This window comes from Salminus brasiliensis, chromosome 24 (genome assembly GCF_030463535.1).
Source record: "Salminus brasiliensis chromosome 24, fSalBra1.hap2, whole genome shotgun sequence".
Lineage (NCBI taxonomy): Eukaryota > Metazoa > Chordata > Actinopteri > Characiformes > Bryconidae > Salminus > Salminus brasiliensis.
This window is the reverse complement of record NC_132901.1, coordinates 17,728,019-17,872,197: the sequence shown is the minus strand read 5'-3', so window position 1 is coordinate 17,872,197 and position 144,179 is coordinate 17,728,019. Positions and strand designations below refer to the sequence as shown.

Sequence of the window (144,179 nt, the reverse complement as noted above, 5' to 3'; positions counted from 1 at the left end):
GTGTACAATGGATCGATATACTTTATTATACAGTAATATGTTTTATTTAGTGGAAATTTAGCACACTTTAATCAGTAAAGTATTTTGTTGTCTGTGTCTGCTAAATCCTTTCATTACTGTTTTTTTCCCCTTAGATTATCAAACCACTTCATGCATAGTACAGTGGAACAAAGCCTGCTAAAATTAATAGAGTGCAATATTGTGGAATATTCCGATTGTTGTTCGATTGATAGACCAGTATTATGGCTGATCTACCAGTATGAGTGTAACACCACCACAATACTCCGGCATATGCCAAGCTCATCAAAGGTGGGTGAAGCTACAATAAATAAATGAAATAAGTAAAAAAAAAAAATGAAAAAGACGACTACAGTAGCAATCTGATTTTGCCATGGTTTATATATAAACAGGATAGAAATGATAACGATGACTTCATAATGTCATAATTGAAATTTCTAATTTTTTAAACATCAGATTTTAAAACGCTAAGCTTTATAGATTATGTTTGAAATTGGTGTCAAGGAAATATTGTGCTTTTAAAATTAGTTCTTAATTTTTTTCTGGGGCAGAATGAGCATCCAGCTTTTTAAGTAAAATATCATTTTTGGGGGGGACAAGGGTTACAGGGTCACAAATATACAAACAGCATAGTATTTGATGAAATATCTCTTGATCAAGTTGTACCTTGATTGGATACTTTGTTGACAGTCATCAACAAGCTTCTGCGACTCTTCTTGGTACAACTGGCAGAGTTCAATAAAATCCTTTACAAAAGTGATGGTTCACCGGTTGTCCTTCCTTGAAGCACTTTTGGTAGATACTGACCACTGCTTCCCAGGAACTGATGAGTGTGTTCCACCATTCAGACATTCCTGGAGACACATCATCTTCAAGAACTGACTGTTCTCATGCTGACATATATATATAAACCATGTTATTTAATTCACCTGTCAGTGGTTTTAATGTTATGGTTGATTGATTAATTGATTGATTGGTGTATAAAGATGTCAAATTATCAAAATTGCGATTGTTTGAGGGAGATGTACAGAGGCCAATAAATAATAAAAAGAAAGGTGCCTTTGTCCTAAACACTATGGTGGGTATTGTAAATTAACATGTCATCATTGTTGCACAAAAACCTTGTATCTCCAAAATGTCCATTTTATGACATGTTTACCTTCTTAACTTTCAATGGAAGTCAATGTTATTCCAGGTCATTTTTAAGCATATCTTTTGGATCATTCATTGTGGAATACTTACACAAGGTAAAGAAGAAATGCCAGATTCACTTTATGTTGAAAAAGTGATAATAGAGATACAAGGTTTTTGCCGAGTGACGATATACTGTGCTGAACACTATTGTAGTCAGATAATAATTGAGCTCTTCAAACTAATGCAGCTTTACAGCAATAATATCTACCCATGCTTTCTTTTTCCATTAGATGAATTACCACCACACATTTTACTAACTGGCAGTGGCAGTGATGCTTCTTGGCTTACAAGAAGGCTGGAATTCTCTGTATTCAGGTCTGTATTTGCGTGCATGCGTGAGAGAGCCAAAACGTGTGAGCGTGTAATGTTGGCACTGGTGTATGTGTGTGTGTGTGTGTGTGAGAGCGTGGCCGTCACAGGTTGTTGCTGGACACAACTCGATTACAGCCTCATCTCTCTTGCAGCCTCTCTGCTTTTTCAGTAGAGCCCACAGGCCTCGTAATCGTGTTATGGTGTTACATGTATATCAGCCTTTTTTCTCTCTTTCTCTGTGTCCTCTCACTTTTGTCCCTGCCTCTTTTTCCATTCACACCATAAGAACCGTCATGGGTTGAATCTGAAATAGTCTGCTATTTGACACAGTTCTTGCACAGCATGTGAAGCACTCTATACAGTGCAGTGTTAAGAGGAAAGAAAGAGACCCTTTCAGATTCAGCCATGGCTCGTGCATATCATCCCCAACTGATGATGGATGAGACAGTAGCCTTATAAATGCATCTAATCTGGCCTGGGGTGGGTAATTTTGTACGTCGTCCTTCCAAACATTTGTAGACACCTTCTCATTCATTGCTTTTTATGAAATGAAATCAAGGGTCGATCGAGAGTTTTCCTATATTGTATTTGCTGCAGGTTCTGGAACATTGCTGTGACAATCTCACTGCACCTAGCCATGAGAGCTTTAGTGAAGATCGGTTGTGATGTGGGGTGATTTGTTCTGGATCACAAACACCACTCCTACTCACCCCAAAGACATTGGATGACTCAATAGCCCAATGCTGATGGGTTTTATACCCCTCCAGCCTACCCTTGGCATATTAAGCACGGCAAACAGTGCTTTTCCATGGAGATTATACAAGCTGTGTGTGCAGTTAAACATCTGTCCGGAACAGGTGCACCTCAAAGTCACTGAGTGCACTACTTAAATAGGGGTTTAGATACTTTTTTTTTGACATAGTGTATTTCCTATCAAATCAAAATTGTTTAATGCCCAAATTAGGTTTACTAGCAAAAATTACAAAATTCTAGCTGTTTGTGGAAAACCAATCAAACAAGAACAAAAGGTGTTTTTAATAACTGCTAAATTATTCAACTTCTTCATGACAAGCGCCTTTAGAACATAGTAGAGCACCCTTTTGCTGACACCAGCTTTTGGCAGTGTTCCTGAAAAATCTTAGCCCATTCCTCATAAGCGATGGCCTCCAGTTCAGTCCAGTAACTCAGCCCTAGAGCATCAAGAGCCACTGCCATGCTTCCCTGTAGGCAGGGTGTTCTTTTCTGCATATGCTTTATTCTTCCTTCTCCAGACATACTGTTTATCCATTTGTTTCATTGCTCCACAGAACAGAATCCCAAAACATCTGAGGAACGATGAAACAAAACTGGACCTCTTTGGGCCTACAGATCAGTGGTATGTCTGGAGGAGAAAGAATGTAGTCCCCTTTCTTCATTATTCCATTCACTTTTTGCAGTGTACCAGCAGAACAGCTCTAGAGCATGATGATGCTACCACCACCACCATGCTTAACAGTTTGCACAGTGTTCTTAGAGTTGAATGCCTCAGCCAGATATACCCCTCCAAACATACATCCAGTCACCCAATATTTGTCTCCTCTGACCATAAAACTTTCCTCCAGAAGACTATCTGCAAACTTTAGTCCAGCTCAATGATGTCAGCGGATTTGGGAGCAGGGGCCTCTTTCTTGAACGGCAGCCTCTCAGTCCATAGTGGTGTAAAACTCGCTTGACTGTAGATAGTGATATCACTTGTGAACCTATTGAATTTCCACTGCAGGGCAAAATGTTAGTAAGGCCATACTGTACTGTTCCACCCTGGTGAGGACCCGTGAAGTGCACAGCATTTTGTAATAATTACGCCACACCAGTCACCACAACTTCTAGGCTAATATTGCTAGATAATGCTATCTAACTCATTTGTTAGCATTGTGTAATCTTCATGCATAACTTTTCTCAATCCAGGCCAAGGAGGCTATTTTATAGACGTAGGATGCCAAATAATGCTGAAATCCACTTAAACATGTCTATTTGAAACTAACTCAGTGGGGCTACCATCCAGTGGAAAAGTGGCCTAGGTGGATTTATGTATATTTTTGACCACTGTACATGTTTGATTTCATAATACATCCAATCAGTTATGAGGTCTAACACTGATTCTGGGAATGTGTTGGCTGACTGACATTTGCTGCTAAGTGTTTTTTTGTACGCTGTCCTATATGAAACCTTTTCCCAACCATTTCAACCACTGCTGATCTAAATGCTGGCATATAGACAGCAACAACATGCTTCACAAATTGCTTAATTAGCTTGGTAACTTACAAGACATCATATGAGCATTTCTGATGACTAACAGCCGTTAAAACGACGTATCGACAGAAATGTTCAGCCATCAAGCAGAGCAGAACTGAAGCAGAACCACGTTTTTCAGACGGCTAATTAAACATCACATGACGTGTAGGAACTGTGTATGGATGTATTATGTATTTATCCTAATTAATGAGGGAAGTGTGGATTGCACTGGCGGCAGCAGCCAATATACATTGCATATATTTCACAAGTATACTATTTGGACAGAAGTATTGGGACACCTGCTTATTCGCTGTTTCTTTGGAAATCAAAGGTATTTAATAAGAGTTGATCCTGCTTTTGTTGGAGTAACTGTCTCTACTATCCTGCGAAGGCGTTTTTATTTACTAGATTTTGGAGCATTGCTGTGAAGATTTGATTGCATTGAGCAACAAGAGTGTGAGGTCAGGATGTTGGATGAGCACCATACCTCATCCCTACCTCCGCAACTTATCCCAAAAGTACTAGTTGGAGCAACCATCATTTCAGAGAACTCTACAGGGACTAGACAAGCGGTGTGTGTTAGTGTGTGCATTTGCACATCTGTGTCATTTCAATCATTAGAAGGGGTGTCCACAGACATTTGGACATATAGTGTATGCGTGAATGGATTAAATCGTTACTGGCAGAGTAGCTATTTACAGTTTCTGAAGTCACTCCAAGTATGCGGCAGAGTGTTTGGCTGTTGAATTTTGAGGCAAACACAATTTCTATAACAAGCCAGCCTTGTGTACAAGTGGATAATCTAGCTTATGCGTCTGTCTCTCTTGCAGAAGTGCAGAGGGATCATTACTGTGTAAATGAATGTCAGTGGAGGTCCGCGGGTTCTTCATTACCCACTGTATTGTGCGGCTGAAAGGGGTCTGTAGTGGCAGCGGTTGCCTCGAACAATCTGAGAGGATTGGGTACATCTGCTAAGATGAGGGATGATGGGCACGTCTCTGAAGGCCATTACGATGTGAACGTCGATTGACTGAATGTTGCTCTATGAGTCTATGGTAGCTTTCTCAATTTAAGCACTGCGGGTTTTCTTTGAGATTGAAATGGTACACCTGTAGGCATTGACGGGTACCGTAGAGAGGTACTACAGGCTCTCGCCTGCACATAAACAGTACCAGCTTCCATAAGTTAGTGCTTTAGCATTCCTAGCAGCTCTCAGCATTACTCACTCTTTCTTTCATTCCGTGCGATTCCTTCCTCTCCCCGTTTTTAAATGAAATGACTGCTTAATCATATGCCGCATAATGGACTGCTTGCCAGAGCCGCTTCCTCTATAGATTAATGTGCTGCGCTGGGTTGACTACAAACATATTTTTTACCCTGATTTTTTTCCCCCAAGTTCCCAGACTCGCTCTCTCACTCTCTCCTTCTCTTTACATTTTCTCTCCCGGTTTCTTTGTCTTGTCATTTATTTTGTTTCCCCCATTTGTCAATTTCTCTGTAACGTTCTGTCTATCTGAGTGAGTTTCTCTCACCATTTCTCTTTCTCTCGTTGCTTTCTTCATATCTTTCTTCTCTTCATGCCTTATTTCTTTCTATTCAGTTCTGTCTCCCTCTTTCTCTTGCTCTATCTCGATTCAATACTAACTTAGTATCTCGTCACTTCTCACTCCCTCTTTCTCTCTGAGTTCTCTCTGATCTCTCTATTTCTTTCTTTCTCATGTCTCGTGTCTGTTTCTCTTTCCTTCTCGTTTTCTATGTCTTGTCATTTCTTTTGTTTCCCCATCTCTCCATTTCTCTGTAACTTTCTATCGATCTCAGTTTCTCTTAACAATTCGTTTTCTCTCATTTTTCTCTCTCGTCTCATTTCTTTCTCATCAGTTCTAGCTCACTGTTTCTCTTGCTCTTTCTCTCTCTCATTCTCTCCATCCCAGCTTCTCGCTCCATTATTGTCTTTCCATTTCTTCCTTTCATGCTTTCTTCTCGTCTTTCTCTCTTCAGTTCTCAATTACTCTTTCTCTTATTATCTCTTCATTTCCCGTTTTTCATTTTGTGCTTCCTCCTTTCTTTCTCTTCAGTTCTCAGTCTCTTTGCTTCTCTTTTCTCTTCCTCTTTCTCAGTTTCTCTCTATTTCTCTTTCTTCATTTTAATGTCTCATCAGTTCTCTCTAGCTTTTTCTCTTTGTCTTTTCCTTTCTCTTTCTCCATTTCTTTTACTCTCTTTCTTCAGTTCTCGCTTCCTCTTTGACTCCATCTCGATTTTCCTCTCCCCATTTCTTTGTTTTCTTATGATTTCTTTCTCTCTTTAGTTCACACTTTCTCTTTCTCCCCTTCTCAATTTCTCTTTGTCTCTTTGCCTTTCAGCGCATCAGTGGAGTGCTACAGTTTTAGTGTAAAAAGCTATGCTGTTATCACAAATATCAGCACGGGTAGAACACTTCTCAACCAATCAGAATTTAAGGCTGGAACTAACTGCTGTATAATGGGACTTGCAGATCTGCAGATCTTCTCGGCTTCTAGCCTCGTGCTGATGACGATTTCTCTGTCTCGATTTCGCTTACTCTGTTTGCATTTTTTCTCTTTAGTTCTTGCTCACTTTCTTTAGTTTCTCTCCATTTCTTTCTCTTTCTGCCTCTTTCTTTCTCCCTTTCACTCCCCTCTTTTCTTATTTCTTCCTCGTCACTGCTTTTGAACTTGTGTTCCTGTCTCTCCCTCTCAGTCTCTCTCCATTTCTTTCCCTATCTTTTTCTCCATTTCTCTCTCGTTTTAGTCCTCTTGCCATCTCAATTTCTCCCCTTTCTCAATTTGTCTCCCCTTTCCCTCTTTCCATTTCACTCTCTTTTTCCTAGTTAAATTCTCGCTTACTCTTTCTCACCATCCTAGTTTCTCTCTCCAGTTAAATGCACTTCTCATTTCTTTCTCTTTTTAGCTCTCACTCCCTTTTTCTCCATCTCAGTTTTTTTTACTCTAATTGTCTTTGGATTTTATTCTTTTCTCTTCTCTTCTCTTCTCTTCTCTTCTCTTCTCTTCTCTTCTTTTCTTTTCTCTTCTCTTCTCTTCTCTTCTCTCCTCTATCTCTCTATTTGCTTCTCTCTCTCTGTACTGTACCACTCTCTCTGTTCTAGAGCAACAGCTCGTTGCACTGCAGCGAGAGACAGATGACCCAAACAGACCATTCCTCCTCACACTGGAACATTAGCGAGTGCAAAGCTGGATGGAGGTTTTGCTGAGTCTAATGGGTAGAGACGGGGGACAGAGTGGGTAGTAATGGTGCCCTTTTCCTCACATCTTTCAGTCAGAAGACAGCTACCGCTGTTTAAACTCTGAGGCTTCTTCACCTGACCTCCTGCTAATCCTCTTAATGATGACCTCCAACTCCCTCGTCTTCAGTCCTTCATGTTACACAGGTACAGCAGTGAACTTGCACTTTGGGAAGTGTGTGTGCGGCGAGAGGCTGAGAGGCAGACGGTTAACTTAATACCGAGAAATAGTCCATGCATATAAACAGTCACAGGTATAGTCATGCAGTGAAGTGTTGAGTCCCGAAGCCACAGTACACTTTTCTGAGTATGCCATGGGTATCAGTAGTACTGCTGAAACACTAAGCAGCTGTGTATATATGTCACCTGTAAACCTGTAAAAAACTGCAGTGGGTTTATTGTAACTGCATACGCTGCATAGTAACAAGCAGCTGTTGAGAGGAAGTGCTATACCTGATGTGCGGTCGTCATTAGCACAAGGCTAAAAGCCGAGAAGATCTGCAGATCTGCAAGTCCCATTATACAGCAGTTAGTTCCGGACTTAAATTCTGATTGGTTGAGAAGTGTTCTACCTGTGCTGATATTTGTGATAACAGCATAGCTTTTTACACTAAAACTAGCACTCCACTGACGCGCTAAAAGGCAACTCAATCGGTTCAATCAGTGGCCAATCTTTGCAACACCACCGTGCAATAATTTCTTATTCACTTATTCACGGCTACTTTAATTTACGCCAATTGCTGACACAGATGTGCAAATGCACACATACATAGATTGTCTAGTCCCTGTAGAGAAGTACCACCAATACTATAGGACTCTCTGGAGCAGATACATATGAACCTATTGGCACCATGCCTAATGCCAGGCGTGGGCTAAAGGGCTTACAAAGCCCCCCAGCATTGACCTGTGGAGCAGTGGAACTGTGTTCTCTGGAATGATGGACAGTGTTTCGGTGCGATGTGGTGGGGTGATGATAATCCAACATTCTGAGCTTAGTAACACTCTTGTTGCCGAATACAATCAAATTCTTACAGCCATTCACCAAAATCTAGTAGAAGGCCTTCCCTAGACAGTTGAGACAGTTACTCCAACAAAAACAGGAGGATTTTTTTTTAAGGTGTCCTAATACTTTTGTCTATATAGTGTATTTACCTTTATGTTTACAAACATTCTGGGAGTGCTGTTATAGCGTCACCCATATAATTCCTCTCAGCCAATCCTGTTGCAGTCGAAACTAACTGTGGTGTACTAATTCTTAAGACACGTATACCAATTAAGACAATTGGTAGGACGGTTCATATAGATCTTATTATTTATTTGTTTGTTTGTTTGTTTATTTCCCAAACAATGCGTATCCTCAATGAGCTGTATCACATTTACTTTTCGCTGTAAATACAAAAAAATACGCATGAAATCTGGCTCCCACATTAGCATGCCGCTCCAGTGCACATAGTAAGCTTGGCTTTTCCTCTCGGCATCCACACCGGTCTTAGCCTTTAGCCATGTGACATTTACACTGACTACAGTTGAGTGCAGGCTCAGCCTCCCCTGCTTACATTCTTCCCTGTGTCTCCCTCATTTACTGAAAGAGCTCAGTGAGTCTCAGAGGCAAGGCCACAGAACACTCCGCTATTCTTTCTACCATGCAGGTAGATCATATTCTAGCTATGATATTGTAGAGTGAAACCTTGGCTTCCTTGAATAAACCTTGAAGCTAAAATCCAACTCTGAGTCAGATGCATCCAGTAAAGAGATGTTTCTGTGTAAGATTGTAGCACTATAGTTTTACTGTCTAGAACAAAAAATCAGGACCACCAGGTAGTATTCGTGTGGACACTGATGTGGTGGTACGAGTGGATCAAACACCGCAGAGAAGAGTCCAAAACCAGAAATGTCCAGCCTACAGCATCCTGTGGGCAGTGGCGTCCTGTGGGCAGCGGCGTCCTGTGAGCGCTGATGAAGGAATAGAGGATGACCAATACAAACTATGCAGCAACAGATACAGAGCTTCTGTCTCTGACTCTGACATGTCTAATAGAGTGGACAGTGATCAGACACAGTGATCAGTGTGTCTGATCCACTCATAACACACCAGCATGTCAGTCAGTGTCACTGCAGTGCTGAGAATGACCCATTACCCAAATACTACCTGCTCTGTGGTGGTCCTATGGGGTCCTCAGCATTAAAGAACAGGGCAAAAGGAGGCTAACAAAGTATGCAGAGTAACAGATGGACTACAGTCGTGTGAAAAACAAAGTGCCCCCTCTTTCCATTCTATGATTTTATGTATCAGGACATAATAAATAAAAAAACTTCTGGTCCTTTGCAGCCCTTAAAATTAGGTAAATGCGTCGTCAGACGAACAACACACACCAGATTCCACCGTGTCATTCGTTATTTAACAAAAATGAAGTCAAAATCGAAAAGCCATGTGTGAAAAACTAAGTACACCCCATGAATCAATAGCTTGTAGAAGCACCTTTAGGAGCAATAACTCAAAGTAATGGTTTTCTGTATGACCTTATCAGTCTCTCACATCGTTCTGGAGGAATTCTGGCCTAAACTTCTTTACGGCGTTGCCTCAGTTCATTGAGGTTTGTAGGCAATAGGTTCACACACAGCTCTCTTAAGGTCCCGCAATAGCATTTCAATTGGGTTGAGGTCTGGACTTGGCCATTGCAGCACTTCTAATAGTGGATTTCACTGTATGCACAATTATATATTCAGGGTTGGCATGGCCTGGCACCGTGGGGTGTTAGGGTCCACTGTAATCTGGACATAACTCTCCATGGACGTATAATATTTTATTGCAAGTAATTGGAAACATTCAGATTTACATTGTGTCGAAAAATGAAAAACGGCAAAAATACAGATTTGCAAGAACGCGTAAATATGATTCTTTCAGGCATCCCACAATAATCCATGTTTTCCTTGCGTATTGTGTGTGTGTGTTTGTAATATAGAAGCCGCTGCATCCATCGCAGACTCTCCAACCTTGATTTTGGCTTTAAATCAGAGTCCGGCAGCACTGAGGAGAAGTAGCCTACTTAAAAACCGCACTTAAGTGAGGGACCTGAAACAGAAGCTGCACTTGAGGTACCATCACTTAGCTCATAGCGCTTGCTACAGACAATGGAGCCTGTAAATGGGCTTTTTTTTCCTTTTTTTTGAGAAGGTCCTGCTGGCTCCCGCCACATTCGCAGATTTATTTGGTGCTTCAGGGCCATTAAAAGGCTTTAAATAAGATGTTTATCTACGGAGGTTAATCAGTGACGCAATCGCAATCAAGCTCCAATTTATCTGCTCTTCCTCCACAGAGGGAGGACATCAGTAGCATCGGCGCCAGCCGCCACCATCGTGATCTATTATCCCTCACCCAGAGTGCATTATTAGACAGAGGGAGAGAGAGAGAGAGAAAGACAGGCCTTTTGTGTGTGTGTGTGTGTGAGTGTGTGTGAATTTCTCATATTCACGTGCTTTTGGTTTGTGCAAGCCCTTTGTTCAGTCAGAGCCGTTATTCAGACAAAGCACTGAGAGGAGCTGACAGAAACCTATGATTCATAACGCGCAACACAAATCGTCTCAGCAGAACCAAGATGGAGTGTAATGAAGTCCACTGCTGTAATTTGCTTGAACAGGAGCCAGAAGTGACCATCAAACACACACACACACACACTGCACACTGGTTCTGTTTGGGTTTTACAAGTGTCATTAAGAGTAAACTCTCTGCAAAGTTGTGATATCTTGACAAATGAACGCATCATACATGTAATACAGTATATGTCCAAATGTTTGTAGACACTCTTTCTAATGAATGCATTCTGCTACTTTAAGTTGCACCCATTGCTGACACAGATATCTAAATGCACACACTCAAGCTTGTCAAGTCCCTGTAGAGAAGCACCGCCAATAGAATAGGACTCTCTGGAGCAGATAAACATGAACCTCCTGGAACCCTGCCTAATGTCAGACATGGCCTAGAGGGGTACAGAGCCCTCCGGCATTGAGCTGTGGAGCAGTGGAACTACTGTGCTCTCTGAAATGATGGTGAAGCTCCATCCGGTACTTTTGTGCTGAGTTGGGGATGAGGTGGGGTGGTGATCACTATTACTTATGGGGCTAAATGCAGGACATCAAATCCTCACAGCACTGCTCCTCCAAAGTCTAGTAGAAAGCCATCCCTGGAGAGTAGAGACAGTTACTCTCCAACAAAAGATATCAAAAGATATTAAAAGAATGAGCAGGTGTCCCAATACTTTTGTCCAAATTGTGTAGTAGATACATTGCCTAAAATGAGTGAATCGCAGTGTGGTTGAATCTTATCCGTTTAAAATAAGGCTTTATCTGCAGATTCTCCATGAAATGGTAGGAAACAGTCCTTCTTGAGGCCAAATGCGGTCCTCTACGTCTCTTTCGGCTTTTTAGAAAGACCATATATGATTAGTATCATTGGAGCACTGTGCAATTTTCATAATAATAATGGCCTCCTATTAGCATGATGCTCAGCTCTGAGTACTTAATTGTGAGGAACAGAGCCAGCTCGCGAGACTTAGTCATCGCGGAGTGTGTGCGTGGCTTGATCGTGCTGACGACGCTGAACGTTTGGTGTAGCTGTAAAACACTTAACTTTTTGTTCATTAAGGTCGTTAGCCAGCTAATGCTAATCTTCGAATCACTGTCAAGAAACGTTCAGGTCATTACAGTGAAGTGAACACTGCCTGGCTGTGGAGATGAGTTTATTTGAGGCTGACTGCGTTCGGTAATGGTGTGGGGTTCTGCGTGTGTGTGTGTATTTGTGTGTGTTTGTGCGCAGTCATGTAGGTTGGACCAATTGGCAAAGGGATCTTTCTCTATTTAAACGCTCTGATGGAACGTTTGATGTAGCGTCTCGCAAGCTGCAATCTAAAACCTGACCGTATTAGGACTCAAATGCATGCTTCAAAGCCAGCACTGCACTGGCCTTAAATTTAACTGGCCTTAAATAATCAGTGGACTGTGTTTGTCCTCCCTTTTCAAATGTACTTAATATTGGAATAGCAGCAACCCAAACTGCACAGCTTTCAGCATTATTGAGGTACGCTATATAACCAAATGTTTGTGGACACCCCTTCTCATGAATGCATTCAGCTACTTTAAGCTGACACAGATGTGCAAATGCACACAGCTTGTCTAGCAGATAAACATGAACCTACTGGCCCCATGCCTAATGCTGAGTGTGGGCTAGAGGGGTATAAAGCCCCCCAGCATTTAACTGTGGAGCAGTGGAGTGTTTTCTGGAATAATGGTGGTGCTTCATCCAATGCTTTTTGGATGAGTTAGGCAGTTGGGGATGAGGTGGGGTGGTAATCATTCAACATCCTGAGCAAATCCTCTCTTCAAATCCTTACAGCAATGCTCGTCCAAAATCTAGTAGAAAGTCTTCTCTGGACAGTAGAAAACAGTAACTCCAGCAAAAGCAGGATAAACTAAATTGATTTCAGAAGAAACAATGCAGGATCAGGTGTCCCAATACTTTTGTCCTTTTGTCCATTGTTGAAATACTGGGGAAAACAGCAGTAATACACATTGAACAAAATGACAATTTCCACAGAGTTGCTTTAAGGCTTGGGACTACACCTGTACACCAGCCAATCAGAGCAGAGCTCATTAAATTATTTAGAAGCCCATTATAAAAGATACAACAGCCTTTTTTAACATTTTAAGGCCTAACTATAGAGCTGTAAATGGGCTTGTTAAACAGCATCTGGGCATTTTACACCCGAACCAAGAAGTTATATCACTTCTATGCAGACATCACAGCCCAACTTAATATAAATATGTCACCAGCCTACAATCACCAGCATTACTGTCTACAGGTTAGGTTATAACTCACATGTTGTCCTATTGGTTTCCACCACCTTTTGAAAAGGAATCAGGGCTCCTAAGTGAATCCTCAGGTATTCTGAGTGTATCATCGGGAGGTTGACTTTAATCCCCGGTGATGCTATCCGAGCTCTTTGGTGAGCGTGATGTTAGCCAGCATGGGTCTTTGGTAACTGGCTAGCGTTGCATTAGTGGCAACTCAAAAACATGTGGCGGTGCTTCGTATGTCTTCAAGAAGAAAGAACCTTCATTCTTCTAGCATTAGTTGCGTTGTGTGAAAGTCGTAGCTTGTGGGGGGAAATATTTATTGACATAATTTGGGAAAAGCTGATATAAACTATACTGCATTATCATTGGATTATCATTATTTACTGTAAAACTTGATAAAGCTCAAAAGGTACCATTATCGCTTTGTATCATATGCTATGGGCTGGTGCCACTGTACCCACTACCTGGAGGCACACAGTGGCACACAGTGTAAATGAACGCTGTTATTTTAGAGAACTGTGCACAAGCCGTTTTTGACCTGGGCTCAGTTCTGATGAGCAATGACTCTGTAGGCGTGAGCGGAGGCATCACTGTTTGTTTGTTTGTTTGTTTTCCTGATGAAAGATGCTTTTCTTTTTTTTGTTTTGATGAAGCCTTTTTCCATCTTCGCATCAGGGCCTGCCAGATATCGCAGTGATATCTGCTCAGTGTTGCAACAACGGAGGATCTCAGAGCCAAGGCCTTAAGGCCAGGGTTTAGGATATCCTGCCTGGGAAAGCCTACGTGTTATGCACAAATCTGGCATATGCTTCATGTACGAAAAAGCACAGAAGGCATTTCTCAGCCTCATGCATATGCGTTTGAGGAAATATCATGGAAAAGATGTCAAAGTTGAGGCTGAATACTAACTCTTTCTTGATTTATTATTATGGGGGGGTGTACAGGGAGCACTAGGCTACAAGCTAATGCTAGCCAATCTCTTCTCTCCAAGACCTTGTTCTTTGAGAACAAGATGGACTACTTCAGCTGAACCCAACTGGAGCTAAACACACATCAGAACGGAAAGCAAAAGCTCATTTATTTTCACTGGTAAGACTGGAGAAAGCCAAACCCAAGGAAGCAAATCAGGACTAGACTAAAAGCTAACAAGCTACAATTTCTTCAGCTTGCTAACAGCACACTGCACTGAGAGGACACCATGAGAGGACAGCAACACTATCCGGTAAGACTCAGAAATGGTCACAGTGTTAAAACTATGGTATAATATGCGGCTCCTGTGAGCCGCTGCAGTGCCATAAACCCACCACTAAAAACAGAACTATTTTTTTATACAAGCCCACCAATAAAAGGAAAATCTCATCTGAATCTCATTCTAGAGCCTGGGGTACACTGCAGGACGTTGGAACGACTAGGGATCATCCCCTACACAACTTCAACCTGCTGCTGGATGGAACCCGAACATACGTTACCTAGGAGACGCAGATCCACGCCACCATTTGCATGGTCTGCACAGACTGCAGAGGGAGTTACAGGTGAGTAGCACAGCACATCTTGGGGGCTAACCTACGTACGAGGCAGACGTTGGCTTCTTATACGAGTTTCCGTTCTACCTTAAATGGTGCTGCAGTATCGGGCATGTAGCTACTAGGGTCGAAATGTAGCTGCTGTATCATTTAAGGTGGAGCAGAACAGTTTTTATTATAGAGGCTACAGATGGGACTGGTCTGAAACCAGCGATTTGGAGGCCAAAAATTGGAGTCTGCGCTCCTCACACACTACTCGATATTCTCTCCTACTGCCGACTCCAACTGACGAAAAATCTGCAGATTACAGCCAACCAGCACAGACTGAGTCGGACTGAGAATCAGGGCTAAAATCGGGGTAAAAATCCTGTAGTGTATGGCGTGTGCAGTGCAATGCCTCTTTCTGGTGCATACTGTTGTAGACCCCATAGGTGAGCAGTCCCGACTGTCATGTCTGCTTTGAATCCATGTTGTGCTGCGGGGTTCAACAGCACACACAAACACACACACATATAGACACAGTAGGCATGTACTTCAGATCCTGTGCTCTTTATTCCAGGCATGCAAGCGAAACCACACTGCAGGAACCAGAGAGACATCAGGGCGAGTTTAGGAACGTCAAAGTGTCTGATGGTGGCATGAACACCTGCTCGCAGCCCACACACACATACACACATTTTTTTCATGTTGGTTTAAGCAACAAAGGCTGCCAGATTTTCTACAGGTTAAGCCACTACCTTAAGTGTGTGTGTGTGTGTGCGTGTGAGTGTGTGGGTGCTGGGGAGGTGTTGGGGTGGGTCCTGTTAGTTCAAGCTCATCAAAAGTCCAGAGACGTTAAATAAACACAAAGAATGAAAGCAGAAATCCTCACTGATCCACGGCAGTCCAATAATACACCCCTTTTTTCCATAACAGGCTCTATTAAAGGCCTCTGACTCTCATTTAGGAGAGCCACTCATCCTCAGCCTCTGAGAGGGAGAGAGAGACACAGAGAGAGAGAGATCAGTTTATATTCTAATAGCTCATCAAATGTATACTTACCATATCAATGAGAATAGCAACTCAGTGTAAAACATGAAGCCCAGTAGACCCGGCAGGTTAGCAGAGCTCCACCCAGTCTAAGTGATTGACAGCCTTTAAGAAGCTTTAAAGACCCCAGACCTCGCTTTTCCACTGAGCTTCAGTCGCCAGGTTTTAGCAGAACGTCGTTTTCCCTCACCCCCACCTTCGTCTCTCTCATCAGGAGCGCTTTGGAGACGCGCGTCCTCTTTTTCCACCTGTATTCCGGCCAGCCACGCCTTCCCGCGCTCGGATTGGTCGGCAGTAGCCACCGTCATCCCGTGCTCCGATTCGCCAGCGCTCCCACTCGCCGGTATGCCTGCATCCATTCCCGGCGAGCGGACTGCGTCTCTTAGCCAATCCGAGCGCAAGAGTGCGGGGCTTGGCGGAAAACGGGTGGAAACAAGCGGAGAAAGCGAGAGAAGAGCGAGTTGGAGACGGCAGGCGCACCGAGCGCGCACGGAGCTGCCCGATGCGAGAAGACCTCCGGCTTTCCACGCTTCATGCGCTGCATCCAAGGTAGGGAGCCCATGTGAAAGGAGCAATAAAGAATGGAGGGGCCAAATGGGAGCGGCATCGGCCCTCCCAACTCGTCCTGGGACGCAGGGGCTCCGTACTCCTCAGCTACGGCGGCGGGTCTTGCGGCACTGGTCACTTTCCTCATCCTGTTCACCGTGGTGGGCAACGTGCTGGTGGTCATCGCCGTGCTGACCAGCAGGGCTTTAAAAGCGCCACAGAACCTGTTCCTGGTGTCGCTGGCCACGGCGGACATTCTTGTGGCCACCCTGGTCATGCCCTTCTCGCTGGCCAACGAGCTGACGGGCTACTGGCTGTTTGGCAGCGCCTGGTGTGGCGCCTACCTGGCGCTGGACGTGCTCTTTTGCACTTCGTCCATCGTCCACCTGTGCGCCATCAGCCTGGACAGGTACTGGTCGGTCACAAGAGCTGTGGAGTACAACCTGAAGCGAACGCCACGTCGCGTGAAAGTGGTCATCCTCATGGTGTGGCTGGTGTCCGCCGTCATTTCGTCACCGCCCCTCCTGTCCACCAGCGGCCAGCCAGAGGGGTCGGAGCGGCCGCAGTGCGAGCTGAACGACGAGACATGGTACATCATCTCGTCCAGCGTGGCATCCTTCTTTGCCCCGTGCGTTATCATGGTACTTGTCTATATCAGAATTTACCAAGTGGCCAAAACTAGGACAAGAACCATGTCGGAGAAGAAGAAGCACAGCCTGGACGCCCCCACTCAGACAGAGAACGGCTTCAGCAGAGCCACACAGGTGGGGAGGCAAGAAGACAGGGAGAATGGACACTGTGTGACTATCCCAGGATGGCAGGGTAAGGAGGGTGTGCCTAGGATGTCGCCGAGCCACGAGGAACCGGAGGTCACCTCGTCATCGGAGAACAAAGCTCAGAAGGTGAGGGATCCGACCCCAAGCAGGAGTCAAGTCGATAGTCCAGAAGTTGGTGGGACTGGGCCAGAGCCTCCCAGGAGGACATCCCGAGCCGGCAGCAGGGCCAGGGAGCTTTTTTCCTCGCGGAGGAAGAGGAGTGGGCGACGGAAGAGCAGCAGCAGTAGCAGCAGCGTCAAGAGAAGGGCATCCCAGGTGAGGGAGAAGCGCTTCACCTTCGTGCTGGCCGTGGTCATGGGAGTGTTCGTGGTCTGTTGGTTCCCGTTCTTCTTCAGCTACAGCCTGTACGGTGTCTGCAGGCAGGCCTGCCAGATCCCTGATGCGCTCTTCAAGTTCTTCTTCTGGATCGGCTACTGCAACAGTTCCCTTAACCCTGTCATCTACACTATTTTCAACCAGGACTTCAGAAGAGCCTTCCACAAAATCCTCTGCTCACCATGGAAAAAATCCTTCTAGATGATATATATATATATAAATGACCCTTTATTAGCTTTGGAGGACATCACTCTAGACCACTGCACGCTCTGGAAGAAATGTTTCTACACAAGTGACCCTCTTTATACTCTGGAGAGCATCACTCCAGACCTCAACACATCCTTGAAGAAATCCCTCAAGAGACATGGCTCTCTTTAAGCTCTGGAGGACGCACTGCAAAAAAGGGATCTTGGCAAGTGAAACCATCCTAATTGTAGTTTATTCCACAACTGCTCTACATAAATGGACTAAAAATGAAAAAAAAAAATATTATATATATATATATATATATATATATATATATATATATATATATATATATATATATATATATATATATCCATATTCTAACATCCCTCTCCATCTTTAATAAGAAATGTGCTGGTTCTGACCAAACCTTCAGCTTATAATGATTTGGAGAATACTGTGGGAGCGAGGACAAAGAATTTTGGACTGGAGTTTGGGTGGCTTCAGCCTTCGTAGAAAGCCAGCCCCCCTTTGATAGATGACTTTTAGATGATATGATAGATGACAGGGTTAAGAGGGAGGTGACAGGGAGGTGGAGGGTTTCGCAGACTTGTCATAGTCACGTGAACAAGGAACAGATGGCATTTATAAGAGGTTAGAATAAAAATTCTGTTATTTCATAACTCCACTAATGGGTGTAACAATTCAAAAAATTTATGACTACATTTGAAATGACTGACATAAAGATAAAATATAACGACGACCGAAAAAACGTCCTTATGCAACATTGCAAAAGTACAGAATTAGATTTTTTTTCATTTGTGTCCTGATCTAACGCTTTTGCCACAGGCTAATCTGTCACTGTTAGATGACGTAAAACCGAGGTGCATTTTTAGATAAGCGCCGTTTTTGAGGTATTCTGTGGTCAGTGCTGTTCAGTAGTCAACTCAAGATCAATTCTCTTTTTGTTGGCTTCCTTTTATAGGTCGAACGGTATGATGATGAGGCTCTGTCTTCTAAAGTAGCTAATGCTAACCTTATATCCATGCATGGTTTTGGATCAGCCATCCAAAAACCATCAGCCATGGATCAGCCATGCTAGCAAACGGACCCCCACACAGGGCAGCAGAAGCGGCTTACTTTTTGATATGGATTAAACAGGGTGGTTCCTGTTTACTTTAGGATTGTACTTCCGTACCATATCATCACCACTACCACCTAAATGTGTAATATATTTGTAAAATTTTTCTTATTCATGATGGAAACTGAATGTAAGCGAATGCTGCTATGCTAAGCACAAGTTTTCTTCATTACAACTAGCCTACCTGTACTGTTAGCTCTGTGTTGTTGCAGTGCATCGGTCCACATGTCAACAAATCCTGCACCCATGAAATGGTTGTGGACTTTATACTTTTTTTTAAGGATTTATACTTTCTGAACTGTTCCCAGTCCACCAACAGTTGGTAATATTCAAGTACGAGGTTGGAGGCAGCAGTGACAGCATTACAACTTGTTGGGGTCAGGTTGTTTGAATCAAGCCTGGCTTCTCCAGTTTACTGCACTGCTCACTATAGCAATACCTCAAAAATGTCTCTTTCGGTGATATAAAGGGCTGATATGTTAGCCTGAAGTTAACACACTAGCCACAAGCTAACATGTTAGTCACGATACACGTATACAAAATGATACACTAGGATATATTTAGCTAGATGTTCTCACTTGCCAATATACCATTTTTGCTGTGCATGTCTTCCAACCAGTGGTCCTGTAGTCCACTTGCTCTGGACATTGTGGTCTTTGGTGGCATTCCCCTGTTCCAACTCCAACCTGAGTCAACAAACGAGCTAAGTGAGTGTGGTAAAGCAGGCATGCCCTGGAACGTGAAGGGCAGCATCACTCCAGGACCAGGGTTGGGAAACACTCTTTATAATCTATCTCAATGGGATCTTTCTACAGATCTGAAGCAAGTCGTTCCACAGTATATGGAGACTATTACTCGTCCTGGCATTGGTCAGTGCGCCTGAGGCAGCAAAGCCAGCGATCTTCCTTTCTTTCTTTCTCTTTCTCTCAGACTTGTCTGATTTCCAGAGATATTAAACAGTCAGACGAAGCATTAGAAGGGGACAACTGGAATATTTCAGGCTCCGGGGCATGAGTGACTAGACTGCTGCTCTATCTAAGACTGCCCGACATGGCTGGGTCAGAAAACGATGCAGAAGCACTGCGTTTCTCCGCCTCAGATTTCACTGGGCGTTTGATGGGCTTTGATTCTTCTCCAGCTGTTGTCGAGCCTGCAGCTTCGGACAAAGACGATGAGCAGCGGAGATGAGACGAAGCGGACCTGTGGGTGTTTCTACTGCAGTGTTAAGCGTAAAAGTTACAGATTTATTTTTTATGTGAACTCTGGATAAGCTGTATGAAATAAAAAGGATACCACCGCGCTCTGTGACTGAGTGCAGCTTGTTCTGCAGGAGCTGAGCATGAGCTTATTTCTGTAATTAATGTTTTTAGGCCTGAAGAAGAAGAAGAAGCTCAACATGTAATAGGATGAGGCTGGTGTCTACATGTGTGTATGTGTGTGTGTGGATTGGTGTGTGTGTGTGTTGGTGTGTGTGCATGCAGCTTTAACCTGACAGGTGCACTTTTTGTCTTTGATGTGGACTGCTGAGTCATGTGTTGCTCATTACCTTCGACCTCCATAGTCCAAGGGAAGAGAAGGAAAAGTGGTGCATGGAGGGGTCGGTGTAGTTGCTTGGGCACAGAGTGGCAGGATGCCACTGCAGGCATGTGATGTTTGTATTATTATTAATAATATTATTATTATTACTATTACTATTATTGTCATTAGTCTTCTGAAGGATAGTCCTTGGCAGTCTATTCAGTCACACTGGCTTGACAACTGAAGGTAACAAGCCTGATTCAATACTGTGACATTGATTCATAGGCTACATTTCATTCCAAAAGCATCCTGTGTATTGTTAGCTCCTACTTAGTTTCCAATTGGACAAGACAAACACCTATCAGCCATAACATTAGTACCGCTGACAGGTGAAGTGAAAAACACAGATTATCTTAATTTACAGTGACATCTGTCAATGGGTGGGATTTACGTATCGGCAGCATGTGAACAGCCAGTTCTTGAAAGCAGCAAAAATAAGCAAACATAAGAATCTGAGCCACTTGTGCTAGACGACAGAGCATCTCCAAAATCAATGCTCAGTATCTACCAAAAGTGGTTCAAGAAAGGACCACCACCGGTGGACCAGCAACAGCGTCAGGGAAACCTGAGGCTCACTGATGCGATCCATGGAGGCCCCACCTCACAGCTTGCAGGACTTACAAGATCTGCTGCTAACAACGCCACAGGGCGCCTTCAGAGGTCTTGTGGAGTTCATGCCTCGAATTGTCGGATCTGTTGTGGCGGCACATGGGGCACCAATTAAATATTAGGCAGGTAGTATCAATGTTATGGCTGATTGATGTATATACTGGCTATATATTTTCCCAATAATACACCCTCAAGGTCGTGCTAAACCATAAGACAGTGATTTCTAACTCTAGTCCCAGTGTTTACCCTGCTCTCAACACACCTGATCCAGATACATCATAAATCACCTGATCCAGATCATTCATAAGCCCTTCCTGAGCTGAAGGTAGTGTGTTAGAGTGGGAAATCACTAAAATGTACAGGGCCAGGGTTGGGAATCACTGTTGTAAGATAATGCTGCCAATAATCCAAAGTCCAGGACCCTGCCAATATCATTGTAGCATAACATGACTTTTTGTGTATTGTTGGGATTATACCACAGTTCTTTTCAGCGTACAACAGTTCATATCTAATATATTTTTAGGAAACAAAGAGAAGACTCACATTCTCACTAAAGAAAAATAGTGCCGCCCTGTAACACTAATTGAGTGCTGCTGTATTGAAACATTGAGGCTCATATAGACCTCTGTTTTCCACCTCATGGGTCAGTTTCCCCTTCTCCGTGTTTTGATTAAAGTCCATCCAGACTGGCGCTCTGCGGCTGGTGGCATATTGAGACAGACTTGCTTTAGGTTTGTGATTGCTGCTTGCTGGCATTGCTTGCTGTAAGGTGACAATATCAGTTCATTATAACTTTGACCTTTTCCAAAGCCTTCTTATTTGAGGCCTCTAACAATTTTTCTGTTATTTTTTACCAGCTTACTGCTCATTGCTACATCACAGGTTGGACTGATACTTACAGAGGCTGGTTCAGAGGGCCAATATCGTGGGATATTTGCACTTATGGAACGTCTCTCAGCCAATCAGATTGCTCACTGGCCTTTGCTAGGTGTCAGGCGAATACATCTATTGAGATATTCACCTTATATTCCATTTTTATTTACTTTGTGTTAGAAAGTCCGGTGCAACAGCGGATCCATTGATATAGATTCTAACCACAGTGATGATGTGCATCACACTGAGTGTATGATATGTTAGTTAGAGGGTGCCACAGTAACTGGAAGAAGAGATGAATTTCACTTGAACCGAAGTGCTATAAGTCCATACGTCTGCTCCTACCATTTTGCAGAGGAGAAACCAACAACAGAACGTCCTTACCCAGAGCAACTGCTCAATTATGCACAAGCTAAACTAGCTCTTAAGCTAACATCTGACCTGGTAGTCTCTCACCCAACGCATCTGCTTCACCAGAGCCTCATAACCAAGTTGCTCTTCCACAAATGGTAGGAGCAGACGTCTGGACGTTTGGGTGAAGCGCCGGTCACCACAGATGCAGGTCCTCTTCCTTTTTGAATGTGGTGTCCCACAACACTGATCTTTTCTGTTATATGGGAAAGCTAGTAAGTTATGCTCCAAATCAGTGAAACCCAGTTCCTGGAGGTACCTTACCCTGCAAATTTAAGAGCTTTCTCTGCTCCTAATTCAACCAATCAACATCCTTAACAAGTCCTTTCAGAATAGTCTGTTGGATTGTTGGTTTAGCACAGCTATCTACTTTATGACCAGTCTCCACAGCAATAGCCTACTTCACACTGCATTCATTCTGAATATGATACCTCCATAAATCATTCAATATGAAATGACCAGAAATTGCAACACAAAGGTGAAAGAAACAAACTCCTGAAAGTGGGCGTGGCAGAATAAGGTGAATTGAATCAGATTGCTTCCTGGCCATTGCTAGAGCTACTGGCACGCCTAGGACGACTCTCAGCCAATCAGATTGTCTGTTGCTACGTCAAAAGCAAGTATGAATGAATCCCCCTTACATAAATTACTCTAGAGTACTGGTATCAGGAAATATTCACACTCAATCATTTCTTCAACACATTTCTCAGCCAATCAGATTGCAGCTTGGCTGTTGCTACGTTAAAAGCGAGTAAGATGGCATGATGCTTACAGGAAGTGCCAGTATTGTGAGATATTGGCACTCCTAGAACGGCTCTCAGCCAATCAGATTTTTAGCCTTTTGCTGTGTCAAAAGCAAGTATCTCTGAATCCTCCTTAGATAAACTACGCTAGAGTACTGCTATCAGGAAATATTGGCACTCACAGAACATTTCTCAGCCAATCAGATGGCTGTTGCTATGGTAAAAGCGAGTGAGACGGCATGATCCTTACAGAGACTAGTGTAGAGTGCCAGTACCGTGAGATATTGGCACTTATAGAACGCCCCTTAGCCAATCAGATTGCTTTCTGGTCGTTGACAGGTTTTAGGCAAATACATATAGTGAGATATTGGCACTCCTAGGCTCTCAGCCAATCAGATTGCCACCTGGCGGTTGCTATGTTAATAAAACGAGTAAGAGGACATGATCCTTACAGATACTAGATCAGAATGCCAGTATTGTGAGATATAGGAGGCCTTTCGGCCAATCAGATTGTTTCCTGGTCGTAGCTAGTTTACAGGCGATTAAGGCAGACTGCCTGACAGCCAACTGGATTGAATGTCAGGGCAAACAGTGGTATTTACTGGAGGAGTTAATGTCTGATTTAGCTCCTTTACTGACATTACAGCAGGACTACACATACATAATGCATTTCTGAGGTGTGTTTGGCTACTTACTTAATAGAGCATTTTTCCCGAAATCCTTGACCAGACATTGGTCCTAGAGTGCCGTTGTAAATCAGAGTGTCAGGACTGTTGACCCCGGGAGTAAACTGGTCAAGTGGGAATTATGTCTATATGTGTGTGTGTGTGAGCCTAAATGCTAGTCTCTCTTGCAGCAATGCCCCATTTCCGAGCCAGATTTAAACCTCTAATCAGAGATATTTTCGCTCCGAGACGTTCCGAATCCTTTAGGAACAAGACGTTTGTCCCCTTCATTTAAACTCTTTTTTTTCCCTCTCTACAAAAGTGGGCCGATATCTCTCATGTGCTCTGCATATCCATTACATTTCTGCTGGTATTCTGACAGTAGCCTATACACTTCCCATATAGCTCTTCCCACCACAGCTATTTGAGTGGTTTGTGTTTGGGTGTACATTAACAGTGGACCGAGGACTCAGCAGTATTAATTTTTAATAATTAATTGATGATCAATACATCTTCCGTCCTGCTTGATTTTGTGTGTGTGTGTGTGTTTGTGTGTGGGAGAGAGAAGGACAGACAAAGACAGAGAGAGAGAGCATGCTGTAATGCTTTCTAGTGCGGGTAAACAGTGGTAGTGGTGTTTTCTCATAAGCAGCTTTTATTGTTCTGTTTGTGAGCAGTTTAATGTCAGAAACACACTCCGTACCGCCGTCTCTCCGAGCGCCTTCCTCGATTTAAACCACATAAAACATGTTAGCCTCACAAATCCAATCATGCCACCGATATGTGGATAGCGAGAGAGAGAGAAAGGGAGGGAGTGAGAGAGAGCGGGGAAAAAAGAAGTGAGTTAAACGATACACTGAGACGCTGCTCCCATTCATTTCTGAGAAAAAATGCAATATCGTTGGTTAGTCTGATCTCATTTTTTCCCCTGGTTTGATTGATATACAGTGCTGCCTTAGGTCGTAGGCCCCTAACCAAGCTGTCTAAATGTCTTAATCTGACCAGTAAGACACAATAATACAATAAAACAAGAAAGAACTGAAGAACTGACACTATGACCCAAGAATCATGACTTTGAATCCAGAGTCATGCTGTTCATGCCATCAGCAGCCAGAGCCTGGAAGAGCACAATTGGCCTACACTCTCTTGGTGGGCAGATGGCGCTCTCTCCCATCTTCACTCCCATTGTGATGCTGGCCAGCTCAGGCATCTGTTGGCTGATGTATGGGAGCTGGAGGTCCGGCACTTTCCTTGTGTTGGCTGCCTAGCGATGCTGCATTGGCGGCAGTTTGAAAAGACTTCAAATGTATTGAAGGAGGCATTAGGAGTGCTAGTGCTAGTCCTTTCCCCTTCTAGTGTTGGGAGCATTGCAAGTGATGAGGGTGGGGGGGGGGGGGGGGTTAGTGAGGTTAATTGGTTCAGCTGAATTGGGGAGAAAAAAGTAATTTTTTAAAAACTGAGTATACAGTACAGATTATCCAAAATCCTGAACACTATGGCTCTTGTCGCTGAATGCAATCAAATCCTCACAGCAATGCTCCAAAATCTAGTAGAGAGCCTTCTTCCCTGGACTGTAGAGACAGTTACTCCAACAACAGCAGGATCTACTCTTTTTAATGCCCTTGATTTCGGAAGAAAGAACGAATGAGCAAGTGTCCCAATACTTTTGTTCAGTTGTATATAAGACTTAAATCTACATAAATGTACATTTTTCATACTTTATTTGTTCATATTATTTATTAGAAGGCCTACTACAAGGGTGCCAGGTGACACCCTGTGCTAGCAGTGTCCCTTCTACCTGTAGCATCTGTAGCACTGGGTCCATTGCTATGGACAGTAATGTCCCCACTTAGAAAAGAACAGAAAGCCAACTGGAAGGTTTATCATTCAGTATATCAATCTTTTTTTACGTTGTTTTACTAAACACAAGGAAAACTCTGTGCTGCAGATGTGGCAGACCGGGATTAGGTCAAAACACAATGGAATATCCCTTTAATTTCATTTATGATGACACAGAAATTGCGCCACTCTGTTGGCGGGACATCTCCATTATACTCACCGTAGTGTGATATCCTCTTTAGACAGACTGAAAGTCTTGAGCTGATGGTGAACGAGTGAGACGGAGGGGGCAGGTGGGGTTGAGATGGAAGAAAAAAAATGATGACAGGCAAAGCTAATGAGACGTGGGTGTCGTGGGAGAGTTTGCACTATATGTCTCCCTCTCTCTATCTCTCTCTCTCCCTCCCTTCCTCCTTTTCCTAAATGAAAGTCTTGGCTATGCACGGGCCACTCTCCGGTCACTCTTTCCTCCCTGTCCATCTTCCCCTTATTTAGAGAGAACGACAGCTGCAGCCACTGCCTGATTTACTGCCAGCGTCTGGAGCCTCCACTCAGGTTATTACTGAGTATGTGTATGTGTGTGTGTGTGCGTGTGTGTGTTTGTGAGGAGTGGAGTGGCCTTGCTGCAGTAGCTCTTTACTCTGCCTTATTAAAGTATAGCCATCTGCTCACACTCTGCAAACTGAACCTGGACCCCACTTCTTCTTCCTTTGCAGTTCCACAAAACACACAGTTACGGCCACTAGCAGTGAATTAAGAGCTTCGTTCACCCCTACTACTGATTTTTATCTGACTCTGCTGGGGTGTGTGGACTCACCGCACAGCACAGGCTTGTGCCGTCCACTGAAAGGTCACCTTTAGAACCACTGTAAGTATTTCTTAGCAAGATGTACAGTTGTTTCTTTCACAGTTCCGGACAAATCTGGTCCTTTGGGGTCAAGGTGGTGGAAAAGCTGGTCGTCCTCGTGAAAATATACCGTACGCTGGTAAGATAGCTGGTTAACCAACTCCTGACCAGCTTAGTGTATGCTGACCAGCTTAGTGTATGCTGACCAGCATAGTGATGCTGGTAACCTAAGTAGACCAGTTTAGTCATGCTATTCATGCTGGTCGACAAGCTTTGTCAGGTTGACCATGCATGTAGACCAGCAAAAACATTCCCTCTTCTGGTCAAGAGCTAAGCTGGTCAAGCTGGAGTAGCATTGGGTATGTTTTCATTTGAGTTTGATGATTTACCTTCAACTGGCCAGGCTGTTCTTTAAGCAGGGTACTGTAGCTGAGATCCGTTACTGTGCCATAAACCAGGCAACAAAAGCATAGATGATTATAAGCAGGGCTCCTGGAAAGCAGGGAAGTCAGTGTGTTTCATTCTGAGGTAAAATAACAGGGTTGTAAATAAGATAAGAGAACCGCGTCTGAGCATACACACCTTCAAATTTACATGAACCCAGCCCACCTGAGAAAGTCTCTTGAGCCTAAATGCTAAACAGCTCCTTCAGGAGAATTTGGAAGCAGGGATCCAAAAGGCTAAAAGCTAAATGGAAGAAGTAAAAGGGCTGTCCAGAGCAACCCAGACGAAGCCGGTGAAGGGAGTGGGTTTTAGGCAGGTGCTAGGCTAAAAGCTAAAGCAGCTGACCGACTACAATCTTTTCAGCTGGTTAATTACACACCATGCCAAGATGACTCGGCAGAAAGCAACACCATCCAGTAAGCTAAGCTTGGCTAGGCTACTGTGATCTATCCTCGTGACGTAAGCCAGCCAATAAAAGCAGAAGAGTTTTTTTCCCCCGAGCCCTCTGTAAAAGGAAAATCAGTGTGTTTCACTCTGAAGCAAAATAACAGGGTGGTAAAACCACATCTGAGCATTTTCACCCCACCAATTACATACTTACTGTTTCTACTTGCCACGTCTAACAACTTAAAAATACTCAATGTATGCATTCTGTGGCACCTTTAAGGCCTTAAAAAGTCTTGGCTGACTAACTAAATATGGAGTATGAGGGAAACTGTATAAATGACATTTTCCACAGCTTCGATCGTCTGTCTGATCTTTCTGGAATCTCTCCTGGACTCTCGCTGAAACGTTGAGATGTCCAGTAAGAGTTTGCACAGGGGAAACATTAAGGCTGTGTTCGGAGCACCCCGATCGAATCTTTTTGCACCTAATCCAATAAATATCTGATCTTTTCCTCCAAACAGTAGAAAGTTCACACAGATGCAGAAATTCTGCACTTTCGTTTAACATACATTGGTATAGATTATATTCACTAATGGTTTTATGTGAGCAAATCGATGATGATTGCTGACACCTAGCAGGACTGCTATGAGCTGCATCCTTGCAGATGAAAATGTCACCTTTTGAGGTGAGCTTATGGGGGTAATGGCAGAGAGCATTAGCCTGTTTTCCACAGCAGGGTCGGCTGGGGATTGACAAGGTCTAGGACATAAACGCAGCGGCCTTCATACAGCTGTTGTTTTGATATAAGGTTGGTCCTAGCTGTTTGACCTAGCAGCAGACTGGGTATTACTGATATATTGAATTCACTTAACTAGCCCTTTATATGGGGTTCTATACAATCCAGAAAGGGGGTTCTTTGACTCGTAATGATAACGGAACCCATTCTGTGATCTACAGAATCATTTTTTAAATGTTGTAAAAGGGTGTAATTAGGGCTTTAAACAAACAGTAGGTTGCATGCCTGTCCAATGCTGGGTGTTTTATTGATATAATGATTTAATGTGTATTCATGCCTTTGTGCCGTGCGTTTATAAGCCTGCCTCTTGAAGCCCCACTCTCTCACGCTCCATTTTTCATGTGTGAAAATGATACATATTACACATTATGAATCATGTCTGGCAGGCTCTGTTTCTCTTGGGCCGCCTGGACACCTCGAGCTGTGAAAGTATGCGGCAGATCACTCAGCGGCTGCTGCTTTTACTGAAAAGTAGCGTAACGAAAATTGTTGAACAGTAAATGTGTATGGGTGGTTGTAATATATATATATATATATATATATATATATATATATATGGAATAAAATGACTGCCATCATTTTATACCAGGTATTTCATCAAACAAAGCTGTGTTACCTAAATTTGCATACTATGAATGGCATAAAGTGACCAAGCAGCAATGTGAAAGACTAGTGGAGAGCCTGTCAATACATGAAAGCTGTGATTGGCAGTCAAGGTTATTTCACCATAGTGATTTCTGAATGCTCACTTCAAATATTAGTACTGTGTTGTTTACATTTCAATAATCATTTCTTTGCATTATTTGAGCAGTTGTTTATGAGCAGTTGTCATTTCTGCAAATAAATGCTCTAAATAGCAATATTTGTATTTGGAATTTAGGGGAACTGTTGTCCATGGTTTATGAAATACAACGCACATGTTAATTTCCCTACACAGATTGTCTATAAATAGTAAAACCAGAAAAAAATTATGAATGTACATAGCAACCACCCATATATAAATATATATGTTATATGAGGTTGTTTTATTCCACGTCATTTTGGAGCATTTCTATTGGTTCATTCTTAATGAAAGTTTGATACAATGTAAATAACAACGGCCAAATGTAAAAAAAAAACACAAGATATTTAGAAACTATATTTTTTCTTATGCAAAACTGTTTCTGTATGTTTTATATTGACAGTTATAATATTAAATCAATTTAATTAAAAACGGATTAAACATTAGTCTTGCCTGCCCTGTTTTGCACCTGGTATAAAACCCCAAAGGATGAAGCATTACTTGTAGCAGGGTTTGGGAACTCTGATCCCGGAGGGCCAGATTTCTGCTCAGTTCTGTGATTTTTCTGCACAACCACACCTGATTCAATTAATCAGTTAATTAGCACATTTAGGAAGTGTGTTATGCCAGATTCACACTACACGACTTTCAGACTCGTCAGATTGTTGTCCTCTTCATGCTACACAACTCTCTGTTGTGTAGTTGAGAATCTGTGACAAGGGGGTAATCTCCAAGTATGGCAAGTTGTACGGTACGGTGAAATTACGCTGTACAGCAATTTTGTAATTGGAAAAGCAGCGTGGTGCGTAATGCATTCTGGGATATTTGGCTGTGCCAAGCCCACATAAGTTGCGTCCTGATGCATCCTTGATAACAAAGGCAGAACAAGAACACAGCCGGGAGTGGACTGTACTTGGCTGGAAGTGACATTTTGAATGGAACAGTACTAGTTGTCGAGAGGGCCATTTATTAAACCTACTAGATATTTATCAACACTCCTGTTTCCGAATCCTGCTGTATAGCTTTACTGTGAGTGGGAGGAGCTAAACTCTCGTAGACAGAGTAGGGGCGTATATGTAAATGTGTTTATGACATCACAAGCTAAGCGTATTTAAAACAGGCTGGATTTGAAGCATATTTTACTTTAATGGACTTCAGTACCATCATTGTCACACAAGAACCTACTCATCTTAATCTTGTTGTTTTTCACATTGTGTCAGAATTTCATGATAAATGGATCAATAGAAATGCTCCAAAAATAAAATCATTTTTCCATTGAAGGTTAGTAGTAAGGTGAGGTAGTTAGACGACCCTTTCCTTTCGTCTGTAAAGTTGCTTTTTAGGAGATACAGGACTTTTGTATGACAGTGGCAATGTCATTTTCTATTAGTTTACATTTAACATCAAACTTTTTTATCACAAAACAAGAAGGTTTTCTATTATAGGAGCCATTTAATAACTTTGGTGACAAGTCTGTAATTCTTTGTAATTCATAGACATTGTATATAAAGCAAAACCAATGGTTAATATAACAAGTGTTTGCAAAAACTGCACCTACAACAGATAATCAGTTCAATAAAGGCAAGGGAAGTTGTATGTTTGGGACGATGTAACCCCAACAGCCCATCTGTTAGTTGCTGAGGTTAAGTTTACCTCAGTGTGGGGTTTGTTGTGGCTCGGGAAGAGACGGTGAAGGTTGTGTCTGTATAGACATAAGTAATATATTTATATTTATGAGAGACCCTAACACCTACAAGCCCAGTAGTGTTTGTTTATGAACTGGAAAAGGTTGTATAAAGTTGCCCTCTGGTGGTCAAACAAGAGCATCACGTCTGGGTTTGTTTTATGTGTGACATTTTTCTGCCATTATCATGATTGACATCAATAATAAATCATAAATAAATAAACAAATAAGAACAATCATAATTTCTGAGATGAATCCTCCTAAATGAGGTTTATCTTCTTTAGGGTGTTGTGTTGTAGGGTAATTACAGATGTATTTACATTTAATACTGAAAACAAAACAAAAGCAAGTTCAAAAGAATGGCGTTTATCAAGAAATCGTCTCCCTCTTCTTCCCAGGAACAGTTCTGGATTCGGGGATCTTCCTTTTTTTCTTTTTAACAAATATTTTTTTTATGCTTCATTAAAATTGTAAGCATTTCCATGGCAGGCGCTGACTCGTAACACACACAAGCAGTGCTGGGCAACAGAATGAACATGTTAATGAGTTAATGCATACTAATGACCATAACTCTCTACACCTGTTTGAGTGCCACAGTGGACCGTGGACAGTGGAGTAGAAATCTCTAGTAAGGGTAACATAAGTAATATAAGAAGCATAAGTACTGTTCAGTAAAATGCAACAACAAACAAACAATTGTTTGGTAAACAAACAATATTAGTGTGCTGTCAGATGTAGCATATAGCTTAATAGCAAGAGGGACAGCTCAGAGATGGCAGGCTCAGTGATTCACAAAATCTGAATGGGTGCACCATTAGAAAACAGGTGCATCCATTGACCATTAGGAGTTGACTGTTAGGAGACATGTAGCTTTGTAACAATGCTGTGCAATGGCTAACTGAATTCCTCTTCTAGCCTCCTCCTTTCACTCGGGCCCTCTAGTAGTCGTCCCAGCTGTTTTACAATATGTAATTTAATTTATTTGCATAAATTAGAGAAATTCATACAAAAAATGTCTTCTTACCAAGAAAAATACCATCAGACTGTTTCAGGTGGTACTTTTTGCAGGGTGGTGTTGTGTTATAAATCGCAAGTGGCCCATTCCAATAGGGGAAAAACTGATAAAGCCTTTGGGGATTCCAGTGGTTTGAGGGCTGGGCTGTTGAACACACGGTTGGGCCACTGAAACGGGTTTTCCCAGCTAGGATGTGTGAAAACTGGAGTTTAATTATACTGTTTACGTATAATGATGATAAAAGCAACTTAAATTAATCACAATTTCACATCTCACTTTTAATGACGTGTATATATATATATATATATATATGTGTGTGTGTGTGTGTGTGTGTATATATATATATATATATATATATATATATATATATACACAGTGCTTTGCAAAAAAGTATTTTTGCCACATTTCAGGCTTCAAACATAAAGATACAAAATTGTAATTTTTTTGTGAAGAATCAACAACAAGTGGGACACAATTGTGATGTGGAACGAAATTTATTGGATATTTTAAACTTTTTTTAGAAATAAAAAACTGAAAAGTGGGCCGTGCAATATTATGCGTTAATACTTTGTAACGCCACCATTTGCTGCGATTACAGCTGCAAGTCGCTTGGGGTATGTCTCTATCAGTTTTGCACATCGAGAGACTGAAATTTTTGCCCATTCTTCCTTGCAAAACAGCTCAAGCTCAGTGAGGTTGGATGAAGAGCGTTTGTGAACAGCAGTTTTTAGCTCTTTCCACAGATTCTTGATTGGATTCAGGTCTGGATTTTGACTTGGCCATTCTAACACCTGGATACGTTTATTTGTGAACCATTCCATTGTAGATTTTGCTTTATATTTTGGATCATTGTCTTGTTGGAAGATAAATCTCCGTCCCAGTCTCAGGTCTTTTGCAGACTCCAACAGGTTTTCTTCCAGAATGGTCCTGTATTTGGCTCCATCCATCTTCCCATCAATTTTAACCATCTTCCCTGTCCCTGCTGAAGAAAAGCAGGCCCAAACCATGATGCTGCCACCATCATGTTTGACAGTGGGGATGGTGTGTTCAGGGTGATGAGCTGTGTTGCTTTTACGCCAAACATAATGTTTTGCATTGTGGCCAAAAAGTTTGATTTTGGTTTCATCTGACCAGAGCACCTTCTTCCACATGTTTGGTGTCTCCTGTGGCTTGTGGCAAACTTTAAACAAGACTTTTTATGGATATCTTTGAGACATGGCTTTCTTCTTGCCACTCTTCCATAAAGGCCAGATTTGTGCAGTGTACGACTGATTGTTGTCCTATGGACAGAGTCTCCCACCTCAGCTGTAGATCTCTGCAGTTCAGGCAGAGTGATCATGGGCCTCTCGGCTGCATCTCTGATCTGTCTTCTCCTTGTTTGAGCTGAACGTTTAGAGGGACGGCCGGGTCTTGGTAGATTTGCAGTGGTCTGTACTCCTTCCATTTCAATATGATCGCTTGCACAGTGCTCCTTGAGATGTTTAAAGCTTGGGAAATCTTTTTGTATCCAAATCTGGCTTTGAACTTCTCCACAACAGTATCTCGGACCTGCCTGGTGTGTTCCTTGGTCTTCATGATGCTTCTCTGTGCTTTAAACAGAACTCTAAGACTATCACAGAGCAGGTGCATTTATACGGAGACTTGATTACACACAGGTGGATTCTATTTATCAACATCAGTCATTTAGGTCAACATTGGATCATTCAGAGATCCTCACTGAACTTCTGGAGTGAGTTTGCTGCACTGAAAGTAAAGGGGCCGAATAATATTGCACGCCCCACACGATTGTGTCCCACTTGTTGTTGATTCTTCCCAAAAAATTACAATTTCATATCTTTATGTTTGAAGCCTGAAATATGGCAAAAGGGTGAAAAGTTCAAGGGGGCTAAATACTTTTGTATATATTTATACTTTTTTATATCTATATGTTATATATATATATATATATATATATATATATATACAGTGAGTCCAAGAAGTATTTGATCCCTTGCTGATTTTCTTTGTTTGCCCACTAATAAAGACACTATCCTTCTGCACTTTTAATGGTAGATATATTCTAACATGGAGAGACAGAATATCAAGACAAAAATCCAGAATATAATTTTAAAGAATATATTTTAATTAATTTGTATTTCAATGAGGAAAATAAGTATTTGATCCCTCTTGCCAAACACACTCAATACTTAGTGGCAAAGCCTTTGTTTGCAAGCACAGCGGTGAGACGTTTGTTGTAGTTAACCACAAGTTTAGCACACACACCAGGGGGAATTTTGGCCCACTCTTCTTTGCAGATCCTCTCTAAATCATGAAGGTTGGTGGGCTGTCGCTTGGCAACTCTGACCTTCAGCTCCCTCCATAGATTTTCGATCGGATTGAGGTCTGGCGACTGGCTGGGCCACTCCATGACCTTAATGTGATTTTTCTTGAGCCAATCCTTTGTTGCCTTTGCTGTATGTTTAGGGTCGTTATCATGTTGGAAGACCCAACCACGGCCCATTTTCAGATCCCTGGCAGAGGGGAGGAGGTTGTCCCTCAGGATTGTGCGGTACATGGCTCCATCCATCTTCCCAGTGATGCGGTGAAGTAGCCCTGTACCCTTGGTAGAGAAACACCCCCAAAACATTATGCTTCCACCTCCATGCTTGACGGTGGGCACAGTGTTCTTGGGGTCATAGGCAGCATTTTTCTTCCTCCACACATGGCGGGTGGAGTTGAGGCCAAAAAGTTCAATTTTGGTCTCGTCTGACCACAAAACCTTCTCCCAATAACTTGGTTCATCTTTCAAATGATCATTGGCATACTTGAGGCGCGCCTCCACATGTGCTCTCTTCAGCAGGGGTACCTTTCGGGCACTGCAGGATGTGAATCCATTGTTGCGCAAAGTGTTGCCAATTGTTTCCTTGCAAACTGTGGTCCCAGCTGCCTTCAGGTCATTTGCTAACTCCTGCCGAGTGGTTGCAGGACGATTTCTGACTGTTCTCAGCATCATTGCCACCCCACGAGGCGAAATCTTCTTTGGAGCACCGGGCCGAGGTCTGTTGATTGTCATGTTATACTCTTTAAACTTTCTGATAATTGCACCAATAGTTGTTACTTTCACATCCAACACCTTACTAATCTTTTTGTAGCCCATTCCAGCTTTGTGAAGGTCAACAATTCTGACTCTGAGGTCCTGTGACAGCTCTTTGGTTTTACCCATGTTGGAGACTTGAAATCTGTGTGATCTGTCTGATTCTGTGGACAGGTGTTTTTCACACAAGTGATTAGTGAGAACAGGTGGCTTCAGGTCAGGTAACAAGTTGATTGGGAGTGTCTAACTGGTCTGTAAAAGCCAGAACTGCTAATGAATACTAAGGGATCAAATACTTATTTCACTCCATGAAATACAAATCAATTAATATATATTCCTTAGATTTATTTTCTGGATTTTCTTTTTAATATTCTGTCTCTCCATGTAAGAATACATCTACCATTAAAAGTATAGAATGATCATGTCTTTATTAGTGGGCCAACGAAGAAAATCAGCAAGGGATCAAATACTTCTTGGACTCACTGTATATATATATATACTTTTAATGTAAGTAAAAAAAAAGGCCCCTGTGATTCACAGGCCCTTAAAATTACCTAACCCCTAACAGCACCTGTGAATTTAGTGCATAACCAACCACCAAAACCTGAGCTGAGAGGTGTCTCTATTAGTCATGAGTAGGAGGCTAATACAGATTCATCCCACAGCAGCCATCTCATTATCTCATTAAAACTCCGAAGGCTTCCCACACCTAGTCAGAATATCTGACATTTTCTCACACTGTACCACGGTCTCATCACCATGACCGCCACTCTGATTCACTCTGCAAGCCACAGCTGCCCTAATCACCACACCTCAGTCCCTGTGGATGAAAGAGAGATGGAGATAGAATCATGATTATATGCAGCCATAGCGAACAGCCATCAACTGTTAAGGTCCATATATAGGCCTCTTCTTCTGTTCCTCACTGTTATTGAGAAATAGTTTACTATTGGCTTCTTAGTAGGTATATGAATAACTTTTTGTGTCAAAGGACCCATAAAAAGCATAGGACTTTGATGTAGTATGTAAACACAGTTATAGTTTAAAATTGACATTTACGGAAATTAAGCAGCAAAAAATTCTGTGATTTTTATGTCACAATGTGCTTTTGTGATGTCATGGACTGTTTTTTGTGATGTCACAAACACTGAAGTTCAAAGTGTTAATTTATAACCCTAACCCAAACCTTAATTAGGGTTGGAACTCTAACCCTAATTTGGCCACCCTAGGCCCAGCCCTACACCAGCCCCGGCTCTTGCCATAGCCCTGGCCTTGTCTCTGACCCTAGGCTCCAAGTTAGTGTTCAGACTGCTGTTTAAATGCGTAGTGATCACACTAGAGGCGTACTGTGCCTGATTCACTGTACCGTACTCAGGCCTGGTCACCCTAGTTAAACAAACAGATTTTGCTGTCCTCCTTAAATGATGCTGAAGTTTCCAGCACCACAATTAAAGTGGGACTTGCTAAACATGCACCATTACAGAGCGCCAGAACTTACTTGTGAAAGGGTTCATATGTGGGCGGAGCTAAACTGCAGTAGGCTGAACAGACAGATATGTAAATTCCTTGTTTTTTGTGACATTACAAATAACTGCATATGGGCTGGGTTTGCATACCATTTGCTATACTACTGGGGAGTGAACTACTGAATATGAGTAACTCATTTAACATTTGAAAAATTCAGTACCTGTCAAATGTTTGGAAATTCAAATGTGTCCAAAATAATATCCTTTTTATATAATAAGGGCCAGGCTCAAAATGTGTCTTGACTGACTCTCTACAGTGGTACTATAGTGTGAAGGAACCTGTGGAAAAGCTGAGCAGCTATCAAACAGAACAACCTCTTAAAAACTAGATGTCTGTCTGTCTGTTTGTCTGTCTGCCTGTCTATTAGTTTGTCTCTCATGTCATCAGCCTCAGACAGACATAAAGTACTGCTTTGATTGGAATCAAATCTGAGCTGACCCCTGATCCTGACCTGACTCTGATTTGAGGCTGACTTAACAGCGGGGGGGGAAACCGTCCCGTCAGATCTGCAAAGGCTGATACACTCAGACTTGAGAGCACACACTGATATGTGTGTGTCCACAGTTCCCTGTTATACACAATCTGCTGAATTGCGTTTTGCTTTTAGATGCAGTCTCGTTTATTCTTTGTGTGTGTGTGTTTGTGTGTGTGTGTGTGTGTGTGTGTGTGTGTGTGTGTGTGTGTGTGTGTGTGTGTGTGTGTGTGTATGTGTGTATCTGTGTCATCTAATCTGTTTCTGTGTTCACTGTGAGCTCTGAGCTGGATTAGCTCTTCATAATCCCATTAGTAACCCCCTACCTCCCCCATACACACCAATATGTGTTTGTGTGAGTGTGTGTACACTTTTGAGTGTGTATCGTGTAGCTGTGTGATGCCTCTTGTCCACTTTATTCAGGTATTTTTTCTGTAACTGCTTCCTTAGCCAATCACAATGAGGATCAAGCTGATATAGGCCAATCAAAAATGGGTATCCGAAGCCGATCGATTTTGCACACTGGAGGGCGCAAGTGAGCAGCTTGTTTACACTGGATTTGAATCAGATGAGTAACATGTGTCCCTTCTTTGTCCTGTTCGCTAACAGACTAACCGGGACCCCATTTACACCTAGTCACTTCATGTGACTAGTTTCTGGACTGTATCCTGATCAGATTTTAGCCACAGTCATTTAAACTTGATAGTCAAATGCATCTCCAGTTAGTCAGACTGAAATCTGATCACTGTGTGGGACTGATTATGCGAATTCAGTCGTTATTTCTGGTGTTTTAGTTGTACTGGGTGGGGTTTTGGTTGTGTTTACACTGCTATAACATGGCTCAAATGTAGCTCAGACCACCTCCTGAAGTGGTTTGAGTGATTGGATTTGCATCTGGTTAATTGAGTCTTGGGTGTGATTACGCCTGCATTTTTATGTGGCTTGGCCTAATCCAGATATAACCCCAGGTGTAAATAAACAGAGTCAAAATGTAAAGGCCAGGTAGTATCTGAATCTACTTTGACTGGATTTTGTTCACACTTAGTTGGTGTTTAGTTGGTGTTTTTTTCTACATCACAGCGGAAGATGGTTCTCGCATTCCTGTAACTGCTCTATCAGAAAATGCGATAGACTATTTAAACCGCAAAGGAACAAACTGTGCTATCTACCGGTAAATAAGCACTAATGTGAGGGAAAACACAGCAAGAGACAAAATCCACAGTTCATCATCAGAAAACGCATTTACTTGCGCTTACACTTGGGTATCAAATGTGGATGAGATCCTCCTCTGACCACCCGAATATGGTTCGAGTGATCCGATTATAATCCGATCACAATGTGTCTTGGGGGTGTTTAGACCTGGCTTTTCGTGTGGACAAGTGGAATGTGAACATGATCCAATCACCAAAAAGCATTTATAGGCCAAGTGTAAACAGACTCTAAGTGTCTTTGTCTTGCAAAGAAATGAAAGCTCTAACCAACGTTCTACCATTAGACTCTAACACAGCGTCACCATTCTTCAGCCAATCACCTGCCAGCATCTGTGTTAAAAGGCTTCTAATTACTTGCTTTTGCTGCTTCTTTCAGAAGTGACATCTCTCCCTCCTTCCTCCCCACCGCCACCAGTGTGTTTCCGACGGGACCTACGCCAAAGACAATCAACAGTTTTAACTTGCTACCATTGCTCATGATCCAAGACATTCTAGCTTACCAGTCAAGCATGGCGGAGGTAGTGTCATCAACAGATCAACTGAGCATGCATTTCACCTCTTGTAAAGCAGATGGATGAGAGAGCCTCCAGAAATGTGTCAGCAGCTTCAGGTAATGTTCACGTGAACCACCAGAATGGACCAAATGTCATCACAGGGATTTTGAGCATGGCATGATTGTTGGACATGAACAGTTTCTGGAGTTTACTCAGGATGGCACAACAAAGAAGAACCATCCTGTGAGCAGCAGATCTGCAGATGGAAAAACCTTGTTGATCAGTTATGGTGAGCAGAAAAGCAGCTTAGAAACCTTGAGGAGGATGAGCTACAGCAGCAAAAGCTGGTTCCCCTTCTGTCAGCCAAGAACAGAAAGCTGAGGCTGCAGTGGCTCAGCACAGGCTCACCAAAGCTGGGCAGCTAAAGATCTGATGAATCTTGATGGTAGGGTCAGAATTTGGCGCCAACAGCATGAATCCATGGATCCAGCCTGCCTTGTGTCAACAGTCCTGGCTGGTGGAGGTGGTGTGTGGAATGGTGTGGGGTTTTCTGGGCACACTTTGGCCCACTGTTAAACCCATCAATCATTGCTTGAAAGCCACAGCCTATTTGAGTATTGCTGCTGACCATTTGCATGCCTTCAGGACCACAGTCTACCCATCTTCTAATGGGTACTTCCAGCAGGATGGTGCACCATGTCACAAAGCAAAGTCAGAAGAGTTGAGTGTTCTTTAGTGGACTTCCGGACTTTACCGGATCTGAATCCAGTAAAACGTGCTCGGGATGTGGTAGAACGGGAGGAATTGCGTGATTGTAGCGTGGCTTCAGGACTTTGTCTGTCTTTACCAGAACTGACTATCAAAAAAGTGCCCACTGCCCCCTGCCTCGCCTCGCTGCTGACTGATCTATTGAGCTGTGAGGAACACAAAAGCCGGATTTAGCCGGCGGGGGCGTTAGTTGGGTGTGTGCAAGTGTTTGTGTGTGTGTGTGTGCGGCGGGGTCAGTCACTGTTGTTTTGTTCCTGGACGGATTTGAGCCAAATCAAAGCGGTCTCATGACTGACCCGTCCTTTTCCACAAGCGGCCCGTGCCTCCGAACAAACCTTTTGTGGAAAAAACAGCTGATCTGATTGGGAAAACTTGCCAGTGGCCATTCCACACACCCACACATTGACACATTTTCCCACTCGTTATCAGAATCAGGATGACCAAACGGCATGATTCATCACCTACTCGCGCACAGAGGAGCACAGAAGGAGACAGAGGGGGAGAGAGAGAGAGAGCGAGAGGGAGAGGTGCTGGTTAATGCTGATGGGCGAAAAAATGCTACAGTGCTAAAAAAGTCCTGACTCGTGCAGATCTTATCTGCTCATCAATGCGTCCATCAGCCGGCCTCTTCTAATGAGACATGAGTGTGTGTGTGTCTGTGTATGTGTGTGTGTGTGTGCAAGAAAGCGACAGAGGTGTATTTTATTAGTGTGTAAGTGTTTATAAGTGTGCAACAATATTTGAGGTTTATATTATGACAGTAATGAAGGTGTGTGTGTGAGAAAGAGAGTGCGAGAGAGTGATCTGGGGATGTTTGTGAGTGATAGATAGGTGTGTATGTGACAGTGATTGAAGGCTGTGTGCTATTATGAGAGTGTGAAAGTAACGATTCGATTCTTTAGGAAATTATTCAGTGAATCATGCAGTTTTATATGCCCCCATGATTCAGAATCAATTATATATATATATATATATATATATATATATATATATATATATATATATATATATGTATAGAATCAATTATATTCTAGAGAGAGAGGTGGGGGGAGAGAGATAGAGAGAGGGAGATGTCAGTGCTTTTTTGAGATGTGCATTGCTGATCTCTATCAAGGCACTGTCACATCTAGTGTGAGATTGATGATTTGATTCTTTAGGAGAGGATATAGTGACTCTTGCAGTTTGATTCACTTTGGCTCATTATGACTCAGAATATGACTCTATATATATGAGAGAGAGAGAGAGAGAGAGAGAGATGTCATTGTTTTCTTTGAGATGTGCTTTGCTGATCTCAGTCAAGGCACTGTGACATTCAGTCTGTCATGGAGTGTACCACTTGTGTGTGTGTGTGTGTGTGTGTGTGACTGAGGGAAGTATATTTGTAAGTGATGGAGAGGCGTGTATGTACGTTTATGACAGTGACAGAGGGCTGTGTGTTATTACGTGTGAGAATGAAGATTTGATTCTTTAGGAAACGATTCAGTGAATCATGCAGTTTCAAATATCACCATGATTCACTTTGATTTCATTTAGATTTGATTGGTATGATTCTTTGAATTATTGTCAAATAAACATTTGTCTAGTGCTTTTGCACATCTGAGTCTGCAGTGGGTATATGTTATAACAATGGCAAAAAATATTACCCCAAAAATACATAAAACTAAATAAGGTCCTGAGTTACTGACCGGTTCTCTCCCCCTGACCCAATCAGCAGAAGGATAAAAAACCCTTTTTGTTCATTTGAATCAGTTCACTGAATTGATTCACAAAAACACCTCAAACCCACTCTCTTTTTCGTAGCTTATGCAAATGCTTGCTTCCATTCTATAGGCAGATGGGACCCTATATTTTGAATAACCTGCATACTGTTACAGTGTCAGAGACAATCTTCTGGGGCCAACTGACTCAGGCTTTATATAAAATATAGCCAGGAGTGAGTGAACACATGAAAACAGTAAGGAAAGAAGCTAAGAGAATGTAATAGAGACAGAATGTACAAATATGCACTTATTTTATACTGTCTGTCTATCTGTCTGTCTATAAAGTGAAAAATAGGGGTCTACTCATTAAACACACAATACCCTTTTCACATTTTAAAAACTACCCATTTTAAGGGACTTTTATTTTGTAAGTGTTTTAGTGGAAATAATACATAAACTATAAACATCAACTATAGGTCTGGTATGATTTATAATATTGTAAACAGTGGTTCACTTCAGTATGAAACATTTCTACTGAGACGGTTCCCAGCTGGCCACCAATGCTGATAAATGTTATCTGGTTGGATGTAGGTTGTGACATCACGTACCCAAAATTCCATAATGTCAATTTGACGTGGAATAGTGACGGCAGCTGACGCTGCTATTTTGTTGCTTTTAAGTGATGTTAAGTAACCAAAATCCTGCATCTTCCAAACATCTCATGCTAAAATCAAATTTACATGTAAAATCAACATTTATTTGTGATGTTTGATGACCAAAACCCAACATCTGCAAACTTCATAATGTTAATAAGGTGAAATTCTAATGTTGATATGTTGTAGGTTTAGTCATAGTGTTAAGTGATCAAAATTCAACGTCTGTCTAACGTTGGAGCTTAATGGCAGCCCAAAAATGGATTTTGATGGATATTTGACCTTAAATTCCAACCAGAATTCAACATCTGTCTAATGTTGGAGCTTAATGGCAACCAAAAGATGTTTTTTGATGGATATTTGACCTTAAATTCCAACCAGAATTCAACATCTGTCTAATGTTGGAGCTTAATGGCAACCAAAAGATGTTTTTTGATGGATATTTGACCTTATATGTTAACCAAAATTTAACATCTGTCTAACGTTGGAGCTTAATGGCAACCAAAAGATGTTTTTTGATGGACGTTTGGTTCTTAAACTCCACCCAAATTCAACGTCTGTCTAACATTGGAGCTTAATGGCAACCAAAAGATGTTTTTTGATGCATATTTGACCTTATATATTAACCAAAATTCAACGTCTGTCTAATGTTGGAGCTTAATGCCAACCAAAAGATGTTTTTTAAAGGATATTTGACCTTAAATTCCAACCAGAATTCAACATCTGTCTAATGTTGGAGCTATTTGGTCCTTAAATTCTAACCATAATTCAACGTCTGTCTGACGTTGGAGCTTAATGGCAACCAAAAGATGTTTTTTGATGGATATTTGACCTTATATTTTAACCAAAATTTAACGTCTGTCTAACGTTGGAGCTTAATGGCAACCAAAAGATGTTTTTTGATGGACGTTTGGTTCTTAAACTCCACCCAAATTCAACATCTGTCTAACATTGGAGCTTAATGGCAACCCAAAGATGGGTTTTGATGGATATTTGGCCTTAAACTCCAACCAGAATTCAACATCTGTCTAATGTTGGAACTATTTGGTCCTTAAATTCTAACCAAAAATAATTGTCTGTCTAACATTGGAGCTTAATGACAACCAAAAGATGTTTTTTGATGGATATTTGACCTTATATTTTAACCAAAATTCAACGTCTGTCTAACGTTGGAGCTTAATGGCAACCCAAAGATGGGTTTTGATTGACATTTGATCTTAAATTCTAACCAAAATTCAACGTCTGTCTAATGTTGGAACTATTTGGTCCTTAAATTCTAACCAAAAATAATTGTCTGTCTAACGTTGGAGCTTAATGACAACCAAAAGATGTTTTTTGATGGATATTTGACCTTATATTTTAACCAAAATTCAACGTCTGTCTAATGTTGGAGCTTAATGCCAACCCAAAGATGGGTTTGATTGATATTTGACCTTAAATTCCAACCAAAATTCAATGTCTGTCTAATGTTGATTAGAACTAAGATTCACTGTCTGTCTGATGTTAGAGTCCAAGATCTTTCTAATGTTGAATTGACGTCCGGTGCCTGCTTGGTTCGGCACACTGACCTATCCAACAAAATAACTAAAGAATAAAGCAGACTTGACAAATCGTGCTGAATCAGTCGCTGAATCGACTCAGTATATGCTAAATGTAATAATAGTCGTTTTATATGGAGCGGATGAGAATAAAGTTAACCTGACTTGTGAATCATTTTCAAAAGAATCATTGCAGTCGTCAATCAGTCGCTGAATCGACTCACGTTAAATGCTGAATTACATGGAGGGTAAGAGGATAAAGTTCACCTGTGAATCATGTGTCATTTGAATCGGTAGTTCGATTGAATGAAGGATGTGAGAATACAAATAGCTTAACCAAACATGATGTGGATCAGGCTCATTTACTGAATCGACTCATTAAAAGCCATTTAATTTAAGGAACGAGAGTAAAGCTGACCTGTGAATCAATGAATCGCTGTCTGTCTGAAGGAGTCGGTTCGGTACGCCGATTCGAACTCCCTGTTCCTCAAACGCGTCGCGCTACAGAGCTCCGCCTCTAAACAGCATCAGCATCTTCTTCATCATCATCATCATCGTCGCCGTCACCATCCGGACACGAGCGAGAGGTGCGCGAGGCAGGACGCGCGAGCGTGGGTCTCCAACGAGCTGCTGCTGCTGCTGCTGACGGTCTGTGGATGTGAGTAAGGGCAACTCTTCACTCCTGATCCGAGGCGGCGAGTCCAGGTCCGGAAAGTTCAAATCCGCCCCAGGATTTTGCTCCAACCGCCTGGACAGCGCTGCAGCAGCAGCGCTGTCCAGGCGGTTGGAGCAAAATCCTGGGGCGGATTTGAACTTTCCGGGATCTGATTAGCGCTGACAGTACGGAGTGGGAGTTTTATATTGTATTTATCGTATTTTATCACAGTTCCATCCTTTATTTGTCACATTGATGTATTAGACTGTCCTGTTTTTTATATTTTCCTCATTTTTCCTCCATGAGAACAGTCTGTCCTTCACTGCCCGTTTTAACCGCTCATTTCAAACCCGTGCCGACTGACGAGCTCCTACAGGACCTTAACATAGCGTGGCTTTATTTTTATTTATTATTTTTTTAAAACGCTTTTTAATTGTTTTTAAAACGTTTCTACCCATTATTGACCATTTAGTGTTAATTATAAAAAAAAAATAAAAAAAAAAATATTCCCTCTCGTTCAGTGTGTTTTTACACGGGCTGGGAGCTCACACACGCTTTTGTCATTCAGGTCGACAGCAGTGACCGCGTCGTCGTGAACACACACTGTGGCCAAATAATTGTCCAAAACGCCTTGTTAAATTAAATTGACATAATTAAACGGACTTGACCGGTCTTTTTTATTGCCTACTGACGCAGAAACGGCCACAGTGTGTTTTTACACGTCTCTGTTTGCACGAAAATGCTCCAGATTGAGTGTGTTAAAGCTTAATTCAGTGTAAACCACTGATTTTAGGGTTATTTTCCTATGTAGAAATCCTTATCTTTGCGTTCAGGGCATGGTTTTAATGTATGGAAGCCTATTCTTACCTAATTATTATATAATTATTGTTAATAGAGAATTTCTGTATATACATAAACTTTTTACTTTAAGATACTGAGTCATTAGATTCGTTCCCCTTACTTTTGAGATGCTTTTAAGGGCTTCCACCTTAATATCACATGCTGTGTTGAACATTATCCCCCACAAAGTGCCCCTCAGAAAGCTGCGACAGGACCCCAGCCCACTAACTTGGTCGCATTTGTAGGCCTGAGTGAATCAAAGCTCTGGTTAGTGCCGATTTGGTGTCCAAGTTTTTTTCAGCATTTTCTAAAGCAAATTATTATTATTTTACTGCGACTGATATATGTAAAAAAAAAAAAAACAGCGTGAAGGTTTGTTATGAAATTCAGCTTCAGAAATGTCTTGGATGAGAAACCGGCCGAGGCTTGTGTTTTTTTCTTTTCTCGGCTGTAAGCTGGATGTGATATGGGTGCTGATTTTGGAGAGTCTGGCTCTGTGTCTGGGTCTGGCTGTGTCTGAAAATGCAATTTTCATCCCTTTGCTGCAGAGCCCAGTGATGCCTAATGTAAAGCCTAATAATAGCCTGTAGTGAACAGTTTCTACAGTAACACAGAAGGGCTGACGTGCTTCTGTACCCCTGGAAACCTATGCACCACCAGCACCTGTCTGCTTGCTTGCTTCCTTGCTTGCTTGCTTGCTTGCTTGCTTGGCTGCCTTCGGAAAGGGTGCTTTGAAAGCGCTGAGTCTTAGTCGGGTATGGGGGACACGTAGGGACCGCGCGTGAGCTTGAGATGGTCATAAATAATGTGGGTGGCTGAATCTGGGATGAGCGGCGTCGGATGCATTTAATCTCTTCGGTCGGGGGCGGTTTTGACATTGCATCGTTCCATGGTGACCTTGAGCGTGCAGACACAGCTGAGCACAGGAGCCAGTCAGCACTGAGAGACTTTCCCGTGGGCCTGCGCAGGCGGGCGGGCTCTCTCTCTCTCTCACTCTCTCTCTCTCTCACACACACACACACACAGATTACCTCTGAGTTAGTATCATAGAGTAGGTGACTTTGGGCAACGCATGGCAATAACCCCGCCTTCCCCCCACTATTTCTTGTTGTTGTTGTCATTATCCAGGCTACTATGAGGAAGCCACTGGAGTGCTGAAGGACATCTGGATTCGCCTGATTTCCTGCACAGCGGCAGCAGCATGTATGGTGTGTGATAAGCCCACCGGGCACGCCGTGACACAGTCTACTTGCTGAGTGTACCGCCATGGGTCAGCGATCGCCATGCGTCCGGAGGAAGCTGCGACCCGCCCGAGTGCTCACGCTCCTCCTCGGCCTCTTAGCAATAAGCTCCGTTCCCTTCTCCCTCCGTGCCTTCTTCTCATGGGGCTCGGCCTCCCAATGGGAGGAGTTCCAGGGCCCCGCCCCACACAGGACACTGCTCTCCACTCAGGTGGACGGCCACGGTAACCTCTCAGAAGACATGCCTAAGGCCATGCCCTTGTCGGCTTCGGCAGAGGCCAACGAGAGCCAGGGAGAGTATCCCGAGGACCTGTTTTCGCTGGAGGAGAGGCGTAGGGGTGCAGTGGTGCTGCACATGATCGGCATGCTCTACATGTTCATCGCTCTGGCCATCGTCTGCGACGAGTTCTTCGTCCCTGCTCTGACTGTCATCACTGAAAAACTGGTCATTTCCGACGATGTGGCTGGCGCCACCTTCATGGCCGCCGGAGGCTCGGCCCCCGAGCTCTTCACGTCCGTCATCGGCGTGTTCATCTCGCACAGCAACGTGGGCATTGGCACCATCGTGGGCTCGGCCGTCTTCAACATCCTCTTTGTGATTGGGATGTGTGCTGTCTTCTCAAAGGAGATCCTGAACCTGACGTGGTGGCCCCTCTTCCGGGACGTGTCCTTCTACATCCTGGGCCTGATCATGCTCATCGTCTTCTTCCTGGACAACTACATCAGCTACTGGGAGAGCATCACATTGCTGATGGCCTATGCCGTCTACGTGATCTTCATGAAGTACAATGCCTGCATGGAGATGCTCGTCAAGGGCCTGATGAACCGCAACCAGGTGGTGGAGGTGGTGGAAGCCCAGCCTAAGGTGAGCCAGAACTGCTTGCAGTATTTCACGTCTCCTTCATCCATACTTTATTACATTACACAATGTCCTCTTCTCCTCTTCTCCTCTCCCTCCCTTCTTCCCAGCATTCACTTGCTCCATATCCTCCATCTTATCTGATCTATAAATGTTATATACAGGAGTACACTAAATGGACAAAAGTATTGGGACACTTGCTCATTCATTGTTTCTTCTGAAATCAAGTATATAAAAAATATCCTGCTTTTGTTGGAGTACCTGTCTCTACCGACCAGGGAGGGCTTTCTGCTTGATTTTGAAGCATTGCTGTGAGCATTTGATTGCATTCAGCAACAAGAGCATTAGTGAGGTGTTGGATGATCACCACCCCACCTCATCCCCAACTCTCCAACACATCCTACAAGGTATTAGAGGGAGCACCAACCATCTTTCCAGAGGACACAGTTCCACTGCTCCAGGTATTGGATGTTCCAATGCTGGGGGGCTGTATACCCCATTAGGCATGGTGCCAATAGGTTCACCTTTACCTGCTCCAGAGAGTCTATTCTATTGGCAGTGCTTCTCTACAGAAACTAGACAAGCTGTGTGTGTGTGTGTGCATCTACACATCTGTGTCAGCAATGGGTGGAATTTAAAGTAGCTGAATGCATTCATTAGAAGGGGTGTCCACAAACATTTGGATATATGGTGTATCTTGTAATACTGTGAAATAAATGGGAAATAATGTGAAACTGAATTCTGTCAATACCAGCCAGCACTAATGTACACCTATTTTGGGACCAGGCAGCTGGTAGTGATTGAGAGAGAGAATGACAAGAGTGATGGACTGACCGATTACGGTGACACAGCAAAAAAAAAAAGAAAAAAAAGAATGGTCAGGGTGATACTGCCAAAGTGATATTGCTCTGGTGTGGATTTTCACCCGGCATTTGTCATGTGCTACATTTCCAACAACACAAGTTGCACACCAAAGAGTCGACCCCTCTATGTTGCCTGGCAACAGGTAGCGGTTTGTTTAGTGGGTTAGACGGCACTACTCGCAATCAAACACATGCACACATATACTCATCAGGCATTTTGTTCCATATGCTGTAATGCACAGATGAAACACTCCATTGCGTCGACTGTTTTTATGCGGTATAAATATGCCTTTATTAGATTTATTAGATGTTCAGTTGCAGCCGTAGGAATCCTGTCTGTCCTACTCCATGCTGTTCCTTTGTTTCTGACTTGGCTCTGAAGCACAGAATGAGTTTGGTCTCATTCACCAATCCGAGACCTCTTAGTCTGGCTTCTAGGAATTAAACCTTTGATCTTGAATCAGCTTTTGCATTATCATATCCTAATTATATGATTAAATGGACAGAGGGAGCTGACCCTTGTTTAAGAAGCTGAAGTATGCCTATACCCACTTACCTTAAATACAACCCTAATAAGACCCTAAAGCTAGGTTTCCCACATAAGTAAAGTTTAGGCATAGACTATGTTTCTCTTTCAATAGGAAAAATCCCTTTTCACCCCATCATCCGCACCATCATCATGTAATCCCTTTGCAAATCTCAACCAGTTATCTAGTACATTATATTTTAGCCCTTATCTAAGTGTACCCATTTTACATGACTCTGCAGTTGAGCTGTACGTGTCTCAGCTGTGGCTCTTTTGTTGTTTGTGATGATTCACAGAATATGTAGGAGGCCTGGCAACAACAGCAAGATATTTCAGATATAAATACAGATAATATACATACATACACACAGCTATGCCTTGTGCCAGGCTGATTGTAAAACAGCCTGGCACTGTTTTTAAGGCATATAGCTATCCATCTGTCTCTGTCACATGACCTTTATTTTCCACAGAGACCATATGAGTGACCGTCTTGTGCTGTGTCTCAACAGACAAAGACGGCAGGCAAAAAAAAACACTTGATTGACTGCATGGCTCCACACTCTACACTCACCTACCTTGGATAGCAATGAATAAGAGCCATTGCTAATAATGTAAATGTAGTGTTTTTACAGCATGTCCCCACGTGTAACCACGGGTCGAGCAGGTATTTGACCCATCACTTTTCAAAGTGCCGGGGTGGCGCCCATGCAGTTTTAATGTAGTTGAAGCCGTTTAAAGCATAGACTGTATATAAGAGTAGACAGCACAGCACCATTCACACTTTTTCGAAGCTCCATTCGAAGCCAAAACATGGCTGAAATAGAAGCTGCCATCTTGTTTGTGCTTGCGGACTTGAGGACAATTGGAGGCAAAGCATGCATAGTGCAGACGGGAGGCCAGGCTGTATGACCAGCCATATAGTGTTTACTCTCCATTTCTTTCCAGTTATCAGTTGAACTGTAGACATGCTCAAATGCTGTATAGCTATAGACCAGGGATAGCAATCTCCCTGAGTCAAGGCCACAGCTCACATGGTTAACGGCCGTACTTCCAAAAGTCTGCTTCACCGAAGTTACATAGTGTAATTAGCAGTGTGCTGAACCAGGAGTAGCAATGATGAGCATGAAACCCTATTTTTATTACACATTAGTGGAGCATCAGCATGATTTTAAGGCTGCTATTTTAAGGTCAAAATGCTGAATGATGTTTCTTTATGTCGGAACAAAACCCCACTCTGAACATTTTTAGACTTTTAAAAAGTGTAACTTTTAAAGGCTGCTTTACAGATATATCTGTGTGTTTAGTACATAGTCCGTCACTGTGCTCTGGCGAAAGCCTGAAGTGATTTTACAGTGGGCTAATTTGGCTGCTTTGGTACTGCATATTGAGCGAGATGGTTTTAAACATGACAACTTTTTTTTGTGATGTTTTACTGTAGAAATAAATAAAAATAAATTAATTAAAACTGGTTTGCAGACATGTTTGATAGACTAGCCAGCAGACTCTGTGCTGGATGGTTATGTGTGGCAAATGTGTTGATTAGTATGATTAGTTTAGATGCCTTTTGTACAGGAAACATTACCTTTGGTGATATTACTGTGATATTACAGTGATATTACTGCCAAACACATTACGTTAGCATACACTGAACCCTTTTAAAACTTGTCTAATTGACTGTTTTTATTGCTGTTGTTGCATTATACCGTAAAAAAATCTTGATCACTTGCACAGATCACCGTGACTTGATAAGGGTGGTAAGGGTGGGCAATATATGCCAATCAGCCATAACATTAGTACCTCTGATAGGCAAAATGAAAAACATGAATTGTCTTAATCTACAGTGGCATCTGTCAGGGGGTGGGATATATCAGGCAGCAAGTGAACAGTCAGTTCTTGAAGGTGATGAAGGTGTTAAAACACTAAAAATGGGCAAACGTGAAAATCTGAGCCATTTTGACAAAAGCCAAACTGTGACGGCTAGACGACTGGGTCAGAACATCTCCAAAACATCAGGCAAGTCTTGTGGGGTTTTACTGGTATGCGGTGGTCAGTACATATCAAAAGTGCTCCAAGAAAGGACAGCCGATGGGGTTATGGGCAGCTTATGCTCATTGACTAATGACATTTAGATCATTATATTGTTGATGTCATGCAAAACCCTTGCATCCTTATTTCTGATGATTTTCACTTTTTGAATTATTTTATATTATGTCAGAATCTCCTGATTAACAGGCCAATTGAAATGCTCCAAAATTGGATCTTTTCACATTGACATCCATTTAAAGTTAAGAGGGGTTATTTCCTTCTCCTGTAAAGTTACCATTTTACAGATACAAAGTTCTTGCAAGACAGATATTCTCCACTATCTGAAACAACAGTACGATAACATAGTAATAAACCAATAGAAAAATAAGCTAATAAATAAATGTGGCCTAAAAATTAATAAGCCCACACAAGCACAGCTTTCAGGTGATGAAAAAGGCTGATACACCTAGTAACAGTCTGGCCATCATATCCACACAAACAGAAGTGTGAGGCATCTCCAGAAAGATATATATATATATATATATATATATATATATATATATATATATACAGAGAGAGAAAGAGAGAAAGCTATTATTTAGGTACGGGTAAAGTGGACTACTTTTGGATACGATGTTTGTCTAGCTCTGACGAACAATATTATGTAATTGTTTAGAAAACGATGAAGCACAGGCACAGTGCTGAACAGTGGTTAATCTGTCACGCAACTGCCTGACCACTGAACTCTGTGAACAGAGTTGACAGAGATGACATCGCTAGTTGAGTGGACACTGAGAAAGCTCAGAGACACCAGCAGTCATGAGTCGTGCTTTATATACGTATCACTTAAGGTTAAAGTAATGCCAAGTGACCGAGCAGCCTGAAAGAATATGAAGGCTTTATTTCCATAAACATCCTTATCAGCCCTCATGAAGGGTCATTTCCTGGAAGCTGTGAACTGGGCATTAGTGTGAACACAGTTAGTGTTCCAGTTTTGACAGTTGTAGTAGATGCATGATGGCAAATTAAAGGAAGGTTTTAGTTTGAAGGCCTGTGCGAGAGTGTTTAGCTATACTTTGCTCTAATAAAGCTGTCGGAAGGAGAGTGTATGCTGAGGAAGCAAGCAAGCAAGTTTCTTGCTCTTGGATTTGATGTAATGTAAGAACGCACCACGCAGCGGTGGGATTGTGGTCCGTAGAGCCGTTCTTGTGCATCCCTCTCCGCTCATGTGGGATTACTTAAACAATGTCAAATGCCAGAGCGGCCACCCTGGCTTAAGCAGAACAAATTGCGCCCTACTTTTGGGGAGGAAAAAAATCCTTAGAGATATTAGAGTCTTCTGGAACAACGCTGAACATACTGTATATACTCTCCAGTCCTTCCAGTTCACAGGCTTTGCTTTAGGTGTTCTGATTGAAATGTAGACATGCTCTAATGCTCCATTGCTATAGACCAGGAGTGGCAAAGTCAGAGATGAGGGGCCACGTCTCACATGGTCAGCTGTTAGCGAGGTCTTACTGATTTTTGTTGGAAAACACAACACTGTGTACACTTGTTTTGACATAAGGCATGATGTTCTGAGGTTGCGAATGGAGAATTAAAGATTCTGCCCATGAGCTAGATTCTCTGTTGTCCCACCCCAAGTTGAAATGGAGATTCTGATTGGTTCTGCCTCTGAGTTTGACTCTGTGTTGCCCCACCCCCAGCTGACATGGAGATTTGGATTAGTTCTACCTCTGAATGATTCTGCCTCTGATTTTGATTCTCTGTTGTTATCCCACCCCCAGCTGACATGGAGATTTGGATTAGTTCTACCTCTGAATGATTCTGCCTCTGATTTTGATTCTCTGTTGTTATCCCACCCCCAGCTGACATGGAGATTTGTATTGGGCCTGTCTCAGAGATAGAATCTCTGTTGCCCAGCCCCCAGTTAAAATGTAGATTCTGATTAGTTCTGCCTTAGATATAGACTTTCTATTGGCCCACCCCGGCTAAAATGTAGATTCTGCGTGCAAATCTGAGTTTGAGTTTCTGTTGCTCCGCCCACTCTGCGGCCCTGCCCCCAGCTACAATAGAAATTTTGATTAGTTCTGCCTCAGATATGGACTCTCTATTGCCCCGCCCCCAGCTAAAATGTAGGTTCTGATTAGTTCTGCCTCAGAGACAGACTCTCTATTGCCCCACCCCCAGCCAAAATGAAGATTCTGCTTGCTTCTGCATCTGAGTTTGACTCTCTGTTGCTCCACCCCAGATGAACTGGAGATTATAATTATTCGGTCTGCCTCCGAAGTACACTCTATTGCTCCACCCCGAGCTAAAATAGAAATTTTGATTAATTCTGCCTCAGATATGGACTCTATTGCCCCGCCCCCAGCTAAAATGTAGGTTCTGATTAGTTCTGCCTCAAAGATAGACTCTCTGTTGCTCCGCCCCCAGCTGAAAACAAGATTCTTATTGGTATTGCCTCTGAGTAAGCTTCTCTGTTGCCCTACCCCCAGCTGAAATAAGGGTTCCTATTCTGGTCTGCCCCAGAGATAGACTATGTTGCTCCGCCCCAGCTAAAATAGAGGTTCTGATTGATGGAGTTGGACTCTCTCCCTGTCCGTGCCTATAGGTCTGTGTCAGTGATATTTGGGGAGTGGATTTCTTTTAAAAAGCGGTTGCTGTATAGCATGGATTCTACAGTTATTTGGCAAGCTGGATTAGCTTTATCGGGCCGAATGGTCGACACCCACGCTGTAGAAAGAACATTATGAGAGATACGATACTGAGCTTAAAATCCAGATGTGTGGAGGGAGATCTCAGTCCTGCCGCAGTCAGATGTGGCTTCTCCTGCTTCAGCTGCAAGTGGGACTGCTACTAATCTAATAGCCTCTGGTGTGGCTCTCCAGTGTTTGTGTTCAGTGATAAGAAAAATGCCACACTACACTGGATTGTTATTATTTGCTTCATTGAAAAAAAGAGCATGGGGTCATTTAGCTACAGTAGTGCCTAGGTCAGAATCTGTAGATGTGTCTGTCAGTGTATGTGTACACAAAGGTGGTACAATATCAAGCCCTGGCGCCATATAGTGATTCTGCCGGATCATGGGAAGGATCTTCCTTGGTGAGATTTAACGCCGCCGCTCTGATTATCCCAATGGATTTAGGTTGCTTCGTGACATGAGATGGAAATGAGTTTTGGAGATATGATCTGTGAAATCTGTACTGTAAAGCTTTAACTAAATCAGGATTTATTCTAAGTACATAAAGAAATTGAATCAGAGGCCATGCGAAGGAGAGGCGCACAGGGAAAGACAGGCCTGGCCATTCCTTTGCTCTAATGGCTCAAATGTGTGAAATGTTGGGAGAGATGCAAATGTGTAACCACTGTAACAACGGCAACTTCCCTCCTGGGATCAATAAAGTATTTCTGTTTCTGAAATTTGAAACCCTGCACAATGTCAAAACCATGCTGTTAAAGAATAAGATCCTTGAGGAACTTGTGGTGCTTTGAGGAACCTTTAAGGAGCCCTTTTCTTCTGAAAACATTTTCTTAAGGGTTACATTGTGTACATTTAGTTTTAGATCTAGTTAGTTTTACCTCCTCCAATACTTGACAATGACTTGTTTGTAGAAGGGCATGCGTCTGACGTCGGCATATTCTCAGATTCATTTTGTTGCCTCTAAACTTCCAATATTAAGGCATTACAGCCAGCGACACCCACTTTAAGCACAGAACTCAAGACCAGTTCCAGTTGGCCAACAATTATATCCTTAACAACCGATATAATCATCCCCATGTGCTCCTGCGCCTCATTTTTCACTTCCTTTCCAGTTATTTCTCTTCTCCTATTGTTTAATGGATGAGTGATAGCCTTCCCTTAACTTCCTGTAAATGGTGGTCTGTAATTCCAGACCATCTAAAAAAAGATGAAGAGTTTTCCACACTGCAAACGAACCAAACCATTGGTGAATTGGATCCAGACCGAGACCAAATTTTGGTCTTTTGGTCCAGACTTGGTCTGAGGCACCCTTTACACCTGCTATTTTGATTCGCACCAAACAAGAAAGGTGTAAAGGCCCCCTAAAATAGTGATCTCATCAAAAAGCAGTGCATAAACAATACAAAAATAGACAAGATGCTACGAGAAGCCTGGTTTTGATCACTGATGTTGATTTCTGATGACTGATGAAAGAATGAGAGACCTTTTTACGAAACTAGGGATTTGGAAGGGGGGTTTTGACCAGGAACATACACAGTATGGACAAAAGTATTGGGACACTGGCTCATTTATTGTTTCCTCTAAAATCAAGGGTATTAAAGAGAGTTTATCCTGCTTTTGTTGGAGTAACTGTTACTGCTGTCAAGGGAAGAAAGCTTTTTACTAGATTTTGGCACATTGCTGTGAGAATTTGATTGCATTCAGAGACAAAAGTATCAGATGGAGCAATAACCATCATTCCAGACAACACAGCTCCACTGCAGTGGCATTGGGCATGGTGCCAGTAGGTTGCTCCTGCTCCCAAGAATCCTGTTCTATTGGCAGTACCTCTCTACAGGCACTAGACATCTGTGTCAGCAATAAGTGCAACTTAAAGTAGCTAAAAGCATTCAGTAGAAGGGGTGTCCGCAAACATTTGGACATATAGTGTATATAGTTTTAACTGCACTACACTGTTGATATTGGCACACCTGCACAGAATACTAGAGGTTTTCCTTGTTATTTCACTATTTATGTGGGAATGTGTACAAAATGAGAAGCAGAAGGCTAAGCAGCTCTAATGACCTTGACACATAGAGAGAGAGAGAGAGAGAGAGAGAGAGAGAGAGAGAGAGAGAGAGAGAGAGATGTCGCTACACACATCTAACTTTATATTGTCGGCTGTTAAATCTTCTGTTTGTGTGTGTGAAGCCTCCTGTTTACTCTAAGCTCAGGAACCCTGATGTGACTCGGTGAGTGTGCAGGATTACTGCCCTCGTCCAGAGAGTGATCCAGTGTGCAGCCGACTCAGTCCATAGAGTGCAGATTGTGTGTTATTCTCTGTCAGGTACCTATTTAATTAAATTTAGCTGTGAAGCGTTTCTGCTGTTCATCATCAGACACAAGTGATCTGATTTAGCTTCTGGCAGTTCTGCTACCTCATCAAAACACACAGATACACATTCGTCTGACCTGCGTATGCTATATCTATCTAGCCGTCTTGCAAGCAACAAAGAAACATGACTCTCATAATCTGAAGTAATCTAGTAATCTATGCCTAAATCCAAGGATTTTAAGACCCCCCCCCCCCCCCAATTCACCCATGCACTTCATATTGCAGGACTACAAACACTGTAGTGCATACTGTCCAGTATTTGCGTGCTTCAGGTTGAAAATAATTATGTATTAAATTCTAATTATGTAAAATAATAAATACAATTAAGAATGACTCTAGTCATTCTACTCTTGTGTGCTGTACGACAGTATTATTATCGTATAATGTTAAATGTAGTTATCGTGGTATATAAGCAGGAACCTCCTAAAACAACATTTTGTAATTTGAGTTGCTTGTTGAGAGAGAGAGAGAGAGAGAGAGAGAGAGAGAGAGAGAGAGAGAAAAGAGAGAGAGAGAGATATCGAGAGAAGGAGAGATTTTGTATGCTGCTATTGAAGCCAAGAGAAGTGTAAGATTGTGCACAGTTGTGTTTTTGTGAGTTTTCTTGATCATTATAATCCCCATAATCCCTTATTAAATGCCTACGGTGATGACTATGATCTAAGGCAAGCGACTCTTGTAAATGACACGTGATTTATAGTCCTATCAAGCTTATTTTAGCATGGCTTAAAAGTGTGTGTCTCAGTCTCAGTACTGCTCATATATTCAGCTTACTGGGAATTTGTTAAGTCCTTCATAGGCATCCTGGTGGGAACCTGTAGTCACCTCATGCTTCGATTCTGTTAAGATTCCGAGGGATTCGATGATAAACCGATTATCGAAGCCTAGTAGATAGTCTCTATAGAATGTGACTCCACTTGTTACTTTGAAAGTAAAGTATTTGTAATGATCCATAATTTCAATAATAATATTTTCATAATTTTCAATTTCAATAACTTTTATTAATAAAACAAATGGAGGTGATGTGGCAAGACAGCTGGAAGGTTTCGCAGTGGTGTCTACGGCAGAACAACGCCTTGACACAGTGGGCAACTTGAGCATTCACTGAGAAGCCAGGTTTTATATGTGAGCATAGCATTTCGCATGTGGGACTTTACCCAGTTCATCAGTAATAACCATGTTGGATCATTATCCGTGACTAAAACTAGACCCTTCTTGGTGATCTGCTGTTCCTTTGCTACACTCTTTAACAGCTCAGCCACATCTGCACCTGTGTGCCTCTCATTCACTGCTATTATATGGAGCATACAAAATTCTAGCTGCTGCTAAAAAAAGGTAGGGTGACATAAGATTCTGTAGCAATGGATGTCCACGCATCACATGCTACAGCTATCCTGCCCGATTTCTTCAGCGATTCCCATGATCTCATCAGCTCGAAAGTGCTCCATAGCACGACAGCCCTGGTTCTCAACGTCTGAATACGAACACAAATCCTTCTGTAAAAGCTGCAATAGTTTATGATTCGCTTGGCAGTTTCTGATTTGGGTCGAAGCTCTGATATTGCTTGCTTGATGGTCCTCTGGGTGGCAGCAATGAAAACGCCCAGTTGTAGAGCGATAGACGGCAAAGCTGCCACCCAACTTGGAAAGTGTGAAGCGAATTAAAAGCTCTGTCGCATGTTTTATTGCCAAGGATTTGCGTCCGTATTTGGTGGGAAATCTCTCTCTCACTTCTCATGTCCACAGATTGTCTGAGCACTGCATTTCAACACTTCCGAGGTCCCCTTTCTGCATTCAACATTCATTCATTAATTAACATTTAGAAAATCGAGTTTTGACATTTGTGAATCGATTCAGATTCGTCCGCGCCCAAGAGAATATATATATATATATATATATATATATATATATATATATATATATATATATATATATATATATAAGAATCAGTTACTTTCCCCTACCCCTGAAGTTTACTGGAGGTTTTAGATAGTAAATAGAAAGGCTATATACGGTTATGGTCAGGGCATCCCTTGGTTACCATCTCCACCACTGTAAGGAAATCAGAGCAAATCAATCTGAGTGACTGTTTACATCTCAACCACTAAATTATGCCGGAATTTGAAAAAATCTATGATTTCCCCCTTGAAGTGAAGCCTAACCAGTAGAGACCAGTCCACCATATGACATGGATTATTTTCATCGCGTCATTTTAGATCTCATTTTTGTTTTGAGTGTAGATTACCTCAATATATTAAATGCATAGATTATATTGGCTAAGTAGATTGCATTAGAGCAGATTAGGCTGCATCTATTTCATTTCATGGCCATAGATTATGAGGCCTTATTGGATTTGCACTATATTTTAGAGAGCTGCAACAGATTCAAATACATACAGTTTATGTTTTTCTGACAAATTATAAGTGTAAGTGCTTTTGGTTAGAAACACAGGACCTAGTCAGCATAGTATAAAAGAGCAGAACAGTCCTGTTTTGTAGAGATCTGATCTGATGTTAAAACTAGAGATCAGTGTTCTTGATTGTGTTCTAATTGTGGCTGATCTCTGATTCCTGTTTAGGGCAGGGCTGGATGCCACATTAACCTTTCCAGGCATTACCTGGTAGTGCATCATCTTGCAGTGCTTTTGTAATGTCATTGCATCTGTAATGTCTGTGCATTGTTTCTAAAGACGAAATGTACTTTACGTTTGGAAATAACCACATTAAAAACGTTGTCGAACTTCAAGCACTCTCCGTGAGAGCCAGGAATTCCCCTGACGATCTGCAGTATGGAGCTCAGAGTGTTGTTACTCACTGATACTTGCTGTACTGGGCTGAGTGATGTGCTCACGTGAGGGGTGTCCGGTTAGTGGTGTTGAAAGTCTCCCAGAAGGCCCGTTGGTTTCACATACTCTACTAATAAGTGAGTTTGAGTCTGATATGCTATAAAAAAAAAAGCCAGGCTGATGCACATAGGAGTGGATTTCTACACCGCCTTTAAGGAGGTTCTGCAGCTGTATGCAAGGTCTGTATTGCCATCTGGTGCTTGTGACCTCACGCAACACTGCAGTAACTCACAAAATATGGATTATATGACCGTCTAAATAATCAGACGATCAGCAATCTAATATTTCATTTGAAAATTGTCAGATACCAATACATCGTACTCTCAAGGTTTCTTCCTCTCGATCTGAAGGTGTTATTCCTTGCCACGTGTCGCCTTAAGCGTGCTCAAAGGAGGCTCGGACACGGATCTCTGTGCATTTATTGTGCAAGCCCAATATAAATCAGTTTGAATTGAACCGAACTGAATACATAGCTAACCGATCCTTGCATCTGTAGTTAAAACTAAGCTAACTAAACTATAACTAATAAGATTTAGATCAAAAGAATATAAATTAATCTCTCAGGTTGGCCACGAAGAAATATAGCAGTATATCTTTTTTCTCAGAGACAATGAGCTGCTTTGTTTAGTGATTTATTGTTAATGTCTTTAGAGGTTAATAGGCTTTTAGTAAAAGCCCAAGTTACCGTGGTAACTTAATTGGGGATGTTACATGTGTGCAGCTGTGTGAGTGCACCTTTGCATGCATTTACTTCTGTGTATGCGTATACATGTGTGAGTGTGTGTGTGTGCCTGCAGTTGCCTGTTGGACTTAATTACAGTTATTCCAAATCATTGTGTCAATGCCAGAGCTCATCTCCATCATAAAAAGATCTGAATGATGAATGTAAATGTGCAGTTTGAGCTGCAGCTTCTAGCTGGGTATTTTAAGCCCTCGCACTAAAGACACTGCACAGCTAGATCTTTAAACACCTCCCCCCATTACTAACAAACAATTAACAGACTGACCAAATACACACTGACCTTTTGTGGACAAGGACTAAGCCTAGTCCTGGACTACACTGCATTTTGAATGGATATTATACATTTAAATAGTAAATTGTAGTGCAGGACTAGGTTTAGTCCTTTCTCAGGGGAAAAAAACCCAACCATATATGGCCAAAAGGTTGTAGACACCCACCTATTCAACATTTTACCTGAAACCTATGGGCATTATTCAGAGGTTTGCCCCCTCTTTGCTGCAGTAACAGCTTCTGCTCTTCTGGGAAGGCCGGCTTTCCACAAGATGTTAAAACATTGCTGAGAAGAATTGATTACATTGAGCCCGAGGAGCATTGGAGAGGTCAGGTAGTGATGTTGAATGATTGATTAAGCATCTCATAATTATTGGATGGAATTCCCATTACTGCGGAGAATGCAGTTCCGCTGCTCCACAACCTCCACAACGCTGGAGGGCTTCATACCGCCCTGGCAATGGGCATGGTGACCCCAGGCTAATGTGTGGCTCCTCCACAGCGTCCTATTGTAGTCAGGACAAGTCAGATTTATTTATGAAGTAGTTTTACGGCCTAATATTGTCACAAAGCAGCTGTACAGAAAATAAGTAAGACAAAAAGACATGTAACTCCCATTAAAAACTCAAGACTCCCATCTGTTAAAAAATACTTATAAATTATTAATGAAAAGCATAAAGTCATCTTCACACCATTGTTAATAACACCATTATCTGGTAATAATTACATTACACTTTCCCATGGAAACAATCCTGTCTAGATATCGCCTTGCTTACTGCATCGCAGTATATTCAGGATGACAGCAGGTCTAAAGTAGGTAGCAGCAGACCCTGATGGTCTTCCATCAGCATCAAGCTAGACAGGTGCACACCTATATGCACAAAGTATATCTGGATACTTCATCCATCACTTCTGTCTAAGTATGTGTGTGTGTGTGTGTGTGTGTGTGTGTGTGTGTGTGTGTGTAAGGAAATCCTTCTTGTCTTAATTTGATTCCAAGCAAGGTCACCTGTGATGGCTGGCTGAAGGTGAGGACAGTAGAGGGAGGGATGGATAGAGAGAGAGAGAGAAAGAAATTTGAGGCCCAATCGATGTGAGCTATTTTTAAAGACGAGGGAATTAGCTAATGTAGTAGGCATTGTACAGGCAGTGCACCAAGGACATGGCATTCCTTTCTATTACTGATAGAGTCTGCCTTGTGTGTATGTGCACTGTAATCCGAATGAGAGGAAAGACTATTCCGAAAATACAGTGTGCTCTTGTAAATAAATGGACATCCAGCATAAGTTTGGATTGAAAAAAAAGCCCCTTTTCTGACAGAACTACTTTTACACAGAGAGGTGAGGTAGTGCAATTTTACCACTATAATGATATCTGTAATATTAGTGACTGACTCGCAGAGTCAGAGAAGGGGGTGTCTGCTTGATTTTCGCATCATTGTTTTTCAAACCCGAGAAAAAGTGTGGATATCTCTTCTTAAAATCCACTTGTAACGGTGAAGTGACAAACCAGGCGCCAGCGGATATAAAGCGTTAAAAATACTTCAGTATCAGGAGTTTGAGCAGAGCTAGTGCTAAGCTAACAGAGCAGACATGGGCGAGACTGAATCGGTAACCATAAACATGCCAAAATCCAAAACCAGAGAGACAAACATCAAGGTGAACAAATCCAAAAGGGCAAAATCAGAAATCAGAACACTGTAGAACAAAGCAGGCATCAAAACACAATGAGGCAAACAACAAGGGATCCCACTCAGTTTACAGCAAAGAGCTGGCAATGCTTCTCAAAAGGATTAACAAACTGAACAGTTACATATACTAAAACGGTTGATAGGAAACAAGTTTGCGGTGAGTTAACGGGAGTAAACGGGAGGAACGTTTTTTGATTGGCTGAGGTGGGTGGTGTAATGGTGATGTCATAAGCGGTGGGAGAATATGGCGACGTGTCACCACTTATGCAATTTTCATGAAGATTGGGACAGTCACCTATTTCTTTGGTTCATTAATTTGTTCAGTTTACGAGGAGACTGAGCTCCATCATCAGAGGAGCAGAGCTGTGAACAGTTGGGCAGCCAACTCCAGCACGGTGGGCAGCCAACTCCAGTGCCTGGGGAGCAGAGAGGGTAAAGGGCCTTGCTCAAGGGCCCAACAGTGGCAGCTTGCCGAGCTTCTTAGTGTTCTTTTTCCTGGTATGCACACATTTTTACATATCCTACCATCAAGAATATTACCATTTGATTGTGCAGTGTGTGACAAAGGGGCTCTGCTCCTACCCATGTAAGACTAGTGTCTAGAACTACCTGTAATGTTCCTTAAGCAGTCAAATTTAGTCAAAAGAGCTGTTTGTTTATTATATCTTATATTCTTGTGTTGCTTTATATGGTGCTTTAAGGCACCGGTTCCAAACCCAGGTCCTGAGGCACCCCATCTGCTGCTCTAACACACCCACTTCAGCGCAGGCTTGATAAACATATGATTGGTGTGCTGGGTTCTGAACAAACACTAAAAGGTGCAGGACAAGTGGTTTAAGAACAACTGCTTTGCGACACTATGAACACTATGGCTGCACAATTCTATACACATACATGTGAATCAGTCTTAGCATCAGTTTGGACAGTCAAGCATTCGTTTACTCATATTTCTGATAGTCTTCTAACTATAAGTGAATAGAACATGCGTAGTCATATAATATATGGCCAAATGTTCATGGACACCCCTTCTAATGAATGCATTCGGCTACTTTAAGTTGCACCTGTTGCTGACACATACATATGATGTGCAAATACGCACACACCACTTGTCTAGTTCCTGTAGAGAAGTATTGCCATTAGAATAGGACAATCTGAAGCAGATAAACATGAAGCTAGCTGCTGTGCCGGAGCTGGGTACCCGGCGCTTTCCTGCAAGCCTGGCGGCTGCTCGGCAATGCTGCATCAGCGACAGTTCGAAAAGAGGTGGTGGAGGAGATGTGTCGGGAGCATTGCTAGTGTTGCAAATGGGTGGGTTAATGCACAGTAACAATGAACAAAACAAACAAACCGTAACAACAAATGAAATTAAATTATATATCTAAAACATTGTGCATCAGTACATGAATTGACATCATGGGTGACTGCGGAGCAGCAATTTGCAGTTTTTAAGAGGATTTAACTATGATTAAACTGCGGTAATATGAATGTAACATTGGTAAAGGTGTATTCTGTGGCATATCTTTAGTATTAAAATATATTTTAAAATATTTAAAACCAGTAGGCAAAGGTTTTACTTCTTTGCTAGAGGGCCCAACAATGCCCATAGTTATGGAGCACTTACTTGCGTTCACGTTATGCCAAAATAGTGGAAGTGATTGAGTGAGCTGTTCACTTGTGTTTCACTTGTGTTTCATACATATACTGAAGTCACTCAACCTATTGCAGTTACGTTCAGCATGTTTTAACTACTTTATTCTCGGAAGCTTCAGAATGCACACTGCCTCCACTACCAGCAAACGCTAAGCAAGTGGAATGTCAGTAATGCACGAAGTGCACCAGAACTGCAACAGCAACAGAAACGCACAATATAAAGGCATCTAATCAATGTACATTAAGCACAGCAGGGATATTTTTTACTTTGGAGGCTTGAGTCTTCTTTTTGGAAGTGGCCAAAAAGTTCTCTCTGCTGTGGGCTGCAGACTTCATTTACTCGTTGACCTGAAAAGCCTTTTTAAGAAAGTATTAACATCATGGTTTTATTTAGGATACGGTTCATTTCTCCTGTCTCCTTTGCTTCTCAGAATTGGGTGAGGGGGGGCTGTGCATGAAAATGGGAGTAGCTGAGTGGAGTAACTGTCTCTACTTTCAAGAGAAAGCTTTCTACTAGAGTTTGGAACATTGCTGTGAGGGTTTGATTGCATTCAGCAACACAAGCATTAGTGAGATCAGGATGGTGGACGATCACCACCTCATCTCATCTCCAACTCATCCCAGTAGTATTGGATGGAGCGCCATCCATCAATTTAGAGAATTCCACAGTTCGACTGCTCCACAGCTTAATGCTGGGGGGCTTAATACCCCTCTAGCCCACGCCTGGCATTAGGCCATGCCAATACCAATAGGTTAATGTTTATCTGCTTCAGAGAGTCGTATTCTGTTGGAAATACTTTTCTACAGGGACTTGACAAGCTCTCTGTGTGTGTGCATTTTGTACATCTGTGTAGCAGCAATGGGTGCACCATAAAGTAGCTGAATGCATTCATTAGAAGAGGTGTCCACAAACATTTAGACATTTAGTGTATCTTCCAGTGCCGATGCCAATACATAAACATTTATATAATGTAGAAATAGTGTGTGTGTGTGTGTGACTGTGAGTGACTTGTGGTCCTAGCTGAAGCACAGTCAGTGCTACTCTGTCGACTGAAAATGAGCTGATTGCAATCAGGTTTCAGTAATGAGCTCTGTGAAGGGCTAATTATCAAAATGACTGAATTCACCCTGAGAACCTGTCGAAACACCCATCCAGCTGCCCGGTGTGTCGTCACGACCACCCACACTTTAATGTTTTGCTGGCCCTCATGTCATTTTCAGGGTGACCCTGAGGCCTGTCAGAGCCGTGACCCGTGTGCATTTGAGTACATCTCAGGTAGCAGTGGATCTACGAACTGTTAATCACTACTGGTTAATCATTCGGATGATTTCTTATGCGTTGCGTATGTTGTATATTTCGAGTCATGCAAAGGCTCTTTGGACAATTTTGGTTTGCACTAAAGGGATCCTTACTGCAGACTGTAATTACTGTCCCTTTAAAAAGCAGAAAACCAGGACTTTTCCATTTCTTTTAATTATAAAAATACACGACCCTCAAAGCAGATAAGTATAATCATGTATTAATCTCTCTAGGGTTAGTTTTTTCAAAAGTAATAATCATGATAATTCTGCATTATTTAGTCCCTGAAATAGCTACTAGAAGAGCCAGATTTGAGAACCTTTACAGCATCAGTATCACATTTGTCTTCCACTGCTGCTTTGTGGATGTTTTTCTCTACGACTGACTCTAAAAGGTTTGCCTCTTTGCAGTTTAGATGTCCATAGCTCGGCTTCCCTCTGAATGTACATTGTGGGATTCGAAAAGCTTGGGCTGGTAGTGATGATGGCTGTGTTTTGGTTGACGCTTTTTTTGAGTCAGCTCTGTCTTGATGGATGTTTAGGCTCCTGAGCTGCCTCATTGGCGACGAGTGCCTCAGCTCTTGTAATTAGTTTTGCTTCAGGAAAATCAGGTCACTAATTAGCAAGTGGCCAGATTTGTTGTATGTGTCCATTTTTGTCCCTCTTAAAGTCCATGATTACCTACCTCACAATGTTTGCAGAGGCCTTGAGGGGCAGCTGGAAAATCAAGAACCGTCCTGGGCTGAAAGAGCAGGGCAAAATGAGGCAGCGTTTCTAATGATTAATAGGCCAATAGTTCTTTATGTATTTTACCACCAGCATTATTGTTTGTTTCATCTATTAGCTTGTATGAAACCATGAACACAGTTAATGATTTCTCCAGCAGTTCAGCTGGCATTACTGATACTGGTTTCTACATTAAGACTAAATCTGACTGTTTGATGAAGAGAACCTGGGAGTGTAGGTAGGTTTCATCTAAAAGCACTGTGCTGCAAAAATGGCTATGAATAAATGTATGACATTAGAAATTTTTTAACTAAGGCTCAGCAATTACTTGAAATCAAACCAACAACCAAAATTCATAAACTTTTAATCAGCATAATCTTGCTTGATAATTTATGTATTTATTTTTTAAATAAGAAGAATTTTCGATGTTCTGTCACCTTAAAAACACGCCTATGTATGATCGTGCCTCTGCCTGTCCAGTCTGTGGGGGATTCTCAATACTAAGTACCCTAAGTTCGGACTGGTGGTACTCAGACGAGTCAGACTCGCGAGTACAAACTCCCGAGGATGGGAGGACACTGCTCGGTAATTTTGTAATTGGGACAGCCGCATTGTGCGTAATGCGCTCCGGGAGTCCATACAAGTCGCATCCTGATGCATTCTCGATAACACGGGCGGAACGAGAACACATCTGGGCATTCGGACTGTACTCAGCTAGATGTGCAACTGATGATGTGTCACAAGTACAGAGAAAAACACAGATTGAGAACCGACCTGAGCACTGAGCCAACTGAGAACTTGAGCAGTGTTTTTATGGTCTTTTTTTAATTAATTGTAATCAAGGCAAAATGATACAATCGTGATATTGATTTGAGATCATATTGCCCAGCACTAACTTGAATGCCAGAGAAGTGAGAGATATATTAGAAGTTATTTCAAATGTAGAAATGTAAAAATATGGAAATTGCTTTATAAGAAATTGAATTTCATGATTATATTTATTTACGTAGTGCCTACACGAGTGCTAGGCAATATGTCTGTCATGAAAGAATACATTAAAGGTGGGTTTAATGTATTAATGAATAAATAAACAAAGTCTTCTCAGTCTATTTTCATCACCATGCTGACCATAGGTATGCAATCATCCTCCACACAGCAGTTGCTGAGCATAGCTTTAAAACCTGCCTCCACCCACTAGCTGCTGAATGGATAAGCTGGGGAAAGTAGTGGTTTGCTGGTTTCTGTTGGGCCGTGGTATTTTTAGTCATTTTTCTACACCATTGAATGATGTATGTGCACTTCCCACCCTCTCTGAGAGACTGCAGCTCAATAGTTTGGGCCGCTGCATCAGGAGGGCCCAATTGATTTAGCTCCTTTTTAGAACCTGCCAGGAACAACCTTCTAAGAAGTCTGGCTATAGGCTAATGTAGCACTTAGTGCTAATCTTGAATCCCTTCCTCTGTCTTTCATCAACCAATATAGGGGAAATGCACAGTCTGATCCTACATAAACAAGCAAAGCTAATTTTGAATGATCACTTTCACAAAGATCATTATTATGCCTCTGGCAGCAACGCGACCCCAAAGCACAAATGATACATCTCTGTACTTCACAGTTGGCAAGGATATATTGACATTAAACATTACAGCAATGCTGCACAGTGGAACGATGCACCGCAACGCCTGACTCAGCTAAACCTTCCTGCAAGTTCTTGGCAGTCAGTCCCTGCATAGTGGGCATCAGTTACTTTCGTATTCAGGTCTTTAGACAGGTGCTTAAGGGAGCAAGGTTTGAAGTGTCAGATACTTACATAAAGCCTGGAAATGGGATTCAGTTGAAAGGGCCTAATTGCTGTTGGTGACATGCCTCAGGCCTGATATGCTAATCAAGGTCTGAGACCTTGTCCAATGACCTTGTTTAGCACCAGCTAAACAGTGACACATGAGATTGATCACAGTTACATGATTACTTGCTTGCTTAATCAGACGTATTCTGATTCCTTTACGGATGTTAAGAACTTTATGATTATATGGGACACAAGCGTCTGGTGCAAAACCAAGGCTGAGAAACGTCATCAACACACCCACTGTGAATTCTCTGGAAAATTACCTGGTCTATTCACACACAGGGCTCACTCTGACATTACCCAGACGTTGTTCTAGAGGACTGTCGTACAGCTCCTCCGGGTAATGTCCAGAAAAGTTTTGGGTTACTGTGCATGTCTGAAAGGAGCATATGGTAGGAATAGAAGGTAGTATCAAACATCCATCAAATTTGCAAAGGATAGAGCTGTTTAACTTTAACTTAAACTCATAGTTCCAGTGAAGCCGGAGAGAGAGAGAGAGACAGAGAGTGAGAGAGAGAGTCTGGATGAGAGAGAATTAGCGATGATTGAAAGTAATCTTGATAAATTTGATTAAAGTTGTTCTTGTAAATGTTTGACTGTAGCAGTGCCGTGCTGAGGCGCTCTTTTAGCCTGTTTTGCACATTCCTGTGCTCGTTCAGTGCTGTTCTTTGTTTTGCTGTGCTGTCCCATGCTTCACTATGCTATGCAGTGTCTCTACAATGTGTTTTAGTGTCAAGACAGGACCCTTATTAGCAATTCCTGTTCCAAAAGCACATTAGCGGGTCTCCCTTTGAAAACTTCATTAAGGTCAGGGGCAAAGCACTTATCTTCTGCTGAGCCTGGGTTAGTATCCATTAACATGAACACACTGTCCACTGATAATAATTAAAAGGTATGGAATTGTAGGTAGGCCTGTGACACTGATTACGTTATCGACGTATCATACAGTATCATACGGACATGACCTTGATCAATTTTGCTGACTTTGGTATTTTCCAGCTGGGATATTGGCTGCATCCCAAATTTTTAAATACACACTAATACTATAAGGTATAGTTTAGCAGGTTATTACACAAAATATTAACTTACTAACCTGTTTTTTACTAACAGAAAGTGATTAAGCATATGTTACTGCAAGTTCTTCAGCTGCTGTTGCTGCTGCACTTGCATCATTATCATTGTGGGATATCCCTAACCACCATCGTAACCACACTCAAAAGTCGACCGGTTCTGAGTATATATTTTGGATATTTGAGTATTTGACTTGACTTTGACACTTTTGTCTATACTACATACTTTACACTAAAGAAATAGCTAGCATTATTGGGACACACCTATTAACTCCCAGGTGTGATGTTCTGTTCTCTCCTCTCTCCTCTGTTGGAGGCAAGGATGAGTCTGTAAGCAGACAGCAGAGTGCAGTGCACACACTGACCAGTGCATCACTAATGACACCTCCATACACACAGAGCGAATTGCAACAGGCACGGATTAGCATAATATATAATAGTATGTAACAGTTTTACTGCTGCTGTAGTCTTAGACGCCATTTATTTGAGCCATATGACGTCCTAATACACACTTTGAGTCCATCACTCAGCCCAGAACAGTGAGTATCAGAACATAGCAGAGCTAGAAAACACCACTAACCTGATACACACTGAGAGTCCGTCACTCAGCCCAGAACAGTGAGTATCAGAACATAGCAGAGCTAGAAAACACCACTAACCTGATACACACTGAGAGTCCGTCACTCAGCCCAGAACAGTGAGCATCAGAACATAACAGAGCTAGAAAACACCACTAACCTGATACACACTGAGAGTCCGTCACTCAGCCAGAACAGTGAGCATCAGAACATAGCAGAGCTAGAAAACACCACTAACCTGATACACACTGAGAGTCCGTCACTCAGCCCAGAACAGTGAGCATCAGAACATAACAGAGCTAGAAAACACCACTAACCTGATACACACTGAGAGTCCGTCACTCAGCCAGAACAGTGAGCATCAGAACATAGCAGAGCTAGAAAACACCACTAACCTGATACACACTGAGAGTCCGTCACTCAGCCCAGCCCAGTGAGCATCAGAACATCGCACATAGCAGAGCTAGCACCACTAACACTAAAAGTCCATTGCTCTTTGAAAGGATATATAATAATAGCATTATTATATTGTTATATTATCATTATGTGGCATAAAATGATCTTAAAACTAGACAAGAATATTGGTAATTGCAATTGTTTTTGGGACAAAATATAATCCAAAAAAGTAGGCATTGTGAGGGGCCTAATTATGGGGTAACACTTTTGTTATTCGTTGTTCTGTGTTTGTTTTTATTTGTATTTATGTCTGGTGTTGTAACGTGGTGTAAGCACTGCTGTTCGCCTGTTCTCGTCTCACGTCCCTGGCCTTGTGTTCTCTCTCTTTCTCCTTTTCTTTCTTTCTCTCACTTTATCGTTAATTTTGTAAAGGTTAGTCCAGTGGCAGCAGACGATGACAGCAAAATCTCGGTAGGTCCAGTCTACGTCTATGTCTGCATGTTGATGTGTCTGTTTGCATATTATGTTTGTTTTATGTGTAACATAAATGACATATTTAGCTGAGAGTTGTACATAACTCATATCATTTGGACCTCATGGTTAAAGGCTTCATTATCCGATTCAGAAAAACAATGTGCCACACTAGCTTAACTAAGTCAGTGTTGGCAAAAGCTTTTTCTGAGGGCACCAGTGCCTGTTGGTCATTCATAATTGTCAATAATGAATGCATTTTTAAATGTATTACCATAGTGTATGGTGTACCATAGTACCATAGTGTATATATATATATATATAAATATATATATATATATATATATATATATATATATATATATATATATGAAGCTCAGTCCTTAAACTATGCCTCCTTGTGTCCACAACATCACTTTTCATCACTGTGGCAGTGGTAAGGTAACACTGTTTGCTGAGTGGGTTAAGAAAGACAGTAACCCTGAGTTTGAGGATGGACAAATATCAGTGGATTTTGAGGAAGAAGGAGTACATTTCTGGTGCTGGCCAGCATATCAAAACCTCAGATTTGAAACTTTGTGTTGTTCCCATCCTTTTTATGATGCAAGGCATACTGGTCAGTCTTAAATCTGCAGTGAAACTAACATAATTATCTTTACTGGCATCTTTACATTTATATTTATACACAGATCAGCCATAACATTAGCATTAGCATAACATTGGCAGGTGAAATGAAAAAATTGATTATCTACTGTGGCATGTGTCAAGGGTGGACATATTAGGCAGCAAGTGAACAGCCAGTTCTTAAAGGTGTTAAAAGCAGGACAATTGGACAAGCATAAGAATCTTGGGTCAGAATATCTCCAAAACATCAGGCAGGTCTTGTGGTTTTTTTCTGGTATGCAGTCCTGGTAAGTCAGTACCTACCAAAAGTGCCCCAAGAATGAACAACCAGTGAACCAGTGATAAGGTCAGGGAGCACCTAGGGCTCATATGTGCGATTACAATTTACAGGACTTGCTTAAAGAACCTGCTGCTAACGTCTTGGTGCCAGATAGTTTATGCCTCAAGAGGGACCTACTCAATATTAGGCATAGGGTGTTAATGCTATGGCTGAAAATTTGCAGAATTCAGGAGGATTTATTTATTTTCTTTATTAAGGCCTTATACAGCTGTCAATAAATTAAGTAGATAGACCGACATTCAAGGCAATGTGCAAAATAATGAAGCACTTTATAAAGTACAAATTGTTGCTGTCACGCAAAAAAAGCACAGCACAGCAGCCTGATAGTGTAAAAAGATTTTATTGCAAGTCCTTTTGGAGCATTGGATGGAGCTCCATTCGTCATGAAATTTTGATACAATGGAAAGAACAACTGCCACATTTACATTATGGGACAGCGTTATCCTGAGTGGGTGAAACTCTTAGCGGCTACTTTCCAATTTGGAAAAGCGAAAGGAGCAGCTATTTCCATTATTCTGTTACGTGAAAAATACATTTTTGTCTGTGTACCTTTTGAATAATACAGCAAACTTCCAAAAATGAAGACATCTATTATAAATAGCCTCTGTGTGTATAATGGCCTTTACTGTCAGACCCTCAGAACATCCTCATCTGAGCCATAGCCGAACATAATGGAGATGCTCTAACAATTTTAACTGCTGGTTGCACACAAACACGTCCCCACACACAAACACACACACACTCACACACCTGAATGAGCCGGTGCAGCTGACTCCTCCAGATTGCGCTGACGTGTTGCCATGGTGGCGAGCTGAAAGGTGCCCTTAACTCAACCTGGAAGGCTGAGCTGTTTTGCACAGAGCAGCTGGCCCTGAGCCCTGCCCCCCAACCTCAACCCCTAACCCCTGCTCCCTATTCCGAACAGGGTTCAGAGTGTCTTTAGCATTCAGTGCTCAGATGGCTCACGTTTTTTTTTTTTTTTTCACCTATTCTACTCTGTTTATCTTGTCAAAGTCCTGTCATAGAGGGTTATGATTGACTGACTCACCTCTTCTCCCGTCACAGGCCAAGCCCCGACTGCAGAGAGGGGGCAGCTCGGCCTCCCTGCACAACAGCCTGATGAGAAACAGCATCTTCCAGCTAATGATCCACACTCTAGATCCGCTTAGCGAAGGTAATACACACACTCGTACACATGCATACACACGAAAATACGCTTTGTTGTTCACTGGGTACGAGATTATCGGGTATGAGAGTGCTGCATGATGCAACTTGAAACGGAGACGGGACAAATTTCATAATAATCCCATAATAAACAAATTTAAAAACCTTTTAAAAGATTACTGCTAGGGTGACATACAGTTTGTAGTGTATGGATGAGTCTATGTGCATTTATTGATATTTAATTTGCTATCTAATGTTGCATTTTGATTATTTTTGTTTTTGTTTCATTTGAATTTATTCTGATTTACTTTTCAAGGCAATCATGTGCATTTTTTTAATATATCATGTGTGCCATTCATTGGGAAATAGCCTGAAGAGTCATTGAGTTGTTTGCTGTAGAAAGGTAAATTATTCTTTATAACAATGAGCTTATAGAAATTTCCATTTTTTGATACTGCGTGTCCCTAGCCCTTATGCTATGAGTGTTGTGGACTGTCCTTGGATGAGCTTATACTTTTACCATATTTTTCTGTGTTTTTTTTCCCTATAGCGATAAGCTGTGTTCCAGTCGTACAAGTCATGATATTCACTGACCGGCCACTTCTTTGACATCACCTCCTTGTTTCTACACTCATTGTCTATTATATCAGCTCGACTCATCATATAGGAGCCTTGGTAGTTCTATAATTACAGGCTGTAGTCCATCTGCATTTTATTAGGCTCCTTTCACCCTGTTCTTCAATGCTCAGGACCACACAAGACCAGGTATTTTTGGGTGGAGTGCAGTGCCACTGACCTGGTGGTGGATTGTTGGTGTGTGTTATGCTGGTACCAGTGCCAGTCCACTCACTGTCCACTATAGTAGACACCCTCACCTAGTTGGTCCACCTTAGATGTCAAGTCAGAGACAGAAGCTCATCTGTTGCTGCACAGTTTGGGATGGACACCCTCTAGTTCATTCTCTTCATCAGTGGTCACAGGATGCTATTGGTTGGATATTTTGGGTTGGTGGACTGTTCTCAGTCCAGGAGTGATGCTGAGGTGTTTAAAAACTCCTGTCCTGAGCATTGAAGAACAGGGTGAAAGGAGGCAGTATGCAAAGCATGCAGAGAAACAGTTTACAGGAATACTGTCTGTAGTTATATAGTGCTTCTATAAAGGAGGCATGGGGATGATCGAATGGACAGTTAAGTTTTAACAAAGTGGCCGGTCAGGGTCATTGATCCATTTGGGTAGTTTATTTGTAAGAGCTGATACACAGTATGCTATAGGCTATTTGTAGACATCCTGTGTACAGCAGGTGTTAGTGAACACTGAAAACACTTACCTGACAATTTAGACTAAAATGTGATAAACGTTCGATTTAAATAGCAATTAAAGTTGCATTGGATCCACTAACACCCCCCACAATAGCTGCATTTTGTTGCTGTCATGCAAAAAAAATATTGTATCTCCAAAATGGCAACTTGACCAGAGAAGGAAAAAAACTTTTTGGAGCATATTAGTCCATTCATGATTTTTGTTATATGTAATTTGTTTCTAATTTGGAAAGCCAATTACCCAATCCTCGTTCACAAGAACTCCCTGTATCACATGTAGAGTGAGGACTAGCATGTCTCCTTCAACACATGTGAAGCCAACGTGCTCTGTGGAAAGTGGGCAGTCAACATGCTTGGAGGAAAGCAAGGCTCCCCAGCTAACATATGCCTGTGTTGACATACATCACACTGGGAGTGATGTGGGGAGGAAGTTTCATCAACCTACCCCCTTTCTCGGATTCCGGCTGCTGATGGCAAGCAGCATTACAATCCCTGGATAGTGGCAGCGCCTTATTCCACTGGGCTGCTTGGAGCCCCTTTATAAGATTTTTTAAAGTTGGTCCTTGCATTTTGAAAGTAAAGAACTACCAGATTAAAATGATGTCAAAGTGAAAATGGAGATACAAGGCTTTTGTGTGACAGTGACTGTTTGCAGTACGAAAATAATGCATGCCCAATTGTTGTTTTTTTTTTTAATACAGAAAGTAGTCCTTTTCTCCATGGTCTTTTGAGCACAGCAATCAAGCTATATTAAAGTTTCCCCTGGAGTGCTGAGGCACCACCACTAATAACAAATGTTGATGTGGAAGTGGGTAGTGAGGCCTGCTGCTACTAATAGCATCTCGCTTTATAGTCAGAGCTAACCTAAAAACACTCCTCGTGACTGTGTGACATAATTAGCATAAATACACGATATGGACAAAAGTATTGGGACACCTCATAAATTATTGAATTCAGGAGTTTCATTCAGTCCCCCTGCCACAGGTAAAGTTACAGAGCGAGTCACAGAGTGCATAGTGCATAAAAGTCCCCAAAGCTATGCTGACTCAATAACTGCAGAGTTCCAGCCCTGCTGTTAGAGCTGCAAAGTGGGGATCAACTCCATATTAATGCCTATGGATTTAGAAGAGTGTCATAAAATCTCCTGTAGGTGTCCCAATACTTTTGCCCATAAAGTTTATAACTTCCCAACCCTAAAATTGACCTCCTCACTTGCCGACTAAAACACTTAATGGTTGTTGTACAGGACTGTCTTATTGATCTTAAGAAAGCCTTTCCTAGACTTCATATAAACGTGCCTGTGGCCTCTACTGTGATGTGCTGACCTCAGAATCGGCGATGTCTTCTCGATCTCGCTGGATATGCTATTGCTCTTCTGAGCTGAACCATATTCTGCCTGTTTATATCGTCCTTTTCATCTCTTTATTCCTCTTTTCCTGTCTCTCTTTGTCTTCCTTTCTGTCTGTCTACTATTTCCTCAGAATTTGCTGACTCTGGTGAGTGAGTTATTCTCTAAATCTTGTCATCCTAGCTTCCCTCCCCTCCCCCCCGTCCGAGTCCTGTCTGTCTGACTGCAGATCCAGTGAGGCTTGTGCCCCTGTTCGTCCTCACTAATAACTGTCAGTAATAATTTTTTGGCTCATTTTCATTTGTATTTCAAGTTTTGTTAGTTTTCCCTTGCCCCCCACCCTCCCCCCAAACCCCCCTGCCCTTCAGTGTACTCTCTGACCACCACAAATGCCATTTGTCTCCTTGGGTTTGTTTTCGAGTATGTAGATGGTCTCCTCCACTGGCCTTTTCTCTCTTTCTGTGCTGGTTACCTGTCAGTTTTACCAGTAGACTGCTGGTCCCTTGCTGTAGCTCTCGAAGAGGACCGTTTGCTACAGCTGTTTGCCCTGACCTTACGCTTTAGCTGTTCAATACGGTTCTTGGATTAGATTAAATGAGATTTACTTTATAATTTATGAAATACACATAAGCCGCTCTACAGGAGACAGCATTAAATCACCAACCCTGGCTGTGACGACCGAGTGAGGATAAATCTTCAGTGTGACAACTCACGCTGACTGCTTTTCGTATAGATGTCCGATTACCAGCTACAGTTGTTACCTGACAGTTCGTGTCCTAGGCTGTCAGTTGTCCTCCAAAGGCACTCAAGCGCTGGACAATGCTGAACGGACCATATTTGGTGATCTATAGCTGTGCTGGCCTTCACCTTTTAAGACTGATGATGCTGTCATCTGACCAAGGAGAGACTTTTTACACTGGGTGTTTGAGATTTGGAAACAAACTAAGGACAAAAGACAAAGCAAAGCAAAGAACACCCACCATTTGAACCCAGAAGAGAAGTGTATTATATAAACTATGTTAAAGATGATTTGAGGGTGCTTCTTTCTGCCAAAAGCTTGACAGTGTATGACCATAGAGGTTTAGAACAATTGGTTCAATCAATGTTAATTACTTGCCATTGTGTGTACACCATGCAGAGTTGCCAACGTTTATCAAAAGACTGGAAGCAGATTGCGGCGGGGGATTTGGGGGGGTGGGTGATGAATCATCACATGAAGCAAACTATGGTCTGTTTCCATGACGAGCCTAGGAGGCAGCAAACTAATAAGCACATAACAAACTAAGTATAATTTCCTTTTAGCCACAATTACTTTAATTAGTGCTGAGCCCAACATGTCAGCTGTTCACTTCAGTTCAGCATCGTTATTTGGTATTAACAGCGTTTTTACTATGTCCGTTGAGTGCAACACTTTTTTGACCGTAAGATATTCCTGTCCAAAAGGTATTTTACCCAACACAAATGGAAAACTAAAGATAAGGAGCTATAGTTTCCCATTCGCTATATATGGGATGACTGGTTTTGGCTTTCTTTCACTGCTTTTTTCAATATTTTATTATCTACAGAACACTCTTAAAAATAAAGGTGCTGCAAAAGATTCTTTGAGGGATGTCATGGACCAGAGGTATTCAAATCTGGATCTTGAATCCAGGGTTAATTGGCAACATCAAATTATAAGAAAAAAAGAAAAAATTGACAAATATGTAAGGATATGTAAGGTTTTTGTGTGACAACAGTGATATAGTACTAGGTGTTGAACAGTATATCCAGTAACCATGTGTGTAAAACTTACCCCTCATATGTATGGAAGTCATAGAAATGTCCTGCAAAAGTCCTTTTTCTAAAAAGAATAGGAAACGAGTGAAGAACATTTCAATTGGAATCCTTCAGAGATTCTCAATTCGTTACCCTCACACCACTCTCTTACCAAAATACAGATTCTGTATGGAGCCAAAGTGATTCTTCTATGGCATCGCTGAAAAAACCTTAAGCAGCATCTTTAAGAGTGTAGGAGACATTTAGCTGTGTGCTCCAAAAAAACAATATCTTCAATATGTCCCCTGTCTGAACTACCTTCATGTCCAGCAGTGGCAGTGTAGGGTGTATGCATCAAATTTCTCTGAGTAAGAAATCTATACTGAGGTCAGGTTTTGCCTTCCGTGTTATGAGATTTAATGTCTTTCCTCATCTGCACCTATAGCTGGAGTTCTCAGTTTTGATCATCTGGCTTTCTGCTTTTTTTCTGGCACTAAAAACGCATTATAGTGAGGAAGACACAAATATGTGCATCACTAGGGGTTTTCAGGGCTGAGATTTAGAAGCTCTGAAATAGATCTTTCCCTGAGAAGCTTGAGAAATGAGGGTCCATGGTGTGCTGTTTTGTTCATGCGGAGAGTCTCTGCGGCCGACCAGGATTGATTAATTGTTGGAGCTCATTAATTGGTGTCGAGTCCCTTACGATTAATGAGTTCAGACTGGTCCTGACGCACAGACTGGCTCTCTCTCTCTTCCACTCTCTCACTTTCACGCACATAACACACACACACACACACACATGGATGCATTTACATCCTCAATAGCTGAAGGAGATGTTTAATGTACACTATATGGACAAAAGTATTGGGACACCAGTTCTTCTAAACTCAAGGGTATTAAAATAGAGTTGATCCTGCTGCTGTTGGAGTAAACGTCTTTACTGTCCAGAGAAGGCTTTCTACTAGATTTTGGAGGATCTGATTCCATTCAGTGACAAGAGCGATCACCACCCCACCTCATCCCCAACTCCCCAACTCATCCCCAAGAGTATTGGATGGAGCACTAACCATAATTCTGCTTTACTGCTCCACAGCTCAATGCTGGGGGGCTTTATAGCCCTCTAGCCCACGCCTGGCATTATGCATGGTGCCAATAGGTTCAGTTCTTTTAGGCAGTACGTCTCTACAGGGACTAAACAAGCTGTGTGTCAGCAATGGGTAGCTTAAGTAGCTGAATGCATTCATTAGAAGGGGTGTCCACAAACATTTGGACATATAGTGTAGATATAGTGTAGTGCTAACTATTTACATACAGTCCAAAACAGACCATTCAGTGTGTGTGTGTGTGTGTGTGTGTGTGTGTGCGTGTGTTGCCCCATTCACTGGCCTTCTGCTGCATAGTGCCTATTGATCTATCTACTTGACCCCCCCCCCCCAAACTGGCTCTCTGTTTGTCTATTTTGGAAGCAGACACACACGCATGCACAAATACATTTACACATACAAATACACACACACACACACACTCCGCCCTCTCCTGCTTACACTGTCTCTGACTCACATAAACACACACACACACACCAATGATCATCTGATAGTTGATTTTGCTAGGCTGGGTCTTCGTTTCGTAATCATTTCTACACATGGCCACATAAACACACACTCACACGCGCATACACACATCCCCCTTCCTGACTGAATCAATGTTAAAAGCTTTGTGCCTCAGGGGCAGCCTGTGACAGCAGCTCTACAGGTCATTCCACAAGGTCACCAACGTCACTGCTTAACAAGGACAGGAGATACCGATCATACACGCAATATGCTACAGAATGTGTGTTTTTTTATCTCTTGTGTTTTCCTTTGTTTTCGTACATACAGCCACAGCCTTGAGTGATCCTAATAGACTGATCTATATTAAGGATGCAAAAGATACACTCAGTGAGCACTTTAATAAGAACACTGTGCTATCCTCTACCTCCCTTTGCTCTCAAAACAGCCTCAATTCTTCAAGGCATGGATTCAACAAGTTTCCTCTGGGATTCTGGTCCTTGTTGACCCATTTGCTTCAAACAATGTCGATATTTCAGGAGCACTTTCATGCTGCAAGCCTCCTGTTTTTCCACATCCCAAAAGGTGTCCTATTAGGTTGAGATCCGGATGCATGCCAGGCCACTGACAAACACTGAACTCTTTGATACGAACAGTTTGTGACATGGTGCGTTATCAGGCTGGAAGTAGCCGTTAGGAAATGTATAAAATGTGGTCATGAAGGGATGCACCAATTGGCTACAATGCTCAAATAGGCTGTGGCATTCAAGCGATAATTGATTAGTGTTAATGGGGCCCAAAATGTGCCATGAAAACATTCCCCACTCCATTACACCACCTCCACCAGCCTGGGCTGTCGACACAAGGCAGGTTGGGTCAATGGATTCATCCTGTCTGCGCCAATTCTGACCCTACCATTGTGTAGCTTAGCAGTATTTAAGATTCATCAGACCAGACAACGTTTCTCCAGTGCAGTTAGTTGGTGAGCCTGTTCTGAGCCACTGCAGCCTCAGCTTTCTGTTCTTGGCTGAAGTGACAGAAGTGGAAGTCGACATGGTCTTCTGCTGTTGTAGTCCATCTGCCTCAGGGTTGGATGTGTTGTGCTTTCTGAGATGCTTTTCTGCTCATCGCAATTTTGCAGACTGGTTATCTGTATCACAGTTACTGTAGCCTTTCTGTTAGCTTAAAACAGGCTGGCTGTTCTCCAGTGACCTCTCTTACGAACAGGGCATTTCTGTATGCAGGACTGATGCACCAAGGATGTGTTTTTCTAGAAACAGTTTGAGTAAACTCTAGAAACTCTAGAAAATCCAAGAATATCAGCATCTCTAGAAATGCTTAAACCACACCGCCTGGCACCATCAATCATGGCACCTCAATGGCACCTCAATGTCACTGAGATTAGTTTTTTTCCCCATTCTGATGGTTGATATGAACAATACTGGAAGATGCTCACCCGTAACTGTGTGATTTTACCAACACAGTGGTTGAATAGTTAATTGCATGAATAAGCAGGTCTACGTATTACTATCCTAGCCATAGATCTACAAGCTAACCAACAACCATGCTGCCACAAAAATTAGCAAGGGCTTTCGCTGTGCTACAGAAATGTGCACCCAGCACTCGGAAATGTGGGATATCCAGCAAAGCAGAGTTCATCTTTATTCTGCTTACTATAGATGCCAACAACAACAGATAGAAGAAGCCACATTCAGAAAAGTATCTAGTATCTAGTAGCTTGCTTGTTAGATATAGCATCATCCTTAAAAAAAATAAAAAGATATTGTGATACAGTATTTTTGCCATATCGCCCACCCATAAACATGAACTCACGAGTTCGACCCTGGATGCTGCTGCAGCCATCCATGGCTGGGAGTCCTAGATAGCATATGTGGCTTCACTATCTCTGGGTAGGTAGGATGGCCTTCTGTTTACATTGCCACTCAGCTTAATGCTAACCACCATGGTTGTCAATTAGCTGATGTACCAAGATTGGCAGTTCACCTCCATGCTCATTGTGTTGTACAAAGATGCCACAATAGGAAATACGTAGTAATACTTATCTGTTTGTTACGCTCAGCAAGCAAAGCAGACGCTTGCAAATGTAAAACAGTAGAGAAGGTTTATTTACCAAAGAGGAATCCCAATACATAGAGCAAAAGCCAAGCCACTTCAAAACCAGAGAGGCCAATAATGTAGGCATGGGCAAAAAATGAGAGTGAGGCAAACAGGTCAAACACCGGCATAAACAGTCAGGAGAGCTGCTCAGTACGCAAGAAGCGTTGGCAATACTTTGCAAAGTAGTTGAAAATACAAGTTAGTATTTATATTAATATTTTTTATGTAGAGCGGATTAACTGTCCATGACTGATGATGCATTTTAGGAGTTCGTGGTATGTTGGGAGTTGTGTTTTGATGCTGGCATCGGGTGTGTGGAAGCGTGACACGGTTATTCATATCTGCATAAGTCACAAAAACAAATAGGACACCCCATGGAAACTTTGTTGTTGTTCATCTTAAAAGCCTTTCCCGGGCCCAGATATGCATCTACATCTTCTTTCTGAAAGCCTCAGAGAGCTTTTTGGAAGACCGGCTTCTCCAGAATCCCCTATAACCACGTTAGAATCATCTGCGGCAGATGTGCTGCACCTGATTCTGACTTTAGCCATTTAAAGTGGTGATAAATGTGGGGGTGTGTTAACTTTTTAAATCTGTTTTCCATGGGATGTCCTCATTTGTAATGATGACAGACATTAATTACTTGTATGTGAAATGTTTGTTATATAATTACTTGACATACAGACCTAACCAGTGTTCGGAATCAAGTCCCTGCTGAAGAATCTGCTGGTCATCCAGATGAAAACATACCCTATGCTGGTAAGCCAGCTGGTTAACCAGCTCTTGACCAGCATAGTGTATGTTTCATTTGAGATTGATGGACTAGCTGGTTGATTTTGGTCATGCTGGTCATCCACCTTGGTGATGCTGGTCATGCTGGTCGACCAGCTTGGTCTTGCTGGTCAAGCTAAACCATCAAACTCCAAAAACATACCCTGTGCTGATCAGAGCTACACTGGTCAACCAGCTTGACCAGCGCGAGGTGGCTAGGCTGTATTTGTCAGCAGGGCTGTATGAGGTGCTTTCCTTTGAGACAAATTTCTACCGACCTTCTATTGTGTCTTGTCTGTGCTGATCACTAAGTGTTGTACCGCAGCCGTGTCTCCATTCTCACCGTCTCACTCTTTATGGGGGGATTACCCTGGAGAGCATGCACTCACTCACCTTTCAGGTCCTGGAAGGTGTGGGTCTACTTTGTGTTGGTTTTGACCCCGTCTTTTGCACTTATGTTGGTGAGATTGGCTTACCGGGAGAAATTCCCTGTAAACCATGTCACAGTGCTCTGTCATGCTCACCTCCGCCTCTTCTCTTTGTGTGTGTGTGTTTGTGCTTTACACCTCCTGTGTGTGTGTGTGTGTGTGTGTGTGTGTTTGTGTGTGTGTTGCCTTACACTTGTCTCTGTGTGTGTGATATTGTAGAGCTGGGGACTTATGGCAAGCTAAAATATTATCACTCAATGACCGAAGAAGGTAAGATCCTATCTCTGTAGATTCTCCATTCGTAATCATCTTCCTCACTTCTTCCCTCTTTATGCTGTGTTTGTATGCGTGTATGTGTGCTTGTCTGTGTGTGCGTATGCGTGTGTGTATGCATGTGCACGTATGTTGGTGTGTGTGTGTGTGTGTGTGTGTGTGTGTGTGTGTGAAAGAGAACACTGTCTTTTTGCGCTCTTGCTTTGACGACCTCTCTTGGCGAGATTTCACTAACATAAGTGCAAATCGTGTCCGTTCACTATTTCGTTATTTTTCGTCTGTTTTTTTACTTATTATTTTTGTTTACATCTCTTCTTTTTAATCGACTGTGAGAGGTTTGCATTTTCCCTGTTTTGCTTTGTAATTTGTATGAATGTTTCTGCAGATTTAGGTTTTGTAATTGAACAGACTGAGTAACCAGTCAATTCTGCATGAGAAACCCTTACCTCTAAATCATTAAAAGCATGTTCTCATCGACACATAAGATATATCCTTAATAAGGGAGATCAGAGTGCAATTAGTGAAAGCATACAGCATCATCTTCATGTTTAGAAGCTACAGAAATCTCCCTCACACACGTACAGTTAAACACACACACACACATACACACACACAGAAGTGAGAAATGCACGTCACAGCACTGAAGCGAGGAACAGTGAGTCATTCTGGGAGGAGTTATGCAATAGCAGCAACACAGAGCTAATGTAATAATGACATCCCTCCCCCTCTCTCGCGCTCTCTCCACCCACCCCCCTTTCTCTCTCTCTCTCTCTCTCTCTCTCTCTCTCTCACGCTCTCTCTCTCTCGTTCTAATCCAATAATAACAGTTCTGAGACGTCTGGTTATGGTGGAATTGCTTTAGTCTCTTTGAGGATGAGTTAGACTCACATCACAGCCAGCAGAATGACAAATCGGCTTGCTTGCTCTTTCTGATGTCGGAGAGAAAAGGGCAACGTTGGTTCCTAATTTTAACTTCGCTCCTCATCACTACGCCGTGTTTTATGTTCTAATAATAGAGTTACGTTGGATTCCTGTTCTCCCAGAAGTAAGAAAGGGCTTCACGCGACACATCCTATGATTTTTCCGATCTCGCAACACCCGTCAGAACTCTTGACCCTCCCCAACATGTGTTTCAGCTTGAGTTCCTGAACTCCCCTCCAAATAACCTTGAAAGCATCTGGAGCTTCCCTGCCTCAGCCCTTCTCCTAAACCCCCTGCAAGAACCTCCCACAGCTCCGAGTGATTCTGCAGATGGTTCCAAGTGATACCCGAGGACATGTGATGAATAGGTCACGAGATGTAAAGGTCGCGTGATGCAGATGTGCATGTCAGTGGGGTTAGAGTGGCTGGCTGGGGCGGTTGCCGTTAGCAACAGACAGCAGGGTGGGCAGGGAGCCAATCACAATTAATGATTTTGTTGGGAAGGTCATACAGTGATGGGTCAGGACATTCACTACTGGAAAAAAAACACACTTCACACGGAAAGAAGGCTGATCACTTCGACCAGTAGCTATGTACTAATGCACTCGCTGGGACAAACACATCGTCCAGACTTTAAGCAAGGCCAGTCGTTAAGTTTGCCTTTGTTATGTGAATTTGGTCGACCTCCTAGAAGATATCTGTGAAAAGCTTGTGCAACTATTCTATATGCACAAAAGTATTGAGACACCAGCTCATTCATTGTTTCTTCCGATATCAAGGGTCTTAAAGAGTGTCAGTGAGGTCAGGATGTTGAAAGATCACCACTCCACCTCATCCCAAAAGTTTTGGATGGAGCACCAGCATCATTCCATCAGAGAACACAGTTCCACTGCTCCATAGTTTAAAGCTCTTTATACCCCTCTAGTCCATGCCTGGCATTATACATGGTAGTCATGGTGCCAATAGGTTCATGTTTATCTGCTCCAGAGAGTTTTATTCTATTGGCAATACTTCTCTACATGGACTAGACAAGCTGTGTGTGTGCATTTGCACATATTTGCACACCTGCATACATTAGAAGGGGTGTCCACAAACATTTGGACATAGTGTCTGTTAGACATATTTCACTTTCCAAAAAAAAGCATACGCGTTAAATAAGTGAATGGTGCAGTACAATTCAGACACTCCTGACAGCAGTTGGTAAGTAACAGTGGGCTATAACATAGTCTTCTGAGCAAACTCTCACTCTCTCCCTGCGTCTTCCAGGAAAGTTCCGAGAGAAGGCGTCAATTCTTCACAAAATTGCCAAAAAGAAATGCCAAGTGGAAGATGCCAACGGAGTGGCTGGTAAGTTTAACAGTTAGCCTGGCAGCTTCTGCAGCGAGAATCATTGTAGAAAGCATGCAGATTTCCATCGCAGTTTTAATATTCCAGCTTCTCACTCATACTGATCAAAGAGAGACACACATCTCGGTCTGAGCAGGCCAATTATGCTAACAGATCCACATTACCATATTAGCATCTTAACACAACTCAAATGGCGCGGTGCCATTGACGGCATTTTACTTTGATCTTCTGTCTGCACAGTAATATCAATATTCAAAACTTACGTTCACACATAGACAGCACACACATCTCGCTGGAGTATGACCCTGCTTTGACTCTTTGTTGTGTTTACTTTAGATAAGAATCTACCGAACAGCTCCAGTGTGGAAGTGGAAGTGTCTCCGCCTCTAAACGGCACGGCAGGGCAGGAGGGCGACACGGTGAGTCAGTTAAATTACAACACACACCGTCTCTTTTTTTTGAAAGAGAGAGAGAGAGAGAATGTGTATGTATTCTACACATTCTACACATTGAAAACATATGGCAATATTGACAGATACGACAGGTATACTCAGGCATATCAGAGTATTATGACCACCCCTGGTCGTTGTCTAGTTTCTTACAATGTTTTTACAACGTCATTCAAAGATTTCACTGTTTACATTTTCCACAGCGTTGTCACAAGCTCATAATTAGGTAACATTGACTCTTGGTCATAAGACTACCTGTTGACAACTTTCCAAAATTCCAATCATGTTCAATTATCTAGTTTCAGAAAATAGAACGCATCATTTGTTTTAAAACATAACTGGGTTTGCTGGGTTTTTGCTGCATGTATAAATGAGCGGGCACACCAGTCAGTTGTAGCAGAGTGCAAAACTACTGTCATGGGCAAAGGACGCGATTTGACTCATGTGCAAAAGGGCATAATAATAGGATACCGGGCGAAAGGTGGTAGCATGGAAGCCACTAACTTTGTGGGATGTTCTAACGCTATCGTAGTGAAGGCGTACCAAGAATGGGCTTCTCGCACATTGAGTGCTTCCCAACGGCATAACAGTGGTGCCCCATGGGCCACTGATGCCGGAGGGGAACAGCGACTTCTGCGAGTGGTGGCTATTCCCACTATTAGTATGTATATGTATTTAACTGAAGCAATATAAATTAAACATGAAATTAATAGAAATGCTGTTAAATGTTTTTAGTAAGGAATAAGTTTGAACACCTGCATTTGTGACTACTTTAAAGACTTGAAACCTGAAATTAGAATCAGGTGCGGAGGATCAGAACATGGTTAGGGAGGATTCAGGAGAAGCCTGCCTTGTTTGAACCCTTTTAGTTTGGTTTGCTCTTGATTGTTGCCAACAAGGCCAGATCAGGCTGTTCCAGCAAGTCCAGCCCAAGAGCAGACCACTATATGTGTTAGGAAGTCTCCAACCCTCCTAAAATTTCAACAGAAGACCTACAGGTGAGACAATCTGTCCAGTAACTGAGCTGACACATTGCACTGCTGAAGGAATTCTGCATGGAGTCAATGTCAGAGACTGGTAGATGGTTATAGGAAACGTGTAATTGAGGATATTTCAGGGGGACACAGCAGCTATTAGGGCATTTCTGCAGTTGTATGTGTTTAGTTATATTACCTCTATTAATTTGTCAGTATTTTTTAATTAAAGATCAGATGTCCATATGTTTAAAAATTGTTATAATGTTAAAAACACATAGGTTTTCATGGATTTTCTTACATGACTGTATGTGCATGTGTGCAAAAGACATAGCATATGTAGAGACAGCAGGGTATGTGTGTTGTATTATTGTGATAATCGTGAGCAAAATGCTATCTGAACAGAAGTGACTGAATTCTGTATTAACATCACACTTTATTCTCATCAGAAAACAAACTCTACCTACTGATCTATACCACACACACACCACACGCACACACAAACACACACTCCCCGGCTTCCCTCTCGTTTGGATGATGAAGAGCCCTCACCCTCTGCCCCCTGTTGGCACAGCACGATGCCAGTCGAACAGATGGCACAGCCTGCATGCAGGCAGGGAGAGTGCCCTCTCAATGTCACCAAGACAACCAGGTCACGAGGGGCCAACAACCATGCTCAGTTCCAGCTCACTCAAACACGACATCGGTTTATATGCCCTGCCACTCATACACAACATATGCCCATATGCCTAAGTATTCCTTTCATACACACACGCCACGCACTGTAGCTTAGAAGGGTCGTCTGGCTCTGTTGATGAAGTGTGAGTAAGCCTGAGTGCAAGTACTGAACCTGTGGAGAGAGATAGGAGATGGGCTTCATTCCAATCCAGACACATTAGGCCCTTATTTACTTTCCCTAGCTCTTTCTAGTGGTGGAGAGTGTACTGATAAAATATACTAACGCTGACTGCTTGTGAAGTCGCAGAAGATCGGAAGCAACTGCCTCTTTTTTTAACTGCTGCAAATGTGGCATTGCCAGGCAGCCAACAGGCATCACCGGCTCTCCAGCTCTTCCACACCAGCTAACAGACGCCTTTGCTGGTCAGCATCGCTTTAAGAGTGATGAGGGAAGAAAGTGCCATCTACCCACCCAGAGAGAGCACGGCCAAGTGGGCTCTCTCTGACTCTCTTGGCCGCTGATGGCAAAGCGGCATGGCTCGAGATGCGAATTCTCAACACCTAGGCCGTAGCGGTAGCGCATTAGACTGCTGAGCTACTTGGAGCCCTCAGTGTCAACCATTATAACCACAGTTCATTTTTGTTCCACATTTGATATAAGTTGAGTTGAGTCCACAATTGATTTTCATATAATTAAAGAGTGCAAAACACAAAACCTTCTCACATGGAAACGTGCTAAAAAGTGTAAAAAGGAGCGATCTTCAAGTAAGTCAACCTCAGAATGACGGACTCCACTATTAACTTTTGATGGGGAACTAAATGAAAGAAAAAATGACTATGTATGTATTCTACACATTCTACACATTGAAAAAATGTGGCAATATTGACAGATATGACAGGTATAATCAGGCATATCAGAGTATTATGACCACCCCTGGTCGTTGTCTAGTTTCTTACAATGTTTCTGCAACTTCGTCCAAAGATTTCACTGTTTACATTTTCCACAGCGTTGTCACAAGCTCATAATTAGGTAACATTGACTCTTGGTCATAAGACTACCTGTTGACAACTTTCCAAAATTCCAATCATGTTCAATTATCCAGTTAACTGGGTTTGCTGGGTTTTTGCTGAATGTATAGATGAGCGGACACACCAGTCAGTTGTAGTGTTGGAGTTGGAGTGCAAAACTACTGTCATGGGCAAAGGACACTATTAACTTTTGATGGGAAAATAAATGAAAGAAAAAATTACTCCAATCAGCCACTAACATGTCATAACAACAGACTGTCAAAATAAAAGTCGCTAATACATACAGCACAAATGCTGAATGCTAAAATGACCATCCCCCTTTTTGCTGATCTAAAAATATATAAGGAAACTGGTTAAGTTGTATTATATTTTATTGCTGCTATGTTGCATATCTATTGTTTTTGACAGGAAAAGGATATTGGCGTTTTATTCATCGTTAATATTCCACAACCTCAAGCTAATTTAAAATTGAAAGCTAACAGCTACATAAGAGTTATTACACAAGAGCTACACAAGAGCAGTTGATAATCTAAAGATTATTCATTTCAATAATCAATAGATTATTCACCTCCCAAAATAGTCATGTCGTTGCAGACCTAATAGACACATGTTGTCACGTAATCGTATGTAAGGGTTTTTTTCCCCAAAGCAGTGTAGTCTTTAGTTGGAATTTTGTAAAAAGCATTGCAGCCGAAAGCTGAACTTAGTTTGTTCTGGTATCATGAGACATTTGTTGACTTCATTCCCTGTAAATTACGATCAGGCTGTGGGTTGACTGAGGGAATGAGAAACAGAGCTGGAGAGTGATGAGAGTCTTACTGGATTCAATATCCTGTAATATACTGGAGTCATTTCTCTCATATTGCAGTGACTCCAACTCGTTAGCTACTGTAATGGCTGTCCGATGGAGCCCTCTCTGTGCCGCCGCTCACAGATCACCGGTAGTGTTGACCTTCTCTGTAGGCTTTTCCCGTTACATTCACGCGGTGTGCGCTTTGCACCTGAACAGAAAATCGAATTAATTCAAATGTGGGTGTAACAGTTTGGGGTGTAACAGTACCCCCCAAACCCAACAAAACCTCACAAGTGCTTAAGACTAGTTTTCCTTTCGTTTGCTTTGAACAGACAGTCATACACGTTACAGTTGGTTTAACTAGTGGCAGTAGGTCACAGTTGAGAGTAGCTCATGACTGAAGAGCATGTCTAATGTTAGAAAAGTACAAAATAATAAATGAACGAAATGTTTTGTCCACGTTGCTCCACTTAAGCAGTATATAAACTTTCAAAGCTTAAGGCCAACCCTCCCAAAGAACAGACAAAGGGAAACACTTGAAACTTGTTGATATGAAAGAAGCAGGTGTGTCCTCTAGCCGCCGAGTGCCATTTGCACTTGCCATGGTCAGACACCAGTCAGCTTGAGCTGAGAGTATCCCTACACCAATAACTTCAGGACACTGTTTAAAATGTGATTGGCACCATATCAGAAGGTTTGACAAAGCTTAACACCAAATCCTCCAACTTCAACACCAAGTGTTTGTTTGACTGATTTGACTTGTTATAGCTATTGTAATTAGAGATAGACTGATCAGTGCTTTTGGGGCTAATGAACGATTCAGGAGCTCTTCAAGAACCCTTTAAACAGCTTCTGGTCTGCAGACGGGCCAGGAGTGTTACAGCAAACTTCTATTACCAAAGAATATCACCCACCAAATTGTTCAAACGTCCCTGTAGTTACTGTGTAATAACCCTCGCTGCGTTAAGTGGTTAATAAAGGAAACAGTAGGATTCTAAAGGTAGTTCCACAGCTTTCTAATTCGTTCACAGCCTCTTATTCATTGACTGAAGTTGGCTCCATGTTCGCAGCTACTGCTTCAGTAAAGAGACTTGTTATAGCTATTGTAATTAGAGATAGGTCGATCAGTGTTTGTTGGAGCCGATATTGATCACTGATCGTCTTTCAGTACATGTTTCAGCCGATACCGATTAAGGGCAGGGCTGGATGCTACATGAACCTTTCCAGGCATTACATGGTAATGCAGCATCGTGCAGGGCTTCTGTAATGTACCACACATTGTCTCTCAGCATGAAATGTACTTTTAGAATCAGCCACATTCAAAATGCTTCCCGTACAGAACTGCACAGTGAGGCTCAAAGTGGAAACACGACGGAAAGAGCTCCTTATCTAGCGCTAAAAACTCCATCACTTTAGACACAGTTCCTGTAGCTTTCCGACTGTTGTTGCTGGGTTTTTGGCTGTGGTTAAATGTGGTCTGCACTGGTTGCTGTTTTGTGTGGTTGGTGGTGTTCGGTAGCTCTGCAGTGTTCTAGTACTCACTGTACCGGCTGGGCTGGGTGAGGTACTGTCTTGAGGGGGGGGGGCGTCCGGTTAGTGGTGTTAAAAGTCTTTACTCTGTTCCTCTAGAAGCATGTTCAATGGTCCAAGTGTTCTTTAGTAAAGGAAATAGTAGGATGCTGGCGTTGGAGATGCACAGCTCCCAGTTCATTTGGCTCCTTATTCGCAGCTACTGCTTCAGTGAATGAGCCTAAACTAAAGAGAGTGCAAATGTGGTGGCCCATTGCTTAATTTCTTAATATTGGTCCATAATGCGTACACGCCAATAAGGAGTTTCAGTCTCCTCAGGAAAACCTGGATTTAATCTGAATTCCAAGCTGATTTTATTCTTTACAATTACCTGGAAAAAGAGCGTGCTGAGGCTAGCTTTACGTGACATCATATCCGGAGCTGATGGTGCGAAGCTGAGAGAGCATGGTACTGTGGCCCTGACAATACACCCGATAAACCAAGCAGCTTCGCGCAGAGCTGCTGTAATCCTTTCCTCACATAGATGATCTGATCATCTAAACAACCTGAATGCTAATCGCATATTTTGCTTGAAAATCTTCCCAATATCGATACCGATACATAGCGGATCAATTTTTCCTCTTCTTGGTGTGTGTTTTAGATGCAGTCTAACAATGCAAAACTCCCAGGCGGTAAATAAGTCAAGTAAAGGCCTCAGTTTAACATATTAACACATTCAGCATGAGATTTGGAGGGGAACATATGCTACTGAGTAAAACTATTCATCTGTATGCACGTGTTAATGGCTGTGCTCATCCAAGTAAAATTAGCATGCTCAGTCAGATGTCTCAACTGTTAAGATGTCGTCTCCTTCAATGGACAGAGCGTTTCCTTTTGGTGTCCCTGAGACTCTTCCCTATGTGTGCGTGGCTGTGTGTGGGTGTATGTGTGAGGTTTTGCTGACACCTCGCTCTCCTCTCTGGCACACTCCTGCTGGATCTATTTTCAGCAGCCCACACCCCGCCATCCCACAGTGCACCTGCGTGCATCTGGCAGGAAGCAACAACGCTGTGTTTGCACCTGCAGGTGTGTCTAGGAGCGCACCCGCTCGATAATTACTCTGCTCCTCCTGGTGGATGCCCTGATCACACGCACACACACCCCACAAAGCAGCTTGAAGGTCACTTAAAAAAAAACAGCAGGATGTTGGGAGCTCAAACTGCAGCTATTTTTACATTAAAAAAGAGCCCTCAAGTCAGTAGTCACTCAGGAAAGGAATGAAAACATGTATAAAAATATTACAGGGCTAATCCACTTCAATGAGCGTCAATCAAATTCTGTTTCAGTCTTCTGTCTAATTCGCAGTCTGCCCAGGAGAGATTAGATTCACTGTATTTTTTCGTCTATTACGGTAAAGCGTTCCAACCGACCACAACCGCAGCTCTAATCGTGGGCTCTTTTTGATTTGGTAGACGAAAAAGATTTCAATTAATTTCAGAACAGCTTGAGGCTCAAAATTAAATAAATAAATAAAGCTGTCTGAATGAGTGGTAAAAGCACCATGAAGTGGTCCAGTGCACTATAATTCTGCCACAATGATCCGAGGCTCATGCTGCTTGCCATCAGCAGCCGGGGTCAGAGAGAGCACAACTGGCCTTGCTCTCTCAGGGGTGGGTTGATGGCACTTCCTCCCCACATCACTCCTAGTCTGATACTGGTCAGCACTGGCGCCTGTTAGCTGTTGTATCTGAGCTAGTGATCCGGCACTTGGGTTGGCTGGCTAGTTCAAAAAGAGGCGGAGGCTGGCTTTATATGTGTCAGGAGACATGCTTGTGAGAGGGGATTGGGTAGTTGACCTTCCAAAATGGGTAGAAAATTCTAAATTAGCAAGAAATTATATAAAGAAAACACACACAGACATTTGAAAGATTGTAAAAGTGCTAAGAAATCAAATAAATCAGATATTTAAATTTTTTTCTGTCCTGTGGTGCACTGTAGCTAATCAAAGAGTAAAGCTGTAAAGCTCCTTCTGCACTGACATTTTGGGCGCATGGCACGCCGAACAGAAGGCACAAGTCATTCTGCAGTATGCTCAGTATGGACTAGATACTGTTAGTAATCAGTAGGCAGGACGTGCTCAGGCACACACAGGCTGTTACAGCTAGCTGACTGTTCTGATTCAGCAGTTCCATTAATGAGCTGCTAGGAGCAGCGCACCTGTCCTACAGGAAAACAACAGCAACGCTCAACAGATTGGCACAGTGCTCAAGTACTGCCAACACAACTGTCACACAACATCCATACAGCCCTCAGACAACCCATTGAGCTTAGAATCTGCTCACCCGTCATACAAAACAAACATAGTGCTCATAGCCTTCAGACGGTACGCAATGGCAAGCCGGGTTGAGCCGTAATTCAGATCTCTAATTCAGATCTCTATTTTTTTTTTCAGATCTAGCTATGCATTACTAGTAAACATTCCTATTCTCAGATATCAACTATGAAAGTGTTATTAGTAATAATATCAGATCTGTAGATTCATAAAGCAGTTCTGACTAGTCACATTGTCAGGATGACATGACCTTATATTACCATTTACATGAAATTTGCCGTTCTCTGATCTGTAATTCCTTTTTTACTAGTAGAAATTATTGGAACGAGTAAAAAAAAAAGAGTTTTCAATATACTATATGGACAAAAATATTGGGACATCTGCTTATTCATTGTTTCTTCCGAAGTAGGCAAGGCTGGCTCCACCTCATTGCGGACCGTTTCAGCTTTATTTCTGTAGAACGGAAGGGAATGGATCCAGGCTGTCCTTGTTTTCCACAGTCATCGTGGAAAACAAGTCATCGTCATAGTTACTAGTAACACGTTCATAGCTGCTATCTGAAATGAGAACTTGGACTAGTTAAGGCTGCATTACAGAGACCTTTGAGTAGAATTTAAGTTTTTACTGGTAAGCTTGCATCGCCGGTGGCATTTTAGGCAAAAGCCGATTGCCATAATATGCAAGACATAACACGTACAATGAGGTTGGCACATCATTTCATTAAAATGTAAATGTTAGCTTGAAAATAGCTTTGTACCTTTGGTGTGAAAGAAAGAGCGAAAACTCTTGGGAACATGTACAGACAGGCTGTCAAAGCCGCCCTTGTAGTGACTGTTTCAGCCACTTGACCCATTTTTGACAACTCTCAGCTCCCTTCTGTGGAAGACAGTGTAAAAGAGAAGTGTGTGTTTGCGTGAAAGGAGCTGTGTGGGAGTGGATGTGTGCATTAGAGAGAGAGAGAGAGACAGTCTGTGTATTTTGTGAGAGACAGCGCATAGTTAGCGTGCTGTTGCTTTTGCTCTGTCTCAGCGACTCTCATCACCAAGGTTACGACAAGGCAGGTGACAGATCATCTCAGTGGGACCCCTGTGTCCTTACTGTAGCATATGCTCTAACAAACCAGAGAGAGAGAGAGAGAGAGAGAGAGAGAAAGAGAGAGACACAACACAGCCCTACAAAGTATTCCACACTCAAGCACTTGCATGGCATGTTTAGACAAGTGGCCATTGATCTCCAAGGAATTTATGCCACTCTAATTGGCCAGGGTGTTTGTGTGTGTGTGTGAATTGGTGTGTGTGTGTCTGCATGCATGTGTAAGCACTTCCGATTTAATAAATGATTCATTTATCAAATCAGGTTTCTGTTGATATTGTGTCTTCTCTTCAAACAGGGTGAAGAAGACGAGGAGGATGACCAGCCTCTCAGCTTGTCCTGGCCGGAGACGTGTCGCAAGCGATTCACGTACCTCTTCATCCTGCCTATCGTCTTTCCCCTGTGGATCACGCTTCCCGACGTCAGGAAACCTGTGAGTTTTGTGTAGAGAGAGAGAGATAGGCTCGATGCTGGTCTCACCCCAGTGATGCAAACGTGTGTAATTACATTTCCCTTGTTTATTTTTTGTTTTGTTTTTTTTTAGACATCCAAGAAGTTTTTCCCCATCACGTTTCTGGGAGCAATCTGCTGGATCGCTGGCTTCTCCTACCTGATGGTGTGGTGGGCTCACCAGGTACGTGTGATACTGACAGGACACTGCAGGGAAGCACCTAAACTCTATGTTTATTTATGTGAACTTGACTTGATCAAGCTGGGGTAGAGACCTTAACTTTCTTATACGTTGTGCGGACAAAAGGTTTGGGACACCTGCTCATTCGTTGTTGTTTTTTTCTAATCAAGGGGATTAAATACTACTGTCCATGGAAGGCTTTCTATTAGATTTTGGAGCACTGCTGTGAGAATCTGATTGCATTCAGCGACAAAAATGTTAGTAAGGTCAGAATGCTGAATGTTCACCACCCCACCTCAGCCCCAACTCCTCAACTCATCCCAAAAGTATTGGATGAAGCACCATCCATCATTCCAGAGAACACAGTTCCACTGCTGCAGAGCTCATTGCTAGGGGCTTTAGACCACTCCATTGTGCCAATAGGTTCCTGTTTATCTGCTCTAGAGAGTCCTGTTCTATTTGCAGTACATCTACAACAGGGACTAGACAAGCAGAGTTAAATCAGTTTGGGTTTGGTTCAGACCCACCAGGATTTCATTTACATGATTAACATTTACAAATGTACATGTTCTGAGAACCAAGAACATGAAAAGCACACAGATAAAAATTGAAGACTTAATAAAAAGATTTTTGAATGTTTCACAGCAACAGTAAAAATAATAATAATGAACATGTGTGCTAATGAATTCAGGTTTTGCGATATTCTTACCAGAAAAGCTCCAGAAAGCAGTGTTTCAGAAAGCCTTGTTTACCATCCTCACCCATCACTTCAACCAGTGGCCAGTCTCCTCATTTATAACGTCTCTGTCATGAATGCGCAGATGTCCAGTGGAACGGACAGAATCCTGGAGATGTAGCTTCAGTGTGAACAGAGCATTTGAGGCTGGGACTATGGCGGTACCCAAAACTGCCTTGTAGCTCGCTTAATTACTAAAGTGCTTCCCAGTTTTACATGTGTCGTGCCTGAAGGTCTCCAGTAACCTGCAGTTATGGAACACGATGCAGTCAGATTATGAAGTAAGCAGATGTCTTCAGTAGTTCCTATTTGCGATATCTTTGAGCCAATGGTCTAGTCTAGTTCTAGACATTGGCGTCAGCTGGCTTAGTGATACACAGCGCTGTAGCTGTGAGGTGTCGGCAGTGCTCTGTGACTCACTGGTGTGATGAGAGATGGGTGTTTAGATCAAAGATTAAATGTGACGTTATGAGCAACTTGTCTCACTCTACAGCTCATTCGTTCTTCTTTCTGACAATCCTGACTGTTACAGGGGATGAGCAGGGGGTTTGTGCAGGTGTGAGAAGCTGAAAGGCTTCTCTAATCAGGACAGCATTCATGACAAATTGTACCTAGTTGTGAAAGCTATAACGCTTCAGTGCTGTACTTACTGTTACACACTCGCTACATATAATCACTAGAACATAGACAGCTCCAGATCTGGTGGATCCTCTACATTCCTGATTTGAAATAGCATGACTGAAATGTTAGGTTTACTGTCAGTGTTTTTAATTGTTGTTGTCTGACTTATTAAAGATTTGGACATATTTACCCTGCATTATTTAAGCCAAAACCTCACTTCTCCACTGTCCTGACTAGCTTATTGTCCTCATTTATGTAAGTTACATTGGACCTAAGATGGAACCTTGTGGGACTTCACAAAATGTGCTAAACTAAAATGGCTACGAAGTAATTCTCAAGAGCTTCTGTATTAGAATCATTAACTGAATAATTTAGCCAGGATTCAAAGGGCTGAAGCAAGTTACACAAAGCAGTAACTTAGAAAGACGTCTCTCACAGCCTTAATGTTTGTATTTTAGTTTATAGAATAGTGGTCATTGCACTAGGAGTTTGAGGTTTATTCTGTAGCCTCAGGGCTGTACAAATTGCAAGGTAGATGCACCTTCAGTATTTTCCCACTGATTTATGGGAATGATAGATAGTTAAAGCTGGAGCATCCTGACCAAACAAACAGTGCTTTGGGTGCTGTTGGGAGAGTCTGGAACGTTCTCCCTGTATTGTTCTTTGTTTGGAAATTCTGAAGCCTGAAAATCTCAATGCTGTTTTTGTTGCAGAATGGTTGGTGTGCTTCAGGATGGTTTAGCTGGGCTGATTTGTGTTCGCCTGCTTGTTTAAAGCTGTTTTAACAGCTGTTAATAATTTTTTTTCAAAGAGTTATGAGACTGGCAAGACCTATCTTTGAACACATGCCTGCGATTGTTCTTTTTTTATTGCAGCTAATATATGATAATTGTGCCAGTGTATTCAAACTTCCATATTACCATAAAAAATGTGTCATCTATATAAAAAATGTTATATAAATATAGTGAAACTCAGCTACACCTATTTTTTGAACCCTAACAAAGTGAGTAAATAAACCAAAGGCCTGTTTGAATTTGAGGGCATGCATTTCAGCTCATTAAGAGTTTGGTCATTAGCTGAGGTGTGGAATCTGTGCTAAATCAAGGAAAACGTTACTGGCCCTTGAAGCATTCTTCCAGCGTAAGGCACAGAATGAAGTTTTTATTCCAAGTCAAATGTCAAAATAAGCCTTCACTGAGCCTCACGACTGCAGTCCTGTATGTATCTTCCGCAGGTTGGTGAGACAATCGGCATCACAGAAGAGATTATGGGTCTGACAATCCTGGCAGCTGGAACCTCTATTCCGGATCTTATCACCAGTGTCATTGTGGCACGGAAAGGTCTCGGGGACATGGCTGTGTCCAGCTCTGTGGGCTCCAACATCTTCGACATCACAGTGGGGTAAAAAAGCCTCTCACAAAGATAATAAACTACTATTATAATGTTCAATTGTGCTGCTTGTGTCTTAGCATTAGCTTGATTGATCATTGTCATGTTTTATATATTTTAATTGCAAATTCAATTCAAATTACAGTGCAAACATAACCAAAACAGAATGTAAATTTGCAAAACCAGTTCCAGTTGAAGGGTTACCACTTTTAAATACAACCTTTTAAAGGTTTCAGAATGGGTTTATGATTGTTTATTGATGGTTATTAATTTAGCACAAATAAAAAGAGCAACAATGACTTACAGCTTTCTTCAAAAAATTAAATCTATATTCATCCATACTGTTAATCCTTGGATCTTGCTGGTTACTTTTCTTATTTTGTCAGTCAGTGTTAAAAGTGTTGAGGAATCTGGAAAAAACAGGAACTACTATTTGTCCAGGAAAGACTATTTGTCCAGTCATCAGAGAATTGGTTAAATTGGTTAAATGTCCTGAGAGATATATGTCTAAAAGAAAGATCTGCCTTTAGTACTAGGTCTGCATATAGTACTAGGTGTTGAATAGTACATCAAGAAACCATGCATACTATTACAGGGTTCTTTGAGCAATGCCATAGAAGAGCCACGTTTGCTTCCATAATGAAGCAGTGTGATGAACCTTACATCTGGTAAAGAACCTTTACATCTAGTGAAGATTCTTTATACGTTAAAAATTATCTTGGTATGTAAAGCTAATTAAAGGCAGTTTATACAGAGAGCCCTTTTGCCCAAACATACAGCATATTATTCTTCATCATGTACCAGGCACTAAGGGTTTAGTCTCCTTTTTGTGTGATACTTTAAAGTCTTGTGTGGTATTGTCCGAGGATATATCGGAGGCCATTCTTGATAGAAAATAAATACCAGACATACCTTGATTCAATTTAAAGTATTCCATAGACTCTATTACTGCAAATCCAAGCTTCACATCATCTCTCCTCTATGCAATAAGTGTAAATGACATCGGAACACTTACCCATCAGTTCTGGTCCTGCTCCAAGCTAAATTCTTTTTGGTCCTTTATATTCAATTAAATGTCAAAGGCCTTTAGTAAAACTATCATATGGGATCCTTTACTCACAATTTTTAGAGCAGGGGTAGCTAATCCATCCATGAATAAATATTAAAGTCAAGGCATTTCCATTTGTGCATTGCTGTCCAAGTGCCTTATCTTACAGCAGTGTAGGGTAGCTCGCTATTCCAGCAGTGGGTTAGGGATTTGGGAAATGTACTGCATATGGAGAGTCTTTGCTACTTATTTAGTAATAGTGATTATACCTTCCTGAAAACTTGCCAACTCCTTTTTGACAAATGGCCAGCCAGCTGAGACATCTAACCCATGTTTAGATTGACATACAAACAGTATATATGATATTTCTCTACTTAGATTTAAAAAGTGTTTATTGGAACATGTACATCATGTAGGCTGTCGTTGCACTTAGCATTGCTTTAGCTGGTCTTTTTGTTTTCATGTGACTTCTTAGGGGGTGGGTCTGGGAGGGAGGAAGGAGAAACAATGCCTTATTTATATACTGTAGGACTGTATTTAAAAAAAGGTCCTTCAATAAAAAGATGTCTTTTAGGAACAAATGTTCATTTGACCTCGTTATTTTTTGTCTTAGTGCAGTGGTTCTCGGCATCTCAGACGGTCTGTGTATATTAAAATGAGTTATTAACACTGCCAAACTCTTGGCCTTATTGTGTGTATAGTGTATCACATAATCATATAATCATTTTTGAGTTGCAAAGATTAACATCACGATTAACAGTACTATCAAGGTAAATCAATGGCTCAGACCTTAAAAATGGGAATGTAGTAATTTCATAGGTTAATATAGGCCAACTGGTGTTAAACTGTAGTGACTTCTGAACAGATGTCTGCTGAAGCTGACTGGTAGAGCACTAGTAGTAAGATTCCTAACCAGCAAGATCTGAACTGTAGCAGAATGGATGAATGTGGGCTCATTATTTAAAGCTACAGTTCACTGTTGCCCTTTTTATTTGAACCACTTTATAATAAGACAACCCTCATAAAGGCTTATGCATTTGATAAAAGCTGATGATTTTAATTTGTTTATTACCTAATTAGTAGTCATTAGTAAACACGTTGGAACCATTTACAAGTCCTTTATCACAGTAGTCTAATTATAAAGTGGTAGCAAGTATGATGCTTTTTGCACATCCTTAAGCTAATAGACAGAGCAGTGCAGTATGAAAATACAATTAAAGTGGACATCAGTGTCAGTTGTTCACCGTTTTGAGTCGTAGGAAACTGCAATGCTGCTCCATTCCAACGCTGTGAGGCATTTCAGGGGATTCTGCTTCCTGTGTTTCCCAGGTTACCGTTCCCATGGCTCTTGTACTCCTTAATAAACGGCTTGAAGCCCATAACGGTGAGCAGTAATGGGCTCTTCTGTGCCATTGTGCTGCTCTTCCTCATGCTCCTCTTCGTCATCATCTCCATCGCCGCCTGCAAGTGGAAGATGAGCAAGCTGCTGGGCTTCATCATGTTCCTCCTGTACATCGTCTTCCTGGTGGTCAGCGTCATGCTGGAGGACAAAATCATCGTCTGCCCCGTTTCCATCTGACCTCCACAGACACACACTCACAGGCGCCCAATAAGTCTGTGAACCATCCTCTCCAGAAGCCTCATCCATGTCTATTTAAACCTTGCGTCGCTACCTAAAAAACCCACCCATGCATGGCGTTCGATTCAGTAGGAGCGGATGTTGGGGAGGATTCTTCTTTTTCATTGACTTTATGGATGCGGGCTCTGCTGCATTAGCGCTTGTTGGTTTAAGAAAGGTGGGAACAGCAAAGTTAAGTTTGCCTCTAGTGTTGGGCGATGTGTCTGAATTTGAGATGTTCTTAGGTTTGTGACTAACGCATGAATCCAAACTCCTTCAGTTAATTAGAATAAGCTTCATTGACCTTGAAATACGGAGCTCATGAGGGATAGGCTTAAAAATAGCTTTAAAATCACTCCATTAAAATCAAGACATTTATGAACTGAATGTATGACGCTACTGGACTCACTGAAGAAGTGGCTTGTGGTTTGATTCGTACAGTAGCTTAATCTCCAGACCCAATTTGAAGGCCCAAGTACATTAATATACATATATCTTTTATTTTTTTGTAAATGATCTTATCAACAGCAGTGAATAAGCAATATTGCTCAGTACTAGGGGCTTACTTATAATCCAGGGAGCTAGAGAGAGAGCGCGAAAGGGGAGACTTGAGATACGTGAGATTTGCTATGCACGGCCTTTGGTTCATTGAATCCGATGCCTTCGGAAAACACAAACTGGGACTTTTCTTCGCACCTGTATCGAAGTGTTCCCACTGGCCACCTTTCAGTGCTTAAAACAGCAGCTGAATGTTCGGAGCCTGCTGGAGACTTTTCTCAAACGGGAAGACACTCACAGGACACTTGTTGTGTGTGTGTGTGATGTGACTCAACATTTGTCTTTTCATGAAAACACACAAATGCCTGGACAACAGTTCCATCAGGCAACGGGGATCACCTCAGATACTACGGGAGATATGAAGGCTTCACATGGATTCAAGAGGACATTTTGGAACATGCGCAGGGTCGCACCGATATTTATTTATCGATCTATTTATTTATTTATTTAAGAATTTTCTTGGGGGGGTGTTTTTTTTTTGTTTGTTTGTTTATTTGCTTGTTTGCAATTTTACATGGCTATTGCTCCAGCAGTGGATATAGTAAGTAGGGGTAGTTATACTACAGTATTGACGACAGCAAAAAAACAAAACAAAAAAAGAAACAACTGAGGACTGAATACTCCCATCTCCCATCCTTTCAAATCAATTATTCTCGCGCCTGTATGTAACGTATTAACTGTACGTCAGTTACCTTAGATTAGACTTTTAAAATACTAAGAGAAAACCTCTTCTATATGTAAGGGAAAACCTTATCATTCTCTTGGATTAAAAAAAAACAAATAACAGAAAAGGCTTCAGTAGATGCTTCTAGGCGTAGCTCAGTGTCAAACTAGCCTGTAGATATGTACTCTCTTGCATTCCTCAGCAGAAGAGGCTATGTGCAATAATCTTAAATACTCTTGGATTGTACTTGGAGCGCTCAGTGTATTCGGCGAAAGCGGAGTTTGATAAAAAAAGCATTCGACGTTTTTTTGCATGAAATACTAGGGAGACGTGTGCATATTGCTTTAATCCCATGACGATATTCACAACCAATAGTCTTTTGAATGCCAAGGAGTGATCATCTGCTGTAACGTGAGGCTTTACGCATTAATCACTCCTGTGCAATTCCCTAAATTATACACTAGGGGTGTAAAGGTACACACAAGTCACAGTTTGCTTCACGCTGCAGTTTGGACCTCACGGTATGGCACGAGTTTGCTTATTTGAGTAGACTCCCATGCAAGTTACAGTTTGTCCCGCTTAGTGCTGTATGTAGAGCCCCCCTGAGGTAGTTGATACAGCCTGTAGTTTACACACGAACACAAACACAGACACGTTGTCCTAGTCCAAACCACCAGCTTTCATGAGCTGAAATGACATGACATGTTAAAAGCCAGTTGAGTGGAGTAGGGCGTGGGGGGCAAACAAGACTACAGTTACCATAGCAGTAGTCTTAAAGCACTGTAGTTCTCACAGTACCATGCAAACTCAGTGGTTTATGGCTTAAGGTTCCCGAGAGACATGTATGCTTGTGACATTACCGTATTTGCCCTAATAGCATGTACTGTGTATTTTCTGTGTGACTGCATGTACCAAACTGTGACCCCCTGTATTTTAACCAATACACGTACCATTACATTCCTATATATATATACATATACATATACAGAATTTTCATAGTAAAGATGGCACCAAATTTACAAACAAAAATCTATTTTTTATTTAGCTGTTTCCTACCATCCCGACTGTTTTCAGAGTTTGGTTTGGACGGACATGTGGCAGTCAAGTGTAGTAAGTGATACAGTCTGCAGTGACACTGATTGCCTTAGCACTGCTACAGACTTCTACACAATTCAATGGAATGGATTGGTTAATCAATGGTACAGTCTTAGTGCTTACTGACTCAGTCGCCTCACGTTTCAGTAGAGACTGTATAGACTCTTACACACTGTTGTAATTTCCTCAGCAGCTCGTAGTGGGACAAACATTATAATTAACCCAGACTGGACGTAAGAAGGGACACTGAACTGCAATGATGAGATTCACTATATGCATTAATTAATGAAGGCTGAAACGTCTGTAAATACAGTCGATATACATAGTATAGATTTAACATTATAATGACAGGCAGGCGGGGGGTCTTGAAGTTGCCGAAATGTACTGTACACGTCTATATATGTACATAGACATTTTCATTGCCATTTTTTTTTTCTCAACTGGAGGGTTGACATATGGATCATTTAGCATCTTCAGGTTTATTTTGTTTTGTACTGGAATGTGCAATTGGGGTATAAAAGTAGGGCTTTAAAAAAACACATTGCCTCTCTGAAATGTACAGGGACGGACAGCTCTATTTTACATGATTTCAGGCTTGTTTTTACTGTTAAACCCTCCTTTGTATCTCCTGCACCTGTTACCACAACATCCAAGTGCTCCTTGTTTCTCCTGTAGCTTCTTCCTTTACTTCCGTTTGTAGTTGCACACGTTTTCCACTGCTTTTCGTATGATTGGGAGGTTTTGCTTGCTCTTCTTGGGCTTTTTTTTCCATATTTAACTTTTACTTCACAGAAACATATGTAATATACTGAATTTGATGTGTAGACAAAAGCAATTAGAGATTTAAGATTATATATATATATATATATACCGCTTCACTAAACCTACTCCACCTAGTCCATTCTATCAGCTCCACCTCCCATTAAAGGGGCACTTTGTAGATCTACAATTCCAGACTGTAGACCCTATGCTTCTCTGCATACTCTGTTAGCCTCCCTTCACCCTGATCTTCAATGCTCAGGACCCTGCAGGACCACCAAAGAGCAAGTACTATTTGGGTGGTGGGTCATTCTCAGTGTTAGTAGTGTGTGTGGTACAAATGGATGAGACACAGCAGTGCTGCTGGAGTGTTTAAACGCTGTGTCCACTCACTGTCCTCTCTATTAGACACTCCCACCTTGTTGGTCCACCTTGTAGATGTACAGTCAGAAACAGAAGCTCTGTATCTGCTGCTGCACAGTCTGCGTTGGTCATTCTCTAGTCCTTCATCAGCGCTCACAGGATGCTGTTGAGTGGATGTTCTCTGGTTGGTGGACTGTTCCTAGTCCAGCAGTGACACTGATGTCTTTAAAAACTCCAGCAGTACTGCTGTGTCTGATCCACTTGTACCAGCTTAACACACCCTACTAACACAATGTCAGTGTCACTAAAGTACTGAGAATGACCCACCACCCATATACTACTGTACCTGCTCTGTGATGGTCCAGAGGGGTCCTGACCATTGAAGAACAGGGTGAAAGGAGGTTATTGTAGTATGCAAAGAAACAGATGGGCTACAGACTGGAATTATATAACTACACAGTGCTCCTATAAGGGAAGTGGAGCTGATTGAACGGTCAGTGAGGCAGTTTTAATGAAGCGGTCGGTCTGTGTATATATATAAAAAATGGATGACACTGCATCTCACCAAGCTACTTTGACTCACCTGTGCAGTTACAGGATTTATTAGGAGGACAGGAGGAAATGACTGACTTGCACTTGCTAGAACTTTCCCTCCCCGAAGGAGTCGACGCTGGCTGATGCAAGTTTGCTGGTGCCTTTCAGTGCGGGTGACAAACTCAATCAATCACCTAGAAATCAAGGCAAGTTGGAAAATGTCACCCAGCCAGCTGCCTGTGCGTGTGTCGAGGAGCCCCTCTGCGTTCTCAATGCATCCAGCTTTTGAAAAGGGACCTGAGTGAAATCGCTCTGCTGCTGCAAGTCTTTTCCTCAGCATGAATGCAGAATGCAGAGGAACGCTGCACAAAGTCACTTCACTCTTCATCACAGAGACGGTAATAACAGCCCTCACTCATCACTCACACACCCAGTGTTCCACGTCAATGTCACACCTCCAGGGTGTCAATGTAGTTAACTTAAAGTGTACATATATACATATACAGATATGATCATATAACTTGTGTAAAAGAAGCAGTCTATGTATAAATGCAAAGGATGTAATAAAATAAATAAAGGTCAATAATAGCTGAAGTGTAGATGCCTCTTCTGTGAGTGCTGCTGTTAAAGGAACACTGCTCCCTGTTTCTGGGTTTGTTTGTTTATATTTTATATATTTTATTATATATTTTATATACTACCTGTCCAAATGCACATTTAGCTACTTTAAGTTGCACCCATTGCTGACAGAGATGTGCAAATGTACACACACATGTCTGGTCCCTGTAGAGAAGTACAGCCAATACAGTAAGACCCTCTGGAGCAGGAAAACATGAACCTATTGGCACCATGGGTAATGTCCGGTGTGGGCCAGAAGGATATGAAGCACCCCAGCATTGAGCTGTGGGGCAGTGGAACTGTGATGATGGTGGTGCTCCATCCAGTACTTTTGGGATGAGTTGGAGATGAGATGCGGTGGTCCATCATCCAACATCCTGACCTCACTGAATGCAATCAAATTCTCACGTCAATGCTCTGAAATGTAGTAGAAATCCTTAAATGCCTGGACAGTAGAGACAGTTACTCCAACTTACAGTCATTTTTTTTCTCCCACCCCCAGCATTACTATAGCCTGTATTTTATTATACATACAGATATTCAATAGATCTATCACACAACTGGTGCACACCTTAGTTGCAGGTAGCAGATACCATCACAACTGCAAGTATCTAGCATTCGTTGACGATACAGGGATAGGTAGAGAAACCCACAGTGGGTGGTTTTCACTTTCAAAAATAGAAAAGGCGTGCCAAAATAAGGGGCTCATTTAGGCAGTCCGCAAGTGATGTTAAGGACCCCCACACCATCTCTGACTCCTTGATCACACAATACTACCAGTGCTGAAAAGGTGAAGGCCGGCGTCTGCTTCCTCCGAGTCACATGAAGCCAGCCAATCAGACCTTTTAGACTGCTGCTAACAGGAGGAGAACACTACCTGCCAGTTCTGTTACATCAGCCCCCCCCCCAAAAGAGAGCTTTCCGAATAACAAATTAGTCCCCTTGCTTGTTTAAGGCGGTAGTAACTTCAGGCCCCTGCAGATGTCGTTGCATGAGGATGATCAGGCTTTAAATATCTGCGGGTGTGCAGGGTATATAGCCCATTATGGCCCAAAGACGAAACTGATGGACAGGGACCTTCGGTGTGTTTCACAGCTTGTGAATGAACATCCCTTCACTTCCAGTCAGAAATTGCTTCTAGAAACCCCTGACAAGAATTTCCTGTTGACTGGGAATTCTGCCACTGCTGGTAGACCTGTATAACCGTATGCTTCCATACACCTGCAGATTCAGCCACTTCCTTCACACTATGCCTTTGGCACACCCAAATGCGATCCCTCCTTTCTGCCAATCATTAACATCTGCTTTGCAACCCATTTTCCACACATCTTCTTCTCAATCTATGAATCCCATCACACACCCTGCAGGTATATAAAGCCTGATTATGCTTGTGGAACTTCGTCTGCAGGAGCATAGAGTTAAACTTAAATATGCCAGGTGAGTTGTTTCTTTTTTTTGTCCAGGGAGCTTAAAATTTCTGGGACTTTGGTCAGCCACTTTTAGTGGCTGTGGCATGGCCGGGGATCAAACATGAAACCTTCCAACAGTCCCAAACCCAATGCTTTAGACGGCTGTGTCATGCAGGAGCTAGGCAGCAAGTTATTAATTCTAAGCTTTTTGAAGACAATCATCTAAAATTTTAAGAAATCACTGGAATTGTCCTTTTGCAGCATGTCTTCTGAAAAAGTGCACTGACAGCTGAATTTGCCAAGCTGCCCAGCTATCTGTGAAAACCGATAATAAAGGACAGTCCATCAGCTGAGCTCAGCAGCAGCCTCCTTCCCACCTTCACGTCCAACTGACTCTTCCTTCCCCTCCCGTGAGTCAGCATAACTCATACCAAGGATCTGTAATTCAGGATGGTGTGAAGAATGTATAAAAAGCTTTTCCTCAAGTCTCCACTTCTTTCTTGGACAAAAGAGATGCTGCTGTAACATCTGACTCTGAGGAGACGATCAGACATGCTTTGATGTTCCAGATGCCGACAGTTCTATTAATAAGAGGACTGCTGTTGTGCTCTCGTAGCCCCTTTGACAGCAAAGTGTGACAAACAGAAGGCAGGAGACAGGTGTTTTTTTAGGTGCAGTTGAGGGAGGTATGACTCAGTTATACTCAGTTATAATCTGAGAAATGAACTAAAAGCTTCAAGGCTGTGCTGCAGTAGCCTTCTAGTTTTATTGCTGAGCTCAGGGCACTTTTAAGACCAACCACTGGGGGGCAGCAAAACATTCATTCAACGTTTCTTCTGAAATCATGGGTAATAAAAAGAGTTGATCCTGCTTTTGTTGGAGTAGCTGTCTTTATTCTCCAAGGAAGGCTTTCTACTAGATGTTGGACAAGCATTGCTGTGAGGATTTGATTGCATTCAGTGGCAAGAGCATTAGTGAGGTCAGGATGCTGGGTGATCACCACCCCACCTCATCCCCATCTCATCCCAAAAGTACTGAATAGAGCACCATCCATCATTCCAGAGAGCACAGTTCCACTGCTCCACAGCTCAAAGCAAGGGGACGTTATACACATCTAGCCTATACCTGGAACTAGGCATGGTGCCAATAGGTTCATATTTATCTGCTCCAGAGAGTCAGACAGACAGAAAGAGGGGGTTTCTCTTTGCACAGTGTCTGACCATGTCTGTCATACATACAAAAGAGAAGTTAGATTTTTTTAGAAGAAATAAAGCCATACACACATCATCAGGGACTGAAACTGTGCAGCAACAGATGAGCCACACTAATACTACTGATATCAAAAGAGGGGTACAGTGGTGCCCCTCTAAATTCTGTGTGCACCCCAGTACAACTACTAGTCTACAAACACCCCTGATTAACATTCGTCTTAAAATGTATATAGGGCACAGACCAAGTTAGAGAAGTAGACTTGGGACCGAAAGGTTGTTGGTTCCATTCCCAGGAATGGTATCCACGGCTAAGGTGGCCTTGAGCAAGGTACCCAATCCTCAACTGCTGAGCCCAGATGTGTGAGCTCACTTCCTGCTCACTAGTGTGAGTTGAGTGTGCAGTCACTGTGATGGAGGGGCTATGTGTGGAGGTTGAATTCCGTTGACCTGCTGAGCTGAATAGGGCTAAAGTGTGCTTCATCATATACAGTGTAGACGTAAATAACTGGACAGTGAAATAGCTGGTGCTCTGCTTTTGCAGGTTGGACTGGGGGATGGAACAGTGCAGTTATATGAGCTATGCTACAGCTCTTCTACGACATGTAGAAACACTGGTCAAAACATGGTCTTGAAGGACATCTGTTGGTCAGTCTGGGTAGTGCGATGCAGTCAAAAACACCTCTGATCCTGATTGAATGAATGAATCAATCAATCAATCAGTCAATCGTTAGAGAGAATCCATACATTCTGAATGTATGGATTTACTGTCTCTGTGTATATATACATGTTAAACATGTTAAAATTTAAAATTCATTTCTGGTCACTGATTTTTGGGGATTTTTGCAAAGTGTGGATGGGAAAACCTGTTTTATGAAAACACTGATGCCACCACTTATACATGTTACTGTCTGAATCTCAAATACTTTCTTAATCCCTATATAGTGATAAAACTGCAGTGTCTACACACAGATAGCACTAGAGGTCAGATTTCCACATATGAAAACATGTAATTACTGTTCTATTACAGATATATATATATAATCCTTGAATCTGCAATTTGGTGACTTGCTGCTGACTACATAGGGAGTAGAGTGTAATTTGGTATTAAACCTCATGTTTTCTTCTTTGCAGTGTTGTGATGTCTCTCTTTATGAAGTACTGTGTTGCCCCATACAGGGCTAGCATGCTTGTGCTAGCGTTTTTATCTCTGACAAATCCCTGTTTACACGTGACTAGAATCTGGACTGTATCCTGACAAGATTTAAGCCACTCTGTAGTCTCTGTTGCTTAAATGTGTCTCCAGTTAGTCCAACTGAAATCCGATTGGGACGGAATATCAGGAAGGTGTTTGGGTTGTACTGGAAGGGTTTTGGCTGTGGAATTAATCGTGGAGAGACGGATGTGTTCACATATGTATTTTTATGTGCATTAATTTTGTATATATTTGATGTGAAAATTAGGAGCTACACATTTATAACAATGATTGATAAAAGCTTCCAATAGCGTTGCACCTCTGAGGAGTCCATTGGCTCGTCTTTTGGATTTCACTGGAATTTGCCACAGACTTGAGTGTGACGAGGTATCTGTATCATGCTTGAGGGAATTACTTGCTTCCTCGAGCGTTTAGAGATCTCTTTTCCACAGAATATGATGGAGTATTTACCAACAAGTTGATTCACATAGGATTCATTTAACCTGAGGTCTTGTGTGTGGCTCATTTTATAAAAATTAAAAGGAGCTGGAATCTTGACTGACGTGGAGAATTTGAACAGGACTAAAATCACTGAGAAACTCTGGCAATAATGACATGACCCGACATTTAAAGCCGATTCCATCTGAATAGGGCTGAATAGCATGAGAAGATGAGAACATACAGTTGAGAATGATGATCATTCAAGCTCCAGACCACACACTAGCAGTCAGCTGAGAGACTTCACCATGAGTAGAAAGTCACAGTCATGGGTTTAGAGGTCTTTCAGCTTTAAATGGCTCTCCAGCTCTTTTTTATCCACTGTTGATGATGCCGTGATTTATCTTTAGCATGTAAAGAACAATCAAACAGATCCTGTGCGCTCATTCAGCTGGCCCTCATCACCTAGCCAGAGAGGCCTCAGAGCTGCAAAGTAGAGACATCAGCAGCCCAGGAAACATCCCACCTGCAAAGAGATTCGGTTTCGGTTCTGTCACGTTTGTAGAATTTTGGTATCGACTTGGTACCAAAGTATTCGTTCTCATATTTAATAAAATCTTTTTTTAATTATATAAATAAAACATGTACATATACATATTGTCATGTACAGTCAAGATGTAATCAGCATGGCTTATCAAGATAAAAAAAATAAAAAACCTAAAATAAACTTAAGATAAATAAAAAACGTTAACACCCCTGAAACAATACTACCAAGACAAAAGTGTACAGGGTGGGCCCTTTAAATGGATACACCTAAATAAAATGGGAATGGTTGGTGATATTAACTCCCTGTTTGTGGCACATTAGTATGTGGGAGGGGGAAAACTTTTCAAGATGGGTGGTGACCATGGTGGCCATTTTGAAGTCGGCCATTTTGGATCCAACTTTAGTTTTTTCAATGGGAAGAGGGTCATGTGACACATCAAACTTATTGAGAATTTCACAAGAAAAACAATGGTGTGCTTGGTTTTAACGTAACTGTATTTCATGAGTTATTTACAAGTTTCTGACCACTTGTGAAATGTGTTCAAAGTGCTGCCCATTGTGTTGGATTGTCAATGCAACCCTCTTCTCCCACTCTTCACACACTGATAGCAACACCGCAGAAGAAATGCTAGCACAGTGTAACGGTCACTTTAAGGTGGGGTACAGTGTGCATGTGCATGGAGAGTTTGGAGGAAAACGCGGGGGAGTGTGTGCGTATGGTGAACTGTGCTGGGTTGTAGCCTGGGTTCTGCAGCTGATGTTGTCTGGGAAGTTGTGAGGAGCGAAGTCGAGGTGCTCTCATTGCTCCCTGCGTGTCTCTTAATGGAGCTAAGTATTCACCTCTCCATGAGAGCACCCACCTAACAACATACTTCCAGTCATTACAACAGGCTTCCAGTATCCGTAGTTTCAGGTGCTGCACATCTCGTATCTTCACAGCATAGACCTTCAGATGACCCCAAAGATAAAAGTCTAAGGGGCTCAGATCGGGAAACCTTGGGGGCCATTTAACTGGCCCACGACGACCAATCCACTTTCCAGAAACTGTTCATCTAGGAATGCTCGGACCTGACACCCATAATGTGGTGGTGCACCATCTTGCTAGAAAACAGCTTCAGTGCATAAAGAGGGAAACACATCATCATGTAGCAATTTCAAATATCCAGTGGCCTTGAGGTTTCCATTGATGAAGAATGGCCCCACTATCTTTGTACCCCATATACCACACCATACCATCAATTTTTGTGTTCCAACAGTCTTGGAGGGATCTATTCAATGTGGGTTAGTGTCAGACCAATAGCGGTGGTTTTGTTTGTTAACTTCACCATTCACATAAAGGTTTGCCTCATCACTGAACAAAATGTTCCATTTTTTGTTTTGCCCATTCTGCAAATTCAGTGCGCCGATCTGGGTCATCCTCGTTGAGATGCTCCAGCAGCTGGAGTTTGTAAGGGTGCCATTTGTGAGTAGCTTATATCCACCGAAGGGATGTTCGACTGATGCCACTCTCCAGTGACTATAATTCATATAGCTAGTACAGCTAGTTCCTGAAATGCATGCAAAACACTGAAGAGAGTTACAGCCTGACCCAAGGATTCATTCACTCATTGTATTCAGCATCAGAGTTACAATGGCACTACCAGGACTAACCAGCAGGTGTCCAGCAAGATCAGATTTTTTTTTTTTTTAGGTAAAGGTGCACATATTTGTCACTGTACAGTGTACACTGTACAGCGAAATGTGTCCTCCGCATTTAACCCATCTGGTAGTGAACACACACTCACACACACACATGTGTTAGGGGCAGTGAGTACACACACACACCCAGAGCGGTGTGTCTGAATATCTTTGGGGGGAAAGTATCTTGTTCTTGAATCTGAATGTTGACTCATATGGAGGATGTGTTAAACTATGAGGAACACATCTCGTGCCATCTCAGCATGTATTAATGCTCAAATTAAATGAAAACATTTTTATATGTGTTTCATTCCTGAAATGAAGGATTGTCTTGGCACGGACAAACCTGTATATATTAGACTGGTTTCCTAATATATTTCATTGGCACAAACAGCAGTTTCTTACTGAGCACATGTCCCTGTTTTTTTAAGAAAGATAAGCAATATTTTGGTCATATGTAGTGGATGGTATACACCTGGAATTCAGTACTGGTACCCAACAGTACTTTTTCAGTACTTTACTCTCTCTGTGATAACAAAAAAAAATTTAATGTCAGTTCAGATGTGTACTCCACTTCCTCAAAATACTCTTTAGCTTGTCACAGACTGCTAGTGCACCTCAGGGTCATTGCTGGACTAAGAACAGTCCACCAACCAGAAATATCCAGCCAAGAGCCCTGTGACCGCTGATGACTTTTACATCTACAAGAAGGACTGACTAGGTAGGAGTGTCTAATAGAGTTTAAAAACTCCAGCAGCACTTCTGTTCCTGATTCACTCGTACCAACACGACACACACTAACACTAACCTCCACCACCATGTCATTGTAACTGCAGTGATGAGAATGACCCACCACTCAAATACTACCTGCTCTGTGGTGGTCCTGTAAAGTCATGAGCATTGAAAAACAGGGTGAAAGGAGGCTAAAAAGGTATGCAGAGAAACAGATGGACTACAGGAATTATGAAACTCCAAAGTGCTCCTGTATGGTGAGTGGAGCTGTGTGACCTCAGCCCGGGGAAAGCCTCATCTCAAGTTCACAAGTCCCACAAGCACACACACCGACCACAATGTGAGCCCTCAAATGTGTTTGTTAACATGTTATAAACACCTAAAACCCAAACCAAGAAAGAACATAAAGCCCAACCAGCCCTAACGGGGAAATGGCCGGGACTGTCCCTCGCCCGTCACAGCTGATAAAAGGGACAATGAGTGTTGAACCAAGGAGATGGTATTAATGTTGTGGCTGATTTGTGTAAACCGTAGTTATGAATGGCTCTGGGGCTGGTATAGAGAAGGCAGTAGTGGTGTCTCCCCACCAAAATCCCTTTCTCCTTTGCAAAGAATCAATCAGTGACCCCAGACAATAATTTCAGTATGTTTCCATGTATAAATAAGTGGCTCGTAATAGAAACCACATGGCAGTTGTAGGAGCGAAGATAACAAACAGAAGTGTATCATTTCTTTTTCCATGGAGCTTTGGAGGTCTGTATTGTGTATTGTGGATCTTGTGTAGATCCGAATTTTCAGTTCAGGATTAGGCTCAGAATAGCTGGTGAAAGTGAGAAGCGAGTGCTTCTAACTATTTGCAGAGCAGGAGAGCTAACCACAGCTCTAGACCAGCAGTTCCCACCTAGTGGTGCACAGTTTCAAGGGAATTATGTGGTTTAAGATTGAAGCAATAAAAACAACCCCTGAAATCGGGCCAATTTCATGCATGATTTTACAGATCTCAGCTGCCTGTCTGAAAAAAGCCCCTAGTGACAGGATGGTAGAGATAAGGCCTACCTAAGCCAAACCCAAGCTGTTTTGTCTGGACTGCACAAACCATGGCAGTGGTGATGGACAGACAAAATGCTCTATTAAAAAGCAATCATTCATCAGCGGGTGAGACTGGTGTAGCGTAATGGTTAACGTTGTCTTCCTAATGGCAGACTGGGTTCCATTCCCTAGCCAGACACCACTCTGCATCTCGTAACTCATAAAATTTGTCATGCACTGGCCAAATGCCAAAGATGGCTTAATAACTCTTTGACTGCCAGGCACCGGACATGTAACAGCTCGACATTCACGGTTGAAGTGCCCATCTCCTAACTCTACATCTCCTAACTCTACTGCTCGTAACTCTACATCTCCCAACTCTACATCTCCTAACTCTACTGCTCGTAACTCTACATCTCCCAGCTCTGCAGCTCCTAACTCTACAGCTCGTAACTCTACATCTCCTAACTCTACATCTCCCAACTCTACATCTCCTAACTCTACAGCTCGTAACTCTACATCTCCTAACTCTACATCTCCCAACTCTACATCTCCTAACTCTACAGCTCGTAACTCTACATCTCCTAACTCTACATCTCCCAACTCTACATCTCCTAACTCTACAGCTCGTAACTCTACATCTCCTAACTCTACATCTCCCAACTCTACATCTCCTAACTCTACAGCTCGTAACTCTACATCTCCTAACTCTACATCTCCCAACTCTACATCTTGTAACTCTACATCTCCTAACTCTACATCTTCTAACTCTACATCTCCTAACTCTACATCTCCCAACTCTACATCTTCTAACTCTACAGCTCGTAACTCTACATCTCCTAACTCTACATCTCCTAACTCTACTACTCGTAACTCTACATCTCCCAACTCTACATCTTGTAACTCTAAATCTCCTAACTCTAAATCTCCTAACTCTACATCTCCTAACTCTACATCTCCTAACTCAACAGCTCATAACTCTACATCTCCTAACTCTACATCTCCCAACTCTACATCTCCCAACTCTACATCTCCTAACTCTGTAGCTCCTAACTCTACATCTCCTAACTCTACATCTCCTAACTCTACAGCTCCTAACTCTACATCTCCTGACTCTACTGCTCATAGCTCTACATCTCCCAACTCTACATCTCCTAACTCTACATCTCCTAACTCTACATCTCCTGACTCTACAGCTCCTAACTCGACATCTCCCAACTCTACATCTCCTAACTCTACATCTCCTAACTCTACATCTCCCAACTCTACATCTCCCAACTCTGCAGCTCCCAACTCTACATCTCCTAACTCTAAATCTCCCAACTCTGCAGCTCCTAACTCTACATCTCCTAACTCTAGATAGATAGATAGATAGATCACTTTATTTATCCCACAGGGAAAGTCAGTTTTTACAGCAGCAAAATCAAACAAGAGAGCAGCATGATAGAGGCATAAAAGCGTAAAAGTGATTGTAGTGCAGTAATAATTACATTAATATAATGTAATATACAGAATGAATTATGTGTAATGTAACAGTGCAGTAACTACATTAATATAATGTAGTGATGTAAGGCATCCTGGGGTATCATTACAGTATAGAGTTTTAAAGTGGCAGTGCAGATGACAGAGCTGTGTGGCAGTACATACTGATGAACAGAATAGTGTCCGATTGAGAAACAGCGGGACTGTTCTATTAGTACACTCAGTGCACAATAATGTCCCGGCACAGTGACGAGGCGTTGTACAGCGAGATCGCTGTTAGGAGAAACGATCTCCTGTACCGTTCCTTACTGCTGCGGAGCTGAAGGAACCTGTTACTGAAAGTGCTCCGCTGCTTGACCAGTAGATCATGGAGGGGGTGGGAAGTGTTCTCCAGAATGGCAGTGAGTTTGCTCAGAGTCCTCCTTTCCACAACCACCTCAAAGCCTTCCAGAGAGCAGCCCAGGACTGATCCAGCTTTCCTGATCAGTTTGTTGAGCTTTCTGGCATCTCCACTCCTGATGCTGCCTCCCCAGCAGATTGCAGCAAAAAAGACAGCACTAGCAACAACAGACTGGTAGAAGGTCTCCAGCATATTGCTGCACACATTAAAGGACCTGAGCTTCCTCAGAAAGTAGAGTCTGCTCATACCCTTCCTGTACACAGCCTCTGTGTTGGCCTTCCAGTCCAGTTTGCTGTCCAGGAGGACACTCAGGTATTTATAGGTGTCTACCCGCTCCACATCCTGACCCGTGATGGTAATGGGACCAGTCGTGGTCCTCTTCCTCCTGAAGTCCACCACCATTTCCTTGGTCTTGGCCACATTGAGAATCAGGTGATTCCTCTCACTCCACACGACAAAGCTGTTAACCAGGTCCCTGTATTCTCCATCCTCATCATCCCTGATGCATCCGACTACCACAGAGTCATCAGAGAATTTCTGAAGGTGGCAGAGTTCTGACCTGTACTGGAAGTCAGTGGTGTACAGGGTAAAGAGGAAAGGAGAGAGAACAGTTCCCTGTGGTGCTCCAGTGCTGCTGACTAAGCACTCAGACCGGTTGGATCCTAGCTGCACATACTGGGGTCTGTCAGACAGGTAGTTCATGACCCAGGCAACAGTGGACCTGTCCACCTGCATTCTGTCCATCTTTCCCCCCAGCATCAGAGGCTGGATGGTGTTGAATGCACTTGAGAAATCAAAGAAAGTGATTCTCACTGAGGAGTTGTTGTGGTCCAGATGGGCGTGCACCTTCTGCAGTAGATAGATGATAGCATCATCCACTCCGACCTGTTGCTGGTAAGCGAACTGGAGGGGGTCCAGGAAAGGGCTGACCTGAGGACTACATCTCCCAACTCTGCAGCTCCTAACTCTACATCTCCTGACTCTACTGCTCATAGCTCTACATCTCCTAACTCTACATCTCCTAACTCTACAGCTCGTAACTTTACATCTCCCAACTCTACATCACCTAACTCTGCAGCTCCTAACTCCTCATCTCCTAACTCTACTGCTCATAGCTCTACATCTCCTAACTCTACAGCTCGTAACTCTACATCTCCTAACTCTACATCTCCTAACTCTACATCTCCCAACTCTACATCTCCTAACTCTACAGCTCCTAACTCTACATCTCCTGACTCTACTGCTCATAGCTCTACATCTCCTAACTCTACAGCTCCTAACTCTACATCTCCTGACTCTACTGCTCATAGCTCTACATCTCCTAACTCTACAGTTCGTAACTCTACATCTCCTAACTCTACATCTCCCTACTCTACATCTCTTAACTCTACATCTCCTAACTCTACATCTTCTAACTCTACATCTCCTAACTCTATAGCTCGTAACTCTACATCTCCTAACTCTACAGCTCCCAACTCTACATCTCCAAACTCTGTATCTCCAAATTTTGCATCTTCAAATTCTGCATCTCCCAACTCTTTAGGCATTTTTCTGCTTATTACAGAGCACAGTTACGATGTATTTATTAAATGTAATATACCAATATTTTAGATTCAGTGTTTAAATGTGCAGAAGTGTGTTCCCTCTACAGCTTGTGTACCTAAACACTTTAACAACAACACATGTCACTGGCTATTTTTATCACGATCCAGTAAAAACAAAGACAAACGCTGTCATGGCATAGTTTCATTTTCTAAAAAGGAAGAAAAACCTCTGACTGCTGAACTGCTGACATGTTTAACTGACTGTATAATCTGTAGAATCAGGAAAAGTACGTGTCAGCGTCTTCTGCTGTTTCCCTTCCTATTGCAATCTGTCTGTATTGCCGTGGCGTGGTCATACTTTATACTCAATAACAAATCTACTGTGTTGACTAATGTCTTCCACCACAAACCCATGCTTTTTCTGAGACAGCTACCAAAAACAAACCTGAAAAAACAATCTAACCCTTTATTTTTTATTATTTTTTATATAATAATAATGATATATTATAAAATAGCCTCACTTTTTGGGAGCTTGGGAGTACCTGTTGATATATAAATCATAAAATTTGCCCCCCACCCTGGCTCAATGCAACAGTGTGCTACAACATCATACTTTCCTGTCTACACATATAGCAGAATACTGGTTCCTGATCTAAAACCTTACAGACATGGTGCCATTAAATGCATTATGGCACCTTTAAATTGAGTGTATTTTGCTTATTAACCACCCTGTTATTTTGCCCCAGAATAGCATGCTGTTTTTCCTTCTACAATGGGCACAAGAAAAAATTATAAGCTCTGCTTTTATTGGCTGGTTTACGTGTGCTGGATCACAGAAGCTGCTATTATTATTTGTAAGAGACTTTCAGGCCAGTGTTGCTGTTCTCTCTGTGTCCTCTCGGCATGGTATGTGGTTAGCTAACTGAAGAGATTGCAGTCAGTCTGCTGGGTTTTTAGATTTTGGCCTAGCACCCACTCAATTGACTGGCTTTCCCACATAGACACACATGGTGTTCTGTCTACAAACATAGCAGGATACCATGATAAATAAACGATTGGTCGGTTAAAATAAACTTAAAATAAATAAACAATCAATAGTTTATTGGTTTTAGATCCAGGTCTGAATAGGACAGAGTATGTGTCCGGTCTGCAGTTTACCAGTTTCTGACCTGAACATGCCTAAGGCTGGTTTGACTCCCAAGCAGGAAAGCATAACACAGACCTGACCAACACATGGAACCAGGTGGAAAACAGCAGATCCAGAAGGTGGAAGTGGTGGTGGAAGAAACTGGGCTTCAGATCAAACACATCCACAGAAATCACTGGCAAAGACATGGAAAGTTCAGCCATGTGGGAACAAATCCATTAGTGTTTTGGGCAAGTCTGATTTGCTAAAAGCTTTTGTAGTCACATGACACACGGGAAGTGTTGGAGGGGGGGCAGGGTATACACTCAAAACATAGTATTTATGCTTAGATGGATGAGGAAAGCCTTTGAATGATAACTGAGTGATCTAGCTAGATGTGGAAGAGCCCTTCACTCACACATTTAGTACACACATGGTTCTTTAAATGGACCATTGAATGCATGATATGAGTGTATTAAGCTGTTATTTGATATAGAAACAGTAGCTGTGACTTTGATTGAGGGTGGAAAATTCTCAGATGTTTTACAAGCATGATTTTTGTGATGGGCATATGAAAAAAACAGGCTCCATTTTCATTGCCTGGTTTACATGTCCTGAATCATGGAAGCTGCCTAGCGCAACTTAGTATAGCTTAAAAAATTCAGACCAATGCAATTATTATTTGTAGTTATTCCTGAGACTTACAGTCAGCTGAGTTAGCTTTTGGCCTAGCACCAACTCGCTTAACTAGCTTCCCTTCTACACTCTTCCAGGCTCAGTCTCGACACCCAAGGCTCAGTGATGCGATTCATAGAGGGATCTTGGTTGCGGAACTTACAGATTTTAAGATATCAGTCGTTCCAACTCCAGATTGTTTGGTCCGATTGTGTGATTCAGGCTTGTATACTTTGTCATCTGACAAACGGCTTCTTTACATGAGTTTTATCCCATTTAAATGAATAGGAAAAAGTCTCTGCACCCATATTGGAAAAACCTATATTGCGATATATATATATATATATATATATATACACTGCTCAAAAAATAAAGGGAACAGTTAAACAACACAATATAACTTCTGTGAAATCAAACTGTCCACTTAGGAAGCAACACTGATTGACAATCAAGTTCACATGCTGTTGTGCAAATGGAATAGACAACAGGTGGAAATTATTGGCAATTAGCAAGTACCTATGCTTTCTGGCTGATGTTTTGATTACTTTTGAATGTTGGTGGTGCTTTCACACTTGTGGTAGCATGAGACGGACTCTACAACCCACACTAGTGATTCAATTAGTGCAGCTCATCCAGGATGGCACATCAATGCGAGCTGTGGCAAGAAGGTTTGCTGTGTCTGTCAGTACACCAGGAGACGTGGAGGAGGCCGTAGGAGGGCAACAACCCAGCAGCAGGACCACTACCTCTGCCTTTGTGCAAGAAGAAACAGGAGGAGCACTGCCAGAGCCCTGCAAAATGACCTCCAGCAGGCCACAATGTGCGGTTAGAAACCGACTCCATGAGGATGGTATGAGGGCCCGATGTCCACAGATGGGGGTTGTGCTCACAGCCCAACACCGTGCAGGATGCTTGGCATTTCCCAGAGAACACCAGGATTGGCAAATTCGCCACTGGCGCCCTGTGCTCTTCACAGATGAACGCAGGTTCACACTGAGCACATGTGACAGACGTGACAGAGTCTGGAGACGCCGTGAAGAGCGATCTGCTGCCTGCAACATCCTTCGTTTGGCAGTGGGTCAGTAATGGTGTGGGGTGGCATTTCTTTGGAGGGCCGCACAGCCCTCCATGTGCTGGCCAGAGGTAGCCTGACTGCCATTAGTTACCGAGATGAGATCCTCAGATCCCTTGTGAGACCATATGCTGGTGCAGTTGGCCCTGGGTTCCTCCTAATGCAGGACAGTGGTAGACCTCATGTGGCTGGAGTGTGTCAGCAGTTCCTGCAAGATGAAGGCATTGACGCTATGGACTGCCCCGCCCGTTCCCCAGACCTAAATCCGATTGAGCGCATCTGGGACATCATGTCTCGCTCCATTCACCAACATCACGTTGCACCACAGACTGTCCAGGACTTGGCGGATGCTTTAGTCCAGGTCTGGGAGGAGATCCTCACCAGGAGCATGCCCAGGTGTTGTAGGGAGGTCATACAGGCATGTGGAGGCTACACACAATACTGAGCCTCATTTTGACTTGTTTTAAGGACATTACATCAAAGTTGGATCAGCCTGTAGTGTGTTTTTCCACTTTAATTTTGTGTGTGACTCCAAATTCAGGCCAGAACAACGTATTCAATGAGAATATTTCATTCATTCAGATCTAGGATGTGTTATTTGGGTGTTCCCTTTTTTCCCCTTCCCTATTTTTGGAGCAGTATATATAAATATATATATATATATATATATATATATATATATATATATATATATATATATATAACCTAAATCAGTGATATATATATATATGTGTGTGTGTGTGTGTGTGTGTGTGTGTGTGTACAGTGTCAAAAGTTCCAACCTTATTAGCTGAAAAGTGCAGTAAACAAGCACACCTGGCTGTGTTTACATCTGGCTTTTTCACAGCTGCTCACATGCTGGATTTGTCCACGTGTACATGTACTGAATGTGTGGACATCCTGGTCACCAAAAGGGTCTTCTCAAATGATTGATTTGATATTATTTCAAATTCTACATCATTTTAAATGTGCTTTTTCAAGTGATCACTGATTTAGGTTAGGGATACATGAGGCTAAACCATATCCTTACCCATCCCTGACTGTACACTACCAAACAAGACAAGACAAGACACCCATATTCACCATTTGTGCCTGACACAGATGGAATCTGGCTTCCTCCTTTAACCACGCAGACACATACACACCAGTGAAACACACACAACAAAACATGAATTGTAAATGTTTTTTTAAGACCAAGAAATGAAAACAGGAAGGAACTCACGTAGGCTCTAATTTTGAGCTAACCAACTATTACTGCAACTCCCTGAATCCCTAAATGTATCAATCAATGTATGTTCAATGTTCTTGTAACTGCTGGTGGTTCCATTATAGAGATGTTTATGAGGCTGACATCATTTTTAAATGACAAGCTAATTTTATAGATCCAAAAAGATCTAATGGTGTAACAGCCTGTTTCCGATGCGATTAAAACCCATTTAAAGACCGCAAGCTTAAGAAATGGATCTTCAGCCTCTTTGCCAATGCCAGTCTCTGTCTCAACACTGTAGCTCAATATGAACCATTATTCTCACTTAACACCAATCAGCTATAGACAAGACAAGAACCAAATTGTGATGCTAGACAATGCAAGATCATGACAGGTCCTGTGGGTTTTTTTCTGGTATGCACTGGTCAGTACCTACCAGAAGTGCTCCAAGATAGAACAACCAGTGAACCAGCAGTCATGGACACTCAAGGCTCTTTGATGCGATCCATGGAGGTCCCACCTCACAACTTACAGGACATAGCGACCAATTAGCAACATTATTGCAACCACCTAGCCAACAGTTAGCAACACCATAGCATACACCACACCCCTAGAATACCAAAGCAACAACTTAGGAACACCTCATCAACCAGCTGGGATACCACAGCAACCACCTGGAAAGCCATATAAAGCACTTAGCAAGCAACCATCTAGGATAACACTGCAATCACCTAGCAACACCATAGCAACCACCTGGGGTAAACTAGCAACCACCTTGAATATCACAACAACCACTTAGGAATACCACAGCAACCTCCTAGGATACTATAGCAACTACTTTGCAACAGCATAGCAACCCCCTGGAATACCATACCATCCTCTTAGCAACACCATAGCAACCAAACAGCAAAAATAAAAAAAAAACTGTCTGGAACTTGGAACCATGCATCATTCACACTTCCTCATAAATCATACATCCTCCCATGCATGACTTGCCAAACACACAAGGCTGTTTTAAGAAGGGCTCCCACAATGCAACAATGCCCCGATCACCTGCTGCATAAACCAGTTTCTCCACTCCTACGCTCTTATAAATAAAGGTGCTGCAAAGGGTTCTATGGGAGAAGCCTTAGAAGAAACATTTTTTATGAATATATATATATATATATATATATATATATATATATATATATATATATATATTTTTTTTTTTTTTTTTTTTTTTTTTTTTTTTTTAGTGGCTCCCTATCAAAGGACACATTTACAACTGCTGATGAATTGGCCTCCATGAGACCATGAGTTGTGTTATTTATTAAAAGTTTAAATATGTGTTTATGTGTCATCTTAAGAAAATATTTGAATAAAGCTTAACTACAGCTGTTGCCTGAAGAATTCTCAAGAAAGTCATGTTACTCTGAGTGTATTATTTATTTACATAAGACAGCAGGGTTCGTCTGGCCTAATTGTATGGCCTAAAATGGAAAAACAAAAACTCATTTCACAATAAAAACACGGCAGCAGACATGTACAAATCCAAATCAGCTGTGCTATTTGCAAAATTCCCTTTAAAGCAATATCAGTATCAGGAACTGAGTCAAGTCTCCGATATACAGCCAAATGATGTACAACTTTCCCACAGCTGCACTCTGGCGAACTCGATCAGTCTTTTTAAATCTCACTACCTACTTTTCCTATATGCCTTAAATGTGCCATTAGCCACCAACAACAACCTCGATTCTATAAATTGCCAAGCCTGTTGAATATGCAAATGTTGACAATCGTTATGTCTGATTTAACTCTAAGAAATGAATGACCATCTATATCAGTTAACATAACTTACATTCACCTTTCATTTCAATTTATAATATATATATGATTTATGGTGTCAGTAAGTTTTAAAATGCAAATATACATTTAATATACTTGTCAAAAAGAGACTTAACCCTCACTAGATACTTTCACTGCTGTATTAGAATAGGGATAACCTTGTCTGTTGAATATATATGTAATAATGGGGATAACTATCTGGAGAATATGTATGACAATTGGGATAAATGTGTCTATAGGATATGTGTGACAATTGGGGATAACTGTCTATAGAGTATGAGTCAAAACAGGGATATCTGTCTTTAGAGCATGTGTAAAAAAATGTGTGAAAATGGGGATAACTGTCTGAAAATGACTATAGAAAGTGTCAGAATGGGGTTTTCTTTTGTCTGTAACTCACCTGCTTTTTAGGCTACAGCACAACTTGCCATGCAAAATTAGCAGCAAATATTTAGTGCCCTTTTCAACTGGATGGTGAATTTGCACATAAAACAGTCTAGACAGATTGTGTTCTTCAGGGAAAGAACTGATAAAATAACAGAGGAATGTCTCTCTGATCTTTCACCAGACATAAGTTCATACAGCATCTATAAGCAGCAGATTGAAGGATGTGTCTGGTTACGCAGACATATTTCTATTTGGTTGAAAATGTGTCATCTTTGACTTCTAGGAGATCAGCCGATCTGCTGCTTACTTAACCATGCATTCTGAATTTAACTACGTGAGCTACTGTCTCATGTTTCAGCACACAAAGGTACAAACATAGACCACATTCACTGGAAACAGCAACACTAATAATAGCAGGATATTTCAGGATGTTTCTGGGGAATAAAGGACGGCTGTATTTCCGGGAGAACTGTGAATCAGTTGCACTTTCACTGATCCTAGCCTTCTTAGGAATTGAAGGTTGCAGATTCTTTATTTTTCCTGTTATGGAATGGCACGTCCTGCAGTAAAATCAGCATTGTTAGATGGTCTGCACCCAGCCTGCATGCCGACTCACATGCACAGGTCTGGACAATGAACACTGAAAGGTGACTATATATATATATACACACAAAGGGACTGTACACCTGACAGTTAACAATGGGGCAAGGCTACAAAGGAGGCACAGATGGGAACACTAATGACGAGGCAGGGCTGGGGGGTGGAGACAAGAGCACAAACAAAACAGAGCCATGTACTGAAGAGCACATGGTGAACAAGACAAGCCGACAGAGGAGAAACACAGAGACAGAACAGGAAAGGGACAAAACAAGGCAAAAGCATGACACTGTCTATTTGTTTATAATGTAATATACTTTTAATAAGATAATAATAAGCTCAATAAGATTTTATTCTTATCATTTCTGTAGATCAATTCATCAGGAATTGTACACACAGTATATGTACAAAGATGAGCTGCTGTTTTCTATTGGAAGAAAAAGAACAATATAATAAAAGTATAATAAAATAGAAAACGTTTTAAGCACTTTGAAGATCTACATGAAATTTGAGAAGTAAAAAGGTATGTTTCAACTCTGAGTAACTGAATACAAATATTACATTACAGTATTGCTATGAAGGACAAATCTTCTGAAATACATGTCCAAATATTTGTGGACACCCCTTCCAACAAATGCATTCAGCATCTTTGAACTGCACTTATTGCTGGCACAGATGTGTAGCTAAATACACACAGCTTGTCTAGCCCCTTTAAAGAAGTATTGCCAATAGAGGGCCGGGATGTATAAAGCCACTCAGCATTGAGCTGTGGAGCAGTGGAACTGTGTTCTCTGGATTGATGGTTGGTGCTCCATCTAATACTTTTGTGGAGGTCATCCAACATCCTGACCTCACTAAGGCTCTTGTCGCTAATTGCAATCCAATCTTCACAGCAATGCTCCAAAATCTAGTAGAAAGCTGTTTTCCAACAAGACAGCTACTTCAACAAAAGCAGGATCAACTCTTTTTTAATACCCTTTGATTTCAGAATAAACAATGAATGAGCATGTGTCCTAATACTTTTGTCCACATAGTGGATTTTAGTTTGTTAAGATCATCTCAAAATGGTAAAGTGTTTTAGTGTGATTCTTGCTTTACTAATTTAAGAATGATCTTTGTGCTGAGGTGTTTTCAGGAACGTCATGCAGCACAGGCCATTTACTGTATCATTGCTCGCTGTTATTTCCCTAACTGGACATTTGCAAAATAGGTTAGTTTGTTAAGCAAATTTTTGGTGCAGCCAGAGTTTGAATAATCTGCTTAACCTTTCTGTTTTACCTGTCTTTCTTGCTGCTAATTTTGGATCATGTTTTTTTTTCATTGCTAATAAACTGCCATCACTCTACATGCAGTGGCCAGTTTATCAGAAACACCTAAGTTAAATAAGTAAACAAATTACCAAAGTTAACCTAACACTAACCTAACCCCAACCTAACCCAACCCTAACCTTTTACTAACCCTAACCTCAATCACTAGCTAAACTTAACCTATCCTTACACTAACCCTAACCTTAACCATAACCCAAACTTAACCTGTCCTTACACTAACCCTAACCTTAACCATAACCTAACCTTCATCTATCCTTATACTAACCCTAACCTTAACCATAAACTAACCATAACCTATCCTTACACTAACTCTAACCTTAACCATTACCCAAACTTAACCTGTCCTTACACTAACCCTAACCTTAACCATAACCTAACCATAACCTATCCTTACTCTAACCCTAACCATAACCATAACCTAACCATAACCTATCCTTACACTAACCCTAACCTTAACCCAAACTTAATCTATCCTTACACTAACCCTAACCTTAACCATAACCCAAACTTAACCTGTCCTTACACTAACTCTAACCTTAACCATAACCTAACCTTAATCTATCCTTACACTAACTCTAACCTTAACCATAATCTAACCTTAATCTATCCTTACACTAACTCTAACCTTAACCATAACCTATCCTTACACTAACCCTAACCTTAACCATAACCCAAACTTAACCTGTCCTTACACTAACCCTAACCTTAACCATAACCCAAACTTAACCTGTCCTTACACTAACTCTAACCTTAACCATAATCTAACCTTAATCTATCCTTACACTAACTCTAACCTTAACCATAACCTATCCTTACACTAACTCTAACCTTAACCATAATCTAACCTTAATCTATCCTTACACTAACTCTAACCTTAACCATAACCCAAACTTAACCTGTCCTTACACTAACCTAACCTTAACCATAACCTAACCATAACCTATGCTTACACTAACCCTAACCTTAACCATAACCTAACCATAACCTATCCTTACACTAACCCTAAACCTTAACCATAACCTAACCATAACCTATCCTTACACTAACTCTAACCTTAACCATTACCCAAACTTAACCTATCCTTACACTAAACATAACCTCACCCTAACCTTACACTAACCCTAACCTTAACCATAACCCAAACTTAACCTAACCCTCACCCTAACCATAACCTCACCCTAACCATAACCTCTCCCTAACCTTACACTAACCCTAACCTTAACCATAACCCAAACTTAACCTAACTCTAACCTTACACCATCCATGACCATAACTTAACCTCACACTAATACTAACCATAACTTAAACTTAACCTAACCTTAACCTTACACTAACCCTAACCAACCTTAACCTTACACTAACCCTAACCATAACCAACCTTAACCTTACACGAACCCTAACCATAACCAACCTTAACCTTACACTAACCCTAACCAACCTTAACCTTACACTAACCCTAACCATAACCAACCTTAACCTTACACGAACCCTACCTTAACTTCACACTAACTTTACACTAAGACTAACCATAACCTAAACTTAACATACCTCTAACTTTACACTAACCCTAACCATAACCATACACTAACCCTAACTCTAACCATAACTTAAACTTAACCTAACCTTAACCTTACACTAACCCTAACCATAATCAACCTTAACCTAACCTAACCTAACCTTAACTTAACACTAACTTTACACTAAGACTTACCATAACCTAAACCTAACCTAACCCTCACCCTAACCATAACTTAACCTTAATCATACACTAACCTAACTCTAACCATAACCTAAATTTAGCCTAACCCTCACCCCTAACCATAACCATAACCTAACCTCAGCACTAACCCTTATCCTAACCTTAACCATAACATTACCTTAACAGTAACTTCACATTAACCTAACACCAACCCCAACCCAAATTTCTTACCGTTAATGGATTAACAGAAGTGTCCATTAATCCCAGAATGCTGTTTTCTCAAGTTTTCTTCAAATACATGACAGGTTGGGTTGTGTGCATTTGGCAAAACCAGTGGACAGGAGCTTCTTTGTGAATCGTAAAATAAATGTATATAAATTACTTGTTGTTAGCTCAGGTTCTTACAATCATATTAATTCCTTCTCTTATTACAGCCACATGTTGAAAACATGGTCTGAACTAGTGGAAAGTAGCTTTTTGCAACTTTGGGAAGTTTAGCCATTGGCTCCTAGTATATGTGTGTTTTGCGTCAACAGATTTTCTGACTGGCTGAGATTTTAAAAATGTATTTTTGAAGTAGTATTTCTTTAAGATGTAGATGGTAAGACAAAATCCACCACTAAATGGGGCTAGATGCATCGAAAAGTATGAATTATGAAGTAAAAACCATTATCAATCATTCAATCAAACACTATTCAGAAGCACTAAAGGCAGGGCATAGCAGGAAATGAAAAATGCAGGTCTTGCAGAGCATGAACATATCCAGCAGTTGATGATGATCTGTGTAGATAGCAGCTATAAGGCAGTCATCCAAGTCTAAAGATTTGAAAGCAACTACCAAAACACAGCAATTGTGTATGGTTAACTTATTAACTTGTGCTTCTCTGAATTTAGGGGACTATGTATGCAAAGCATGTGATTGCCATGTCATTTACTTGGTATAAATGTATCCAGTGTACTGCAAGTACTCTCAAATGAGAGTCCAGTTTGCATTAACAACTCTTCTTACTGAAGCACAACTTCTGACCTTACGTCTTCCTTGATTATTTGAATACATTTCAACAATGCAAGGCCTGGATCTGACTGTTGGTGTTCATTTTGTTGCAGAAATCATGAAAAGGAGCGCCTAGCAATAATTCTATGGTGGAAGTGGTTTAGCTAAATTTGCACAGTCTGAAACCTGAAGCCTCCTCAGCAAGTCTTCATTTTTGCAGGTGATGTTTTTTTCCTCCTTTGTGGTTTCTTGGCCACATATCTGCTCATTTGATGCAAATCATTTCCTCTGAATCTTCTACATTCAATGTTGTTTGCTTCCTAACAATAGTCCAAGCTCATGCCACCAGTAGGCCAAGACAGTCCGTTGCGTCTGCAACTGTTCAGTAAAGCAGTGCACTAGTCTACTAACGCATACAAACAGCAAGAACAGACATTTACATCGCATTTTATTGAATATCTGACAGATGGAGAGTAACAGTTTGGATCTGTGCTGAGAGGATCAGACTAGATGCTGTACAGATGCAAATGAGAGATGAAGAGTGCATAGTAATAACTGTGATAATCTGTGGTACTGTTGTATCATTACTTGCTGTGCTATTTTTTAGTAGAAGTTGCCTCAACATGCATTGGAAACTTGCACACCAATCCTACATAAAAAGGCTTTTCTAGAAACCTGGCTCTAAGATCAGTTTACTGCTGAGTGTGTGAACTGTGGTGAACTTGAAATGCAATATCTTTGAATGGAAATACTACTATTTAATAACTCCCACGGTGGAAGTTAAATTTCCTTTTGGCCTGGACAATATGGACAAAAGTATTGGGACACCTACACATAACATCTCTAGGAGCTTTTATGATGTCCCAGTCTGAATCCATAGGCATTAATATGGAGCTGGTAACTAACAACAAGTTTGGAGCTCTGCAGTTATTAAGTCTGCAGAGCGTTGGGAGACCTTTACGCACTATGCTCTGAGCCCAGCACTTCCCGCTCTGTAGCTTTATGTGGTCTGACACGTCGCGGCTGGGTTGCTGTGGTTCCTAACACTTCCACTTTGTGATGATACTACTCACAGCTGATGGTGGAATATCTAAGAGGGAAGAAATTTCACCAACTGACTTGCTGTTGCAATGATGGCTCCTATTACATGCAGTACCACACTGGAATTCAGTGAGCTCTTTAGAACCACGACCCATTCTTTCACTAATGAATGTGTGTAAAGGCAGACTGCATGGCTAGGTGCTCAATTTTACACACCTGTGGCAATGGGACTTGAATAAAAACTCCTGAATTCAAAGACTAAGAGGTGTGTCCCAATACTTTTGTCAACATAATGGATGTTCGTATTAAATACATTTACGGCATTTAGCTCTGGAGAAGAGCATCTTACATTTGGATCAGCTTAGATCACACAGGTGGGCAAATGCAGTGTTAGGAGTCTTGCCCAAGGACTCTTATTGGTGTAGCAGAGTGTGCTACCAGTGAGTCAATCCCCAGTCTACTACGGCAAAGGCAGTGTTGTTACCCACTACACCACACCAACCACTACCAGAATACACTCTTACGGTAAAGGTGGCGAGCAAGGTTTTGGGCGCATGCCATAGAGGTTTATAGCTTTTCCTCTTAACAAATAAAAGGGTCAGAAAGGGTTATTTGTACAGTGCCACAGAGAACCACGCATGGTTCTCTAAACTCCTACCTAAGAACTAATATTTTCGTAAATAAGACCTGTGCTTTTGAGTAACCTTTGTGTTTTTTGTAGTTCTTTAAATCTTTAGAACATGAGTGTCCAGTCTTGTCTGCAAAGGGTTGGTGCTGCTGCAGGTTTTCAAGCCCAACAAGCCATAGCACACCTGATCCTACTTGGTTAATACAATGGTCTCAAATATTAAGAAATTGTGTGCTCATGCATAGGTGGGACGAAAGGCCTGTAGTCACACCCGCCCGTAATGGATAAGAATGGACAACCTTCCCAGATAACATGCCCATGTTGGGCCTATATGGGGAGCCCATCTGGGAGCCAGAAGTCAGTTTTCCATGTTGGCCCCACATACGGATGCCCACCAGGGTCAGTGACGAGACCAGAAGGGGTGTAAACATGGGCCACATCTGGGTTCTACACTGCACCTGCACTGCATGGAGCCTAGATGGAATTAAAATGAGATTAGGATAGGCTGTAACGATAGGGCCCATTTGGGAAGGCCCACTGGGTCTCAGTAACAACACATATACAAACCCACTCAGAGCCTATGCCCACCTGGACCCCAACTAGGCCACATTCCACCCCTGTGAGCCCCACATGAGCAGGTTGGCTGGGCTGCTTTAACATTTACAATCTCTGTAGGGAACCAAAGTGATTATTCTCTGGCATTCTTCAAAATTCTCCTCCAAGCCAGGAACCACCTAGGAACCCTCATTTTTACAACGGTTTTGAAAGGGTAATGTCTTTGTGCAAGCGTTAAAAGTCTGTGAATGTGTGTGAATTCACAGGAAGTGTGAGTTGTACGCAGTCTTTGTGGAAGCACATAGTTATATGCCAGTTTGCCAAACATAAATTCACAGCGCTTAAAAAAAAGGAATGTGCAAATAAAAAACAAAAATCCCAAAGCTCAGAAAATTGAGAATGAAGGTCCCCTGCAAGCTCCAGGTAGAAGCACTTTTCAAGAAGTCCCACTTGTCTTCGAGGTTTCTTCTATTTGAATTTAGAACTGTATAAAGAACACTTTAGGAGCTCTCTTTTCTGAAGCACAAATAGTTCAGATTGCACAGGAAGCTGCCTGCCCCATGCTGCGGTTTGATGCTATCTTGGGCTTTGTCAATCTGTGAGATTACTGCATCGTGGTTAGAGTATTAAACTCCTCCCCAAAGCTTTTTTCCATGTTTTTCTTCTCCTCTTCTGCGCAGCTCTTGTTCCTGGCCCGGTCTCCATTCTGGTTCGATTTAACCGCCAGCTTTGCGAAGACAGAGTTGTCAGTGGAAGTTAAACGCCTGCTGTTAATGGAGCACTGGTCTGAGTGGGTGCCTTCGAAAAGTTTGGCCATGAAGCTGAGGCCGGCGCGGCGGATGTAGGAGCTGCCGGCAAACACGTAGAGGATGGGGTTCACGCTACTGCTCAGGAAAGCAAACGCAGTTACGTTGGGGCGAGCGGCCTTCGCCAGATGGGTAAGAAAGCTAACCCCAGACTCCCCAATGACCTGGACAAGGACAGAGGAAGAAGGGAGAAAATGATGGGTAATCATTCGTAGAGTTGTAGTGGTTACCAACCATCTCTCAATACACCAAACATTTCAGCTGAACTACACTATATGTCCAAATGTTTGTGGACACCCCTTCTAATGAATGCATTCAGCTACTTTAAATTGCACGCATTTGCTGACACTGATGTGCAAATGCACACACACAGTTTGTCTAGTCCCTGTAGAGAAACATTGCCAATAGAATATGACTCTCTGGAGCAGATAAACATGAACCAATTGACACCATGCCTAAAGCCAGAACTGTGTTCTGGAATAATGGTGCTCTACCCACTACTTTTGGAATGAGTTGGGGATGAGAATGCAATCAAACCCTCACAGCAATGCTCCATAATCTAGCAGAAAGCCTTCTCTGGGCAGTAAAGACAGTAACTCCAACAAAAGCAAGATAAACTCTTTTCTGATACCCTTGATTTTGGAAGTAACAGTAAATTAGCAGGTGTCCCAATACTTTTTTGCAAAGGTACTGTGAACAGCTGAAACGGATATAGCAGATCTGGGTTCAAAATTAAATCTGCAGGAAGGTCAATGTCTGGCAGTGCCTCCTACAGGAGATCTACCTTCTATCTCCTATAGATCTTACCCTACCTTACGAAGTATGTCGAATCTGAGTGTGGCGTGAGACCTTCTAGAAAGCATAAGGTGACTAGTGACCTCTCAGCTGATTTGGTGGTAGTACAGAACCATCCTGAATTGTTCTTTGCACTAATGTGACATAGCACCAACCTCTAATATGTTGATCACATGGTAGGGTATCCAGAAGATGGAGAAAGCGCTGATGATGAGGAGGATAAGGAAGCTGCCCTTCACACGGCCACGAAACATGGCACTGCGAAGGCGGCAAATTACAGAGGAGTAGCATGTCAGGATGAAGGTGAACGGGATCACAAAGCCCAGGAGAGTTTCGAACAGGTAATGGAAGATTTTATGCCCGGAATTGTGATGAAGTTTACACAATGTCAGGTTCAGTTTCTGGATTGTTCTGTTAAAGCAATAAGACAAATTAATTGATGCCACACATTCATGATGATCACATACCAATATGACACATCCACTAGTTAAATGCCCTGAATCTACAGGCCTGGAATTGCAGGTCTAGAACTGTTGCAGGTAACCTGAAAATGTACAAAGTGTGGATAGAACAGTCAGGTCCAAAAGTATTTGGACAAGGAAACAGCTTTTGGAATTTAGCCCCTGTAAACCACCACAATGGATGTTTAAATGCAAATCCTTTGCAGTCAGTGACTTCCTGAAGTCTTAAACCTATGGACATCACCAAATGCTGAGTTTCCTCCCTTAGAATGTTTTGCTAGGCCTTTATCTCAGCCTTCGTTGCTGCTTGGTTTCTGCCATCAGTGTGTCTTCCAAAAGTGAAAGGCAGCCTTATCATTTGTGTTGGATGCATGGATGTTAAGCAATACATCCACTATAGGAAAGTTTGCCAAACAGCGGAGGAGGCTGTCATAACGTACTTACTACAAAAAGATGAAAGAGGCAGCGGTTTAACCGGCTGTAAATGGTGTAAAAAGGTTTTGCCAAACACAAGTTTTTTTTTGGCCGTGTCCGTAAGGCAGTGCTCGTGTCTTACTTGAACTATTTGTTACACTGCCCTCAAGATCTTCACTGCCTCATTTCAGATCTATTATGGTGGTGATGTACAGAGGCAAAATGACAAAAATTGGGTCACTGTCCAAATACTTATGGACATTCTGTGGAAAGAAACCACTATAATACCCCTGCTGTACCACTGCTGACCAGACCATTCAAAAAAAGCAGGGATATTAATTTGCTGCTGGTAGGGGTTTATCCAGGGGCACCGTATGAGCGAGGGGAGTTAGGACGATTCAAAGGGCCTGTGACTGAAAGGGGCCCTAAAAATGGCCCTAAAATATCCCTATCCCTGGGTGTACCATACACAAGTTTTTGCACACTTCAGCATTACTTCTGGCTTGAGTACAGTCTACCAACCAAAGATGTCCAGCCAGCAATGGTCCTGAGGTCAAATAAAAAGTGTCTAGAGGATGACTAACACAAACTAGGCATGGACTAGGTCAAATTCAAAGAGCATGGAAAGAAGCCTACACATTCACATTCCTGCGGTAGAAGGGCATGGGCAAGGCCAATAAAAAGGCCATGACCCAAATTCCCAGCATGGCCATGTAGATCGTCCTTTTGTTCCTCAGGCTCTGAGACAGGAAAGGCCTGGTGACAGCCAGCCAGCGGTCCAAGCTCATCAGGCAGATGAGGTAAATGGACACATACATGTTGACGCAGCACAGGTAGTGCACAGTCTTGCACATCACATCTCCAAACTCCCACCCCCGTCCGCCGGCCAGCAGGCGCAGAAACAAGGGGGCGCTGAGGAGCACAAAAGCATCAGCCACCGCCAGGTTCAGAACCAGGAGGCAAGTGACGGAGCGCTGCTTGACCCGGCACAACACGGACCACACTACAAAGAGGTTGCCGGGGAAACCCAGCACAAAGGCTAGCACTAGAATGGCTATCCCGATCTTTTGGGACACATTTGAAGGACTGTTTGGTGTGGAGGTGGCGTTGAATGGGGCAGAAAGGGTTGGGGCTCCTAGTTCACTGGCCATTTGGATTGCTTGTCACGTGGAGGGCAGGGATGGTTTGTTCTGTGAGCGATGTGTCTGCTGGAAAAGAACAAGAATGAAGAGCAAAATTCAGGACAATTCAGTTCAGTTTAGCTGAAATGTAGTGCAGGACATCTAGTTAAAGCAGTACAGACAGAGTTTTATACCAGAAACAATGAAAGAGCAGGTGTCCCAATACTTTTGTCCATATAGTGTACCTCATGGGAGACTATACAACGCTAGGTGGAGCAAACTAGAACTTGCACGGATGGGCTTTTGTTGCTTTTTATTGCAGCATTGCTGGGGTTTTTTAAAGCCTCGCTTTCACTGCTAGGTTGAGTATGCAGTGATACAACGGTTCTGTGGTATGAAACTAACCACCGATGAAGGGTAAGGAGATAATTAGCACAGATTGTGCAACGGTATGCTTACCAAGGTGTACACAACAAGGTGTGTGTGTCTCATGAAGTATCCAAATGTGTGTTTTACATATATAGTTCCACTGTAAAAATAAAGAGGAAGCCTTGAGGAACCTCTTAAAATGTTTTAAGAACCGTCAAGAAAAGGTTCTTGGGGGTAACATACATGAGGAAAAAGCCTTTGCTTTATATAATACAAAATACAGTAAATACAGTAGCCTAAAGATCCTCTAGCAACTTAAATGGGTTCTTTAAGGAACCAGATCTAAGGAATCCCAAAAAGTTCTTACAGGTACCTCTAAAGCCCTCAGCATACTGCCTGCAAAACGAAGTTCACGAGCGCTGCACAACACCGAAAGTGCCTTCTTTAGTTGGCCGGTGCTTCTACGGTTCTAGCTATGCCTATGCGCGGGTTGCTGAATGGAAGGCAGCTGCCTCAATGCCCTGTCTGGCTGACGGAAGGCCGACTTAGAAACGTTTAGACGAGAATGACTCGAGTGACTGGTGACTAATGATCGAGTGACTGCTGTTGAAAGGACAGGAAGCTAAACTTTCCCCATTGTTTCCCCATGTTTTTTCCCATCTATAACCCACTCGCTAAGCTAGCAGTTGCGTAACTAGCTCAGCTACAGCTCCAACTAAACACTAAACACCACAGCACAGACAGTGTTCCAGCTAACTGAGGCTCAAATCACACACGGTTAGAGGATAAAGCCTCAATTCTGAGAGCAGACTGGTTTTAGACATGTTGAACTCACAACTACAGTGGACTTGTACAGTGGGGCCTGTTTTCAGAGGGTGACCTCACCAATCATTGAGCTCCCACAGCACCAGTGAGCTTCTTGTCTATACAAGTATACTGAGTTCTTGGAGGAGCCCCTAGGTTCATCCTAGGTTCCTAGAGGTTCTTCAAGGAACTACTAATTTTTTCACAGAGCTAGTAAATAGCAGAGCTAGTAAAATTGCCAGAGCCTAATCAATTTCTGCTGTTGGCTGCTGTCACTGCTGGACAAATGCAGATATGCGCTGCTTGGGTGGTCGGTAAAGGCCCAGGCTCACAATATCTCTGCAAATCGCTCTAAGAAATATAAAAAAAGGTCAACTCCTGTCACAGTTTGCACTTGATCTGTTCAAAACTTAAAAACAAAAGAAATTCAACTGGTTTACTTCTTTACTGTAAATGCAGTGTCTTGTCTGCTGATGTTACTTTCAAATAGTTATTATAATAATATTAATATGCCACACACTAAAAATTAATTCGAATTTTTTTTGTGAGTTTGCTCCCCCAGTAAGATTAAAAACAATAGCCAGAACGACACCAGTATGATGTGAGCTAATTACAAATAATGTCAATGACAGGAGGTATGTTACACTCACAGTGTATCCTATGGAATGATGAAGCATCTGATGCTATTATGGTGGTATGGGGATGAAAATCTGATTAGGTTTGGACCGGCCTTAAGAATTGCGTCTTACATTAATGCAATACAGTATTATATCTGTAGGTACCTTAAGATGTGGTTACTGGTGTTGTGCAATACTGAACTGCACCATGTATGACCTATTACACAACAGCTTTTGACTCATGCTAGTATGGCGCTTTACAAAGAGGAAATCTACTTTTCGTAAATGAAAGAATGTTTTGTGTCCTGTCTTCCATCAATCACTTCCTCTGAACTTTGTACTTCTAAGATTGAATTAAGCTGTCGACTGAACTCCGATTGTAGATCGATGTCTCTGATAAAAAAGCATCGGGAACATTTCAGTGGTTTTCTCTTCAACCATATAAGTATCAATTAAGGGCATGTTAAGTACACTGTGTCATTTTTAGAATACACTCATACATGAACTCTAATTACTAAAAAGCGGACCGGGAACTGTGAACAGGAACGTGGTCTTTGTTTAGTCTTTAATTGTGAATGTATGTACACATGCAGGGTTCCTGCAGATCCTAACAATGTCTTAGAAAGTCTTGAAATAGATTTTAAAAGGCGAGGTTTATAGACTGGGTTGAAAAAGTACCGTAAATTCTCCTAATTCAGCATTGTCTTCTGACCTAGAAAACCTAAGAGTAATGACGAGTTAGAAGCCGGCAGAGCTGATTGCGAAATTAGGACAGGTATCCTGACAGCATATTAGCACAAATCTGGTCCTGTAAGGGTAGAGTGAGCATCACACTGAACACTCTCTCTCTACCAGTTATCATGATCTTATCACTAAATTGCTTTTGGGAAACTGGCCTGTAATAGTCACACTGACTCTCGTATCTCCAACAAGGCAAATTTTTACAGGAGATAAAAAAAACCTTCTTAACCTTTAAGTGACTTCAATCGAATTTTATTCTCTGTCATTTTGGAGAATTTCTATTGATCCATACATCATGAAATTTGGACACAAGGTAAAGAACTCAGATTCAAACTGAGTCAAAAGGTGAAAAACTGAAGAAATGGAGATCCACAGTTTGGAGCATATGTAGAAATGCAGTAAACGTGTAGCGTACTGTATTTACTGAATTAAGTAACACTACTATTAAGTGAAGGTAATTACAGCTCATCTGACCAGAAGACAATCAGATCTAGTAAACCGACAGGTAGTTCTCATGCATTTTACACTATAATTCAAAAGTTTGGATCAAATACATTTTTAACAAAGAAAAATAAAGGTAAAAATGAATATGTTGGTCCTGTCTCACTACATAGATAATTTCAGATAATCAGTAAGAAGTGTTAAACACAATTAGTAAGACTTTTTAGTAAGTATTCAGAATTTCTCTTATTTCTGTATTTTTAGGTGGAAAACCAAATATAAATGACAGTAAACATAGAATTACAGTATTCAAAGTACTACAGTTACTAACAGTATAACTACAGTATACCATATTACAGTCCATTACAATCCTCAAAGCATTAAACTTTTCATTGTTCAAATTATTACTGAATATAAAAGAAAACCCGTTATTAAAATGATCAGTGATTCTACATTTGTAAATGGTAGTTGGAAGATTCAATAGCGTTACCCTATTTAAATGACTTCACATAGCTTACTGTTGCGGTGTAGGCTACAGACCATCAGGTGAAACAGTGAACGGTCTGAAGCGCCAGGTAGATATCGTGAGTATCGTGACTAAACGAGGCGGATCAGATAAAAGAGAAAAGCTACAGTGGTTTTGTATATCATTGCTACAAAAGCACAGTTGGTCAATATTTCCCCAGTAAGTGGTTTTATACAGTCGCTGTCACGAGTCTTCATATCTCCAAATTGGCAACTTTACAGAAGAAGATAAAAACCTACTTAACTTTCAATGGAAGACAATAGAAAATGAATTTTGGAGCATTTCTATCGGTCCATTCATCATGAAATCTGGACACGAGGTAAAGAACAACTGTCAGATTCAGGTAGGGTATGTCAAAAAGTGGAAAAATGAAAAAAATTGAGATCCACAGTTTGGAGCATATGCGTAAATGCAGTAAACGTGTAGTGTACTGTATATACTGCTATTAAGTGGATGTAATTACAGCCCATCTAGTCATAACAAAAGCATGTATTTCTATTGGTCAGTTTATGATGAAATTTGACCAGAATGTAAAGAACGACTGTTAGATTTGCATTATGCTGTGCTATTCCGATTCAGTCCATATTCAGAGTTGGACTTGAATGGACATGTGAATGTGCATCAGAAAAGAGGTAACAGAGACAGTCTGCTGAGAGCACTGAACATCACAATGCACACACAAGCATAGAGATGTAAAAACCTTGTATCTCAATTTTGTGTCTCCATATCTGACATTTTTCACTTTCTGGCATGCTCTGAATCTGGAAGGTCTTCTTTACATTGTGTCAAAATTTCATGTTGGACCAATAGAAATGCTCCAAAAATCAATACTATATTAATAATACTTTTATGTAATAAGTTTTTTTCCCCTGTAAACTTGTCATTTTGGAGATACAAGTTTTTTTTCCCATTAAAACAAGGATAAACACACATACAAAGGCAGTCAACACTTACCTGGACAAACGAAGGCTGCGTGCCCTGTGGAATGAGGCTGGTCTTGTTCTGGACGTTCAGCAGCTGTGGGCGTGTCTCACTAGCTTTCCACTCTTCAGTGCCAGCCCTCTCTCCCTCCGGGGAACACTGAGTGCGAGCAGTCTTACCACACACAGGAAAAGAGAATGAAAGAAAGATCAGTGAGCACATCAGCTGGTGGTGTAACTGTGACGGTTGCAGGGTTGTGTTATTTTGATACCGCTGCGTTGGCCTTATTGTTTCAATACTCTACTATTCAACAGCTCTCTCTCTCTCCCTTAGTCTCTTACCCTTTAACCACAACATCCTACAAATGCAGTTAACTTCAGCACAGCGTGATGGCGTTGCTTTGTCTGCCAACACGCACTCTTTGCATTTCCTGTCCATCACATTGCAAACGTAGCATTCTTTCGAAACCCTGCTTGTGTCGTGCCAAAATTTGCTTTTCAGCCTTAGAGTTTTTCTGTCCATCACCCCCCCTAGCATTACAACACACAGGGGACCAAAGTGGAGTTCCTGTGGCCTCTGATTAGCAGTTGTGATTTCTAACAGTTGTAAGCGGCCTTGTTTTTAACTCTAAGGTGTATTACCCAGTAACTACAGGGACATGTGTACGAACTGGTGAAGCTATTCTTTAACACTTTCAGCCTGTCGTCTGCAGCCCATAGGCTGTTGAGGGGTTTAGCCACTTTGCTCACAATGGGATAAATTCTGAATTATGAACATAACTGGATTATACGTCATTTATATAAAACGAACAAATTGAACAGCAATACCTTACAGAGCCATAATCACATGGCTTGGCCCTGTTTCTCTCGTGTGTTTTTAACCAAATGAGACAGATGATCAGATAAGAAGAGCTTCAGTGGTTTTGTAATGGGTGGGTCTGGGGGGGAGGGGGCACTACCCACACAAAAACAACAAATGCAGGTAACACTACTATAGTGTGGATAGAGTCAGAAGGCACTTACATCAGTCTTTCTAAAGGGTAATTCCAACTTGTGCCTGTTGGTAACACCTGCTGAGGTGAAATGACATCAATACTGACCACAGCATCCCTTTGAACATCTGAAGCTGTCTGGGATAAGCCTTTTTTAACGTGTATGTCCATTTTTCATCACATCAGTGTCATTCAGCTGTAGTCATACTGCCTCTTAAAGGTGCCAACAACTGTATTTACTGAGTATTTAAAGTTATTTTGATGTATAAACAAAAAGTAAGGTGTAAAATGCTCAGATTTACAACCCTGTTATTGAATACTATCGCAAAAACACTGTAATGATTCCTGAGTCTCACCTGAATAGTGTTGCTCACTTCCCCAAGGTTGGCTTCCTGAACTGACTTGCTAGCTAGATGTTGTTCCAGTAAAAAAAAGAAAAATAAGCTAGTGTTCACTTCAAATGTGTGTTTAGCTCCAGTCTGGTTCAGCTGAGGTAGTGCCATTTGTTTTCTAGAGAGCGGAGGTGGGAGAGAGGAGATAGTAAAATCCATCCAGCTAGTGTTTGTATAGCTCCCCTTCTGCGGATAGTGGCACAGGAAGAGTTGTAGTCAAGAGGTCTGGTTCACGTGGAAATCCATATTTCCATCATTCTGGTCTGGAGATGATGGACTGGCTGCTTTCCAGTATCAACAAAATCATGTTCTCCCACAGAGGTTTACAGTGAGTCAAGAAGACAATGAAGATACTTCAGTGTTTGGGGTTCACAGTTTGTCATTTCCATTTATTCCACTATGCCAAGATAAATGCAATGGCCATAAAGCAAGTAAACCAAAGTCCAGATGGACAGTAACATCATGTGATTTCAGTATAAAACATCACACACCACAGTCACTGACAGAAAGTAGTCAATTCTTGTTTTTTAAGTTCACCACATCCTGTAAAGTTGTGGTCATCATGACACCCCTTTCACAATCTGCCTTAAAATAAGCCTAGAAGGGTGTATGAGTGTAAGTGGCAAGGCCTACATTGATAAAAGATGATTCTGGGATAGATACAGCCTAGTTAAGGCACTTGTGGGTTACTAATAATGACATGTGTAATTTAGGCTTAGTTTGGCTGTGAACTGTGACAGTCATATTTAAGCTATACTAAATATGGCCCACAGGAGGCCTACCATGTGAAACATTTGGACAGTGTTTCCTTTTTTACCCAAAACTGGACAAAGTCATTGGAAGGGAAAGGAAAGTAAGTGTTAGGTGTTGGCCTGAACTGGGCCATGACCCGTATGCCATCTGGGTATATGCTATAATCTGTAGTCAGCTGTTTACTCCACTGTAAACAGCCAGGCACAGCGTACCTTGTTTACATATTCCAAAGGTGGGATACATATTCCATTTCCATTTTTTTTTCATTATCAGCTTCATGTGTGATGCTCAAATGTAATAAAGTGAAATTAAATTTAGCTCTTTTAATGAAAATACTGTGAAATATTGCCTTATATCGGTGCCCTATTTGACGCGTGAAACTTATTACCAAATACCGTCATTTCAGCACGCTTCCCTGCGTTTGAAAAAAACAACAGTCAGACCTTTTGACACGCTCATAACTGATGTAATAGGGCAGTTGCATTAGTCATCGCAACTTTACTACACTGATCAGTTTAAAGTAGTAATGGTAATTACCAATAGTCTTAAATTGCTTCACATGAACACATTTTAGTGTGGTTTACCCAGACATTACCCAGCAAGGTAATGTTCAAATATCATTGACTTTTGAGCAGAATGATCATTTTGATATCAGCACTATGTTGGATTTAATGTTATATAAAGTATGGAGGAAAGCTGATGGTTCCTAATGTTGGCAGCAGTCACATTGAATATATGAGTTATAGCTGTTATGAGCAGCTCACTCTGGCAATTCAAACAGACCCTAAGGGACGTTTACTGCTAACTCATGCCTTTGAGGTGAGGAGGTAATATTTCATAATGTGAAAATGTTCAGTTTCTAAGAGATTATTGTTAATATAAATCAGTTCTATTGAATATTAATTATTTTAAAGCATTAACTAAATTATCTTATCCTAGCATTTAGTTATACATTCTAGCAGTCAGGCCCCTAACAACAGCTGTCCCCACTGAAGGTTTTAGCTGTCAATAGTTACATTATGTTGTAATGAAATCAGACTTTGAAAATCTTTAAACCAATCTTTCACATTGCCAAGGTTTTTGGACTCACATTTCTTAACACAGTAATTATCCTCTTGCCTTAAATGTGTTATAGGCTCTGTTATGCACCGGATTGCTTAGGTGGAACAGGTCGCAAAGTTGCTGCACCTACTGATTTGGATCATGAACTGAGAGCATGGGTATTAATACAGGAGAGAGAGAGGAACAAGCTCACGCAGGGTAAAATATACCATGGGTATTTTATGTAGTTCAGCATGTGATTGTGATTTTGATCATGGGACGTATTTTGTACTTTCAATGCTGTGTAGTCCAGGACTTCAATACCAGTCTGGAAAATCGACCCTAAAAGAAGAGCAGACTCCTCAATACAGCCATGACGCTTGTATGGACTCTCTGCCATCTTGTGGCCAAACGTTTGTAGAGGAAAGGTTCATATTTTCATATGAACAGCCTGCCCATCTCTGCAGAGTCAGAAGGTAAATAAAAGTCGAGTGAGCCCGATATCCTACTCGGAAAGTCGGGAGAACCTCACCAACCCTGAGTTCAAAATCCAAGATGGCCGCACCGCAGATCAACAGTAATAAAGGCAGTAGTATTACACAGTTTATTACCTCTCTATTTGTGTCTCATTCAATCAGTCCTACACACACTACTGACTAATGTCTACCTGTGGACATGTTTCCATGGTGTTTAGAAGTGCTAAATACTGTAAGGGATTGTCAAACCAGCTGTGGTAAGAAGGGGTCAACTGGGGTGTGACATCATTCCCAGCTCCAACATCCAACATCCAACATCCGACGTAAATGGTTCCCTAAGGACTTCGGAGTTTACCACAACTGGTTTGATAATTCCGTACTGCTGTTTTATGGCGAATCTAACCAAAATATGTCCCACTTTATATGTCACAGGTATTAGCATTGTTAGCATTGTCCCAGGTAAGCAATGTTAGCAATACTAATGGATAACAACGCACTATAGAGTATTTTGCGCATTCAAACATCATGGAAACGTGTCTATAGATGGATGTTAGAAAGTGCACAACTGATTTAATGAGACATAAATAAATAGAAGTGTTAATAAGTTATATATTACTACTGCTTTAATTGCTGATGATGTGCAGTGTGGCCATCTTTATGCCCAGTGAAACATTTACATTGAAGGCATTTGGCAGACTGGAAAAAATGGGTCTTCAGTCTGCGCTTGAAAACAACAAGCGACTCTGCTATTCGGACACCCAAAAGACTTTTGTCCACCACTTCGGTGCCGGGACAGAAAAAAGCCTGGACGCTTGTCTTCCGTAGATCTTAAAGGAACGTTGATTCAGACATGACTGTGTGTCTTCCTGCCTCAGAATCCAGTTACATCAGAATATTTCCTGACAGCATGGCGGTAACTCCACAAAGTCACACAGAACAGTAAATATGAGCACCATTAAACCAAAATACACATTTATTTACATCATATATATAGTACTTATGATCAATCTGTGCAAAGAACATTCCAAACATGTACTACTTTGAATGTATATGGGAAGACATGGACTTCTCTCACTGTTGTAACAGTGTGTTAACTAACCCTGCAGTACGGAGGCTGTACTTTAACTCGCCTACCTCTGTTTCTGAGTTATAAGTCAAAGGAGTCCTCCTGTTTGGTGTCAGCAGTATAGACCAGTGGGAGGGTGTGTATAGGCCAGAGGGAGTGGAAAAGGCTGCTGTTGTCCAATTTCCAGCAGTTACACAATGCAAATATTCACAAGTAAGAAAATCCTGTACAACGCTTCCAACAACTTGTAGAATCCATGACCAGATGATTTCTTGATGTCCTGGAGGCCAGAGGAAACCCACCATGGTACTTGATAGGAGTACCAGCTGTTGTAGAGTTATCCATGCTCCACCCACAAATTCATACTTAAGAACTTTGTAGTAAGACAAGTTAGTTAGACAAGCTTTACAGAACGTTGGCAAAAACATTATTGTTAAAAACAGCTCATTTTAACAATTAGATCAGTATCAGCCAAACCATCTCACCATCTCTAATTTCCAGTTTAACTAACCCTGCAGTACGGAGGCTGTACTTTAACTCGCCTACCTCTCTTTCTGAGTTCAAAAGGGTGCTCTATTACAGCCACCAAGAAAGAGATTCAAATAATATAGGGGTGATTTGAGTGACGTATTCACATAACACTGTAAAACAGTCTTCAGGGTAAATTCTGAGAAATATCTCTGACTGAAGTGACCAAAAGCATCCATGGCACATTTTATTTTACTCTGCATTAGGCTGCATCCAGCTCTTCCGAACTGTAATAAGTGCCAAGTCATGAGTGTCCAACAGAGGGCAGCCTTGGCTTGTTCCAGACACCTGATGGAGCTCATACATTTAAACAAGTTACCCATTTAACTCATTTTAGGTATACGTCTTAAGTCCTGTTTTGACCACCCAGCGCTTGGCAACCTCATTGTGGACCTCCAACAGGCATTACTTTAAATGGTTCACGTAACAGGGGAATTCCACCAGTTTTATTAAAGATTTCTGCATACTTCAGTAACGTTTCTGTAACGTAAGATTGCAGTGTTGCTTGTCAAGGTGCATGATGTAGCATTGTTGAGGAAATTACTGATTGATTTCTTTACAGATGTAGCGAATGGAAACAAGGGGACGCCATGTCTACAAGATGGGGACTGTGAACTATTCTGACTGATAAGCTTCACTATAATCAACGTTTTACACTAAACTACTAAACTAAGTGGCTTTGTTTACATCTCTTTACATCTCATACATCATGTGACTGCAACTTATGGTATAATTGAGTCAGACCAGTGTTCCTAGCATCAGACAGTGTTTCATTAAGAGACGGAATGAGCAAAATGAGTGACCTTAGTGACATAATGATGTTGCCAGGGTTTGCGGAGTACAGTGGACATAAAGACTTGTGGATTTGAGGGCCGGAGAAGAAAGATGAGAATCGCAGAACCAAACAGATGGGTCATATCCAGGTAATTCACATGTGAATTCATCAGTGATGTGTAAAAAGATATCTGAGCACACGTCACACACCAGCCTCGGTCCTGAATGGGCTACAACAGCTGAAGCCCATGTTGTATGCTAATGCTTTCAGCACTAGTGGGTATACCAGAATCAAAACTGGACCACTGAGGAGCGGAAAGTCATCGCCTGGGCTCTTCTGCATCACCGGGATGGGAATTTTGCGCAAGCAACATGAGTCAAGGGAGTCCTCCTCTTTGGTGTCAGCAGTATAGACCAGTGGGAGGGTGTGTCTAGGCCAGAGGGAGTGGAAAAGGCTGCTGTTCAGCAGTTACACAATGCAAATATTCACAAGTAAGAAAATCCTGCACAGCACTTCCAACAACTTGTAGAATCCAGATTTCTTGATGTCCTGGAGGCCAGAGGAAACCCACCATGGTACTTGATAGGAGTACCAGCTGTTGTAGTTCTATCCATGCTCCACCCACAAATTCATACTTTGGTAAGAACTTTGTAGTGAGGTTAGACAAGCTTTACAGAACATTGGCAAAAAATCACATTCAAAAATGTAAGTGATTTTGAAATTTAGGATTTCAATACTGATATAGAAAGAAGAAAAGGTGGTATTTCACCATCTCTAGTTTCCAGTTTAAAATGCTACATTAGCTCTAGTAAGTAACTGAAGATTAACCACACCAAAATGCTACATACCAGTTCAAAAGTCCACCAAAAGTGGTCCTTTTATGGCATCGCTTGAAGGGCGTTTTCACACTAGAGCCTTTTTTCCAGACCGAGGTCCACTTGCCCCACAAGTTCAGGACGCATGATCAAGTGTGAAGACTGCTTTCGAGCCTGGGAGCTGTCCAGAGCAATGATATCTGGTCCTCCTAAAATTGGTGGTCTGGGGTTTGCTTCTAGTGAACACTGGTGCAGTCCACTGCAGATGTGGAGGCTGTCCACTCCCGGCTCTGTGTGTGGGGTTATGTGGAACTGCAGCGACTTATCGCCAGCATGGCTAAAAGCCTTCTTTTCTGCCAGAACAGCCTGAACAGCCAGAACTGTTCCTGCACAGTGAAATGCCATGACCCCAGGTCCTAATATTCAGCAAAAGTGTGCGCAGAAAAGTGATGTTCGAAATTGCACACTTGATCCACGGTTTGTATATAAGCAAACCAGTGATAATGAGCCCCTCCCCCAAAACCCCATATTTGGGACCCTTTTTTTAATGGATGCAAAGCACCTCTTACACCTGCACTGTAATGCGCTTGCATCTACCAGATTTACCAAGAAGGCACCCAAAAACTCTGCAAGAAATGATATCCTAGCCATGAAAATCCTCTAAATCTAGTCTAGATTATTGATAATTATATGTTATATTAAATTATTACTATATATACTATATACTATACTATTACTATATATATATATATATATATATATATATATATATATATATATATATATATATATATATAATTTTATACAATATATATATATTTTATACAATAAAAGTGTCTTATTACACTGGCAGATCATTTTGCTTGATTCAAGCATAATTTCTTGACTATAAATTATCATTTTTTCTGAATTAAATGAAATAATCTGCCAATAGAATAAGACACATTTAGTAGACTTAAAACGAGATAAAAAAATAGAAATAAGTTCTTTCATCTTATAATATTCCTACAAAAATACCTACAAAAATACAAAAAATTAAATATTTATATTACATTTAAGCGGATTTCCTTTCATAAGATATCATTGTTTTGCCCTCAAATCTCAAATTTGTCATTTTAATGTAAGCTTGATTACTCAACATTAAAATATGATCTATCTTACAAAATGAACATTGCTTAATTAATAACGCACTGTATTAATAACTTAATATTGTTTTTTACAAATAAATTGTGTCGAATAGGTTCAATTTTGCCAGTGTTCTGTAAAGCTCTTCTATCCCCATAATACAGGTAGCTGCTGTAAAAGAGCACAGCTGTGGACAGACTGTCTAGTGCTGGGCACAACTGCAGTGAACAGCACACGCTGTGGTCCGGCGAGTGAACACTAGTCCAGTTCTTATATTCAACTACTTCCCATTTTTAAGAGGAACGACTTTAACGTTGGAGCTGGTGTTGCCACTAGTGGTCGAATCGCTCTCTTTGTTACGAAGCTCCTCGTTCTCTGCCTTTTCCCCGCTGCGGTCTCGGCTGTTCTGACGGGTTTTGCGGGATGTGGAGTCCAGGCCTGCAGCTTCGAAGAGACGTGCCATGAAGGCCACTCCTGCGTCCCGGATATAGGCCTTCCCCACCAGGGTGTAGAGGACAGGGTTGATGCAGCTGCTGACGAAGGCCACTGTGGATGTGAGGGCTCTTAAAGACCTCCAGATGTGACCAAGACTGAAGAGAGAAGAGCGAGGGGAGAAGGAGGCTTAGTAGTTTGCTCTCATATTTAAAGCAGATGCAGAAAAGGTACGGATAATATCAGGGTAGGGGGTAGGGGGACAATAAATAGGTCAAATTGGACAGAACACCAGGGGTAGAAAGAGTGCAGGGACCTTACTCTGCCAAAAGGTTTTTTTTCACCAAGATTTCTGCGTATCTACATGGTTAAATTACAAACAAAGGAATTCAGAGTGATTCCCGTCTTCTTGAGTCAGAACTGTTCACAGTGGTGGTGATAAGAACCAGGCACTGACTTTTCTCTCCTTTACCATCATCAACACTGCAAAAACAATTCAGAGGACACCTATATATTTTCTGATGGTTTTGGATAGTAAATAAAATGGCTATATTTGTGTTGAAGTCATGGCAACTCCCGATTAATATCATCACCACTGTAAAGACATTTGAGTCAGTATGTTTCTCTATAATAAATGTACAATAATGTCACACCAAATCAGTATAAATGACTCACATCTCAACCACTTAACTCTGCAAAAACTAAGATCCAAATTCCACAGTTTTTTACAGTATGATATGAACATAGTATGGAGCCAAAATTATGCCTAAGATTAAGCACAACAACACCATCAACATTTGAACCCATCTCTAAATGGGAAGATCTAATGTTCCTCCCATTCCCTCTTCACTCTTGAATTACTTCTGCTTCGAAACTGAACTACAGTGGAAATGCTCTGTTCTACCAGCGGGAGAACCACACTCCTTTCTTTGGTTCTAAACCAGCTCTGGACGCCAGGTAGGTCTGGAATGGACTGTAAGATATTAAACATCATAAAGTATAAAACAGTCTTTAAAAAAGTTGCTCCAAGTAAATCAGCTTAGAATTTAGTCTGTTTTTTAGAAGCTGTTACTAAAGCAGTGATTTTACTGCTGCTTACTGTTGTGGATTAGTGTATTAGTCTTTATACACTAATCAAGATCGGATCGGCATCTGTAATCAGATTGCATTAGGTGTAAAAATCCTTGATCGGGGACATTGCAGCTTTCAGGTTTACATTAGTTCATTAGATTCTGTATATGTACTTCACACTGATGTTGGTAAATTCACTGCTG

The 144,179-nt window shown here is 41.9% G+C and overlaps 4 protein-coding genes across 4 annotated transcripts in view; 2 read left to right on the top strand and 2 right to left on the bottom strand.

Moving 5' to 3' along the window:
• Positions 1–15,862: 15,862 nt before the first annotated feature.
• Positions 15,863–19,776, top strand: LOC140546936 (alpha-2C adrenergic receptor-like). The gene has a single exon (XM_072670410.1). It carries the CDS (start codon positions 16,035–16,037, stop codon positions 17,349–17,351), a length of 1,317 nt encoding a protein of 438 aa, XP_072526511.1. The 5' UTR covers positions 15,863–16,034; the 3' UTR covers positions 17,352–19,776.
• Positions 19,777–43,086: 23,310 nt separating this feature from the next.
• Positions 43,087–100,371, top strand: LOC140546507 (sodium/potassium/calcium exchanger 2). Its single transcript, XM_072669850.1, is given in 13 exon segments — positions 43,087–43,243; positions 45,209–45,333; positions 45,335–46,186; positions 68,216–68,254; positions 70,284–70,392; positions 73,183–73,197; positions 79,888–79,938; positions 82,129–82,209; positions 82,546–82,628; positions 91,364–91,498; positions 91,610–91,699; positions 94,288–94,454; positions 96,820–100,371. Coding segments are annotated over 12 exon segments (1,920 nt in total). The 5' UTR covers positions 43,087–43,243; positions 45,209–45,285; the 3' UTR covers positions 97,070–100,371.
• A 24,331-nt stretch (positions 100,372–124,702) lies between these two features.
• On the bottom strand, positions 124,703–134,630 carry ltb4r (leukotriene B4 receptor). The gene is made up of 4 exons (XM_072669934.1): positions 134,545–134,630; positions 129,608–130,179; positions 128,252–128,507; positions 124,703–127,465 (listed from the first exon to the last, which is right to left on the bottom strand). The coding sequence occupies exons 2-4, from the start codon at positions 130,120–130,122 to the stop codon at positions 127,100–127,102; spliced, it is 1,137 nt and encodes a 378-aa protein (XP_072526035.1). The 5' UTR covers positions 130,123–130,179; positions 134,545–134,630; the 3' UTR covers positions 124,703–127,099.
• An 8,100-nt stretch (positions 134,631–142,730) lies between these two features.
• ltb4r2a (leukotriene B4 receptor 2a) overlaps positions 142,731–144,179 on the bottom strand; it is a 17,663-nt gene continuing 16,214 nt past the window's right edge. The window contains exon 5 of the mRNA XM_072670382.1: positions 142,731–143,063. Within this exon, the coding sequence (XP_072526483.1) occupies positions 142,754–143,063 (310 nt within the window). The 3' untranslated portion in view covers positions 142,731–142,753. The remainder of the gene's footprint in view (positions 143,064–144,179) is intronic.

Bases quoted from the DNA above. Each gene is read 5' to 3' on its own strand.
- LOC140546936 (XM_072670410.1), top strand. From the start codon at position 16,035: ATGGAGGGGCCAAATGGGAGCGGCATCGGCCCTCCCAACTCGTCCTGG.
- ltb4r (XM_072669934.1), bottom strand. From the start codon at position 130,122: ATGGCCAGTGAACTAGGAGCCCCAACCCTTTCTGCCCCATTCAACGCC. The intron at 128,508-129,607 runs GTAGGCTTCTTT...TTGCTTTAACAG, and splicing joins TACCGCAGGAATGTGAATGT to AACAATCCAGAAACTGAACC. The intron at 127,466-128,251 runs GTTGGTGCTATG...GTCCTTGTCCAG, and splicing joins ATGTGATCAACATATTAGAG to GTCATTGGGGAGTCTGGGGT.